The sequence below is a fragment of the Schistocerca piceifrons genome, chromosome X, assembly GCF_021461385.2.
Source record: "Schistocerca piceifrons isolate TAMUIC-IGC-003096 chromosome X, iqSchPice1.1, whole genome shotgun sequence".
Taxonomy (NCBI): Eukaryota; Metazoa; Arthropoda; class Insecta; order Orthoptera; family Acrididae; genus Schistocerca; species Schistocerca piceifrons.
Window position 1 is genome coordinate 803983740 of NC_060149.1, and position 144179 is coordinate 804127918.

The following is a 144179-nucleotide window of genomic DNA, read 5'->3' on the forward strand; positions in this document are numbered from 1 at the left end:
CCAAATTATTGATTTTTTTCCTACTCTAAGCACGCCCCTTGTATCCTATACACTGAAATATTTTCTCTTTCTTTGACCAAATTTCCTGTTCTATGAAATGTATTCTCTTTCTTTGACCAAATCTCCTGTTCTATCATTGAATGTCAGCCCTGGTTGCCCAGTCACAAGTCCTGACCGCTCGACCACCTGTACCTTGTCATCACACGCGGGATGCAACAGCCTCCTTGTATCCCCATAACTGTACAATGGTTTAGAGCATTTTAAATTTATTTAAGATAATAAGTCTGTATTGCTTTTGAATATATGATTGTTCATTATGATTGTATACTAAGCAGAATACTTCAGTTCAGTGTAACTGCAGAATATACACCACTGAGTATCTGACTATAGCGAATAATTTTCATATTACATATATCAGCTGGCGAACTGAAAACAGTACAGTACTATTCGATTGTTTCCTGTTTGGATTAAGCAGCAAGGAAGGGGATCCACAAAGTTTATACCACAATGTAAATGCGTGTCCAAATATATGATACCTGCACTTTCTTACTGAAATGCTCGCCTCCTGTTCTTGATGTATCATCAGCAAATGATTTCGAAAAAACAGTGATTTTATAATGTGAAACAGAGTTGATACTTCTGTTAATAATCGTGCAGGCACAACATTGTTACTGCGGAAGACAATACAGAGGCATAGATATATGAAAAAAGAAAGCGGGAATGTTCATTTTTGTCTGATTAATGTTTTGTGGATAGAGTTAAGCAAAACAGGACATTTACTTCAAGTTATATATTTAATGGTACAGTTTAACATACATTAAATCTGAATGATGATCTTCCCTCTTAGTCAAAATAAGTTACAATCTATGTTGTAATATAGAAAAGATTTTCACAGAATATGAAAAATAAAATACAGACTTTTCATACATTAGACTGATGACAAAAAATACATATGACAGGTTTCAAAGGAATTTTCCTTAAATTTCATTCTTGTCAAGACTATACTCTGAGAAAAAATAACAATTATACATCTGTTAATCTCATGCCATGAAGCTGTCTTTTAAAATTAATTATGATTTATGTTAAAAAAGTGTCTTTTGGATGGTACATATGTTTATACTTTAATTCACTCAAATGTATAAACAGTATATAATGACATATGTTAAAATATATTGATTCGTGCATTTGCCTTGATATGTGTTTGTGGAAAGTATGTAGCATTTTGCATCACCTCATATAAATATAATTCACACTAAACTTTAATAGATCTTATGAAATGTAAATTTCAGTATTAAATTATATTTAAAAATACTTTTCTTTATTTGATATGTATCGCAATGGATGTTTTTGTTAGTGTTTTAGAGATATTAAGTCATGTAAATTTCTTGTAATATTTTAAAGTATAATTGAATTAAAATATGTAGTCATATAATATCTTCACTGATGCAATTAGTTTACTGTAAATGAAATTAAGGAAGACAACTGTGTGGAAACATGTTGCAATAAAGTCATATTTCTCAAATATCACAACAGCTTATAATGAGGCCATAGACGAGAGGAACAGTGAACACTATCGATGAGGATGTTCTATACTTTTAAGAGATAACCTTGTGATATTATGCTGTAGTTTTTGTCAGTGGCATTTGTAATCTCTTACACATATGTAACTTCACTTTTTTGTCATTATGTCAGCAGTTGTCTATATTATTCTCAACATTAAATATAAACATCGATTTATTATATATTTTATTCATACAGGAACATCAACATAGATACATAAATTTTCAGGGATTGCTGGGAGTATAGGACAGACTTGGTAATATATATGCAGCAGTCATTAGAGCATTTTTGTGTTAAATGAAGCTCATAATTTTATAAGTTATGAGAGGATTTGTTGAAGTAACTTTCCAGGAATTTTTAGTCACATATTATAATGCTTCATAGGTTGCTTCGAATGCCCACCTTTTACTTTAACGCTGAATGTGAATTTCATCAGAGCAATGTCTCATACACTTGCACCATGTTGTGAATGAAATGGGATTCACAATCATGCTATGCTTAATATCTCATCAAATATTTAAAAACAAGTTTTTTCTGTTCAGTATGAATTCTTGCTTTGTAATTTCGTAGAAATATAATATGCTTTTCGTTCATAGAACTTCATTCCTAAAAAGTTTTAAAAGGTACTATGACAATGCAGCAGTATAATACTGTTCTCCTTATCAAAACATTTCAGTGACTTCTTTATTGAATAAATCCACTGCACTTAAGGATACAGAGATAAGGAAAACAGACTACCGCGAAATTCATTTAACTTGTTATTTACTACAACAATTTTATCAAAATCCTCTCATAATAACAATGCAAAATGAAACTCTAAGCCTGTGAACGTTTACGATGAACATGGGGAGTTTCAGAGATTAACTACTGCAAGGACACTCATTCATTCTATGTAATTCTTATCAAAATCCAAAGAATTTTTGAATATTTTCTTTGTTTGTGTACGCCATAATCACAAGATGATTTATATAGGCCTTAAGTAATCATGTGTCTTCCAATTATTTGCGACGAATATGATTAAATGAAGCCACTTTCCCAGTAATACGTTTCTCCCCTGCAGTGTGCTCTATGTCTTCCTTCACTTGGTCGGCAGCAACAGGACCAATGCAGATGAGGGGATCTTTGAAGTACGAACAAACCTATAAGAGCAACAGACAAAATTCATGATAAGCCACATCACGCACTTGAATTCCGAAATTACTTCCTTTTGCAATTCCGGATTCTGTTAATGGGTAGCATGTAACTGTAACTTGCACTAACCTTGCGAGGGGCCTGGCGGTGACGTCTCTGCAATTGGCAGCACAGACCTTTACTGATGTCACATTCACTGCTCATAGTACAGTCTTCACCTGTAAACAAATATAATTGTCAATTTCAGACTGACATAAATATATGAAGGGTTTAAGCTGTTAATGATATCAAAGCTTTTATAGCGGTCACCACACTGAGAATTCGCTGCTGCAAGTCCATCGCAAAGAGTAAACACTTTAAAAAGGGATCAACATGTATTGTTGCTGACAAATTTCCATCGCCTCACACTCAAAAAATGGTTCAAATGGCTCTGAGAACTATGTGACTCAACATCTGAGGTCATCAGTCCCCTAGAACTTAGAACTATTTAAAACTAACCAACCTAAGGACATCACACACATCCATGCCCGAGGCAGGATTCGAACCTTTAACCTGCGACCGTAGCAGTCTCGCGGTTCCAGACTGAAGCGCCTAGAACCACTCGGTCACTGCGGCCGGCGCCTCACACTCAACCTCACAAACACAGGACGAGATTAGACCACAACATCAAGTCCCATCGCAAAGAAAAACAAGTAAAACTTAATTTTTGTATAACACCAAGCGTATAAAATTCGATATCTTTGGAGGGACAAAGAGTGGGCACAGTGTCTTAATAATCTGAAGCATTCACGGAGTCTTTAAGATAAAATATGAAATGACATTTTAAATTTCTTGTGGCAGAAGAAACTCATTTCGGAAGACACGTGTTGTGTCAGCTGCCAAAATGCAGCAATGTGGAAGCTTTGCTCATTCCTACACAATAGTAATGCACTCTACGAGAATAATCTGTCATCTCTGCATTCCCCTGTTACCATCTCACCCGTCCTAAGCGTACAATCGAGCGGGGTTTGGAGAATGTAATAGCAGTTGATTTTAACGTAATCTTTGCTCCATTTTATCTCGTAATACTGATGTATTACATTTTACTGACGGAAATGGAAAACCACTCCAGTAACCGAGGAGAACCTAGTAAAAAAAAAGAACAAACATTAACAACCATGACTACCAGATTTCTGATTGTTAATTCGGTGCGTCATTTTCTCCAAACGAGGTTTGTGAAGCATTATGCCCGAAAAAAAATTTCACCAAGATGTAAAAATTGCGGTAAACAAAATCTTTTTAATATTCATATTTGTGTCTGCGTGTTATTTGAAGTGTAGAGATATTTAGTTGTTTTTGATCCGATCAACATAGCTTTAGTATGACTGGATCATGATCGCTATTATAGCGTAGCTGTAGAAAGTATCTCTACTGCCATTTCGAGCGGTTTAAGAAGTCAAAGAAGCAGTCGTACCGCAGTTTGATCCTTGTCGCCGACAGTTACAATGCAACACCTACAATGAACAACAGAATTAAAGGATCAGTTTTTCGAAAGCCTGTAATTGCTACCCAGTGCAACGCTGAAGTTTGAAAGTTGGCTCGAGGTTGCGTACAACCTTCTTGTGTAATGGCGCAAAAGTGTAGCGATCTGCGACGTCACCCTCGGGATCGACGAAAGGTCGTCACACCCCGTCTTATCAACATTTCATCCGATTTCGACCGGCTTTGAATTCACGCATTCTTCTTATTAGTGGCTGAGGAAAACATTCCAGACTCACCGCCGCTCAGAAAATGCCACACGTGGTGGCGTAAAGGGCATCAATGCAATCACCCCCTTCCGTGGGATATCGACTCTCGCACATTTCGCCATCAAAATAGACAGTTCGCGGTCACAACTGTTGCGAGTGCTGACACCCTCGGTCGTTTTAACCCTTCTCTAAGGGACAATGTGGGACTGCATCCCCATCAACATTTTCGCACCCGTTATATGGAGTGCAACAATTTTTGCTCTCGTGTACAGATTGGAACATCCTGCCTCGGGCGTGGATGTGTGTGATGTCTTTAGGTTAGTTAGGTTTAAGTAGTTCTACGTTCTAAGGGACTGATGACCTTACGCGAACATTACTGCGTATCACCTATACAGGGTGAGTCACCTAACGTTACCGCTGGATATATTTCGTGAACCACATCAAATACTGACGAACCGATTCCGCAGACCGAACGTGAGGAGAGGGGCTAGTGTAATTTTTTAATACAAACCATACAAAAATGCACGGAAGTATGTTTTTTAACACAAACCTACGTTTTTTTAATGGAAGCACGTTAGTTTTGTTAGCACATCTGAACATATAAACAAATACGTAATCAGTGCCGTTTGTTGCATTGTAAAATGTTAATTACATCCGGAGATATAGTAGCCCTGAAGTTGACGCTTGAAACATTGTCCTCACTTCAATGCAGGGGCCCAAACAGCTGCAACATACATCGCGTTTCTACAGAATGATCTGCCAACGTTGCTCGAAAATGTCCCACTGGAAACGCGTCGACGTATGTGGTATCAGCATGATGGTGCACCTGCGCATTCCGCAATTAATCCTAGGCTTACCCTTGACGGGATGTTCGACGGGCGTTTCATAGGACGTGGAGAACGCATAGATTGGCCAGCCCGTTCTCCTGATCTTACACCTCTTGACTTCTTTCTGTGGGGTACGTTAAAGGAGAATGTGTACCGTGATGTGCCTACAACCCCAGAGGATATGAAACAACGTATTGTGGCAGCCTGCGGCGACATTACACCAGATGTACTGCGGCGTGTACGACATTCATTACGGCAGAGATTGCAATTGTGTGCAGCAAATGATGGCCACCACATTGAACATCTATTGGCCTGACATGTCGGGACACACTCTATTCCACTCCGTAATTGAAATCGGAAACCACGTGTGTACGTGTACCTCACCCCTCATGGTAATGTACTGTACATGTGCGTCAGTGAAAAAGACCAATAAAAAGGTGTTAGCATGTGGACGTAATGTGCTGTTCCAGTCTCTTCTGTACCTAAGGACCATCACCGTTCCCTTTGGATCCCTACGTAATTCGGTACTCTCCGATACACACGATCGAACAGCGGAGAGTGGTACTCAAGCGTCAACTTTAGGTTACAATATCTCCGGATGTAATTAACATTTTACAATGCAACAAGCGGCACTGACTACGTATTTGTTTATATGTTCAGATGTGCTAACAAAACTAACGGGGTTCCATTTAAAAAAAACGTAGGTTTGTGTTAAAAAACATACTTCCGTGCATTTTTTTATGGTTTGTAGTAACCAATTACACTAGCCCCTCTCCTTACGTTCGGACTGTGGAATCGATTCGTCAGTATTTGATGTGGTTTACGAAATATATCCAGCGATAATGTTAGGTGACTCACCCTGTATATCTTCAAGTTTGATCTCTTTCCCAGTGGCAATGGCATGTTCTGCAGGTTAACTCCGTATCACGAAGACAGAATCGTGCTGCAGTGGTTTGAGGACCATGACAGTGAACTTACGTTGTCTTGGCCACTGAATTCGCTTGATCTGAAACCGATGGAGATATTTAATATGTTATTGGCTGCAGATCTCCATTCATAAACCACCAGCCCATAAATTGCGAGAACTGTGTGAACTGAGCATAAATATCTGGTGCTGTATACCTCCGAAAAACTACCAAGTACTTGCCGAATCCATATCACGCAGAATCACTGCTGTATTGCGTTCCCAAGGTAGACCAACACTTTATTAAGCAGGTGGTTATAACATTTTGGCTCATCGGTATATCTGGTTTAATATTTATCACAGATCCACAAACAAGTAACTAAACGAACATTTCCCACAGTAATTTTGCCATCCTCGTGTCATCTTTGTGATAGGTTTAGAAATTTTAGAATGTCTTTCATATGTGGAAGGAGGGAAGATTAAGGTTTTACATCGAGATGGTGATGTGGTCATTAGAGATTGAGCTCAAGATTGGACTGACGAAGGATGGGGAAGGAAGTGATTTAAAGTTCCGTCGACGTCGAGATCATTAGAGATGGCGGCCAAACTCGAACTGGGAATGGATGGGGAAAGAAGTGGTTCAACGTCCCGTCGACGACTCATTAGGGACAAAGCTCCAACTCGGAATGGGGAAGGGTTGAGCAGAAAATGGTTTAATATCCCACCGATGAAAAGGTCATTATAGACAGAGCAGACAGAGCTTACGCTCAGACTAAGGAAGGATGAGAAATGAAATCAAATGAATCATTTTTAAAGGAACCATCCTGGCAATTTCCTTAATTGATTCTAGGGAACTTGAACTGTTGTCTTCCTGAATGCGAGTCCTCTGGCTTACTAGTGTTGCCCTTCGCTCCCTGGTCCGTAGAGCTTAGGAGTTGGAGACAGGTGAGGCAATGGGTTCTACAATGGGGAATATAATCAGAAAATACTTACTGTACTGCTTCCTGTTGGTGAGAGGTGGCTGGCAAGTGCGCCCATCTGCGGAGTCTGCACACAACAAACCCGTCTCGCAGTCGCTGTCTCGGCGGCACAGCTCCCCCTGTTTCAGCCCGTACGCGAATAGGCAGGACCCTACAACTGAAAATATATCACCGCTGCTGCGGGCTCATCACGTCACAGCGTCCATAGGGCAGAATCTCACAGGTAAAGGACGAGGTAAGTCCTCATATTGACAATTTTGTGTCAAGTTGAAGAACACTGAGACAGTGGAATGACACCAAATAAAGGGCATGCGTAATCTGACGAACAGATTACACAAGCTTGCAATACTCGAACTGTAATTCTCTTATGCAGACACTAACACAGAAATAATCTTAGAAGAGGTAGCTGTTGTGGAAAACTGATAATTTTCTTATTTACAATGTGACAATGAAAGAAAACATAAATAGCGTTTTGCCGGGCTCACTGCCATTCGACGTGGAAAGGCGATTGTGTACCTGAGATAGGAGCAACAACCAAGTGTGAGACACTGTCATCCAGAAAGTATCCACTTTAAATATTAGCTACATTGCAGGGAAATGAAAGTGTGACTGGCCTTGCACAACGTGAAAGACGTTCATTGGCCGCACATTAACGTATATTAGATACCAACGAACAATTGGGCCGGCCATTTTGAAAACTAAAAGATAACTAGAACCCACAAAGATAGTTACAGTCAAATTAGAAAACACTGATGAGCAAAGTTATGGGTGGAAACAAATGGAAAATTTATTAACATGAATTATAATAATAACTAATGAACGAGGTTCGTACTAGCATGTGAACATACGAGTAAGAAAACGCATAATGATGTACAGCTGATGAAGTAATGATACAGCAAAAGCATCAGTGAAACAAAACATTTCCGCTAACAGTCACAAATAATGATATTCAAAAAAGACCGATAATCAGAGTGTCAGTTGCCTACAAGACACACCTGGTGCCTTTTTATCGGAAACAGTGACTCAGAGAGCTTAATATGTATAACCAAAACGTCGTTTCCCATCAACAGAAAACTATTGCTACCACAGTTCAGCAGCACAAAAACGGTGAAGAGACACACCAACGTAGGCACCCATGTGCCATAGGGTTAACGACAAGTTGCACCTAACGAACCTCAGTAGTTACAATGACGAGGTTATTTGAGACAGAACACAAGTTCAGATTAGGAACGAAATGAGCGATAATTGCGTTGCCAAACTCTACACAGTTCTGTGAGTGGCAGCCGTCTTTAACTACAATACTGACGTCTGCAAGCTTTAGCTTGTCAAAAATAAAACGATTGCTGACCTCTGTAATAAGAAGTTGAGGTATAGTGTGGCTTAAGCAGTCACTATTGCCGATTGTGTCTCCATGTGGGGTGGCTCTTACCTCTCCAAAACTTGCACTATTAACAGCGTCACTCCCTGCGACTGACTTTTTTTTTAATGATTATTCCTTTTTATTTATGTGGGATCCTCCATCCACCCCTCACACTCCCGCCTTTCACGCACCGTTTCGCTTTCGTCAGCGCTGGCAAATAAGCCATAATTCCTCGGATTATCACTCGTAGGATATAACATTCACTGCCTCATGTTTACTACCATATATGTCTGATATAATATTAACAGGCTGATGTGACGTGCGTCTTCTACTTTGAGTGCTTGTACTAACAATAGCGCCAGAAACAGCGACTGCCTTCATTCTCATTGTTCCGCCGTTTATAATTTGGGGGATTCCATCCACCAGTCAGAGACCTACATTTAACTTGCTACTATTGTCTACGTCAACGCTCGCACATCGGTCATAAATTCCCACATTATCCCTGGTAGACAAATGAAATTTGTCAGGGACACTGCGCTGGTTTCCAGTATGTGGCTCAGATTGTATAACCGAACTGAATTAGTAAATTGAATTGAATAAATATCGGAGAGAAACTTCAATGATGATAGTTCTCCTATTTGACAGATTTCAAAAAGTCAAAATAATGACACCTTCATTTGAGCCAGCACATAGGCAACAATCTCACGAATTATTCGCTACAAATTGTATGTGTCTTCTACTGATTTTTAATACTTTTATTTGTACGATTACCTAGATTTTGTAGCTAGTTTATATTTCATTTATAGCTACATTTTTTGTACACATATCTGACGATGGCAACGTCCAAAATGTGTTGCTAGAATATGAAAGTCAGCTTGGTACCTGAAAATGACTTTTCCTCAGAGACCTAATCACCCCATTGTGGGCAGCACCTATTGATAGTCTGCATGTAATACCTGGTATACAAGAGTGAAAACGTTGACTCAAGGGTGTTAAGATATTTCTTCAAAAAATTTTTTCCTGTCGATAGGAGACTGCTGCTACAAATGTCCCATAGTAACAAAACGGTGAACACACAACGCTGCACAAACTTTTAGTACCTTCCCTTTGGATGTAGCTATAGAAAATAAGAAAACATATTTCAAACAATAACAAGGACATAACACACCAAACAATATGACACAGATATAAAAACACACTTACAGGTAATGAACAAGGGTAAGTATGAATGTTCGTAAAAAGAATGGAAAGACGACAATAACATGACACAGCAGGAAATAATGTGAAATAATAAACACACATAATATAAGTGCACATGTAAAAGTTAAATATCAAACTTAAAACTAAAGTACAGTATAACCTCGTTAACGGGAACTCGAATAAGTCGTACTCGGTTAGCGCGTAAAAAATATTATTCCCACCAGGAATACTGTATGTGCCAAAAGCACTGAATAAGGTGCAAGAAAGGCCATCGGAAGAAAGTGAAGAGGAAGAAAATACGGATACCATTGCACCTTCCCGTTAGGAGATGTTTACAGCGTTAGACTGATTAGAATGCTTCGCTTCAACATCTGACATCAGTACTGGGTTTACGGAAGCTATAATTAAAATCGGTTGTGAAATTACAAAATTTATCGTCCCCATGAATATCAGCGAACAATGACCGAATATTTTCCACACAGTAACCTACATGATTTGCAAGTACTTGGATTTTACAATCACTTTATAGTGTTATATGTCTACAATAACGTGATTGATAGTGTAGTGTATTACACATTAGTGTACTGCTGTACATGTATACTTATTAAAATCTGTGTGTTTCACTTCACACGAATTTGTTTAACACGAACTCCGGATTTTTCGGTCCGTTCAGATTCGGGTTAACGAAGTTTAACTGTTTACATGCTTTCTCCCGAGACCGGTTAGGTCATTGACCCGCATGCACCAGTCTTTTCAGCCTTTGAGCGCTTAACCTAAAGGAGGAACAGTGCCACTGGCCGGTTAAGTCCTAATGACTTGCATGCACCAGCCTTAGGCATAGCACTAAAAAAAATATGGGGACATAAAAAAAGTGAACACAATGAAATGACACAAAGACAAAAAAATACACTTGGCACAAACAACAATGTCGGTGAATAAAGTTTGAAGGCACCAACAAGAATGTATCATATCGCAAAAAATCACACAGACACAATATATTCATAAGTATTTGATATGAAACAAAGTGAAAATTTTCAGGCGTAGAATGACCGACATGGTATACACAGCACAAACATAATTGAAAAAATGGGCATGTCATAATATGTGATAAACTATCACTTTCATGTCATGTAAATTGTAAGCATATACGTACCACCTCACCCACAGATCCTTTGTCAGCTGTACCTCGTCTCGGATGTGATCATCTAGGGATGTCCACATCAATATGTTTGCATCTGTTTGGCACCTATATTCTGTGTGAGGCTAGCCACTCACACACTTCCCACTTCCCACAAGACTGATGCACAGCCACACCAATAGAGAATATCACATATCAAAGGGATAATGATAACTCTCACAACTCGACAACCTGGTTATGGATTATAAAGGAAAACGAAGATGAGGGTTTAACACCATTACAACAAAGAGGTCGTTAGAGATGGAGCACATGCTGAGATTAGAGAATCATTGCTAGGAAGTCAGATATATTCATTTCAAAGGAACGATGCATGTATTTGTCCTAGACGATTTAGGCTCAGCACAGAAATGTAAATGTGGATGACCAGACAGGAATTTGGAGTGCTGTCCTCCCCAATGTGAGTCCAGTGTTTTACCACGGCACGACCTCACTCGGTATATTCATCAGGCTATAGGTACATTCGTCATTTCATTGAGTATAAGAGGCCTAGAAAAGTAGATTAAGATTGTTTCTCCACCTGAACACGCGCACTTGAAATAATTTAGTGGTGGCATTAAAGAGGTTGAGTGATGTTGTGCAACGACCCCACAGAAGAAAGATGAAGAAAGACATACCTCTTATTATGACTACAGAGACCATCTAAAGTTGAAGTGAACCTTGAGAAATCTTCAGGCACTTAGAGGTACACTCAGTAAGTGTGGATATTGGTTTTTCCTAATGAAACAGTTGTCTGTACATTAGTTGTGACATGAAGTCATGCAACTGTTATGGAACTGTGTTGAAATATACGTGAAGTTTGCAAAATCTGGTGTAGGTAGCTTTGGGAAAGGTCGTCCAGTGAGTGGAAGGTGTATTTACTACTCCAGTATAATAAGTTTCAGACATAGTTATTATCACACATCTTTAGGAAACAAAATAAAATGTTGTAGGTATAAATCAAATTAAAATGAACTGCAAGAAGAAGAAAATCGGAATTAAAAAAAGATTGCAAATCATTTGAAGATACATAACATGTAAGATCACGATCCTCTTAGATACTGTAGTTACATGATGTAGTAATAACAATCAGAAGCACACTGATAGAACTGTGCTTCTTTGTTATAGTAAGGTACAGGTGCTTGCTAGTGATACTCTGCGTGAGTGAGACTAATTACACATGTCCAACCAGACTGTTGAACACACACACCAACAATGTGGGATCTCACGTACCAAATGGATAAAGACGAGTCACCCTTAGACAGCCTCAGTAATCATAATGAATGGGTTTGAGGAAAACAAGTATAGAGATTAGAGTTCAACATTCTTAAAATGACGAAGTTATTTGAGACAGAACACAAGTTCAGATTAGGGAAGAAATTGTGTTGCCATACTCTACACAGTTCTGTGGGTGGCAGCCGTCTTTAACTTCAATACTGACGACTGCAAACATTAGGTTGTCAAAAATTAAACGATTGCTGACCTTTGTAACAAGAGGTTGAAGTATAGTGGGCCTCAAGCAGTCAATATTGCCGAATGTGGCTCCATGTGGCGTGGCTCTTTTCTCTCCAATACTTGCACTAGTAACAGCGTCATCCCCTGCAACTGACTTTTTTAACGATTATTCGTTTTTATTTATGTGGGATCCTCCCTCCGCCCAATTCACTTCCGCCTCAATCACCAATTTTGATTTCGAAAGCGCTGGCAAATAAGCCATAAACCAGATTATCCATGGTAGACAAATGACATTTGTCGGGGTCACTTCGCTGCTTTTCAGTATGTGGCTCAGATCGTATAACCGAACTGAAATAGTGAATTGAATTGAATAAATATCAGAGAGAAACTTCCAATGATGATAGTTCTAATATTTGACAGGTCTCAAAAAGTTAAAATAATGACAGCTTCATTGGAGCCAGCATATAAGCAACAATTTCTCTAATTATCATTCGCTATGAATTGTATGTGCTTTCTACTCATTTGTAATACTTTTATTTGTACGATTACCTAGATTTTGTAGCTAGTTTTTATTTCATACATAGCTAAATTTTTGGTACAGACATCTGATGATGGCAACGTACAAAATATGTTGTTAGAATATGAAAGTCAGCAGGTACCAGAAAATGACTTTCCCTCAGAGACATCATCACCCCATTGTGGGCAGCACCTATTGATAGTCTGCATGAAATACGTGGCATAGAAGAGTGAAAACGTTGACCCAAGGGTGTTAAGATATTTCTACAAAAAGTCTTTTCCTGTTGACAGGACAATGCTGCTACAACAGTCACATAGCAAAAAAACGGTGGAGACACAACGCTGTACAAACTTTTAGTACCTTCCTTTTGGATGTAGCTATTTCAAATAAGAAAAGACATTCTAAACAATAACCAAGACATAACACACCAAACAATATGACATAGATATAAAAACACACTTACAGGTATTGAACAAGGGAAAATATGAATATTCGTAAAAAGAAAGGACACAGCAGGAAATATTGTGAAATAATAAACAAACATAATATAAATGCACATGGAAAAGTTAAATATCAACCTTAAAACTAACGTACAGTATAACCTCGTTAACGGGAACTCGAATAAGACGAACTCTCGGTTAACGCGTAAAGAATATTATTCCCGCCCGGAATACTGTAAGTGCCAAAAGCTGATAATGAGGTGCAAGACTGGCCATCGGAAGAAAGTGAAGAGGATGAGAATACAGATACCATTGCACCTTCCCGTCAGGAGATGTTTACAGCGTTAGACTAATTAGAATGGTTCGCTTCAACATCTGACGTCAGTGCTGGGTTTACGGAAGCTATCATTAGAATCGGTTGTGAAATTACGAAATATTATCGTCCCCATGAACATCAGCGAACAATGACCGAATATTTTCCACACAGTAACATACATGATTTGTGAGTACTTGGATATTTCCATTACTTTATAGTGTTATAAGTCTACAATAAAGTGATTGATAGTGTAGTGTATTACACATTAGTGTACTGCTGTACATGTATACTTATTAAAATCTGTGTGTTTCACTTCACACGAATTTTTTAAACACGAACTCCGGATTTTTCGGTCCGTTCGGATTCGGGTTAACAAAGTTTAACTGTATTACATGCTTTCTCCCGAGACCGGTTAGGTCATTGACCCGCATGCACCAGTCTTTTCAGCCTTTGAGCGCTTAACCTAAAGGAGAGACAGTGCCACTGGCCGGTTAAGTCCTAATGACTTGCATGCACCAGCCTTAGGCGTAGCACTAAAAAAAAATATGGGGACATAAAAAAAGTGAACACAATAAAATCACACAATGACAAGAAAATACACTTGGCATAAACAACAATGTCGGTGAATAAAGTTTGAATCACCAACAAGAATGTATCATATCGCAAAAAATCACACAGACACAATATATTCATAAGTATTTGATATGAAACAAAGTGAAAATTATAAGGTATAGAATGACAGACATGGTATACACAGCACAATCATAATTCAAAAAATGGGCATGTCATAATATGTGATAAACTATCATTTTCATGTCATGTAAATTGTAAGCATATACGTACCACCTCACCCACAGATCCTTCGTCAGCTGTACCTCATCTCGGATGTGGTCATCTCGGGATGTCCACATCAATAAGTTCGCATCTTTTTGGCACCTATATCCTGTGTGAGGCAAGCCACTCACACACTTCCCACCAGACTGATGCACAGCCACACCAATAGAGAATATCACATACCAAAGGGATAATGATAACTCTCACAACTCGACAACCTGGGTATGGATTATGAAGGAGAATGAAGATGAGGGTTTAGCATCCTTACAACAAAGTGGTCGTCAGAGATGGAGAACATGCTGAGATTAGAGAACCATTTGGGGGAAGTCAGATGTATTCATTTCAGAGGACCCATCCGTTTATTTGTCCTAAGCGATTTAGACTCACCACAGAAATGTAAATGTGGATGGCCAGACAGGGATTTGAACTGCTGTCCTCCCAAATGCGAGTCCAGTGTCTTACCACTGCACGACTTGACTCGGTATATTCATCTGGGTGTAGGTACATTCGTCATTTCGTTGAGTATAAAAGGGCTAGAAAATTAAATTAACTTTGTCTATCCACCTGCACACACGCACTTTAAATAATTTAGTGGTGGCATTAAAGAGGTTGAGTGATGTTTTCCAACAACCCCACAGAAGAAAGATGAAGAAGGACATACCTCATATTATGACTACAGAGACCATCTTATGTAGAAGTGAACAGTAAATTGAATTGAAATAAATATCAGAGACAAATTTCCAAAGATGACAGTTCTCCTATTTAACAGGTCTCAAAAGTCAAAATAGTGACACCTTCATTGGAGCCAGCAAATAGGCAACAATTTCATGAATTATCATTCGCTAGGAATTGTATGTGTCTTCTTCTGAATTTTAATACTTTTATTTACCCTTAACTAGATTTTGTAGCTAGTTTTTATTTCATATATAGCTACATTTTTTGTACAAATATCTGACGATGGCAAAGTACAAAATATGTTGCTACAATATGAAAGTCAGCTTGGTACCAGAGAATGACTTTCCCTCAGAGACCTATTCACCCCATTGTGGGCAGCACCTATTGATAGTCTGTATGTAATACCTGGCATACAAGAGTGACAACGTTGACTCAAGGGTGTTAAGATATTTCTACAAAAACTCTTTCCCTGTCGACAGGAGACTCCTGATACAACAGTCCCATAACAAAAAAACGGTGAACACACATCGCTGTACAAAGTTTTAGTTTGTTCCCTTTGGATGTAGCTATTGAAAATAAGAAAAGACATTCTAAACAATAACAAGGACATAACACACCAAACATTACGACATAGATATAAAAACACACTTACAGGTATTGAACAAGAAAAAATATGAATATTGGTCAAAATAATGGAAAGACGATAATAACATGACACAGCAGGAAATATTGTGAAATAATAAACACACATAATATAAATGCACATGGAAAAGTTAAATGTCAACCTTAAAACTAACGTACAGTATAACCTCGTTAACGGGAACTCGAATAAGACGAACTCTCGGTTAGCGCGTAAAAAATATTATTCCCGCCAGGAATAATGTATGTGCCAAAAGCTGTGAATAAGGTGCAAGAAAGGCCTCCATAAGAAAGTAAAGAGGAAGAGAATACTGATACCATTGCACCTTCCCGTCAGGAGGTGTTTACAGCGTTAGACTGATTATAATGGTTCGCTTCAACATCTGACGTCAGTGCTGGGTTTACGGAAGCTATCATTAAAATCGGTTGTGAAATTACAAAATATTATCGATCCCATGAACGTCAGCGAACAATGACCGAATATTTTGTAAGAAGTCACGTACATTGCTTGCGAGTACTTGGATTTTACAATCGCTTTATAGTGTTATAAGTCTACAATAACGTGAATGATAGTGTACTGTATTACACATTAGTGTACTGCTGTACATGTATACTTATTAAAATCTGTGTGTTTCACTTCACACGAAGTTTTTTAACACGAACTCCGGATTTTTCGGTCCGTTCGGATTCGGGTTAACGAAGTTTAACTGTATTACATGCTTTCTCCCGAGACCGGTTAGGTCATTGACCCGCATGCACCAGTCTTTTCAGCCTTTGAGCGCTTAACCTAAAGGAGGGACAGTGCCACTGGCCGGTTAAGTCCTAATGACTTGCATGCACCAGCCTTAGGCGTAGCACTAAAAACAATATGGGGCCATAAAAAAAGTGAACACAATGAAATGACACAATGACAAGAAAATACGCTTGGCATAAACAACAATGTCGGTGAATAAAGTTTGAAGGCACCAACAAGAATGTATCATTTCGCAAAAAATCACACAGACACAATATATTTGTAAGTATTTGATATGAAACAAATTGAAAATTTTCAGGCATAGAATGACAGACATGGTATGCACAGAACACTCATAATTCAAATAATGTCATAATAAGTGTTAAACTATCACTTTCATGTCATGTAAATTGTAAGCATATACGTACCACCTCACCCACAGATCCTTCGTCAGCTGTACCTCGTCTCGGATTTGGTCATCTAGGGATGTCCACATTAACATGTTTGCATCTGTTCGGCACCTATATTCTGTGTGAGGCAAGCCACTCACACACTTCACACTTCCCACCAGACTGATACATAGACACACCAATAGAGAATATCACATACCAAAGGGATAATGATAACTGTCACAACTCGACAATCTGGGTATGGATTAAGAAGGAGAATGAAGATGAGGGTTTATCACCCTTACAACACAGAGGTCGTCAGAGACGGAGCACACTCTGAGATTAGAGAAGCATTGCAGGGAAGTCAGATATATTCATTTCAAAGGAAGCATCCACGTATTTGTCCTAAGCGATTTAGGCTCAGCACAGATACCTGAGTGTGGATGGCCAGACAGGGATTTGGAGTGCTGTCCTCCCGAATGCGAGTCCAGTGTCTTACCACTGCACTACCTCACTCGGTATATTCATCAGGCTATAGGTACATTCCAAAATGAGATTTTCACTCTGCAAGGGAGTGTGCGCTGATATGAAACTTCCTGGCAGATTAAAACTGTGTGCCCGACCGAGACTCGAACTCGGGACCTAGGTACGTTCGTCATTTCGTTGAATATAAAAGGCCTAGAAAATTAAATTAAGATTGTTTCTCCACCTGCACACACGCACTTGAAATAATTTAGTGAGGGCATTAAAGAGTTAGAGTGATGTTTTCCAACAACCCCACAGAAGAAAGACGAAGAAAGACATACCTCATATTATGACTACAGAGACCATCTAAAGTTGAAGTGAACCTTGAGAAATCTGCAGGCACTTGGAGCTGCACTCATTAAGTGTGGATATTGGTTTTTCCTAACGAGACAGTTGGCTGTATCTTAGTTGTGACATGAAGTCATGCAGCTGTTATGAAACCGCGTTGAAACATAGGTGAAGTTGCAAAGTCTGGAGTAGGTAGCTTTGGGTAAAGTCGTCCAGTGAATGGAAGGCGTATTTACTACTCCAGTATAATAAGTTTCAGACATAGTTATTATCACTTTACAGTAGTAAACATAATAAAATGATGTAGGTATAAATGAAATTAATATGAACTGCAAGACGAAAAAAATGGGAATTAAAAAAAAGATTGCAAATCATTAGAAGATACATAACCTGTAAGCTCACGTTCCTCACAGTTACTGTAGTTACACGTTGTGGTATTGACAATCACAAGCACACAGATAAAACTGTGCTTATTTGTTATCCTAAGAATCATGTGCTAGCTACTGATAGCCTGCGTGAGTGAAACTAATCACACATGTCCAACCAGACTGTTGAACACACACACAAAAAATGTGGGATCCCATGTACCAAATGGATAAAGACGAGTCACACCTAGACAACCACAGCACGAATAATGACTGGGTTTGAGGAAAACAAGTATAGAAGTCCGAGTTGAACAATCTTAAAATGACGAAGTTATTTGAGACAGAACACAAGTTCAGATTAGGGAAGAAATTGTGTTGCCACACTCTACACAGTTCTGCGAGCGGCAGCCGTCTTTAACTTCAATACTGACGACTGCAAGCATTAGCTTGTCAAACATTAAACGATTGCTGACCTTTGTAATAAGAAGTTAAGGTATAGTGTGGCCCTAGAAGTCACTATGGATGAATGTGGCTCCATGTAGCGTGGCTCTTTGCTCTCCAATACTTGCACTAGTAACAGCGTCACCCACTGCGACTGACATTTTTAACGATTATTCCTTTTTATTTATGTGGGATCCTCCCTCCACCCATCACAATTCCACCTCAATCACCAATTTTGCCTTCGAAAGCACTGCCAAATAATACATAATTCCTCAATAGCGCCAGACTCAGCGACTCCATGCATTCCAATTGTTCCGCTCTTTATAATTTAAGAGCTTCCATCCACCAGTCAGAGACCAACATTACACCTGCTACTATTGTCTATGTCAACGCTCGCACATTGGCCGTAAATTCCCAGATTATCCTTGGTAGACAAATGACACTTGTCAGGGGCACTACGCTGCTTTTCAGAGAGAAACTTGCAATGATGACAGTTCTCCTATTTGACAGATTTCAAAAAGTCAAAATAATAACACCTTCATTGGTGCCAGGCAACGATTTCACGAATTATCATTCGCTAGGAATTGCATGTGTCTTCCACTGATTTTAAATACTTTTATTTGTACGATTATCTAGATTCTGTAGCTAGTTTTTATTTCATATATAGCTACATTTTTTGTAGACATCAGATGATGGCAACATCCAAAATATGTTCCTAGAATATGAAAGTCAGCTTGGCGCCAGAAAATGACTTTTCCTCAGAGACCTAATTACCCCATTGTGGACAGCACCTATTGATAGTCTGTATGTGATACCTGGCATACAAGAGTGAAAACGTTGATTCAAGGGTGTTAAGATATTTCTTCAAAAAATCTTTTCCTGTCGATAGGAGACTGCTGCTACAAATGTCCCATAGTAATAAACCGGTGAACACACAACGCTGTACAAACTTTTAGTACCTTCCCTTTGGATGTAGCTATAGAAAATAAGAAAACATATTTCAAACAATAACAAGGACATAACACACCAAACAATATGACACAGATATAAAAACACACTTACGGGTAAAGAACAAGGGAAAGTACGAATGTTCGCAAAAAGAATGGAAAGACGATAATAACGTGCCACAGCAGGAAACAATGTGAAATAATAAACACACATAATATAAATGCACATGGAAAAGTTAAATATCAATCTTAAAACTAAAGTACAGTATAACCTCGTTAACGGGAACTCGAATAAGTCGTACTCAGTTAGCGCGTAAAAAATATTATTTCCCCAGGAATACTGTATGTGCCAAAAGCACAGAATAAGGTGCAAGAAAGGCCATCGGAAGAAAGTGAAGAGGAAGAAAATACGGATACCATTGCACCTTCCCGTCAGGAGATGTTTACAGCGTTAGACTGATTAGAATGCTTCGCTTCAACATCTGACGTCAGTGCTGGGTTTACGGAAACTATCATTACAATCGGTTGTGAAAATACAAAATACTATCGTTCCCATGAACGTCAGCGAACAATGACCGAATATTTTCCACACAGTAATGTACATGATTTGCGAGTACTTGGATTTTACAATCACTTTATAGTGTTACAAGTCTACAATAACGTGATTGATAGTGTAGTGTATTACACATTAGTGTACTGCTGTACATGTATACTGATTAAAATCTGTGTGTTTCACTTCACACGAATTTGTTTAACACGAACTCCGGATTTTTCGGTCCGTTCGGATTCGGGTTAACGAAGTTTAACTGTTTACATGCTTTCTCCCGAGACCGGTTAGGTCATTGACCCTCATGCACCAGTCTTTTCAGCCTTTTAGCGCTTAACCTAAAGGAGGGACAGTGCCACTGGCCGGTTAAGTCCTAATGACTTGCATGCACCAGCCTTAGGCATAGCACTAAAAAAAAATATGGGGACATAAAAAAAGTGAACACAATAAAATGACACAAAGACAAGAAAATACACTTGGCACAAACAACAATGTCGGTAAATAAAGTTTGAAGGCACCAACAAGAATGTATCATTTCGCAAAAAATCACACAGACACAATATATTCATAAGTATTTAATATGAAACAAAATGAAAATTTTCAGGCATAGAATGACAGACATGATATACAGAGCACATTCATAATTTAAAAAATGGGAATGTCATAATAAGTGATAAACTATCACTTTCATGTCATGTAAATTGTAAGCATATACGTACCACCTCACCCACAGATCCTTCGTCAGCTGTACCTCGTCTCGGATGTGGTCATCTAGGGATGTCCACATTAACGTGTTTGCATCTGTTCGGCACCTATATTCTGTGTGAGGCAAGCCACTCACACACTTCACACCAGACTGATGTACACCCACACCAATAGAGAATATCACATACCAAAGGGATAATGATAACTCTCACAACTCGACAACCTGGGTATTAATTATAAGGGAGAATGAAGATTAGGGTTTAGCACCCTTACAACAAAGAGGTCGTTAGAGATGGAGAACATGCTGAGATTAGAGAACCATTTCAGGGAAGTCAGTTATATTCATTTCAAAGGACCCATCCATTTGTTTGTCCTAAGCGATTTAGTCTCAGCACAGACTTCTAAATGTGGATGACCAAACAGGGATTTGGACTGCTGTCCTCCCGGATGCGAGTCCAGTGTCTTACCAGTGCACGACCTCACTCGGTATATTCGTTAGGGTATAGGTACATTCGTCATTTCTTTGTGTATAGCAGGCCTAGAAAACTAGTTCAAGAGTGTTCCACCACCTGAACATAAGCACGTGAAATAATTTAGCGGTGGCATTAAAGAGGTTGAGTGATGTCCCAACAACTCTACAGAAGAAAGACATACCTCATAATATGACTACAGAGACCATCTAAAGTAGAAGTGAACCTTGAGAAATCTTCAGGCCCTTAGAGGTACACTCATTAAGTGTGGATATTGGTTTTTCCTAATGAAACAGTTGGCTGTACATTAGTTGTGACATGAAGTCATGCAGCTGTTATGGAACTGTTTTGAAATATACGTGAAGTTTGCAAAATCTGGTGTAGGTAGCTTTGGGTAAGGTCGTCCAGTGAATGGGAGGTGTATTTACTACTCCAGTATAATAAGTTTCAGACATAGTTATTATCACATATCTTTAGGAAACAAAATAAAATGATGTAGGTATAAATCAAATTAAAATGAACTGCAAGACGAAGAAAATCGGAATTAAAAAAAGATTGCAAATCATTTGAAGATACATACCCTGTAAGATCACGATCCTCTTAGATACTGTAGTTACATGTGGTAGTAATAACAATCACAAGCACACTGATAAAAGTGTGCTTATTTCTTGTACTAAGATACATGTTCTGGCTACTGATATTCTGTGTGAGACTAATCACACGTGTCGAACCAACTTGTTGAACACACACACCAACAATGTTGGATCCCATGTACCAAATGGATGAAGACGAGTCACATCTAGACAACCACAGCACGCATAATGAATGTGTTTGAGGAAAACAAGTATAGAGATTAGAGTTCAACATTCTTAAAATGAGGAAGCTATTTGAGACAGAACACAAGTTCAGATTAGGGAAGAAATTGTGTTGTCACACTCTACACAGTTATGTGAGCGGCAGCCGACTTCAATACTGACGACTGCATTAGCTTGACAAAAATTAAACGATTGCTGACCTTTGTAACAAGAGATTGAGGTATAGTGTGGCCCTAGAAGTCACTATTGATGAATGTGGCTCCATGTAGCGTGGCTCTTTTCTCTCCAATACTTGCACTAGTAACAGCGTCACCCCCTGCGACTGACTTTCTTAACGATTATTCCTTTTTATTTGTGTGGGATCCTCCCTCCGCCCATCACAATTCCGCCTCAATCGCCAATTTTGATTTCGGAAGCGCTGGCAAATAAGCCATAATTCCTGAATAGCGCCAGACTTAGCGACTGCTTTCATTCTAATTGTTCCGCCCTTTATAATTTGGGGGCCTCCATCCACCAGTCAGAGACCTACATTACACCTGCTACTATTGACTACGTCAACGCTCGCACATTGGCCATAAATTCCCAGGTAATCGATGGTAGACAAATGACATTTGTCAGCGCCACTACGATCTATTCAGTATGTGGTTCAGATTGTATAACCGAACTGAAATATCGGAGAGAATCTTCCAGTGATGTTAGTGCACGTATTTGATAGATCTGAAAAAGTCAACGTAATGACACCTTCATTGGAGCCAGAATATAAGCAACAATTTCACGAATTATCATTCGCTAGGAATTGTTTGTGTCTTCTACTGATATTTTATACTTTTATTTGTACGATTACCTAGATTTTGTAGCTATTTTTTATTTCATATATAGTTACATTTTTTGTACAGATAACTCATGATGGCAACGTCTAAAATATGTTGCTAGAATATGAAAGTCAGCAGGTACCAGAAAATGACTTTTCCTCAGAGACCTATTCACCCCATTGTTGGCAGCACCTATTGATAGTCTGGATGTAATACCTGGCTTTCAAAAGTGAAAACGTTGACTCAAGGGTGTTAAGATGTTTCTACAAAAAGTCTTTTCCTGTCGACAGGAGACTGCTGCTACAACAGTCCCATAGAAAAAAAATTTAAAAAGAGCATGGGGACACAACACTGTACAAACTTTTGGTACCTTTCCTTTTGATGTAGCTATAGAAAATAACAGAAGACATTCCAAACATTCCAAACAATAACAATGACATAACACACCAAATAATACGGGACACATATAAAATCACACTTATAGGTATTGAACAGGGGATGATAGGAATATTCGTAGAAAGAATGGAAAGACGACAATAACATGACACAGCAGGAAATATTGTGAAATAATAAACACACATAATATAAATGCACATGGAAAAGATAAATATCAACATTAAAACTAACGTACAGTATAACCTCGTTAACGAGAACTCGAATAAGTCGAACTCTCTGTTTTTCGCGCAAAAAATTTTATTCCCGCCAGGAATACTGTATGAGCCAAAAGCTGATAATGAGCTGCAAGAAAGGCCATCGGAAGAAAGTCTAGAGGAAGAAAAAACAGATACCATTGCATCTTACGGTCAGGAGATGTTTACAGCGTTAGACAGATAAGAATGGTTCTCTTCAACATCTGACGTCAATGCTGTGTTTGCAGAAGCTATCATTAAAATCGGTTGTGAAATTACAAAATACCATCGTTCCCATGAACGTCAGCGAACAATGACCGAATATTTTCCAAGAAGTAACGTACATGATTTGTGAGTATTTCGATTTTACAATCACTTTATAGTGTTATAAGTCTACAATAACGTGATTGATAGTGTAGTGTATTACACATTAGTGTACTGCTGTACATGTATACTTATTAAAATCTGAGTGTTTCACTTAACACGAATTTTTTTAACACGAAATCCGGATTTTGCGTTCCCTTCGGATTCGGGTTAACGAAGTTTAACTGTATTACATGCTTTCTCCCGAGACCGGTTAGGTCATTGACCCGCATGCACCAGTCTTTTCAGCCTTTGAGCGCTTAACCTAAAGGAGGGACAGTGCCACTGGCTGGTTAAGTCCTAATGACTTGCATGCACCAGCCTTAGGCGTAGCACTAAAAAAAATATGGGGACATAAAAAAAGTGAACACAATAAAATGACACAAAGACAAGAAAATACACTTGGCACAAACAACAATGTCGGTGAATAAAGTTTGAATCACCAACAAGAATGTATCATATCGCAAAAAATCACACAGACACAATATATTCATAAGTATTTGATATGAAACAAAGTGAAAATTATAAGGTATAGAATGACAGACATGGTATACACAGCACAATCATAATTCAAAAAATGGGCATGTCATAATAAGTGATAAACTATCACTTCCATGTCATGTAAATTGTAAGCATATACGTACCACCTCACCCACAGATCCTTCGTCAGCTGTACCTCGTCTCGGATGTGGTCATCTAGGGATGTCCACATCAATAAGTTTGCATCTGTTCGGCACCTATATCCTGTCTGAGGCAAGCCACTCACACATTTCACACTTCCCACCAGACTGATACACAGCCACACCAATAGAGAATATCATATACCAAAGGGATAGTGATAACTCCCACAACTCGACAACCTGGGTATGGATTATGAAAATTTGTCAGGAGAAGGAGAATGAAGATTAGTGTTTAACACCCTGACAACATTGAAGTCGTTAGAGATGGAGCATATACTGAGATTAGAGAAGCATTGAAGGGAAGTGAGAGATATATTCATTTCAAAGGAACCACACATGTATTTGTCCTAAGCGATTTAGGCTCAGCACAGAAATCTAAATGTGGATGACCAGACAGGGATTTGAACTGCTATCCTCCCCAATGCGAATCCAGTGTCTTACCACTGCACGACCTCACTCGGCATATTCATCACGCTATAGGTACAATCGTCATTTCGTTGAATATAACAGGCCTAGAAAACTAGACTGAGCTTGTTTCTCCACCTGAACACACGCACTTGAAATAATTTAGTGGTGGCATTAAAGAAGTTGAGTGATGTTTTTCAACAACCCTACAGAAGTTGGACGTGCCTCATATTATGACTGCAGAGACTATCTAAAGTAGAAGTGAACCTTGAGAAATCTTCAGACACTTAGAGCTACACTCATTAAATGTGGATATTGGTTTTTCCTAATGAAACAGTTGGCTGTGTCTTAGTTGTGACGTTACGTCCAGCAGCTGTTATGGAATCGTGTTGAGACATACGTGAAGTTTGCAAAGTCTGGTGTAGGTAACTTTGGGTAAAGTCGTTCAGTGAATGGAAGGTGTATTTACTACTCCAGAATAATAAGTTTCAGACATAGTTATTATCACATATCTGTAGAAACCAAAATAAAAAGATGTAGCTATAAATGAAAATAAAATGGACTGCAAGGCGATGGAAATCGGACTCACCTAAGTTTGCAAATCATTTGAAGAGATATAACCTGTAATATCACGTTCCTCATAGATACCGTTGTTACATGTTGTAGCAATAAGAATCATAAGCACAATGATAAAAGTGTGCTTATTTGTTATACTAAGATACATGTGCACCAACTAGTTGAAAACATACACCAACAATGTTGGATCCAATGTACCAAATTGTATAACGACGAGTCACACCTAGACAACCTCAGTAGGCATAATGAATGGGTTTGAGGATAACAAGTATAGAGGTACTGACGACTGGTAGCATTAGCTTGTCAAAAATTAAATGGGTGCTAGCCTTTGTAATAAAGAGTTGAGGTATAGTTTGGCTTAAGCAGTCACTATTGCCGAATGTGTCTCCATGTGGGGTGGCTCTTTCCTCTCCACTACTTGCACTAGTAACAGCGTACCTCCTGCGACTGACTTTTTGAATGATTATTTGTTTTTAATTATGTGGGACCCTCCATCCACACCTCACACTCCCACCTTTCAGTCACCAATTTCGCTTTCGTCAGCAATGGCAAATAAACCACAATTCCTCGAATTACCAGTCGTAGTATATAACATTTACTGCCCCATGTTTTCTTCCATATATGCCTGAGATAGTATAACCAGGCTGATGTGGCGTGGGTCTTCTACCCTGAGTGCTTATACTAACAATAATTCCAGACCCAGCGACTGCCTTCATTCTAAGTTTTTCGCCCTTTATAATTTGGCGGCTTCCATCCAGCAGTCAGAGGCCCACATTCCACTTGCTACAATTGTCTACGTCAACGCTCGCTCATTGGCCATAAGTACCCACATTATCCTTGTAGACAAATGAAATTTGCCAGGGGCACTGCGCTGGTTTTCAGTATGTGGCTCAGATTGTATAACCGAACTGGAATAGTAAATTGAATTGAATAAATATCGGAGAGAAACCTCCGATGATGATAGTTTTCCTACTTGACAGATTTCAAAAATTCAAAATAATGACACCTTCATTGGAGCCAGCACACAGGCAACAATTTCACGAATTATTCGCTACTAATTGTATGTGTCTTCTACTGATTTGTAATACATTTATTTGTACGATTACCTAGATTTTGTAGCTAGTTTATATTTCACATATAGCTACGTAGTTTGTACAGATATCTGATGATGGCAACGTCCAAAATATATTGCTAGAATATGAAAGTCAGCTTGGTACCAGAAAATGACTTTTCCTCAGAGACCTAATCACGTGGCATTCAAAAGTGAAAACGTTGACTCAAGGGTGTTAAGATATTTCTACAAAAAGTCTTTTCGTGTTGACAGGAGGCTGCAGCTACAACAGTCCCATAGCAAAAAAATGGTGAACACACAATGCTGTACAAACTCTCAGTACCTTCCCTTTGACTGTAGCTACAGAAAATAAGAAACGACATCCCAAAGAATAAAAAGGAGATAACACACCAAACAATACGACACGGATATAAGAACACACTTACAGGTATTGAACAAGGGAAAGTATGAATATTCGCAATAAACAATGGAAAGACGATAATAACATGACACAGCAGGAAATATAGTGAAATACTAAACACACATAATATAAATGCACATGGAAAAGTTAAATATCAACCTTAAAACTAACGTACAGTATAACCTCGTTAACGAGAACTCGAATAAGTCGAACACTCGGTTTTTCGCGCAAAAAATATTATTCCCGACAGGAATACTGTATATGCCAATAGCTGATAATGACGTTCAAGAAGGGCCATCGAAAGAAAGTGAAGAGGAAGAAAATAGAGATATCATTGCACCTTCCCGTCAGGAGATGTTTACAGCGTTAGACAGATAAGAATGGTTCACTTCGACATCTGACGTCAGTGCTGTGTTTACGGAAGCTATCATTAAAATCGGTTGGAAATTACAAAATACTATCGTTCCCATGAACGTCAGCGAACAATGACCGAATATTTTATAAGAAGTAACGTACATGATTTGTGAGTACTTGGATTTTACAATCACTTTATAGTGTTATAAGTCTACAATAACGTGATTGATAGTGTAGTGTATTACACATTAGTGTACTGCTGTACATGTATACTTATTAAAATCTGTGTGTTTCACTTAACACGAATTTTTTTCCACGAACTCCGGATTTTGCGGTCCTTCGGATTCGGGTTAACGAAGTTTAACTGTTTACATGCTTTCTCCCGAGACCGGTTAGGTCATTGACCCGCATGCACCAGTCTTTTCAGCCTTTGAGCGCTTAACCTAAAGGAGGAACAGTGCCACTGGCCGGTTAAGTCCTAATGACTTGCATGCACCAGCCTTAGGCGTAGCACTAAAAAAAAATATGGGGACATAAAAAAAGTGAACACAATAAAATGACACAAAGACAAAAAAATACACTTGGCACAAACAACAATGTCGGTGAATAAAGTTTGAAGGCACCAACAAAAAATATCATATTGCAAAAAATCACACAGACACAATATATTCATAAGTATTTGATATGAAACAAGGTGAAAATTTTCAGGCATAGATTGACAGACATTGTATACACAGGACAATCATAATTCAAAAAATGGGCATGTCATAATATGTGATAAACTATCACTTCCATGTCATGTAAATTGTAAGCATATACGTACCACCTCAACCACAGTCCTTCGTCAGCTGTACCTCGTCTCGGATGTAGTTATCTCGGGATGTCCACATCAATATGTTTGCATCTGTTCGGCACCTATATTCTGTGTGAGGCAAGCCACTCACATAGTTCACACTTCCCACCAGACTGATACACAGCCACACCAATAGAGAATATCACACACCAAAGGGATAATGATAACTCTCACAACTCGACAACCTGGGTATGGATTATGAAAATTTGTCAGGAGAAGGAGAATGAAGATTAGGGTTTAACTCCCTGACAACATTGAGGTCGTTAGAGATGGAGCATATGCTGAAATTAGGGAAGCATTGCAGGGAAGTGAAACATATATGCATTTCAAAGGAACCACACACGTATTTGTCCTAAGCGATTTAGGCTCAGCACAGAAATGGAAATGTGGATGGCCAGACAGGGATTTGAACTGCTGTCCTCCCAAATGCGAGTCCAGTGTCTTGCCACTGCACGACTTGACTCGGCATATTCGTCAGGGTATAGACACAATCGTCATTTCGTTGAGTACAACAGGTCTAGAAAAATAAATGAAGATTATTTCTCCACCTGCACACACGCACTTGAAATAATTCAGTGGGGGCATTAAAGAAGTTGAGTGGTGTTGTCCAACTAACCTACAGAAGAAAGACATACCTCATATTATGACTACAGAGCCATCTAAAGTAGAAGTGAACCTTGAGAAATTCTCAGGCACTTAGAGCTACACTCATTAAGAGTGGATATTAGTTTTTTCTGATGAAACAGTTGGCTGTATCTTAGTTGTGACATGAAGTCATGCAGCTGTTATAGCACTGTGTTGAAACATACGTGACGTTTGCAAAATCTGGTGTAGGTATCTTTGGGTAAAGTCGTTCAGTGAATAGAAGGTGTATTTACTAATCCAGTATAATATGTTTCAGACATAGTTATTATCAGATATCTGTAGAAACCAAAATAAAAAGATGTAGCTATAAATTAAAATAAAATTGACTGCGAGGCAATGAAAATCGCACTCACCAATGTTTGCAAATCATTTGAAGAGACATAACCTGTAATATCACGTTCCTCATAGATACTGTAGTTAAATGTTGTAGTAATAAGAATCATTAGCACAATGATAAAAGTGTGCTTATTTCTTGTACTAAGATACATATTCTGTGTGAGACTAATCACACGTGTCGAACCAAGTTGTTGAACACACACACCAACAATGTTGGATCCCATGTACCAAATTGTATAACGACGAGTCTCAACCAGACAGCCTCAGTAGGCATAGCGAATGGGTCTGAGGATAACAAGTATTGAGAGACTGACGACTGGAAGCATTAGCTTGACAAAAATTAAACGATTGGTGGCCTTTGTAATAAGAAGTTGAGGTATAGTTTGGCTCAAGTAGTCACTATTGCCGAATGTGTCTCCATGTGGGGTGGCTCGCTGCTCTCCACTACTTGCACTAGTAACAGCGTACCCCCTCCGACAGACTTTTTGAATGATTATTAGTTTTTCATTATGTGAGACCCTCCATGCACCCCTTACACTCCCACCTTTCATTCACAGTTTCACTTTCGCCAGGACTGGCAAATAAACTACAATTCCTCGGATTATCACTCGAAGGATATAACATTTACTGCCCCAAGTTTTCTTACATATATGCCCGATATAGTATAAACAGTTTGATGTGGCGTGCGTCTTCTACCCTGAGTGCTTGTACTAACAATAGATCCAGACCCAGCGATTGCCTTCATTCTAAGTTTTTCGCCCTTTATAATTTGGGGGCTTCCATCCAGCAGTCAGAGGCCTACATTCCACTTGCTAGTATTGTCTACGTCAACGCTTGCACATTGGCCATAAGTACCCACATTGTCCTTGTAGACAAATGAAATTTGCCAGGGGCACTGCGCTGGTTTTCAGTATGTGGCTCAGATTGTATAACCGAACTGAAATAGTAAATTGAATAGAATAAATATTGGAGAGAAACTTCCAATGATGATAGTTCTCCTATTTGACACATTTCAAAAAGTCAAAATAATGACCCCTTCATAGGAGCCAGCATATAGGTATCAATTTCACTAATTATTCGCTACTAATTGTATGTGTCTTCTACTGATTTTAATACTTTTATTTGTACGATTACCTAGATTTAGTAATTACTTTATATTTCATTTATAGCTGCATTTTTTTGTACATATATCTGATGATGGCAACGTCCAAAATATGTTGCTAGAATATGAAAGTCAGCATGGTACCAGAAAATGACTTTTCCTCAGAAACCTAATCACCCAATTGTGGGCAGCACCTATTGATAGTCTGGATGTAATACCTGGTATACAAGAGTGAAAACGTTGACTCAAGGGTGTTAAGATACTTATACTAAAAGTCTTTTCCTGTTGACAGGAGACTGCAGCTACAACAGTCCCATAGCAAATAAAAGGTGAACACACAATGCTGTACAAACCCTTAGTACCTTCCCATTGGATGTAGCTATAGAAAATAAGAAACGACATTCGAAACAATAAAAAGGAGACAACACACCAAACAATACGACACGGATATAAGCACACACTTACAGGTATTGGAACAAGGGAAAGTATGAATATTCGCAATAAACAATGGAAAGCCGATAATAACATGACACAGCCGGAAAAATTGTGAAATACTAAATACACATAATATAAATGCACATGGAAAAGTTAAATATCAACCTTAAAACTAACGTACAGTATAACCTCGTTAACGAGAACTCGAATAAGTCGAACTCTCTGTTTTTCGCGCAAAAAATATTATTCCCGCCAGGAATACTGTATGAGCCAAAAGCTGATAATGAGGTGCAAGAAAAGCCATCGGAAGAAAGTCTTGAGGAAGAAAAAACAGATACCATTGCATCTTCCCATCAAGAGATGTTTACAGCGTTAGACAGATAAGAATGGTTCACATCAACATCTGACGTCAGTGCTGGGTTTACGGAAGCTATCATTAAAATCGGATGAGAAATTACAAAATACCATCGTTCCCATGAACGTCAGCGAACAATGACCGAATATTTTCCAAGAAGTAACGTACATGATTTGTGAGTACTTGGATATTACAATCACTTTATGGTGTTATAAGTCTACAATAACGTGATTGATAGTGTAGTGTATTACACATTAGTGTACTGCTCTACATGTATACTTATTAAAATCTGAGTGTTTCACATAACACGAATTTTTTTAACACGAACTCCGGATTTTTCGGTCCGTTCGGATTCGGGTTAACGAAGTTTAACTGTTTACATGCTTTCTCCCGAGACCGGTTAGGTCATTGACCCACATGCACCAGTCTTTTCAGCCTTTGAGCGCTTAACCTAAAGGAGGGACAGTGCTACTGGCCGGTTAAGTCCTAATGACTTGCATGCACCAGCCTTAGGCGTAGCACTAAAAAAAAAAAAAATATGGGGACATAAAAAAAGTGAACACAATAAAATGACACAAAGACAAAAAAATACACTTGGCACAAACAACAATGTCGGTGAATAAAGTTTGAAAGCACCAACAAGAATGTATCATATCGCAAAAAATCACACAGACACAATATATTCATAAGTATTTGATATGAAACAAAGTGAAAATTTTCAGGCATAGAATGACAGACATGGTATACACAGCACAATCATAATTCAAAAAATGGGCATGTCATAATAAGTGATAAACTATCACTTCCATGTCATGTAATTTGTAAGCATATACGTACCACCTCACCCACAGATCCTTCGTCAGCTGTACCTCGTCTCGGTTGTGGTCATCTATGGATGTCCACATCAATAAGTTTGCATCTGTTCGGCACCTATATTCTGTGTGAGGCAAGCCACTCACACACTTCACACTTCCCACCAGACTGATACACAGCCACACCAATAGAGAATATCGCATACCAAAGGGATAATGATAACTCTCACAACTCGACAACCTGGGTATGGGTTACGAAAATTTGTCAGGAGAAGGAGAATGAAGATTAGGGTTTAACACCCTGACAACATTGAGGTCGTTAGAGATGGAGCATATGCTGAGATTAGAGAAGCATTGAAGGGAAGTGAGAGATATATTCATTTCAAAGGAACCACACATGTATTTGTCCTAAGCGATTTAAGCTCAGCACAGAAATCTAAATGTGGATGGCCAGACAGGGATTTGAACTGCTGTCCTCCCAAATGCGAGTCCATTGTCTTACCACTGCACGACTTGACTCGGTATATTCGTCAGGGTATAGACACATTCGTCATTTCGTTGTGTACAACAGGTCTAGAAAACTAGATTAAGATTGTTTCTCCACCTGCACACACGCACTTGAAATAATTTAGTGGTGGCATTAAAGAAGGGTGAGTGATGTTGTCCAACTAACCTACAGAAGAAAGACATACCTCATATTATGACTACAGAGCCATCTAAAGTTGAAGTGAACCTTGAGAAATTCTCAGGCACTTAGAGCTACACCCATTAAGTGTGGATATTAGTTTTTTCTGATGAAACAGTTGGCTGTATCTTAGTTGTGACATGAAGTCATGCAGCTGTTATGGAACCGTGTTGAAACATACGTGAAGTTTGCAAAATCTGGTGTAGGTATCTTTGGGTAAAGTCGTTCAGTGTGTGGAAGGTGTACTTGCTACTCCAGTATAATAAGTTTCAGACATAGTTATTATCACATATCTGTAGAAACCAAAATAAAAAGATGTAGCTATAAATTAAAATAAAATTGACTGCGAGGCAATGAAAATCGCACTCACCAATGTTTGCAAATCATTTGAAGAGACATAACCTGTAATATCACGTTCCTCATAGATACTGTAGTTAAATGTTGTAGTAATAAGAATCATTAGCACAATGATAAAAGTGTGCTTATTTCTTGTACTAAGATACATATTCTGTGTGAGACTAATCACACGTGTCGAACCAAGTTGTTGAACACACACACCAACAATGTTGGATCCCATGTACCAAATTGTATAACGACGAGTCTCAACCAGACAGCCTCAGTAGGCATAGCAAATGGGTCTGAGGATAACAAGTATTGAGAGACTGACGACTGGAAGCATTAGCTTGACAAAAATTAAACGATTGGTGGCCTTTGTAATAAGAAGTTGAGGTATAGTTTGGCTCAAGTAGTCACTATTGCCGAATGTGTCTCCATGTGGGGTGGCTCGTTGCTCTCCACTACTTGCACTAGTAACAGCGTACCCCCTCCGACTGACTTTTTGAATGATTATTTGTTTTTAATGATGTGGGACCCTCCATGCACCCCTTACACTCCCACCTTTCATTCACAATTTCGCTTTCGCCAGTACTGGCAAATAAGCCACAATTCCTCGGATTATCACTCGAAGGATATAACATTTACTGCCCCATGTTTTCTTCCATATATGCCTGAGATAGTATAAACAGGCGGATGTGGAGTACATCTTCTACCCTGAGTGCTAGTACTAAGAATAGATCCAGACCAAGCGACTGCCTTCATTCTAAGTTTTTCGCCCTTTATAATTTGGGGGCTTCCATCCAGCAGTCAGAGGCCTACATTCCACTTGCTAGTATTGTCTACGTCAATGCTCGCACATTGGCCGTAAGTACCCACATTATCCTTGTAGACAAATGAAATTTGCCAGGGGCACTGCGCTGGTTTTCAGTATGTGGCTCAGATTGTATAACCGAACTGAAATAGTAAATTGAATAGAATAAATATCGGAGAGAAACTTCCAATGATGATAGTTCTCCTATTTGACACATTTCAAAAAGTCAAAATAATGACCCCTTCATTGGAGCCAGCATACAGGCAACAATTTCACGAATTATTCGCTACTAACTGTATGTGTCTTCTACTGATTTTAATACTTTTATTTGTACGATTACCTAGATTTTGTAACTAGTTTATATTTCATTTATAGCTACATTGTTAGTACAGGTATCTGATGATGACAACGTCGAAAATATGTTTCTAGAGTATGAAAGTCAGCTTGGTACCAGAAAATGACTTTTCCTCAGAGACCTAATCACCCCATTGTGGGCAGCACCTATTGACAGTCTGGATGTAATACCTGGCATACAAGAGTGAAAACGTTGACTCAAGGGTGTTAAGATATTTCTACAAAAACTCTTTCCCTGTCGACAGGAGACTCCTGCTACAACAGTCCCATAGCAAACAAAAGGTGAACACACAATGCAGTACAAACCCTTAATACCTTCCCTTTGGATGTAGCTATAGAAAATAAGAAACGACATCCCAAACAATCAAAAGGAGATAACACACCAAACAATACGACACGGATATAAGAACACACTTACAGGTATTGAACAAGGGAAAGTATGAATATTCGCAATAAACAATGGAAAGACGATAATAACATGACACAGCAGGAAATATTGTGAAATACTAAACACACATAATATAAATGCACATGGAAAAGTTAAATATCAACCTTAAAACTAACGTACAGTATAACCTCGTTAACGAGAACTCGAATAAGTCGAACTCTCTGTTTTTCGCGCAAAAAATATTATTCCCGCCAGGAATACTGTATGTGCCAAAAGCTGATAATGAGGTGCAAGAAAAGCCTTCGGAAGAAAGTCTTGAGGAAGAAAAAACAGATACCATTGCACCTTCCCGTTAGGAGATGTTTACAGCGTTAGACAGATAAGAATGGTTAACATCAACATCTGACGTCAGTGCTGTGTTTACGGAAGCTATCATTAAAATCGGTTGTGAAATTACAAAATACTATCGTTAACATGAATGTCAGCGAACAACGACCGAATATTTTCCAAGAAGTAACGTACATGATTTGTGAGTATTTCGGTTTTACAATCACTCTATAGTGTTACAAGTCTACAATAATGTGATTGATAGTGTAGTGTATTACACATTAGTGTACTGCTCTACATGTATATGTATTAAAATCTGAGTGTTTCACTTAACACGAATTTTTTTAACACGAACTCCGGATTTTTCGGTCCGTTCGGATTCGGGTTAACGAAGTTTAACTGTTTACATGCTTTCTCCCGAGACCGGTTAGGTCATTGACCCGCATGCACCAGTCTTTTCAGCCTTTGAGCGCTTAACCTAAAGGAGGAACAGTGCCACTGGCCGGTTAAGTCCTAATGACTTGCATGCACCAGCCTTAGGCGTAGCACTAAAAAAAAATATGGGGACATAAAAAAAGTGAACACAATAAAATGACACAAAGACAAGAAAATACACTTGGCACAAACAACAATGTCGGTGAATAAAGTTTGAAGGCACCAACAAGAATGTATCATATCGCAAAAAATCACACAGACACAATATATTCATAAGTATTTGATATGAAACAAAGTGAAAATTTTCAGGCATAGAATGACAGACATGGTATACACAGCACAATCATAATTCAAAAAATGGACATGTCATAATAAGTGATAAACTATCACTTCCATGTCATGTAATTTGTAAGCATATACGTACCACCTCACCCACAGATCCTTCGTCAGCTGTACCTCGTCTCGGTTGTGGTCATCTTGGGATGTCCACATCAGTAAGTTTGCATCTGTTCGGCACCTATATTCTGTGTGAGGCAAGCCACTCACACACTTCACACTTCCCACCAGACTGATACACAGCCACACCAATAGCGAATATCACATACCAAAGGAATAATGATAACTCTCACAACTCGACAACCTGGGTATGGATTATGAAAATTTGTCAGGAGAAGGAGAATGAAGGTTAGGGTTTAACTCCCTGACAACATTGAGGTCGTTAGAGATGGAGCATATGCTGAGATTAGAGAAGCATTGAAGGGAAGTGAGAGATATATTCATTTCAAAGGAACCACACATGTAATTTTCCTAAGCGATTTAGGCTCAGCACAGAAATGTAAATGTGGATGGCCAGACAGGGATTTGAACTGCTGTCCTCCCAAATGCAGGTCCAGTGTCTTACCACTGCACGACTTGACTCGGTATATTCGTCAGGGTATAGACACATTCGTCATTTCGTTGAGTACAACAGGCCTAGAAAACTAGATTAAGTTTGTTTCTCCACCTGCACACACGCACTTGAAATAATTTAGTGGTGGCATTAAAGAAGTTGAGTGATGTTGTCCAACTAACCTACAGAAGAAAGACATACCTCATATTATGACTACAGAGCCATCTAAAGTAGAAGTGAACCGTGAGAAATTCTCAGGCACTTAGAGCTACACTCATTAAGAGTGGATATTAGTTTTTTCTAATGAAACAGTTGGCTGTATCTTAGTTGTGACATGAAGTCATGCAGCTGTTATGGCACTGTGTTGAAACATACGAGACGTTTGCAAAATCTGGTGTAGGTATCTTTGGGTAAAGTCGTTCAGTGAATAGAAGGTGTATTTACTACTCCAGTATAATAAGTTTCAGACATAGTTATTATCACATATCTGTAGAAACCAAAATAAAAAGATGTAGCTATAAATTAAAATAAAATTGACTGCAAGGCAATGAAAATCGCACTCACCAATGTTTGCAAATCATTTGAACAGACATAACCTGTAATATCACGTTCCTCATAGATACTGTAGTTAAATGTTGTAGTAATAAGAATCATTAGCACAATGATAAAAATGTGCTTATTTCTTGGACTAAGATACATGTTCTGGATACTGATATTCTGTGTGAGACTAATCACACGTGTCGAACCAAGTTGTTGAACACACACACCAACCATGTTGGATCCCATGTACCAAATTGTATAACGACGAGTCACACCCAGACAACCCCAGTAGGCATAATGAATGGGTTTGAGGATAACAAGTATAGAGGTACTGACGACTGGTAGCATTAGCTTGTCAAAAATTAAATGGGTGCTAGCCTTTGTAATAAAGAGTTGAGGTATAGTTTGGCTTAAGCAGTCACTATTGCCGAATGTGTCTCCATGTGAGGTGGCTCTTTCCTCTCCACTACTTGCACTAGTAACAGCGTACCTCCTGCGACTGACTTTTTGAATGATTATTTGTTTTTAATGATGTGGGACCCTCCAACCACCGCTCACACTCTCACCTTTCAGTCACCAATTTCGCTTTCGTCAGCACTGGCAAATAAGCCACAATTCCTCGGATTATCACTCGTAGGATATAGCATTTACTGCCCCATATTTTCTTCCATATATGCCTGATATAGTATAAACAGTTTGATGTGGCGTTCGTCTGCTACCCTGAGTGCTTTTACTAACAATAATTCCAGACCAAGCGACTGCCTTCATTCTAATTTTTTTGCCCTTTATAATTTGGGGGCTTCCATGCAGCAGTCAGAGACCTACATTACACCTGCTACTATTGTCTACGTCAACGCTCGCACATTGGCCATAAATTACCAGATTATCGTTGATTGACAAATTAAATTTGTCAGATGCACTACGCTGCTTTTCCGTATGTGGCTCAAATTGTATAACCGAGCTGAAGTAGTATATTGAATTGAAATAAATATCAGAGAGAAACTTCCAATGATGATTGTTCTCCCATTTGGCAGATCTCAAAATATCAAAATATAACACCTTCATTGAAGCCAGCATATAGTTAACAATTTCACGAATTGTCATTCTCTAGGATTTGTGTGTGTCTTCTACTTATATTTAATACTTTTACTTTTATGATTACCTAGGTTTTGTAGCTAGTTCTTATCTCATATATAGCTACATTTTATGTACATATATCTCATAATTCCAACGTCAAAATATGTTGATAAAATATGAAAGTCAGCTTGGTACCAGAAAATGAGTTTTCCTCAGAGACCTAATCAGCTCGTTGTGGGCAGCACATATTGATAGTCTGCATGTAATAGCTGACGTACAAGATGGAAAACGTTGACTCAAGGGTCTTAAGATATTTCTACAAAAAGTCTTTTCCTGTCGACAGGAGACTGCTGCTACAACAGTCCCACAGCATAAGAATGGTGAACACACAACGCCGTACAAACTATTAATACCTCGCCTTTCCATGTAGCTATAGAATATAAGAAACGACATTCCAAACAATAACAAGGACATAACACACCAAACAATACGACACGGATATAAGAACACACTTACAGGTATTGAACAAGGGAAAGTATGAATATTCGCAATAAACAATGGAAAGACGACAATAACATGACACAGCAGGAAATATTGTGAAATAATAAACACACATAATATAAATGCACATGGAAATGTTAAATATCGGCCTTAAAACTAACGTACAGTATAACCTCGTTAGCGCGAACTCGAATAAGACGAACTCTTGGTTACTGCGAAAAAAAAAATATTGGTCTCGCCAGGAATACTTTAGTTCTTATGGTATGTTTTATCGGTTAACACGAATTTCGGTTAAGGCGAATTATGAACTCTGTTTCAGTTCCGAGCGTAATTAAATTTCACTGTAACACAAACTTCCGATCTTAAAGTATTCTAAAGCGTAATGTTATTTGCGAATTGAATGTAAGAAATGTAGTTACAAAGCTAATTATACTTATTGTTGAATCTTTTTTAACGTATTGTATGTCTGTAGCCGCGGTTATAACCTCAACAATCAGCGTATGCTGTACATTGTAAGACATTCAATAATGTGTGCAGCAGCATTTAGGAATGCACTCAGTGCCAGATTTGACAGGTTCTCTGTTAGTTGTAGCTGTATCAAGTTGGAATACTGAATACAAACTACAGTTACAACCGGTACCGCACCACGCGAAAATGGCAAAGAGGAAACAGACAGTTCTAAATGGACAGCTAAAGCTTAAGATTCTAGATGATGTGGACCGCGGTACCAAGGAAAACAGCTATTGCAGAGCAATTTGGAATACCTAAATCTGCTTTATTTCCGATTATTAAGAATCGTGAAATAATTATTACTGCTGTGGCATCAGGTTCTGGAAACAAATCTAAACGACTTCGTACCGCTAAGTATGGAGACATCGAGACGTTACTGCTACAATGGTTCAATCATATGCGTGCATCCAACATACCTTTAACTGGCCCTGTGATTCAGTCAAAAGCAAATGATATTGCTAAAGATAAGGGCATCGAAGACTTCCGTTGTTCTGCAGCTCGGTTGTATCGGTTCCAAAAGAGACACTCAATTTCATCTGTACAAATTTGTGGTGAAGCAAATAAAGTTGATGAAGAAAGTGCGAACAGCGGGTTGCATGAATTCAACCGAGTGAGGGAAAGGTATGCCTCGTGTGGTGTGTTTAACATGGATGAAACTGGATTTTTCTACAATCTTTTACCAAATCACACCCTGAGGATAAAAGATGATAAGCGTCACGGTGGAGCAAGAAGCAAACAACGTGTGACTGTTGTACTGTAATGCGGACGGCAGTGAGAAATTTTGTCCGTGGGTTATCGGTAAATCCGAGATACCACGTTGTTTTAAAAACATAAATATGGACACTTTACCTTGCATCTACTCTTACGACAAGAGAGGTTGGATCGGTGGCACATCATTTCGCAAGTGGCTTCTTCGTTTAAACAGTCGAATGATTGCTCAAAATAGACAAGTTCTTCTTACATTGGACAGATGTACTGCCCATAACGTTCATGATCTGAACCTATAAAAAATAAAGGTTCGGTTTTTTCCACCCAACGCCACAAGCCGCCTTCAGCCTTTAGACCAAGGCATAATCTCTCTCATAAAGAGAGCTTATCGTAAGTGACTTGTAAGAGCTGTAATTCGCGCAGCTGAAAACAATAGTGCAACCCCAAATTGGAATGTGCTTGACACAATAAAAGCCATCGCAGCAACCTGGAACTCAGTATCCCCACATCAAATAGGGGAGTGCTTTAACAGAGCTTGGAGACATAGCAACACTGATGGTTTCCACGAGTTAGAAGATTCCACTTCACCTGATGAATGGACAGTTCTGCAGGACGTGTCGAACCCTGGGAATAGTTATGAAGAATTCATTAGTGTAGACGATGATGTTGCCGTATGTGCCTGTGTGGAATTGGATGTGCCAAAAGCTGTAAACGAGGTGCAAGAAGGGCCATCAGAAGAACGTGAAGAGGGAGAGAATACAGATACCATTGCACGTACCCATCGGGTGACGTTTACAGTCTTGGACTGATTAGAACGGTTCGCTTCAACATCTGACGTCAGTGCTGGGTTTACGGAAGCTATCATTAAAATCGGTTGTGAAATTACGAAATATTATCGTCCCCATAAACATCAGCGAACAAAGACCGAATATTTTCCTAGAAGTAACGTACATGATTTGTGAGTATTTCGATTTTACAATCACTTTATAGTGTTATAAGTCTACAATAACGTGATTGATAGTGTAGTGTATTACACATTAGTGTACTGCTTGACATGTATACTTATTAAAATCTGAGTGTTTCACTTAACACGAATTTTTTTAACACTAACTCTGGATTTTGCGGTTCCTTCGGATTCGGGTTAACGAAGTTTAACTGTATTACATGCTTTCTCCCGAGACCGGTTAGGTCATTGACCCGCATGCACCAGTCTTTTCAGCCTTTGAGCGCTTAACCTAAAGGAGGAACAGTGCCACTGGCCGGTTAAGTCCTAATGACTTGCATGCACCAGCCTTAGGCGTAGCACTAAAAAAAAATATGGGGACATAAAAAAAGTGAACACAATAAAATCACTCAATGACAAGAAAATACACTTGGCACAAACAACAATGTCGGTGAATAAAGTTTGAAGGCACCAACAAGAATGTATCATATCGCAAAAAATCACACAGACACAATATATTCATAAGTATTTGATATGAAACAAAGTGAAAATTTTCAGGCATAGAATGACAGACATGGTATACACAGCACAATCATAATTTAAAAAATGGGCATGTCGTCATAAGTGATAAACTATCACTTTCATGTCATGTAAATTGTAAGCATATACGTACCACCTCACCCACAGATCCTTTGTCAGCTGTACCTCGTCTCGGATGTGGTCATCTAGGGATGTCCACATCAATAAGTTTGCATATGTTCGGCGCCTATATTCTGTGTGAGGCAAGCCACTCACACACTTCACCCTTCCCACCAGACTGATGCACAGCCACACCAATAGGGAATATCACATACCAAAGGGATAATGATAACTCTCACAACTCGACAACCTGGGTATGGATCATAAAAATTTGTCAGAGGAAGGAGAATGAAGATTAGAGTTTAACACCCTTACAACAAAGAGGTCGTTAGAGATGGAGCACATGCTGAGATTAGAGAAGCATTGCAGGGAAGTAAGATATATTCATTTCAAAGGAACCATCCATGTATTTGTCCTAAGCGATTTAGGCTCAGCACAGAAATGTAAATGTGGATGGCCAGACAGGGATTTGAACTTCTGTCCTCCCGAATGTGAGTCTAGTGTCTTGCCACTGCACTACCTCACTCGGTATATTCATCTGGGTATAGGCACATTCGTCATTTCATTAAGTATAACAGGGCTAGAAAACTAGTTCAACATTATTCCTCCACCTGAACATACGCACTTGAAATAATTTAGTGGTGGCATTAAAGAGTGTGAATGATGTTGCCCCACAACACTACAGTAGACAGACATACCTCATATTATGACTACAGAGACCATCCAAAGTATAAGTGTACCTTGAGAAATCTTTAGGCACTTAGAGCTACTCTCATTAAGTGTGGATATTAGTTTTTTGTAATGAAACAGTTGGCTGTAACTTAGTTGCGACATGAAGTCATGCAGCTGTTATGGAACCGTGTTGCAACATACGTTAAGTCTGCTAAAGCTTAAGTAGGTAGCCTTGGGTAAAGTCGTTCAGTGTGTGGAAGGTGTATTTACTACTCCAGTATAATAAGTTTCAGACATTGTCATTATCACATATCTGTAGAAAACAAAACAAAAAGATGTAGCTACAAATGAAATTAAAAGGAACTGCAAGGCGAAGAGAATCGGACTCACAAAAGATTGCAAAATATTTGAAGATACATAACCTGTAAGATAATGTTCCAGATAATGTTCCTCATAGACACTGTAGTTACATATTGTCACTAAGCTGTTTTTCAGTATGTGGCTCAAGTTGTATAACCGATCTAAAGTAATAAATTGAAATGAAATAAATATCAGAGGGAAACCTCATTTGGGATTATGGAAGGTTTTCAGGAGAAGGAGAATGGTGATTGTTGTTTAACATATTGACAACGATGATATTTTTGCAGATAGAGTAGATATTCGGTATAGGGAGACATGGCAAGGAAGTCCACTGTCTTACCGCTGTGCCACTTCGTGTTGTTGTTTTATCAGGTTGTGAGCACATTCGGCATGTTGTTGAGAAAAACAATGTGAGAAAATTAGTTCATGATGGTTTCTCCAGCTGAACACCCACACTTTGCTCCACAACACTATAGAAGACAGAGGTACTTCATATTATGATTACAGAGGCCGTCTAAATTAGAAGGGTCTCTTGTGAAAGCATTAGGCACTGATATCGACTCTCACTAATTGTGGATATTGGTTCTTCCTAATGAGACTATTGGCTATAAAACAGATGCGAAATGATGTCAGGAGGGAGTTATGGGACCATGTCTCCTATAGCATCTGCTCCCTCGACGCAGTTATATAGTTCACTTGAAGATTGTTTTTAAATGCCTCCCGAAGAACTGTTGAACACTGCTTGGTGCAAAGTCTGCAAAGTGAGCTCTGCGTACGTAACTGTAGGATTTTCTCGTAAGTTGGCGAAATAACTGGATACTGATTGCAATAGCATTATTTGAAATCACTGTCCATCCAAAATGAAAATCGTATACACAATTCGTTTGTTGGTCGTTTGTGTATGATTTTTTTACTCTGGGATCCTTTATTAACCGATGAGGTGCTAGATGTTTAAAGACAAGTTATGCCATTCCGCAAGAATTTGTTTAAGCAGTATGGTTGTTCGGAAGATCAAGGATACACTAACCAAGACGTATCAGAAAGATATTCCTTACTCTCACAGACTTTGCGTAATGATGATAGTGATGAAATCTGAAAAAAAGTCGATCAGATCTTGGAGGCATGCTTACAGTTGTTCTTCTCGCGTCAGTACCCGCCAGTGGGGAAGAAAAGGGAAAATGATATTGGTACACAATCGAGCCCTCCACTATTCTGCCTATGGGTTTCGTCTATTGTAGAGGTATATGTAGAAGCACAGAAACACAGCTGTAGTAAAATGTTAACTTGAGCTGGAATACAAAATGTAGGGTATAGGAGTACCTTTTTAAATGTTACATTAACGCTACGATTTTTCATCTTTTCGGACGAAGAACGTGCTTGATCGGTGTGATAAAGTACCGCAGAGTGTCAATGGAAAAGCTTCGATGAAGAATATTTAAAAGGAAAATTTGAAAACTGGTAAGAGGATTGCAATAGAAGATAACCTAAACTTGTCTCGATAGAAGCTGACAGGAATATTAATTTCGTTGTGGTATGGGATAGAGTATGGACTTACAATGGAGTTCTCGCTGCGATAACTTTTCTAGAGTATGCATTTCTTTCAGTGCCATCCGACATACAATTCCTTCTGCGGCTTCCTACACCGAGGACTGATGAAAAGTTGTCTCAGTGTTGCGAATGACAAATTGCCCTTAAGTCGCTATTTCTTGTGATAGAGAGACAACTATGAGAAGTTTATATGTGTGGTAGCGAGTGCTGTCACACATTGTCAGCCATGAACAATGGCGGTTGTTTGAGAAGTACCCTCAACTACCAGCATTGGTTACCATGTAGAATTGAAGTGACTACAAAAGAAAGTGACACTGCCACACATCAGTAAGACTTTCTTTACAGATACGGTTTTAGTTACACTGGACTAGTCTCGAATGTACTTAAGTCAGTGTGACGTCATGTCGTCTCAGTGCATATACAGACGAGAATCATTGTGGCAGCCTAGAGGGTGTCTACGGAAGCTACGAAAGTGATGAGACCAGCAGCAGTGAGTAATATACTCACTTCCATCTACGTCCACGCAGACTGTTCCCGGGCAGCAATGCTCGTTGGAAGTGCATTTTTTCCCGTAGCAGGGCTCCTCATCTTCCTGTAGCTCCTGGAAGACCTCCACCGGATTGTGAAACCTCTGAAACAGAAAAGAGTATTATTCACGTTGTTATTCATTGCATACTGTATTTCATGGACACGTAAGAGCATTACAAATGTGTTTTATGATTGTAAGAAATTGTAATAAGGGAATTATGCGAGGAAATGTATCCGTGAAGACAGTAGAGTATGTGCTATTAAGAAACGGTGCTTTGGAATTTCCAGATCAATGCACCCACCAGCTGTAACGCAGGGGATGCTCCTAGTTTCCCAAGGATTACATAAGAGGCAACTGACTCGTATGGTGTCTATGAGGATGAAAAAAATGCTGCAGCAATTCAGTATCTTAAACACGACAAACTCAGTGAGACGAGGTAAAGCAAAGACTCACGTATCGCAAAAAAGAGACCGCTCTTAAAATTCAAGCGCAAAACCTTCCAAGAGGAGTCGAGGAACATACATTGAGGTGAAAAAAAGACGTAGCATACCTCTTAATACCGTGTCGGACCTCATTTACCCGGCTTATTGTAGCAGCTCGACCTGGCATGGACTCAACAAGCCGTTGCAAGTCCCGTGCAGAAATATTGAGCTATGCTGCCTCTATAGCCGTCCATAACTGCGATAGTGTTGCCGGCGCAGGATTTTGTTCGAAATTGGCATCTCATTTATGTCCCATGGATGTTCGATGGGATTCATAACGGGTGACATGGGCGGCCAAATCATTCGCCCGAATTTACCAGAATATTCTTCAAACCAGTTACCAACTATTGTGGATGGGTGACATGGTTCCTTGTAATACACAAACGTTCCATTGTTGTTTATATACGATGGCTGTCCAGAAAGTAAGTTACGATTGATCGCGAAATGAAAATCACAGTGAAAATCAGAAATGTTTCATTTGTAACAGTTAGCTACACCTTTCAGCTACTTCTCTACGTAGTCGCCGTTCTGACTCAGACATTCGTCGTAGCGTTGTACCAACTTTCCAATACCCTCATCATAGAAGGCAGCCGCCATTGCTTTCCGCCAATTCTCTACGCTGGCCTAAAGCTCGTTGTCTGTGCCAAAATGTTGTCTTCATAACCAGCGGTTCGTTTGAGCAGAGATGAAACTCAGTGGGAGACAATTACGGGCTGTATTGTGGGTAACCAAACATTTCCAATTGAAACGATGCAGGAACATCTTCATTGCCCCTGCAGAATGAGGCTGAGAATTGTCTTGAAGAAGAAACCGCACGACTGTTATGTAATGTTCGTTGCATAGCTTCAGGGGAAAATTCTCACCAGACCCTCGTACTTGGCGGGAGACACTATTTTCTATAACATCTTTACGCACTCACTAAGAGCTCAGGAATGAAAAGAGCGACAAAATTCCAGCTAGAGTCATACTAGAGACACTGCCCAACACATCTTTGCAAAGCTTTATCGGATTTTCATAGTCGTTTCCATTTCGCGACCGATCGTAACTTTCTGGACAGCCTTCGTACATGAAATCCACGAGTCCGAACATAACAATTTCCAGTCAATGATGGGTGCAGTTGGGCCAGAGGACACAGTCCATTTCATGTAAACGCAGCCCACACCATTATGGAGTCACCACCAGATTGCACAGTGTCTTGTTGACAACCTGGGTCCATGGCTTCGTAGGGTCTGCGCCACACTTGAACCCTACCATCAGCTCTTACCTACCGAAATCGGGACTCACCTTACTAGACCCCGGTTTTCCAGTCGTCTAGCGTCCAACAACTAAAATCACGAGCCCAAGATCTGCAGACGATGTCGCGCTGTTAACAAAGGTACTCGCGTCGGTCGTCTGCTACCATAACCCATCAATGCCAAATTTCGCCGCACTGTCCTGACAATTGCGCTCGCCGTACGTCTCACATTGATTTCTGCGGTTGTTTCACGCAGTGTTGTTTGTGTGTTAGCGCTATGACTCTACCCAAACGCCACTGATCCCGGCCGTTAAAGTGTAGGCCGTCAGTTACTGCGTTGACCGCGGTGAGAGGTAATGCTTGAAATTTGGAATTGTCGGCACAGTCTTCATACTGTGGTTCTCGGAATATTTAATTCCCTAACGGTTTCCGAAATGGAATGTCCCATGCATCTAGCTACAACTACTAGTCCGCTTTAAGAGTGTGTTAACTCCCATCATGGGGTGATAATCGCGTTGCAAACGTTTTCACATGAACTACCTGAGTACAAATGACAGCTCCGCGAATGCACTGCCGTTTTATACCTTGTGTACGCGATTCTACCGCCATCGGTATATGTGTAACTCGGTATCCCATGTCTTTTGTCGCCACAGTGTAGGACTAGACTCCATCACACATAAGGAGGAATGCCAGAATTGGTATAATGAGTGAAGTTCGATCTCGCGCACAGCGGGACAGGCAACTGTTATTCTTGCCCTCCATCTGCGTGTGGAGTAAAAGATGGAGCAATGATACTGCTACCTTCCTAGCGTCTTGTCGTTGTGGTCTTCAGTCGTAATTCTGATTTGATGTAGCTGTCCACGCTAGTCTATTTTGTTTCACCCTCTTCATCTCGGCATGACTACTGCAACATAGATTCATCTGAACTTGCTTACTGTGCTCATGCCATGGTGTCTCGCTACAAATTTTATCAGCATCTTTCCATTATCAAGCAGACGAGTCCTTCATGCCGCAAAATGTGTTCAGTCAGCCGATCCTTTCTTTGAGTCAAGCTGTGCCACAAATTTCTACTTTCCTCATTTGCATTCAGTAACTCCTTACTTATTTTATCTTTTCGTTTAATCTTCAGCCTTCTCGTATAGCACCACGTTCCAATTGCTTCTATCCTCTTCTTGTTTGCGCTGTTTATCGATCACGCTTCGCTTTCATACAAAACTAAATTCCACACAAATTCGCCCAGAAAGACTGCCTAACATTTAAATTTTCATCCGATAATAACAAAAGTCTCTTTCTCAGAAACGCTGCCGGCCGCGGTGGTCTCGCGGTTACGGCGCTCAGTCCGGAACCGCGCGACTGCTACGGTCGCAGGTTCGAATCCTGCCTCGGGCATGGATGTGTGTGATGTCCTTAGGTTAGTTAGGTTTAAGTAGTTCTAAGTTCTAGGGGACTGATGACCACAGATGTTAAGTCCCATAGTGCTCAGAGCCATTCAGAAACGCTTTTCTTGCAAAAGCCAATCTGCATTTTGTATCCTCACAACATCGGCCATCGTCAGTTATCTTGTCACCCATATAACAAGACTCTTTTACTACTTTTGGTGTCTCATTTCGTAATCCAAATCTATCAACATCTGATTTTACTCGTCTAAATTCCATTACTTGCTCTTTACTCTTGATGGCGTTCATCACCTCTCTTCAAGACGTTATCCATTTCATTCAACTAATCTTCCAAGATCTTGCCGTTCCTGACAGTGTTACAGTGTCATCGGGAAACCTCAAGGTTTTTATTTCTTGCCTCTGAACTCTAAGTCCCTTCCAGATATCTCCTCTGTTTCCTTTAATGCTTGCTCAGTGTACTGATTTCAGAATACTGGGGAGAGGTTACAACACTGTCTTACTTCTTTCTCTTCTATCTGCGAAACGCTATTCAGAAAATTTAGAGGACTGGCATTTGAAATTGACTGCAGAGCGATTCACTGCCACCAACGTACGTTTAGCGCAACGACAGCGAAGATACAAGAAATTAGGTCTCGTACGGAGACATATAAACAGTCGTTTTTCCCAAGCTCTATTTACAAGCAGAACAGGAAAAGGAACGACTAGTAGTGGTACAAGGTACCCTCCGCCATGCACCATACGGTGCCTTGCGGAGAATGTATGTGGATATAAATGTAGATGTAGAACTACAGCTTTCTTATATCGTTCGACTCTCATAACTGCAGCCTCTTTCCTGTAAATGTAGAGAATCCTAAACTGAGCAATTTGAGATAATGAACTAATCGCCAGAGACGAATGTTTAGTTTCTTTTATAGGGACAAATATAGGGAAGGGAAAAAATTACAATATGAAGAAGGAGTTATGCTACATGAACGAAAGTTGGTAAGCATGTTTCTACTACTGAAAGATGATGTTTATTTAAATTTCGCCCCAGTCACATAAGAGTGGTGCTAGTAGCACCACTATGAGAATGCAAATCAAAAGTACTTTAAATACATGCTGTAAGGGTCGTGAGCGTTAGTCACCTTTGAGATTGGACGTGGTGAGTTGATGTTATTCAAGAATGTCTTTAAGGTAACAAAAACACCAATATCAACACCTCCTTGCATTTGAATGGGATCGTGTTACAGTGGAACGGGAAGCTGGATGTTCCTTCTGCGATACTGCAAAAAGACTTGGAAGGAATGTGGGCACTGTACATGATTGCTGGCAGTTGTGGTCATGGGGATGTACTGTCGGAAGAAGACCGGGCTTCGGACGGCCACGTGGCTCTACCGAGAGGGAAGCCGGCCCTGAGTGGCCGTGCGGTTCTAGGCGCTACAGCCTGGAGCCGAGCGACCGCTACGGTCGCAGGTTCGAATCCTGCCTCGGGCATGGCTGTGTGTGGTGTCCTTAGGTTAGTTAGGTTTAATTAGTTCTAAGTTCTAGGCGACTGATGACCTCAGAAGTTAAGTCGCATAGTGCTCAGAGCCATTTGGGAACCGAGAGGGAAGACCATCGTGTTCGGGGTTCGGCTCTGGTGCATTGTACTGCATCTGGACCAGCTGTTTGAGCAGCAGTTGGCACCACAGTGGTGACACAACGAATTATTATAAATAAGTTGCTTCAAGGACAGCTCCGAGCCAGATGCCCTGTAGCGGGCATTCCACTGACCCTAAACCACCTTCATTTGGGACTTCAGTGGTGTCAAGCGAGAGCTCACTGGAAGGCAGGATGCAGGGTGGATGAGGTCTGTTGTGTTTTCTAATGAAAGCTGGTTCTGCCTCGGTGCCAGCAACGGCCGTGTGTTCGTTAGAGGGAGACCAGTTGACGATCTGCAACAAAACTGTCTGCGTACTGTACCCACTCGACCTTTATACCTGGCCTGGGGTGCGATTTCGTATAACAGCAGGAGCACTTTCGTGGTCATCCCACGCACCCTGACTGCACATTTGTACGTCAATCAGGTGATTCGGCCTATTGTGGTACCATTCATGATCAGCATTTCAGGGGTATTTTCCAACAGGATAACGCTCACCCACATACCACTGTTGTAACCCAACACGCTCTACAGAGTGTCGACGTGTTACCTCGGCCTGCCCAATCGCCTGGTCTGTCTACAATCGAGCACATGTGGGTCATAGTCGGACGACATCTTTAGCGTCATCCACAAACAGTATTAACTGTGCCTGTACTCGCAGAACAGGTGCAACAGGCAGTGAACTTATCCCACGAACTTACATCCGGCACCTATGCAACACAAAGTATGCACGTTTGCGTGCTTGCATTCAACATTTTGGTGGTTACACTTGTTTAATGGATTATCTCTCGCTTACATTACCTTGTGATCTTTCAATGTTAATCACTTAAATATATTCGCCATTGTGTACTTAACACGTGGTAAACCGTTCAATGAAATTACATTTGTATCCCTATAAGGGTATGAAAATGGCTCAATCGGCCCCCTCGGGCCATTCTGTTTTTGAAATGTCATTATTCCGTGTAATCTGATAATGTTTATTTGTTTTCAACAGAAAGGGGTATGAGACCACTTAGCTTTCTAGATTTTTCTAGTTGCGGAAGAAAATTGTGCTTTACCCACCAATAAAGTTGAGAGAAGGCACTTGGTGTTATTCCTACTGTTCTGGATTCATAGCCACCGACAACAATACCGCCGCAATTCACAGATTTAACGTTGTAGCAGTTACATGTCAAACTTAAACCGGAAACGTTTGACTCAGCGTTTTAAGCGAGTAAAAAACACGGAATTAATAACAGAGCTTACGAACATAGCCTCCTGAATATAACGAATACAATGGGCTGGATTTACACTGTAGCACTTATGAAAATTATGTTGTTTTGCGCAATGGAGCGTAGCGATCCCTAAATAAGTCATTGTACGTGACGAAAAATAATGATTTTTAATTTTACAGAAAATTGTCGTCAGGGATAGGGATATAGTTTTGCTCATCGACAAGCGATGTATCAAAGAATGTGCAGGGAGAACGCGTCATAGTACCAATGTTGCAGTTACAACGGAAAATCATAGATTGTTCTTACACACTCGCGTAAGTATGGCCTACATAACCTTAATGAGATGTTTGAGCACTGTCAGCAACGTTTACTAAATCACACTGAACAGAGAACGAATTTGAGGGAAGGGCCCTCTCTGCGTCTTGCCCTTACTAGTCATAAAAGAAAAGGAATGATACAATTTAATCTCGTCGGAATCGAGGTCTTTAGGGAGAGGCTACAGATTATTTGTAATGGTTAAAATGTTGATCTCGTACGTGGTAAAAAGTTATCCCCCTGCTTACTGAAGAAGCTGTTGCGGCATTGGTCCAAAGTTAAACCATAAGGAACCTAAATTGCTATGATCGGACAAAGATTTGAAACTGTCTTCTCTAGGCTACGGGTCTAGTGGTTTAACCATTGCGCTAGGCCTGCCAACGGGAATAAGGAGAATTAGGCAAGTTACGTCCACGGGAGCTTACTGGCCATAATATCATAACCTCCCCTCCCTGTCTCATAGATGAGCATATTGGTGGCTTTGGATCACTACATATCTGGTACTGCTGACGTAAGCTATGTATGGCAGTTATGTGGCGTGTATGTGCCAGACGATTGAATGGAATCATCGCACTGACACGTAGATGCGTGACAGAACGGAGCTTTTGTGTTTGGACGTGCCCATGACCATACTGTATCTGAAGTTACCCGATTTACTAATATCAGCGTGGACTCTGCATCGCGTCTATAGTGAATGGTGTACCACCCCAATTCGTGTAACAAGCAAAACGAGCAGGGTACCACACCTTGTCAGTGACGATCGGCTTCAAACCCGACAGGAATTACTACTGCCAGCGAACGCAGGTCCATTTCAAACAGTTTACGAGCGGATTTTGTGGAGGGATATGCTTATAATGGACGTTAGGTGTCAGGTATCGTGCAGCGGCACATAAAGCTGCATGCCTTCAACGGGACAAGCAACACAGAAATAGGTCATTAGCCGACTAGAGGTACGTAGTGCACTTCAACGACGTGCGATTTTACCTCTTTTCAAATTGTGGTGTCATCGCCGGACACCACATTTGCTAGGTGGTAGCCTTTAAATCGGCCGCGGTCCGTTAGTATACGTCGGACCCGCATGTCGCCACTATCAGTGATTGCAGACCGAGCGCCGCTACACGGCTGGTCTAGAGAGAGACTCCCTAGCACTCGGCCCAGTTGTACAGCCGACTTTGCTATCGTTGGTTCACTGTCTACATACGCTCTCATTTGTCGACACGACAGTTTAGCATAGCCTTCAGCTACGTCATTTGCTACGACCTAGCAAGGCGCCATATTCTTCAAGAATGTTTTCTGAACAGATAATATTGTGACTCATGTACCGTCAAGAGCGACGTTCATCATTAATGGATTAAAGTTAAGTATCTCACTAATTACGTCCGCTTTCTGAATTCTAATTCCTTGTCATGTTCCAGACCTCACGTCAGTGTAGTCCTTCCCTCCTCACGCCAGCCTGCGTGAGCTAAACGCGTGCATTTCGGCCTCCAATAGTAACACGGTGTTGGCTCTTCTGCCAACACTACACAAATATTGCAAGGCGATGACTGCACAGGCAGTCCAATGAGACGTTTAACGCTATGCGCAGATGATACCTTGGTAGACTAATTTTTGTGCAGTGTACTCATGTACTGCCTTAAGTAATTAAGGACATGTGATCGTATGGTACTGAGTCCTCACCTGGGGAAGTTAGGCCGCCGAGGTGCAAGTCTTTATAGTTGACGCTACATTGATCGACTTGCGTATCGATGATGATGAAATGATGATGAGTACAACACAACTCCCAGTCCCCGAGCGGAGAAAATCTCCGACACGGCTGGGAATCGAACCCGGGCCCTCTGCATGGGAGTCACAGGCGCTGACCACACAGCTAAGGGGACAGACAGCAGCAGACAAAAATAGCAGATCAGGGACCAACAAAAAGCGGAACTTACAAAGTGGTACATATTTAATTAACACAGGTACAAAAGAAAAACTAATGTTTCAAACTAAAGTAGAAAAAAATCTCAAGAAAGTTTCGTATTTCGTGACGTCGCCACGTGTCGCAATAAGATATTTTTTCCGTCATGGCGTCAGACAACAGAGGTGTTAGATGTGTTCCTCATATTTGTTTCTATCCCGTGGCAAAGAGAGAAATAGCGCAGTGATTAACGTCGATCAGTTGTAGAATTTTGGAACACGTATTATGTTCGAGTATAATGACTTTTTTGGAGACTAGAAATCTACTCTGTAGGAATCAGCATGGGTTTCGAAAAAGACAGTCGTATGAAACCCATCTCGCGCTATTCGTCCACGAGACTCAGAGGGCCATAGACACGGGTTCACAGGTAGATGCCGTGTTTCTTGACTTCCGCAAGGCGTTCGATACAGTTCCCCACAGTCGTTTAATGAACAAAGTAAGAGCATATGGACTATCAGACCAATTGTGTGATTTGATTGCAGAGATCCTAGATAACAGAACGCAGCATGTCATTCTCAATGGAGAGAAGTCTTCCGAAGTAAGAGTGATTTCAGGTGTGCCGCAGGGGAGTGTCGTAGGACCGTTGCTATTCACAATATACATAAATGACCTTGTGGATGACATCGGAAGTTCACTGAGGCTTTTTGCGGATGATGCTGTGGTATATCGAGAGGTAGTAACAATGGAAAATTGTACTGAAATGCAGGAGGATCTGCAGCGAATTGACGCATGGTGCAGAGAATGGCAATTGAATCTCAATGTAGACAAGTGTAATGTGCTGCGGATACATAGAAAGATAGTTCCCTTATCATTTAGCTACAAAATAGCAGGTCAGCAACTGGAAGCAGTTAATTCCATAAATTATCTGGGAGTACGCGTTAGGAGTGATTTAAAATAGAATGATAATATAAAGTTGATCGTCGGTAAAGCAGATGCCAGACTGAGCTTCATTGGAAGAATCCTAAGGAAATGCAATCCGAAAACAAAGGAAGTAGGTTACAGTACGCTTGTTCGCCCACTGCTTGAATACTGCTCAGCAGTGTGGGATCCGTACCAGATAGGGTTGATAGAAGAGAGAGAGAAGATCCAACGGAGAGCAGCGCGCTTCGTTACAGGATCATTTAGTAATCGCGAAAGCGTTACGGAGATGATAGATAAACTCCAGTGGAAGACTCTGCAGGAGAGACGCTCAGTAGGTCGGTACGGGCTTTTGTTAAAGTTACGAGAGCATACCTTCACCGAAGAGTCAAGCAGTATATTGCTCCCTCCTACGTATATCTCGCGAAGAGACCATGAGGATAAAATCAGAGAGATTAGAGCCCACACAGAAGCATACCGACAATCCTTCTTTCCACGAACAATGCGAGACTGGAATAGAAGAGAGAACCGATAGAGGTACTCAAGGTACCCTCCGCCACACACCATCAGGTGGCTTGCGGAATATGGATGTAGATGTAGTAGATGTAGATGTAGATGACGTACTCGGGAGAAATTGCGTTCGTACTCGTGCACAAACTCACTGAGTTTGAACGAGATGGTGTGATAGGGCTACGAGAAGCTGGATAATCCTTTGTAGACACTGCAGAAAGACTTGGATGTAGGTACTGTACATGACTGGTCACGAGAATGTATAGTCTCGGGAAGACCAGCCTCCGGACGGCCACGAGGGGCGACCACTGTGTAAGGCGTGTGGCTCTGGTGCATCGTACTACATCTGCAGCAGCAACTTGAGCTACGGTTGGCATTACAGTGACACAATGCACTGTTACAAATCAATTACTTCAGGGACGACTCCGAGCCAGACGCCCTATAGCGTGCATTTCACTGACCCCAAACCATCGCATTGGTTCCCGTCAGATCACCGAAGTTAAGCGCTGGCGGGCAGGGCTAGTACGTGGATGGGTGACCATCCGGTCTGCCGAGCGCTGTTGGCAAGCGGGGTGCACTCAGCCCTTGGGAGGCAAACTGAGGAGCTACGTGATTGAAAAGTAGTGGCTCCGGTCTCGGAAACTGACATGCGGCCGGGAGCGCGGTATACTGACCACATGCCCCTCCTTGAAATACTAAGCACCTTTTTCCAAAGCTGTTTCACAGAGGAAGACCGCACTGCAGTTCCTTCTCTAAATCCTCGCACGAGCGAAAAAATGGCTGACATCGAAATAAGTGTCCAAGGAATAGAAAAGCAACTGAGAACACTCAACAGAGTCCACTGGACCTGGCGGGATACCAGTTCCATTCTACACAGATTACGCGAAAGAAGTTGCCCCCTTCTAACAGCCGTGTACCGCAAGTCTCTAGAGGAACGGAAAATTCCAAATGATTGGAAAAGAACACAGGCAGTCCCAGTCTTCAAGAAGGGTCGTCGAGCAGATGCGCAAAACTATAGACCTATATCTCTGACGTCGAACTGTTGTAGAATTTTAGAACATGCTTTTTGCTCGCGTATCATGTCGTTTCTGGAAACCCAGAATCTACTCTGTAGGAATCAACATGGATTCCGGAAACAGCGATCGTGAGAGACCCAACTCGCTTTATTTGTTCATGAGACCCACAAAATATTAGATACAGGCTCCTAGGTAGATGCTATTTTTCTTGACTTCCGGAAGGCGTTCGATACAGTTCCGCACTGTCGCCTGATAAACAAAGTAAGAGCCTACGGAATATCAGACCAGCTGTGTGGCTGGATTGAAGATTTTTTAGCAAACAGAACACAGCATTTTGTTCTCTATGGAGAGACGTCTACAGACGTTAAAGTAACCTCTGGCGTGCCACAGGGGAGTGTTATGGGACCATTGCTTTTCACAATATATATAAATGACCTAGTAGATAGTGTCGGAAGTTCCATGCGGCTTTTCGCGGATGATGCTGTAGTATACAGAGAGGTTGCAGCATTAGAAAATTGTAGCGAAATGCAGGAAGATATGCATCGGATAGGCACTTGGTGCAGGGAGTAGCAACTGACCTTAACATAGAGAAATGTAATGTATTGCGAATACATAGAAAGAAGGATCCTTTATTGTATGATTATATGATAGCGGAACAAACACTGGTAGCAGTTACTTCTGTAAAATATCTGGGAATATGCGTGCGGAACGATTTGAAGTGGAATGATCATATAAAATTAGTTGTTGATAAGGCGGGTGCCAGGTTGAGATTCGTTGGGAGAGTCCCTAGAAAATGTAGTCCATCAACAAAGGAGGTGGCTTACAAGACGCTCGTTCGACCTATACTTGAATATTGCTCATCAGTGTGGGATCCGTACCAGATCGGGTTGACGGAGGAGATAGAGGAGATCCAAAGAAAAGCGGCGCATTTCGTCACAGGGTTATTTGGTAAGCGTGATAGCGTTACGGAGATGTTTAGCAAACTCAAGTGGCAGACTCTGCAAGAGAGGCGCTCTGCAGCGCGGTGTAGCTTGCTGCCCAGGTTTCGAGAGGGTGCGTTTCTGGATGAGGTATCGAATATATTTCCTTCCCCTACTTATACCTCCCGAGGAGATCACGAATGTAAAATTAGAGAGATTCGAGTGCACACGGAGGCTTTCCGTCAGTCGTTCTTCCCGCGAACTATACGCGACTGGAACAGGAAAGGGAGGTGATGACAGTGGCACGTGAAGTGCCCTCCGCCACACACCGTTGGGTGGCTTGCGGAGTATAAATGTAGATGTAGATGTAGACATATCTGCATCCAGTGACGCCTGTGGTCTGAGGATGACACGGCGACCGGTCGGTACCGTTGGGCCTTCGTGCCCTCTTCCGGAGGAGTTAGTTAAACCATCGCATCTGCGACTTCAGTTGTGTAAAGCGAGAGCTCATTACAGGGCACGTTGGAAGTCCCTTGTATCTTCTGATGAAAGCTGGTTGCGCCTGGATTGTCGACATATTGCCTCGGCCTGCTCGATCACATGATCTGTGTGTAATCGAGCACATATCGGACATCATCGGATGAAAACTCCAGCGTCATCAACAAACAGCATTAACTGTCCTTGTATTGGCCGACCAAGTGCAACAGTCATGGATGTCTGTCCCACAAACTGACAGCCGGCACATTCACAACACAATACACGAACCTCTGCGTGCTTGCATTCAACATTCTGGCAGTTACACCGGTTACTAACGTACCAGCATTTCACATCTGCAATGGCTTACTCACTCTTACGTTAACCTGTGATCTTGCAGTGTTAATCACCTACAGGAATGTATTCCCGAAATTTCATTATTCTACATTAATTATATTTTGTGTTGAGATTTTTTTTCCATCAGTGTACACCCAAGAAAAGCGTTGCCTATGTGCAGCCGCATTTCATTACTGTCTGTCTTGCCGATGCGCAAAATATCGCACTTCTCATCTGTTTGATCGTAGTTTTCGTTTTATTGATGACACCTCTTGTTTGTTTTCGGGCTCAGCTGCTGGCGTTCGTACTGAAGACGACAGTAATCGTGATGTTTCTGGTGACGATTACTTTGCTGCTATTTTAGTACTGACCGAGAGAAGTCCGATGGCTTCACGTTGCACCTAGCAAGAATTTACAATCTTACTGAGAGAGGAGCGGATTCACGCTGTTTTATCAGTATGTTGCCATTGTCATTTCTTGATATGACAGTGTTCGATTTCAGGCTGTCGAGGGCGTTGACACTCTTGGAGCGAACGAGTCTACTGTGGAGCAGCTTCTTGCACAACACTGGACGTGCCTTTGAAGTAAGAAGTGCACAGGTCCAGTGTTCGCAAACCAACGAATAATTACGTTGGACCTTGGCCCGCCAAACGGCCGACTCTTTAGCATTATAATGGACTATGGCCCGCCAAACGGACGCTGCATCATCCTCTGCGTTGGCCATCGCGGCGCTACGGTGCCCATGTGACACCACAACTGCTGCTTTTAAAGTTGAAGCTGCTCTTTCTAACAGAGCCGAACCAATTGCTCCACTACCACACGGATACTTTAGTTTTTCTGAGACTGGACGCTGAATTTCGCTCACTACGCTTTTGTAACTGTAACTCACTCATACCCAACAGTCCCGTAAGTCCCATCAAGGTCACCTTAGACCACATAAAATGCAAAAAGAACCAACCTATTTGCTCGATTTGCCTGAGCAGGAGGAAGTGTGAAATATTCATACTTTGAGTCTGTACTGCAGGATATTGACACTAAGATAATCCTTCTGTTGATTATACAAATTGTCCCTAGCCCAAGGCATGTCCAAAACACTTGACCCTGCTTTTTTATTACCAGTAGAACCCGAGGTATGAGCACCGGAAAATCCAGTTTTTATGCACGACGTTTTAGAGCATATTAGGTACGCATGCTGTCACATGCTTGCCGATTAAGTATACGAATTTCCAAATTCACAGCTAGTTTTCGGGGAGTAGAGTGGAAGTGCCTTTCGTGAGGGCTTGCCACGTAGATGTGCTCCCGGGCTGGCCGCTAGCATGACAGCCAGGTAAATACACATATCCGTAGGCTGGCTGTACGTGCTGTCAACAAGAAATCCGGTATACACACATCAAAAAAAGTTTTGCATCACCTCGGTTCCGAGAGTTCCGAAACGTGTACAGAAAATTGGAATAGAGATCAATATAAACATCATTTCGCCCTTTTTATTGCTCATGAAAACCACACACTGCATGTTGTAACACCATACAGCGAGACCTTTAGAGGTTGTGATCCAGATTGCTGTACAGACCGGTACCTCTAATTCTCAGTAGAACGTCTTCTTGCATTTATGAATGCCTGTATGCGTCGTGGCATACTATCCACAAGTTCATCAAGGCACTGTTGGCCCAGATTGTCCCACTCCGCAAAAGCGATTCGGCGTAGATTCCTCAGAGTTGTTGTTGGGCCACGTCGTCCACAAACAGCCCTTATCAATCTATCCTAGGCATGTCCGATAGGGTTCATGCCTGGAGAACATGCTATCCACTCTAGCCGAGCGATGTCGTTATCACCGGCCGGAGTGGCCGTGCGGTTCTAGGCGCTACAGTCTGGAACCGCGGGACCGCTACGGTCGGAGGTTCGAATCCTGCCTCGGGCATGGATGTGTGTGATGTCCTTAGGTTAATTAGGTTTAAGTAGTTCTAGGGGACTGATCACCTCAGAAGTTGAGCCCCATAGCGCTCAGAGCTATTTGAACCATTTTTGATGTCGTTATCCTGCAGGAAGTCATTCACAGGATGTGCACAATGGGGGCGCGAATTGTTGTCCATCAAGACGAATGCCTAGCCAATATGCTGCCGATATAGTTGCACTATCGGTCGGAGGATGGCATTCACGTATCGTACAGCCGTTACGGCGGCTTCCATGACCACCAGTGGCGTACGTCGGCCCCACATCATGCCATCCCAAAACAGCAGGGAACCTCCTTCTTGCTGCACTCGCTGGGCAGTGTCTAAGGCGTTCAGCCTGACCGGGTTGCCTCCAAACTCGTCTTCGACGATTGTCTGGTTGAAGGCATATGCGACACTCATCTGTGATGATAACGTGATGCCAATCCTGAGCGGTCCATTCGGCATGTTGTTGAACCCATCTGTGCTGCGCTGCGTGGTGTCGTGATTGCAAAGATGGACATCGCCATGGACATAAGGTGTGAAGCTGCGCATCTTGCAGCCTATTGCACACAGTTTGATTCGTAACACGACGTCCTGTTGCTGCACGAAAAGCATTACTCAACATGGTGGCGTTGCTGTCAGGGTTCATCCGAGCCATAAACCCTAGGTAGCGGTCATCCACTGCAGTAGGAGCCCTTGGGCGGCCTGAGCGAGGCATGTCATCGACAGTTCCTGTCTCTCTGTATCTCCTCCATGTCCGAACAACATCGCTTTGGTTCACTCCGAGACGCCTGGACACTTCCCTTGTTGAGAGCCCTTGCTGGCACAAGCTAACAATGTGGACGCGATCGAACCGTGGTACTGACCGTCTACGCATGGTTGAACTACAGACAACACGAGCCGTGTTCCTCCTTCCCGGTGGACTGACTGGAACTGATAGGCTGTCGGACACTCTACGTATAATAGGCGCTGCTCATGCATGGTTTTTTCCATCTTTGGGAGGCTTTAGTGACATCTCTGAACAGTCAAAGGGACTGTGTCTGTGATACAATATCCACAGTCAACGTCTGTCTTCAGGAGTTCTTGGAACCGGGATGATGCACAACTTTTTTGATGTTTGTAGTTCGTGTTTCTACAGGAATAACCGCCAAATCTCAGGAAGTGGAGTAGGAAATATATAAAGGAAAAGACCCTACACTAAGGGTGAAAAAACAGGGGGCTGACTTCCCGAACATTGATGGAAAGTACTGAAAGGTAACACGTTCCTCTCTTTTACACGCTCGCATTTTCTATCTGCAGAGATGTTTTGACAGTCTTAGTGCTTAGTAAACAGCTTGTAATGGTGATTGCAAGTGTAAATTATGACGTCTTCAAAGTTGTTCGTTGCTATCAGAGATCTTAAGTAAACTGCATGACACATGCAATTCTCAAATTTTCAACCTACAGTTTTCAGATGGTGCAGTTCTCTGAATAGCAAGTTCTTTGAGGTTATGCTAAAGCAATACACTATGTGCAGATGCAAGCAATTGTTATTATTATTATTGTTATATACTTTGCTGTGACTAAGCAATTTATTATTATTAAATTAAAACACTGCATACATTTTGGTACTATTATTGAAATCGTAGGCGTCTGTGACATATTAAAAGTTTGGATGACGGCAAGTTATATTTAGGGGGGGGGGGGAGGGAGGGAAGGAAAGAGAAAGAGAGAGAGAGATATATAGAGAGTGAATAAGGAAGTATGACTCTCCCAATATTTCCAATTCGAATACTGGTCCCTGTATCCGCACGTGCTGAAAGACTATGTAGAATTTTTCATGACTAGTAGTGTATGATCTGTTATTCTCTTCGCCACCAGTTTATTTGACCCTTCAGTGATACCAAGTTATTCAAATAAACTGGAGAGTACGTTGACTGGGCCTTTAGTGTTACATCAGTCCAGTCAACACTGAACTCTATGGCCCAAATTATTTGACATTTTACTGCAAGTTTGGTTGATTTTAAGGCACTCACGAGTAGATTGCAATTTTCACTACATTATTTACTAACCTACAAGCTATGTATCCAGTGAGAAAGTTATATTAGCCAGAATAATGATAATGATTCTAAAAAAATAGTAGTCCAAAATAATACCGAAGCAAAGTAATTTTCACAGCAAATAACGCCTTCAGTTAGTAAAATATGAACCAGCTTTCTAACTAAAGCGATGAGTATTTACTTACTGTATAGTTATTTCAGTTGCTGAAGTTAATCAGTTATTGGTGACCTTTTCTTTTCTCTGTGATTTCAGGTAACATTCTTTTTCTCCGGAATTTTAATCGTTCTGATAGCAAAGACACAATCATAGCACTCGAAGTTTGCACTGATCGTCCTTTATCTTCTCTGTCATCTACGTTGATATTATTTTGAGTTGCAGTTTCAAAGTCTTTGATCAGCGCTTAAGTTATCTTGAAAATTGCATTGGTGTTCTAAAAAAAATCAATAACACCATTTCATAACACTTCTTCGACGTTGTTCATGAATCATTCAAGTGCGTCGGAGTGCTCAATAGTTTATCCCTCCAAGTCAGGAAACGTTCTTCTGTGTGCTTAATATTAATGCGATTCATAATCGAACTTCCTCTAAATGATAAAATTAGAGTCCAATATTTATGGGTTATGGACCTTTTCATGCATAATGAATAAATCAGTAATGCTGTAGTGTATACCAATGAAAAAAACTTGATACTCACAGCATTACATTTCGCGAAAACCTGATTCTCTGAGGTAGAAATTTATAGACTGATATTTAATTTGTTGTGCTAAAACTAACATTACAATTATTTCTCTTGTACTGCAACATTTGGTCAGTGATATGAACGAAATCTTATAAAATCAAAGGTTCACTGTCCATAATTGTAATGGAGGGGCTACCACTTTCTTACTCCGACTTGCGACTCAACATGCAAATATACCCATGGGTAGACGTGCTTAGTATTACACCACGATTTCCAATAGTTCAGTCACTTTAAAATCACCATTTTGATGATTTTTGAACTTCATGTACCATACGAGTTTGAAACGCAGACGCTGATGGGAAAATATTGTTAGAAAAATCTATATCGTTAAAGTAAATGGCACTTTACAATGGAAACAAACTGGAACAAAAGGATACAGAAACAGGAGGTGGTATTAAGGGTGAATATTATTTCTGCCATTATTTACGTAACATATGCTCTTGCTTTTTCATAAATGGTTGCCCGTTCTATCGGTTAAGGTGAAAGAAATGGATTAACGTAATCTTCGAATCAAGGGACCATACGTCCAGCACAAACTCGGTTACCACGTTACTGTTTCGTGACTTGGTAGCTAAGCTGTTCTCGATTTGAGCTACTCAGCGTACATGCAAGGTAAGTGACTGCTCGAAGCGAATACGTGAAACTCGTAAAGTTCTCCTGAAAGGGCGGAGCAGATCCGGAGGCTGATTCGAGAAGGAGTTGCAGTAAAACGGTGACACGAAATTTTTGTCTCAGATACGGCTTCCAAGGCCAAGAATTAGCCGCCCACTTCGCGTGCAGCGTCACGTTGCGTGAGATTAACAGCAGCGTTCGCAGAGCTACGTCAGCAACGATAAGGATGCAAATTATTCGCTTTAAAAATCGTCTCGTAAGAAAATTTTCTTGGCCGTAATTAGCAAACAACAAGGCTGGAGAGGTACAGTCACGCAAAGTTCCTATTGATAGCATCAGTTGTCATTTTATCCTTGCTAAGGTAACTGACATAGCAGCCACTTAATCCGTTCTGGACATTCCGTGAAATCCCACAGGATTATCGAGGTATTCTCTTCTTCCTTTTGGAAAGTCTAAAGACTGATGTATAAACGATAAAGAAAGTTACTAAATCGAAGAATTTATAAAGGACGAGCTATCCTTAAAAGCAAATCTGAGGAACTGATGTATTGCCAAACTGAAAGTGTTTTACTTTGGGAGAGTTTGTGCTCACGGAAACCCCCTGGACTTATCACGCAACTTTGTTGGTTGGTTGATTCGGGGGAGGGGACCAAACAGCGATATCATCAGTCCCATCGGATTAGGGGAAGATGGGGAAGGAAATCGGTCGTCCCCTTTCAAAGGAACCATCCCGGCCTTTGCCTGAAGTGATCTAGGGACGTAACGGAAAATCTAATCTGGATGGCCGGACGCTGGTTTGAATCGTCGTCCTCCCGAGTGCGAGTCCACTGCGCCACCTCTCTCGGTAAGGAACTTTGTGTTTCAAGGTTAACACAAGGTTAGAGTACAAAAATGTACTGTGGAACTGTTATCTAGGAGACCCAGGGGGGTTTTCTGGATTTATGTACGATGACGCCTTAATTTTTCCTTGTATTTTAAGGATAGCTAATTGATATAGGCGACACCGATTAAGGAAGGAATATTAACGTCCCGTGGACGACGAAGTCATATGAAATGGGGCACAATATCGGCTAGAGTAAACTCACCTTAATCGATTAAGACAAAGCTCAATCTTAGTTCACCGACGAGAATTTGAACCCCGCTCCTTGCGACTCGATGGAAGGAAGCAAGGTTAGAGTTCAACATCCTCTCAACGACGACTCCATTAGAGAGGGAGCGCAAGCGATTTAGGGAAACCACGTGTAATCACGCTGGACCATGCCAGAGCCTGGTGCTGAAATCCAGGCTAGTAGTACCATGCGCTGGTTTAGCATTACGCCATGGTAGCACTTCCGCAACCAGCTGGGGCAATGAGTAGTGTTCGGGACCTTTTGGCGGCGCTTGGTGAGCTGCGTGACCCCTGGAGCAACATGGCGTGTATGAAAATTAGCTGCGCGACCAGGCTGATCACGGGTGCAGCTGCGCTAAGAATCGGCGTCCGCTTTGTACAGGCCTCCGCCGCGAGGCCGCCAACGTTCTTCCAATATCTCGACGAGACCGCGAGCCCGGTGGTCCAACCGTAGTTTAGACGGGCAGAGGGTCGAAATAAGAGGCTCCCATCCCCGAGCCATTGGGGTCCGCCAATGCTAGCCACCTCTTTCCAGCTACTGGTCTGGGGTTTGGCCCTAGAAAACGCCACGGACTATCACTGGGCTGAATGTTGGATCACTTCGCTCACAGTTCCGTGAGCCAACGCGCGGTCGCATAACACGGTACTACGAAACAACTTGGAATATGCAGCTAGGCGTGGTTACTCATTGCCGAGCGGCGTGGACAAATAGCGCTGACAATGGCGCGTCTCGATCGGAGGTTCATCGTTCTCCGCCTGACCCCCAGCACTCGTGGGAGCGTATTTGGAATGCACGTCTATTTAGAAAGTCAATAATTTGTATGGTAAGCCATTGGCTGCCTGCATCTTCCACCCATCCACCTACACCAAAAAGCCACGCGCCCACACCCATCTACACCAGTACACAAAGACAACCAAAACGTAGATGGATGAATTTTAACCGCTATACTACCAAATGCGCATCCAGCGCAATCACTGCGTGCGTTTCTAGGCGCTGCAGTCCGGAACCGCGGGACTGCTACGGTCGCAGGTTCGAATCCTGCCTCGGGCATGGATGTGTGTGATGTCCTTAGGTTAGTTAGGTTTAAGTAGTTCTAAGTTCTAAGGGACTGATGACCTAAGATGTTAAGTCCCATAGTGCTCAGAGCCAGAGCCCGCAATCACTGCGAGCCCCTTCGCACTGTTCTGAATGTGTGACCTGTGCCTTAACTGCCAGCCAACATCATCCAGTTCACTCCAATGACTGGTTGTAGGGCACGTGTTTGTTCTGGCTGGTGATCCAGGTGACAGAGAGGGCTTGCAAATACCCTGATTTTCTCGAAGTGTATCAAGGTCACTGCCGAAATTAAGGCTCAAATCCGAAGAACCGAGAAACACCGACTTTTCCAGATGTCAGAGACTTTTTAGGGTTGGGTTGGGTCGTTTTTGGGGAAGAGACCAAACTGCGAGGTCATCGGTCTCATCGGATTAGGAAAGGAAGTCGGCCGTGCCCTTTCTAAGGAACCATCCCGGCATTTGCCTAGAGTGATTTAGGGAAATCACGGAAAACCTAAATCAGGATGGCCAGACGAGGGATTGAACCGTCGTCCTCCCGAATGCGAGTCCAGTATGATAGCCACTGCGGAAGTTTTAGGGTTAACTTTGAATACAGATGGACGGTTTGGTGAAGAGGAACTGACTCTTTCTAACGTGCGTTATCGACCTCGGGTACGGAGGCTGTTTGTAAGAATAGAATAGATGGACTCAAACTTCGCATATGGCTCTAATAATTTTCGGATTGCTCGTCTGGTAGAGAGAAACTCGCAGAAGGCAGATGTCCAGATTCGAATGGCAAAATGGAAGAATAGTGAAACAAATGTTAGGAAAGAGAAGTATTGGTGGAAGTAGAGGTGTAAGGATGGGTCGTGAGTCGTGCCTTGACAGCTCATTGTGTGAGGGCACTGTTCCTGGTTTGGGCCCAAGTGTGCCTTACAATTTTAATCTAGCAGTAAGTTTCCAAATTAATGAATTTTGAGAGAATAGAGTGTTTTACCTGTAGTAAAGGCTGCGAGGAGCGGTAGGCGCCGTAGCCGTGCCCGCCGTAGCCCAGGTTGCTCAGCATCTCCGGGCTAAAGCGGTTAAAGAGCCCGCCCCAGCCGAGTGCCCCTCCACTCAGTAGCGCGAGCACCACCACCACTTGCACGAGCCTCCCGATCAGCCACATGCTGACGTCACAGTCGCTTTCCCTGCGGAAGAAAAAAACCAGTTCTCGGTTTCACAGACCGTCAACAATGGTACTCTGGCGAGTCGTTCGTCTCTAGCAGCAACTGAAAACTGGACAGAACCCTGAAAGTGTATTTAAACGACATGTTTCTGCATGCACAAAGAATAACATTGAATGAAGAACATCGTAAAAGTTGCAGATATAGGACTATATGGCATATAAACTGTGCGTGCTAGTGACTGTAGACAATGCGGGAAGTGTTCCACAAGTACACGACTGACCATTACAATTGCAACACCAGACGACGTCACAATAACTAAATTTTGCTTGTTATGCATCCAGTATACAGTATAGTAGGAAGAATACGCATTTATTGTGGGTCGTTTGGCGGTATACACAGGTGTGAAGTCTAGTACACAGAGCTCCAATCTCCGGTAGCAACACTGGAGATCTGGCAGCAGCAGTGGAGATAACCTGGCTGAGCGAAGTCAAAGAACATGACATCAACTTGAGCGTCGTTATCTACAGCGCTATGGATGTTATGGACGAACAGAGCGAGCTGAGTTTCGCAAGATCCCTGTTTCCGGAATCCGCGTTGAATTTATAGAGGAGATTTCGGCTCTCCAAAACACGACATAATTCTTGAGCATAAAACGTGTCCCATACTACTACAACAGATTGACGTCAACGGTATAGATCTACAACTACAGGGTGTTTCAAAAATGACCGGTATATTTGAAACGGCAATAAAAACTAAACGAGCAGCGATAGAAATACACCGTTTGTTGCAATATGCTTGGGACAACAGTACATTTTCAGGCGGACAAACTTTCGAAATTACAGTAGTTACAATTTTCAACAACAGATGGCGCTGCAAGTGATGTGAAAGATATAGAAGACAACGCAGTCTGTGGGTGCGCCATTCTGTACGTCGTCTTTCTGCTGTAAGCGTGTGCTGTTCACAACGTGCAAGTGTGCTGTAGACAACATGGTTTATTCCTTAGAACAGAGGATTTTTCTGGTGTTGGAATTCCACCGCCTAGAACACAGTGTTGTTGCAACAAGACGAAGTTTTCAACGGAGGTTTAATGTAACCAAAGGACCGAAAAGCGATACAATAAAGGATCTGTTTGAAAAATTTCAACGGACTGGGAACGTGACGGATGAACGTGCTGGAAAGGTAGGGCGACCGCGTACGGCAACCACAGAGGGCAACGCGCAGCTAGAGCAGCAGGTGATCCAACAGCGGCCTCGGGTTTCCGTTCGCCGTGTTGCAGCTGCGGTCCAAATGACGCCAACGTCCATGTATCGTCTCATGCGCCAGAGTTTACACCTCTATCCATACAAAATTCAAACGCGGCAACCCCTCAGCGCCGCTACCATTGCTGCACGAGAGACATTCGCTAACGATATAGTGCACAGGATTGATGACGGCGATATGCATGTGGGCAGCATTTGGTTTACTGACGAAGCTTATTTTTACCTGGACGGCTTCGTCAATAAACAGAACTGGCGCATATGGGGAACCGAAAAGCCCCATGTTGCAGTCCCATCGTCCCTGCATCCTCAAAAAGTACTGGTCTGGGCCGCCATTTCTTCCAAAGGAATCATTGGCCCATTTTTCAGATCCGAAACGATTACTGCATCACGCTATCTGGACATTCTTCGTGAATTTGTGGCGGTACAAACTGCCTTAGACGACACTGCGAACACCTCGTGGTTTATGCAAGATGGTGCCCGCTCACATCGCACGGCCGACGTCTTTAATTTCCTGAATGAATATTTTGATGATCGTGTGATTGCTTTGGGCTATCCGAAACATACAGGAGGTGGCGTGGATTGGCCTCCCTATTCGCCAGACATGAACCCCTGTGACTTCTTTCTGTGGGGACACTTGAAAGACCAAGTGTACCGCCAGAATCCAGAAACAATTGAACAGCTGAAGCAGTACATCTCATCTGCATGTGAAGCCATTCGGCCAGACACGTTGTCAAAGGTTTCGGGTAATTTCATTCAGAGACTGCGCCATATTATTGCTACGCATGGTGGATATGTGGAAAATATCGTACTATAGAGTTTCCCAGACCGCAGCGCCATCTGTTGTTGAAAATTGTAACTACTGTAATTTCGAAAGTTTGTCTGCCTGAAAATGTACTGTTGTCCCAAGCATATTGCAACAAACGGTGTATTTCTATCGCTGCTCGTTTAGTTTTTATTGCCGTTTCAAATATACCGGTCATTTTTGAAACACCCTGTATATGCAACTGTCCTACGACCCTTCTTCAAAACAGAAATGACCTGCGTTTTTTCCTCCAATTGCTAGGTACCCTTCTTTCCTCGAGGTTTCTACTATAAACTTCTGCTAAAAGGGGCGCAAGTTGTTTCGCATTGTCTTTGTAGGATCTTGTAGGTATCTCATCTGATCCTGATGTCTTTCCACTACTAAGCAATTGCAGTTGCTTTTCTATTCCGCCACCGGTTATCTCAATAACTGCCATTCCGATTTTCGTACTATGATTGAATGGAGGCACCATGTTACGATCTTCCGCCGTGAGACAATTTCGGAAGACCGACTTCAGTGTTTCGGATTTATCTCTGTTGTCTTCCGTTTCGGTGTCAGTACGGTCACCGAGTCAATGAATAGAGTATTTCAAATTGCTTACTCATTTTACGTAAGACTAAAACCTCTTACTGTTCTTACTCAGACCAAATGACAAGATTTTACTTTCAAGCTCATTGAACGCTTCTCTCAATGCCCTCCTTACGCTCATTTTCGCTTCTTTCAGCTTTTGTTTGTCAGATAGATTTTGACTTCTCTTGAATCTGTGATGAAGCTCTGTTTGTTTAAGTAGCAGTTTTCTAACATGGCTGTTAAACCACGATGGGTTTCTCCCATTCCTTAAGACCTTGCTCAGAACATACTTTTCTAATGCATATTGAACGACGCTTTTGAGTTTTATCCATTTGTTTTCCTCATCTTCATTCTCACCACTGAATATTTGATGCCCATTACTGAGATACTCTGCAGTTTGTATTCTGTACCTGTTGCTAAGCAAAAATATTTTCCTGCCTTTCTTAACATTCCTTGTGAAGCCTGTAGTCATAATTGCTATCACAGCTTTTGATCACTGGTGCCTTCTTCTACGTTAACTGATTCGTTTAGTCAAGGGCTGATTGTCGCTAGGAGGTCTAAGACGTTACCTTCACGAGCTGTTTCTCTAGTTAGCTGGTCGAAGTAATTTTCGGACAAGACTCTCGGAATCTATGGCTGGTAAGTTGAAATCATACCCTATTACAACGGCATGATCAAGCAAATTATTAACGATATTCGTCAAGTTCTCCCTGACGGTCTCTACCACTACATCTCCAGACCTAGGCTTTCTATAAAAGCATCTGATTACCGTTTTGACCGACTTTTGCTGTTTAACTTCACCAAGAGTAATTCACATCGGAATCCGTGATAACCTCGCTAGATAGTGTCGAGTTCTTTACTGCAATAAATTCGCCTCCACCCTTGACGACTAACTTATCCTTACGATAAATATTCTGATCTGAACTTAGGACTTCGTTGTTGTTCACTTCCAGTTTCAGCCAACTTTCTGTTTGCTAATACTATATGGGTATTATAATTCTGGGATCTTTCCTTCGATGCTCTTGCAGTTTACTAACATAATATTAACATTTTCTATTTTCATCATTGTGGCTTATGTAACTTTTATTTTAGCAGGCAATGCGTCCTGATTCCAACGTTTGATTTGTCTAACCAAAAAATACCCCATGTGCACGCCACGCGTTCTCCAGTAGCCACTTCCTGCTTGTTGCGCACGGCTGACCTATTAAGGGGAACCCTAAAATTCTCCACCCAATAGCGGACGTCGAAAACTTCGTATCCGATACCGTCGCACCGTGCAGTGCTAGTTGCCTTCATCAAATCAGCCACCCTCTGAAAGGAACCTTCAATAAGCGATACTAATGACCTCGGAACCCAAGAGGCAGGCGTCATTCATGCCGACATGTGCCATCATTTGCATCTGGTGCACCCAGTGTACTCGATAGCAGCTAGCAGAGCCTCTTTCATGTCGTGGACGAGAGTCCCGGCAAACATATCGAGTGCACAGTGGCAGTCTTTCCAGCCCAGCATGCTGTTTCCCTGAGGGACTCCATTACCCACCCTACATTGGACCTCCCAATGATTAGCATATCTGTCCTCTACACTTATCCAGACTCGGCAGGAAAATCGGCCGCTGGTCCAACAAAATAGACATCCCGTGCCGGCTCAGAAGTATTATTAACACTGTGTAGCACATTGTACCTGATGCTAAGGCGTATTGAGTCAGCCGTGTGGCTCATTCCTCCCCGCATTCTGCCCGGTGACACGTGAACCCACCACTGTCTGACTCTCACTCTCGAGTCAACACGAACCAGTTAGCTGTTGCTTATCAGGAGATGCGGGGACATCCTGATCACCAGAAGATTCCAACGACACCAAGGATGTCGGAAGTCTCATCACCAGCACCCTGACATTGCTGCAGCTTTGAGATGTGGCCAGAAGCCTGTCTCCTGTGGCCAACATAGCTTCCAGCTGTTTACAGTCAACAACCAATTGTCCTTGTGCCTGTCACAGCAAGCACAGTAGCTATCCATATAGTACTGTGCATAAAGCTGAATAAGATCTCAACAATACAAAGCACTGAGGAGTAACTGAGAAAGTACAAAAATCCCCATTCCTGAGCTCGTGACCGTATCGGTTGGACCCTAGACGGCTGGAAAACCGTCGCCTGGTCAGATGAGTCTCGATTTCAGTTGGTGGTGTGTGATGCAGATCCCACGAAACCATGGAGCCAAGTTGTCAACTGTGCAAGTTGTTGGCGGCTCCATTATGGTATGCTGAGGTGAGAACGTATCATTAACTGGAGATGGTTATGTCAGCTACTTGGAAACCAGGAGATCATTTGTAGCCATTTATGGACTTCATGTTCCCAAACAACTATGGAATTTTTATGGATGGCAGTGCTCCATGTTACCACGTCACAATAGTTCGTGATTGGTCTGGGCAATTTAGTTATCATCTGTGCGCTGTACCTGCATCGGGATGCAAGGGATGAACGATATAAACAAAAGATAAAAGTCCATCGCGGGGAGAAGTTGAGTGACCAGGATATCGTTCCGAATATAGCTGAGTTCGATGAAATAAGTTGCGATATGGTATAAAAACAGGGAGATATGCTCCTGATATGCATCTTCATCGACTTGCGCACGTTAAGGATACTACCAGAAATATGTCCGTACTGTTGGGAGCAGTGGATGGTATCACTGAGTTTCATTATGGAGTGGGTGAGAAGTAGGAAATAATCTGCATAGGCCGTCCAGCGATAGGTAGGACCACGCGAAGGGAGACCCAGTAGTCGAGTTGTAATACCAGCAGTGAGGGACTCTAGTGCGATGGCATACAGTTGCATGGACATGGGGCATCCTTGACGCACAGAGCAGAGTGTAGAAATCGGTCTAACAAGTCTCCAGTTGACCTGGACCTTGGAGACAGCAGGAAGCATAACCGGTGAATGGCGTCCACAAAGAGTGGCGGGAACTAGATGCGAGTCGCGATCATCAGGAGGAATGGCTATCGAACGCGGTCAAAGCCACTTGTAAAAGCAATGAAGACCAGCGCGGCACATAGCCGACTGACCGTGGCTATCGCGATGAGGTCATGGCATTCCTCCAAAGCCATTTGAAGGGTAGCTCCACAACCACGTGAAGTCTCTTCTGGTGAAAGGACCATAGGTAAGTTCGTGCGTATGTGTACCGCAAAGGCACAAAGGGGCGCACATAGATTTTATATTCTGTGTTCATTAATGTAAGGGGGCGGTATGCGGAGACCTTTAACTACCGATCGTTAAGCACCGGTAAAAGAACACCAGTCAGATATTGTCCATCATACCCAGCACCTCGTTCACCGGAGTCGACTCTGCAATGGTGAGCGTTCGATCAGGAGCGGAGCGCTGCCATTGGATCGTCGTCGTTAAATTGGTGGTAGTGATCGATGAACGCAGAGGGCACCGTCGCCTGCGTTGTCTGGCGAGTACCAACGGAGGTGGTGAGTGTGGAGACAAAGAGTCGACGTTGACGACGATAGTCAAATGCAGTGTGGACCGTGGGCGGCGATTCCTCATATAAAACGTTCTGTCATGGAGAACGCACCATGATGACGTACAGTTTATCGAGTTGGAGAGTGAGGAGGCAGGTTTTAGTGCGCTGCGAGTTCCTGTGGACATGAGATGTTGGGGAGAGCACGTGAAGCTCTCTAGGGACGGTGTCGTGAAAATTTAGTGTCCCGATGCCACACCACTGCTGTCTGACCACATACCTTTGTGATTGCAGGTTTTTCACACTTGAGCCATCAGTGCAACATGGGCGTGTACTGTGAGAGATGATTTTCACCAGACGCTCATGTACTGGCAATACGTTGTTCGCAGTGTGGGTTTACAAGTAGGGAAGTGTTAAGTTTCCAGATACCTTTGATGCGCCAGACCGACTGTGGATGGCACAATGGTCATAAAACGTGAGGGACCATATTTCCGCTTCGAGGAGTTCGTTTCTATGGTGGATAGAGACATAAATGCGCTCGAATCTGCTCGCAAAATGTGCTGTGTAATGGGTATAATCAGGCTTCTGGTTCTTCAGGTAGAACATGTAGTTGAAATCGCGGGCCACAGCGAAGAGATCATAGTATCCGGAAAACAGAGGTTCCTACATACGTCTATGAGTCATAGCCATAAACTGGAGGTAGCGTGGCAACACCAGCTTCCAGAAGAATTGTGACGCGACATCAGAGGCCTGAAGCATACTACAGAAGAGCTGCAGTTTTGTTGCGGTGCTCGTCATGTTGATGCTCAACGTGGTGAACCAGTATGCCTGTTCTAGCTGCGGTGGACGGGCGTCTACCATAGCTGGGGGCGGTGTGGGATGGAGACCACAAGGAGAGTCCATCTTGATGGCCGTCATTGGTCGAGTCTGATATAAATGAGCAACCTCTTTGGGGGGAATTAGACAATCCTGTGGAGGAGGCATTTCGTCCTCCACGTCATCATCCCACGCGCCTGTGACGAGGGAGAGTCCAGTGTTCTTCTGAATGTCGTGTTGTTGAGAGAGATTATAGGGCATGAGCAGGGAGTCAGGCATGCAAACCTGCGCCCAGGTCGCTACTATGTCCTTGGCAGCCTGCCCTGATTGCGCATCGGGCAAAACGTGTTGGTTATCGCTAGTTCTGTCCGCCGACATCTACACTGGACCGTCACCTGGGTTGGCGACGTCTCCATCGTCTTCGGTAAGATTGTTTTGAGGACCCATGAGCCAGCAGCGATGACGTTTGAGCCGATGCGGGGACCGTTGTTTGAGCACGTGTTTCACAGTGTCGGACGACGGCAAGGAGGAGCGTCGACCTTGTACGAAGGCCTCAGTCAGTACAATGAAGGAATCAAGGGGATGTTGGGCAGTCCATCGCGGTAGTCTGGATGGAGGCCATGCAGCCGTGTGAAGCGACTGCACCATCCGAAGGGTGGTGGGATAACGGGACATGCCGATACGAGAGTCCATACGACGGGCTGGTGGCATGGAGGCTTCTGACAACGGGAACTGGATGACACGTCGTTGGACATAGTCAGACCGCATATGGCTCTTCTTCCCGCAGTTGAAACAGATGCGGGGCTGACAGTGATCTATTATGATGGCATGGCAGCCTTTGATACTAAGGCAGGAGGACACGTGAGTCTGCAGATCGATACGAGTATGCCTGACAACATTTAAGACTGGGTAAGTTCGGAATTGTGCCCGTATTAGGCGACACATTCCACGACGTTGCCGTAGGGTCGGAGCGCCGTAATGATGGCGTTCTTTGGTAGTTCGAACAGCATTTCGATTATCTGTGACGTTGGTAGATCGAGATCAGCGTGATCTACGGTAATGACAGAAAAGTAGTCCGTGTTAGGCCTCCTGTGGCACCATGTCGCACGCTGAGTCATTAATCGTGTACTACTATGAACAGGAGGATGCCAGTGGGATCCTGTGGTAGTATTTTAACGTCGTCGCGAAGTTGTGACGGGGGAAGTCTGAACAAAAAGTAAATCGTTAAGTCGTTTTGCGATAGCTGTGTGCTAGGTTGATCTATAAAGAAGACGGCACTTAGCAGTGGCCGAAATAAACACAACACGCTCATGTGTCCCGCTATTGGATCTCTGGCGCGTGACTGTAGCACTGCCGACGGCAGACTGTGACCAGCCTATGGTCTTAACAAACCAGACGTCATGTAATGTTGGCAAATCTCATGCCTTGATAGGCACAAAATCGGCGGAACGGCGGAGGTTGGGGTTAATGTGTGTCTTGACCAAACGACCATTGCACGTTTCTCTAAATGGCCTGGGTGCAGTACATTTCATTCATGTACTGTAATATGGAAGTACACTGATAACATTACGACCACCGCCAATCGTGAGATTCAGTACCACCTGGTTGTGCTGGGAGCACGTGACACGGTACGGGTTGTATATAAGCGCAACATAGACGAATTAGGGACATTCTAGTGGGAATACGCTAACGACCTTGCCACAGTGGTAACACCGGTTCCCTTCAGATCACCGAAGCGTTGTCGGGCTGGGCTAGCACTTGGATGGGTGACCGTTCGGTCTGCTGAGCGCTGTTGGCAAGCGGGGTGAGGCAAACTGAGCAGCTACTTGGCTGATTAGTAGCGGCTCCGATCATGAAAACTGAAAACGGCCGGGAGAGCGGTGTACTGATCACATGCCCCTCCGTATCCGCATCCAGTGACGCCCTTGGGCTGATAGGATGACACGGCGGCCAGTCGGTACCGCTGGGCCTTCCAAGGCCTGTTCGGATGGAGTAGTGCGAATACGGGCCGCAAATGGGGAAATTCACCGAGATAAGCTGTTTTGACAAAGGGCAGATTGCTATATCCTGTCACCTTGGAACGAGCATCTCGCAAACAGTGAAGTTGGTCGGCTGTTCGCACACTACTGTCGTCAGAATCTACGGAAAGTTTTTGACGGACAATAAAACCAAAATCAGGCGATAAGTTGTTGGACCCCAACATCTCATCATGGAACAGGAAAAACGGAGGCTTGCCCACTCTGTAAAGTAGGATATGGGAGATCTATGGTAAATATGACGACAGAGTACAAAGATGGTGCCAGCGCAAGTGTTTCAGAGCACATCATGCAGCATCCATTGTAGAACCTGGGGTTCCTCACTGATCGACATCTACTGTACCCATGTTGACCCACGACATCGTCATTTGAGACTGCAGTGGGCACGAGACCATCGAGATCTGAAAGCGGACCAGTGGAAACTTGTCATCTGGTCGAATGAGTAACATTTCTCGTTACACCAGGTGGATGCTCTTGCCCAAATACCCTGCCATCCTGGAGAATGGGTGCTCGAAACATGGACTTTGCCACGGACTCAGGCCTGTGTGGGTAGTATTATGCTGTGGGTGACATTTACCTGGGTTTTCAGGGGATTTGTGGTAGTAATCGAAGGCACCATGGCAGCTGTGGACTACATGAACATTGTTGCGAACCTCCTGCTTCTCTTCATGCTTGATGTCTTCTCCGACGGGGATAGCATCTTCCAGTAGGATAACAGTCCGTGTCACAAGGCCAGAATTGTGCTACAGTGGTTTTAGGAGCATGATAGTGAACTCACGTAGATGTTTTGGGCTCCAAATTCACCTGATTTGAAAAATGGCTCTAAGCACTATGGGACTTAACATTTATGGTCATCAGTCCCCTAGAACTTAGAACTACTTAAACCTAACTAACCTAAGGACAGCACACAACACCCAGTCATCACGAGGCAGAGAAAATCCCCGACCCCACCGGGAATCGAACCCGGGAACCCGGGCGTGGGAAACGAGAACGTCACCTGATCTGAGCTGACACTATAGGGCACCAGCGCCTGCCCAGAAACCGCCAATCGGCAATTTATGAGAATTGCTTGATCTGTTTGTAGACATCTGGTCCCACATATCTGTAGAAACATACCATTTACTTTCCGAATCCATGTTACGCAGAATTGCTGCTGTACTTTGTTCCAAAGGTGGGCTGTTAAGCAGATGGTCGTAATGATTTGGCTCATCACTATAAATGCAGTCTACGCTCATAGACCTAAGCGTATGAAGGCCATTCGCTTGGGACTCAGCTCAGTGGATTGAGGTACTGACATAACAAGACAAGGCAAACACCCATGTTGGGCACAATGAATATCCTGATATCCTTCTTTGCGTTTTTGGAATAAGAAGCAGTACAAAAATTTGTCTGCCGTGGTAGAAATCAAATGAGGATAGAATTGAACGTATCATCCATGACCAGGTCATTAGACATGGAACACACCTAAGAAGAGAAGGAAGTTGGACATGTCCTTTTGAATGGAATGTGATGCGGTTTGAGAAACGCATGGGAAACTCAAACCAGTATCATCGGATGCGGATTTTAACTGTGCTCTTAAACACTGTGCCACTTCGTCCAGTGCCATGCTTGTCCTCATACTTTTGAGAATTAACTGATATCTACTGGCTGCTACCACGTGTATGATCAGAATCTGCCCATCCCATCCATTTTGATTGTAAAAATCCATTACTTATAATTTAAGTAGTATGTCTGTTATTCATTATTGCTGGTGGGCGAATGAACTAATATAGATATTTACATACAAAAGCACTGAGGAAGACGCCTGCTGGACGAAATGAGAAATTCGATTTGCTGAAAAAGCGCTCTTGTGCAGCAGCAACTCTGAACTCACGTACTTAAATATTACTCGAGTTAATACTTTACTTTTTCTTCACTGGTAAAGACCTCGCTCTTTCCATAATAACACATCCTTAGGCATAAAAAACGACGAATCACAAAGGAATTATGCGAGTGGAACGGAAATCAGTAGATGTGACTTACATGTATAGAAGAATTATTAATATTTGAGAAAAAAATTGAATGATTTATTCAAGAGAAACAGTTTCACAAATCGAGCAAGTCAATAACGCGCTGGTACACTTTTGGCCCTTATGTAAGCAGTTATTCAGCTTGACATTGGGTGACGGAGTTGCTGGATGTACTCCTGAGGAATATCGTGTCAAATTCCGTCCAATTGGCGCGTTACATCGCCAAAAAGACCGAGCTGATTGAAGGGCCTTGCCAAATTCCGTCCAATTGGCGCGTTACATCGCCAAAAAGACCGACCTGAATGGAGGGCCCTGCCATCGAAACGTTCTCAACTGGGGAGAGATCCGGCGACTTTGCTGGCCAAGTTGGACTCTGGAAAACATACAGACAACCCGTAGAAAATCTTGCTGCATGCGGCCGGGAATTACCTTGCTGAAATGTAAACTCAGGATGGCTTGTCATGAAGGACAACAAAACGGGACCTAGAATATCGCCGACGTACCGCTGTGCTGTAAAAGTGCCTTGGATGACAATCAAAGGTGACAGTCAGGTTGGTATTCCTCAATAGACTGGGGCGTCTCCAGATACGTCTTCGCTGGTCATCGGGGCTCAGTTCGAAGTGGGACTCATCACTGAAAACAGTTCCACTGCAGTCAATGAGATCTCAGGCCGAATGTGCCCGACACCACTAACAACATACTTGTTGGTGTATAGAGGTAGTTGGCGCAAGGGGCGCCATGAGCTCAGTCCCCTTTCTGTGATCCACCCATTAACGATCCTTGTGGTCACTGAGCACCAGTTGTAAGTTGGATCGATGATAATGATGAATTCGGGACTATCTGACAATTGCTCCGTCTTCACGTTCTGTCGTCTCTCTAGATCGACCGCTTCCTTCGTGACGCTGTGTTCGGCCATTCCTGTCGACATCGTCTAATAGTGGCATCGCTCCAATTCAAATGTCGAGCGTATCTACGATTACTCCAACTGGCATCTTTGAGCGCTGCTACATGCCCTCTCTCAAATGGTGACACCTGCAGCTACCGCAATGAGGTCACGGCATTCCCCCAAGGAAGTTTGAAGGTAGCCCTACAACCACAGATAGTCTGTTCTGATGAAGGGAACACAGTTAAGACAGTGCTTATGCGTGCCACTAAGAGGCACGTCTAGACTTTATGATCTGCATTCATTAAGTTCAGAGGGCGGTATACGATGGCTCAGGCACAAAAGAACGCCAGTGAGAAACTCGGCTGGTATCCAGAAGAACGGAGTAAAGAGTTCCCGAAGCATCTTCGTCCAGCAAGGTGGTGAATGCCCGGTAGAACTCCACCGGCAGACAATCTGGTTCTGGCGACTTGGTCTTTGCCACCTTGTCCATCGCGTTCGCCGCCTCGTCTGCTGTTATCGCAGACATCATTGGTGTCTACTATGCAATGGCGAGGGTCCATTCAGGAGTGGGATGGAGGTCGTCAGGAACTGGCCCCGCCATCGGATCGTCGTGGTAAAAGTTGTGGTAGTGACCGTCAAAGGCAGACAACACCGCCGCCTGCTTTGTGTGGAGAGTACTATCGGAGGTGGTGAGGGTAGAGACGAAGAGTCGACGTCAACGACGATGCTCAGATCCAGCGTTGACTATGGACGGCGATTCCTAGTGTAGAAGGTTCTGTTGTCGCGAATGCACGTCGACACTGTACAGTTTATCACGCTGAAGAATGGGAATCCAGGCTTTAGCATGCTGGCGTTCACCATGGACATCAGGTGTTGGGAAGACCGCATCGAGCTCGCGAAGATCGGTGTAGCGAAGATTGGTGATGTCCCAATGGCATGCTGCTGCTTTCTTGAACGTTGCACGAAGACCTTTGTGATTGCAGGCTTTGAACACTTAAGTCACCAGTGTAATGTTGACACCTACCATGGGAGACGGTTTCTGCACGAGTCCCATGTAGTGGCTATTCATTGTCGGCAGCGCTGGTCTCCAAACAGGGAAGTTTTAAGCTCTCAGGACCCTTTGCTGCACCAGGCTGACTGAGGTGGTACAGTCGTTCTAAAACGCAGCAAGGGACCATTTTTCTACTTGAGAGACTTCGTTTCCAACGTGGACGGAGACACAAAACGATCGAGTCTGCTCGCAGAATGTGCTGTATAATGGGTATAATCAGGCATGTTAGCCTGAATCATCTCCCAAACGTCAGTGAGATGAAAGTCTTTGACCAAGATATGTAGCATCGGGCTTGGTGAATAACCAGGTGTCGGGTCTTTTGAGCGGAAGACACAGCTGAAATTGCCGTCCTCAACGAAGCGATCATAGTAGCTGGAAAACAGGGGAGCCACGTCGTCTGCTACGAACTTGGACCGCTGCCGACGATTCGTGGAGCCAGACAGGGCATAGATATTGATGATGCACATGTAAAAAATGGTTACAGATATGCCTCGGCTGGGCAGGAGGAGTATCATATCTGCGACCAGGATGCATACGCATATCTAAAAGGCCACTCACACCCCGTCTACAGACCTATATGAGTCACAGCTGTAAACTGGTGGTAGCGTGGCATCACCAACTTCCTGAAGAAGGGCGACGTCGACGCCAGAAGTACGAAGCACATCGCAGAAGAGCTGCATCTTTCTTGCTGCGTGAGTCACGTTGATTTTCCATGTCGCGAATCGGTACGTCTGTGGTGGAATCGCGTCTACCAGCGTTGGGGGTGATGTAGAATAGGGTCCCTAAGGCCGCCATGCGTCGTTTCCGATATTACCGAGCAACCTCGTTGGAGGCGTAGACAGTCCTGTGGAGGAGGCATTTCGTCCTCCATATCGTCATCCCATGAGACGCCCCTGTACTGAGGGTCAGTCCAATGCCCATGTGAACATCGTCTTGGTGAGAGAGATCATTAGGTGTCCGCAGGAAGACAGGTGGGTACTATGTTCTTGGCGGCTTGAGCTTGTTGCACATCCGGCTAAACGTGTTGGTCATCGCTAGTGCCGTGCGGCGAGATCGGCGTTGGACCGTCGGCTGGTTGGACGGCGTCCGCACTGACTCGGATGAGTGTCTTGAGGATTCGTGAGCCAGCAGCGACGACGTTTGCGCCGATAGGGCGAGCGTTGTTTGAGCACGTGTTCTTCACTGTCAGGCAACGGCTAGTGGGAGCGTGGACCTATTCGAAGATCTCAGTCGGTACAATGAAGGAGTGAAGTGGGTGTTTTAGAGACGTACTCGCCTCTGTGGAGTCCGTCGCCGGAGCTCGGGCGGCGGCCATGTTGTCGGTTGGAACGACTGCACCATCCAAAGGGTGGTGGGAAGGCGGGACGTGCCGATCATTGCTGTAGCGCCGGGATCGGTCACTTGAAATTAATTCAAGTATATTCTCAAAAGCGTGAAATGACTTAATGTTCTGCAGCGATCAGATATTGCGCTGTTGTAAAAGCTTGGGGTAGCTCTCGATGGGTTCTGCAGTTATCCTCGTCCAGCCATCCAGATTTACGTTTTCTGTAGGTTTCTAAAACTACTTCTGCTGAATTCCTAGTCGTTTCCCCCGGAAAGGCCATGATCAATTTCTTGCACTATTCTCGTTGATTCCGACGTTTTCTTCGAAATTATTTATTACTAATGCTGCAAGGTGTGGCGCTCTTTGAACATATCGAAAATGAGATGGGTATCATTATGCCATTAAGAACCTGTGAATTCGCACATAAGCCAGTGATGCTTCCCTGCTGAGGTGACAAACGCTGCGAAAAGTTGAATTCTGTGATGCGTAGTAGCCTCAAGATGTATCTAGCTGTTAATTGTATGTGATATACTTACCGTTGTTGCTAAATGGCTCTTGAAATCTGAACGCTGTGGCCTGTTTGAAAAACATCATGGCAGACACCAGAAATTATTTAAGTACCTAAATTAGGACATACTGATTGACAGCGTATTGACTTCTATGGCATTGTACTGAATCACTGGAAATTTAGAGGCAGAGCTCTTTTCCATGTACACTGCGCAACAACAATTACGGGTCATTTCCTGGCAGATTAAAACTGTGTGCCGGACCGAGACTCGAACACGGGACCTTTGCCTTTCGCGGGCAAGTGCTGTACCGGCTGAGCTACCCAAGCACGACTCAGGCCGCGACCTCACAGCTTTACTTCTGCCAGTACCTCGTCTCCTACCTTCCAAACCTTACAGAAGCTCTCCTGGTTCGCAGGAGAGCTTCTGTGAAGTTTGAAAGGTAGGAGACGAGGTACTGGCGGAATTAAAGCTGTGAGGACGGGGCGTGAGTCGTGCTTGGGCCGCTCAGTCGGTAGAGCACTTGCCCGCGAAAGGCAAAGATCCTGAGTTCGAGTCTCGGTCCGTCACTCAGTTTTAATCTGCCAGGAAGTTTCATATCAGCGCTCACTCCGCTGTAGAGTGAAAATTTCATTCTAAACTAAGGATCACTTTTTCGAAGCCCCGTACCTGTTTCAAACTGCGACGCATAAGTTTGAAACTTCGCTTAAAGTTGCCTCCACTTTCCTCTGCGACGGTACAGAAGTGTGGCGCCCTGCGACTTCACCATCACGCCCGGCGACGTTTTAAACACTAAGTTGTCGATACATGCGAAAAAAATAGCCACTGCTCCGAAGTTCATGTGAGCTGTAAACTGGGTTAATGATTTCATATTGGCACCAAATTTCATCAAAATTCTGCCCAACGTGAACGTGTCACATTATGAAAAGGTCGTCACAGCCCCTCTTACCATATTTCACTCCTTCTTTTGACGTCTCTCCGATGGTCATCAAAACCGCGACACCCAGCGCTAATAATCACACGGTTTTCTTATAGGTGTCCGAGGAAAACATTTCAGAAACTTTGCCTCTCAGAATCGACGAGAAGACCTCAGGAGGTGGCATAATGGGCGTTAATCAAACCACCTTTTTCTCTGGGAGGTTGGTCCCAGCACATTACAAGGTTAAAAAAGACTGATCGCAGTGCAATGAGGAACAGGAAGATATTCTTGACAACCTTTTACACTGCTGACATCCTCGGACGTTTCAACTCTTCTCTAAGGGCAGTGTTAGGCTGCATCCCTATCGATCGTGGTTCCGACCCCTTTGGAGTGAAGAGCGATTGCAAATTTTGCTCCCGTGTACAAAGTAGGACGACTAGGGACCGTTCAGAATCATTCGACGAAATTGGATCGTGATCCGAAGCAGCAAAGGGTACTTACACTTCTTCCACACAGCTGTTTTCCATCCTCCTGCCGCGTGCTCACACGAGAGTGCAACATTAATATGTGCGTGAATAGATCGGCGAAGGATCCTTTCATTATCCCACTGTTCAGCAACACCATCGGTGTCACTCACACACCTTTTTTGAGCATCTTAGTAATGTACCTTTAGAAATTTCGACACCGATTCAGCCTTGTGCCTGCTCTAGTGCCTGAGGGCTAGGCAAACCCTTCTACACCCTTTGGGTGGGGTTTGCATACTTTCAGACGTTAGAGCAGCCACCAGGCTGAATTGGTGTCAAAGGTTATGACAGGTACACATGTAACAGGCTCAAAAATGTTGTGTGGGTGACACCGAAAATAGTGTCAAACTGAGGGGTCTTATAGGGATCCTTGCCATTTTATTCACGCACATGTTAATGTTGCACTCCTGCGTGATTACGCCATGAGTGGGTGGAAAACATCAAGCCTGAAAAGTGTCAGTACCCTTACTGCTTCAGTTCACGTTCAGATTTCGTCGAATCATTTTGAACGGTCCGTAGTGGTTCCAGTATGTACTCGAGAGCAATAATTGCGCTGCTCTGCACTCCAAAGCGGTGCGAAAACATTCACCGGGGATGCAGCCCCACACTGCCCTTAGAGACAGGTTGAAAAGTCTGAGGGTGTCAACAGTGTCAAAGGTTGTCAAGAACGTCATTCTGTTGCTCTTCACACTGCGAACACCGTTTTTTAACCGTGGATTGTGTGGGAAGTAACGCACCAGAGAAAAGTGTGGTTTCTTTGACGCCCTTTATGCTACATCCTGAGGCCTTTTGTGGCGACTCTGAGTGGCGGTGCGGCTGAAATGTTTTCCTCGGCCACCCATAAGAAAATAGCGTTTCTTCAACGCTGGGAGTCACAGTTCTGACGTCCATCACAGAGACGTCAAGAGAAGAAAGGAAATGTGAGTAATAGGATCTGTGACGACCTTCTTATCGTGTGATACGCCCACGGTGGCGTAGAGCAGAATTATGATGAAATTTGATGCCAATGTGACATACTTAACCCACTTTACAGCTTACATGAACTCCCGTGATAGGGCTTTTTTCTCGAATTTGTCGACACCTTGCTGTCTGAAGCGTTGCCGATCGCGAAGATAACGTCGATGGGTCCCACTCTTTGTACCATTGCAGTAGGAACCTTTGATCCAAATTTCAAACATATGCGCTGGAATGGGAGGTAATTAAGGCGTTTGGAGAAAGTGATCCTTTGATTATGTAGCGTAGTGTGTATGCTTCTTTTCAAGAATCTGAAGAGTTCTTAAAAAAGAGACCTTACATATCGTCATAAGTCTTTGATTCGGCCCATTATTTGTAATTTTATAGCCTCTCGCTTCGCCCCGAAGTGTGAACTGAAACGATTGTTGACGACGGGTTAAGGATTCGTTCTCCTCAGCTAGCCTACAATAGAAGCAAATTTTACAACCTTTTTTCCAGATACTAATGAAGCAATCAACGTAAATCTTTTTTCATGCTGTTTATTGATACTTGGACAACATTATCAGATTTTTTGGAGAAATTCAGTCATCTTGAAGCCCCCCCCCCCCACCACCACCACCTGAGGAGTTAATATTGCTGTGCCCAAAATGAGATGTGTCCATGACAGAAGTCATGGAATCTGAAAATTTTATCTGAGATAAAAAAGAAGGAGTTTTTTATATCCATAGAATGCTGCTCATGGAGTAATAGCACAGATTTTTTGAAATCTGACGAAGTAATAGAATGGTAGACGTTTCAAACGATGTTGTAGTTTTTTCATGTGTTTTTGGCTCTTTTTTGCAGTAACTACTGAATAAATTAAAGTAACAATTAGCCTCTCGCTCTTTGAAGACATACACGAGGAGTAATTCAACCAAATTTAAAGAGATATCTTTATTAGTATGTCCGTAATCCAGTTCGTCGGCTTGATGTACACTGTACCTCAAGCAGACGGAATCGATTGCGGGCTCACTAATAAACATAGCTTTTTTTAAAATTTGGCTGCTTTAGTCCTCGAACATGTCCGCAATGAGTTATAGGCTAATTTTTTATTTTACTTTGTTCATTGGTTATTACAAAAAACGTGATCAAAAACTCATGACAAAACTAAATCTTTGTTTCAGACGTCCACCATTTTATTGTTTCGTCAAATTACAAAATACTCTGCTGTTACTCCTTGTGCAATATTGTATGCATTTAGAAGATTGTTTGGTTTTAGGTAACATTTGCAAATGCAGGACTTCTGTCATGCTCATTTTGGACAGAGAAAATTCAACTCCTCGCACGGGATCTGAATGATGACTGAATTTCTTCAAAATATCAGAAATTCTTTTCCCAGAATCAATAAATATTGTGGAAAAAGGTTTACGTTGATTGCTTCATTAGTTTTTCAAAAATATCCCAAAAATAGCTTATATTATAGGCCTGCTGAGGAAAATGGGCCATTAATTGGTTGAAAACGATCGTTTCAGTTGGCACTTTGCGGCAGAGTGAGAAACTGGCTGTAAATACACAGTCAATCGAACGAATAAAGGATTTATGAAGAAATGTAATATCTCCTTTTGAGTACCTTTTCAGATTGCTGCTTGAGAAGCATATACACTGCGCAAAATAATTAGAGGGTCACTTTTTTCAAACGTCGTAACTGCCTTCCATTCCGATGAAGAAGTATGAAATTTATCTTGAAGGTGCCTAAAAGATTCCTCTGTAATGGTGTAAAAGCATGGCCCCCTGTGACGTCACCCTCGAGCTCGGCGATGCTTCAGACAACAAGGTGTCAACACATGCGAAAAAATAGGCCACAGCTCGGAAGTTCATGTGAGCCGTAAGGTGGGTTAATGATGCCACATTGACATCAAATTTCATCAAAATTCTGCCCAACACCACTGTGGGGGTGTCACACTATGAGAAGACCATCACGGCCTCTCTTACCTACATTTCATCTCTTCCTTTGACGTCACTGCGATGGAGGTCAGAACCGCGACACTCAGGGTTGAAATCACATAGTTTTCTTATGGGTGCCAGAGGAAAACATTTCAGAAACGCTGGCATTCAGAATCGACGAAAAGGTCTCAGGAGGTGGCGTAAAGGTCGTCAATGGAACCTCCTCTTTCTCTGGGGCGTTGGTCCCCACACATTACAAGCTTAAAAAAGACCGATCGCAGTGCGCTGAGTAACAGGAAGATGTTCTCGACAACCTTTGACACTACTGACACCCTCGGACGTTTCAACCATTCTATAAGGATATTGTGGGCGTGCATACGCATTGAACGTTGTCGTACCCCTCTGGTGTGCAGTGCGATCGCAATTTTTGCTCTCGTTTACAGGTTGGAGCCGTTAGGAACAGTTCAAAACCATTTGACGAATTTGAACGTGATCCGAAGCAACAAAGGCTACTTGCACTTTTTCAACACTTCCGCATTCCGTCCTCCTGTGTTGTGATCAAGCTGTTGTGTAACATTAACATATGCGTGAATAGATCCGCAGAGGGTCTCTCTGAGGACCTCCAGTTCGGTAACACTTTCGATGTCACCCACGCACCTCAGTTAAGCATGTTAGAAATATACTTTCAGAAATTTCGACACAGTCAGCCTGGCGGCTGTTTTAGTGCCTGAGGGTTACGCAATCCCTTCTCTACCCTTTGGGTGGGATTTGCGCGTTTTCAGGCGCTAGAGCAGCTACCACGCTGAATTGATGTCAAATTTTCCGGCATGTATATTTGTAACATGGTCAACACAGGTGTGTGGGTGCCGAACTGGATGGTTCTTAGAGAGACCTTTGCCGATCTATTCAGGCGCATGTTAATGTTTCAATCTGGCCTGATCGCGCCACAGAAGGGCGGAAAACAGGATGGTTGTAAAAGGTAAGTACCATTATTGCTTCGAATTACGTTCAGATTTCGTCGAATGGTTTCGAACGGTCCGTACTGGTTCCAAACTGCACAAGAAAGCAATAACTGCAGTCGTGCTGCACTCCGAAAGGGTGCGATTACGTACAGTGGTGATGCAGCCCCACAATGTCCTTGGAGAAAGGTGAAAACGTAAGGGGGTATCAGTTGTGTCAAAGTTTGTCAAGAACATATTGCTGTTCCTCATTACACTGCGAACGGTCTTTTTAACCGTGAAATGTGTGGGAACCAACACCCCTGAGGAAGGAGTGGTTTCATTGTCTCCCTTTGTGCCACACCCTGAGGCCTTTCGTGAAGATTCTGACCGGCGCTGTTTCTCAAATGTTTCCCTCCGCCACCCATAAGAAAACCGCGTCATTTCAACGCTGGGTGTCGCGGTTCTGATCTCCATCGCTGAGACGTCAAAAGAGGGGATGAAATGTGAGTAGGAGAGACTGTGACGATCTTCTCATCGTGTGACACGTCAGCGGTCACGTTGAGCGGAATTGTGAAGAAATTTGATGTCAGTGTGACATTATTAGTCACCTTACTGCTCACATGAACTTTTGAGCTGTCGGTTTTTTTCCCGCTTGTGTCGGTGCCTTGCTGTTGGAAACGTCGCAGAGCCCGAGGATGGCGTCGCAGGGTGCCACGCTTTTGTGCCATTAAAGAGAAATGTTACAGGCACATTTGAGGCAAATTTTAAACTTATGCGCTGAATGGGAGGCAATTACGGCTTTTCGAGAAACTGATCCCGTAATTGTGTTGCGCAATGTATATATTTCTTATGCACAGATCGTAAAAAAAGGGACCTTTCATTCTTTCGAATATTTACAATTTTGTAGCCAGTCTCTCATTCTGCCTCGAAATGTGAACTGAAAGGATCGATGTCGGTGGATAAAGGACCCATTCTCCTCAGCCAGTCAACAATATAAGAGAATTTTACAATTTTTTTGGATAAACTAATGAAGCAATCAATGTAATCTTTTTGCTCATTATATACTGGTTCTTGGACAACATTTTCTGTTTCCTTTTTTAAGAAATTCTGTCTTCATTAAGCATCTCATCCGAAGAGTTAAATTTGCTCTGTCAGAAACTAGCCGTGTCCACGACCTAACGTCCTGCAGTCTGCAACTCATATCTGAAATAAAAAAATCAAACTATTTTCTTAATCTACATGATATTGCGCACGTAGTAATAACACAGTTCTTTGAAATTTGACGAACTAATAAAATGGCGGATGTCCGAAGCAAAGATGTAGTTTTGTCATGTGTTTTTGGTCACGGTTTTTTGTAATAACTAATGAATAAACCAAACTAAAAAAATAGCCCATTACTCCTTGGAGTCATGTCCGAGAAATAATTCAGCCAAATTTCAAAAAGATATCTTTATTTGTGTGTCTGCAATCCATTCCGTCAGCTTGAGATACAGCGTATTTCAAGCTGACGAAATGGATGGCGAGCACACTAATAAGATATCTTTCAGAAATTTGGCTTAATTATTCGTCGGGTGTGACCGCAAAGAATAATAGACTACTTTTTTATTTGAATTTATTTATTAATTACTGCAACATACGTGAGCAAAAACACGTGACAAGGCAACATCTCTGTCGAAACGTCCGTCATGTTATTATTTTGTGAAATTTCAATAAACCGTGCTACTACTCCACGCGGAATATCCTATAGATTAAGAAAACTGTTTTTTATTTATTTATTTATTTTTATTTCAGATATGATTCGGAGACTGCACTGAAATCACTTCGTTTTTGTCAGAGCAGCTTCAACGTCTCTGACGGTGGGCTTAGTGATGACTGAATTTCTTAACAAAAATCAGAAAATGGCGCCCAAAAATCAATAAATAGTGCGCAAACAGATTTACGTTAATTTCGTCATCATTTTTTTCGAAAAATCGCAAGAAATCTCTCATTTATTGAGGAGAAGGGGCTCTTGACTGTGAGTGAAACCAGGTTTGAAACTGATATTTTGACGTTTGATGAAATGTGCTGAACAATCTGAACAATCCCAAAAAGTCTTCCACGCCAACTACAAGTTTCCTTGTGTCATCGCCTCTTTCACTGTTGGAAACTTTACTCTTCTGAAGAGATGTATAGCTGCGAATACCTTAAGAAAAACTAGGGAGGGACGCTCAGAGGCAGAGAGAGAGAGAGAGAGAGAGAGAGAGAGAGAGAGAGAGAGAGAGAAGAGAGATAACGTCTCAAGAAGACGCTCAGCTTCAGACTTTGGTTCAAAGAGAAATATGGGTGAATTTTTTCACCAATGTATCTTAGTGTGTCTAAGATTTTTACCGAAGCGAGAGTAAAAAACAATAAATGCAGAGACAGGTCACTTGGAAACAAAATGGCGCATGAGATGAGGAATTAAACGAATTTGAAAGAAATGCATCTGGGGACAGCTAAGAAATTTACAAGCAAATGAAACATTGGTATCAAACTCCTTGTCAGGGCCTCCAATTGGCTAAAACGGGCAAAGAAAAGCGGAAATTTGTTTTCATTGCTTCTCTCTTCGAGTCGAATCTCTTCGAGAATTCTGTACATTCCAGTGTGAGTTACAAGATGAAACTAGCATAAAATTAGTTTAGGCTGTCTTTACTTTTTATTAACAGATGCCGTTCTTGTGCTCTCGTGGGAATTGAAAGCAGATACAACACTTAGCTCTGTTTTACAGTACACATGATACCTGTTTAGATTGCCGCTTGCTGTAAGCTGAAATTGCGATAAGCCCTATGCGATTCGAATTGTGTTTAAAAAATTCTGTTACTGTGTTATAAAAAACATTTCTGCTTATTGCTAGAACAACGAGGTTGCCTTGTAGAACTAGCATTGATCAAACCCATCGTTGTAGACCTCTGCATTCTGCGTCGATGTCCGAAGAAGCTGCAATTGAAACATTGACAAAGAACTTCCAGTGGGTTGATGTGCACTTTATTTTTCTGGCATGTTATTAATTAATGAGTCAACATAAAGACTGCTATGGAAAATATATGGTGATTCTCATTTCACTTACTTTAACTTTACTATTGCATTGAAAATCAAGTTTCGGGAGAGATGAAAGTTAAGAGATCATGTTAGTGTTAATACAGCCATTTATGAAAACTTTCTTAAAAACACATTTGTTTCCTGTGAGATACTATGCAAATATTACTAGTAATCACTTTCACATTTCAACTAAAATTCTGAGTTTTTACTTGAGTTTGAGATTATATTGAGTTGGTACAGTAGCTGGCTCATACAATGTTTTTCAGTTTACCAGCCAGCCACATTTACCTCATTCATATTTCAATTTTTTTCATATTTTTAGAATCTGCTAAGACATTTTTCTGATTGTTGCGTGCATGCTCGTGAATATACTGATTTCTCTGAATGGAAATGGAACAGAGACTCGAGGATTTCTGCACGTGAGTTCAATATAACAGTTGAATGATACGAGCGGCTTATTCTAAGAACTTACCTTGTGTTGCCTCGAACCAGCGTAAACTAGAAGAAAAATGTATCTGGTGCTGAAATGCAAGACTTTGAAGTTAAACAAACAAAAGAACATACACTTTGTGAGATGGAAATAACAATTTTTTTCTGTGCATTCAGTTTTTAATTGTTATATGCTCTTTTAAATACACTGTAAGAAGAATGATGCGAACGTTTATAAGATCTGTGAAGCAGATCGTATGTCACTAGTGTGATATCTTATTGACAGCTATATCAAGTTACTCTGACAGAAAATATTCGAGACGCGCTTCCTGATTTGTCACCAGTTAGATTATCTACCACGGGTGCAGGAAGAGAGAGATTCACGTCACAAGAAGTATCTGGTAAAATCTTCGTTATTAAGATAACATATCCAATGATTCTATAACGTTCAGGAATAGTTACTATTTCGAAGCACATTACTTAAAACTTGAAACGAGAGTTGATATTCTTCTATAGAAATGTGAGGCGTTAAATTCTGAAAGCTACTGTTTCAAACAAATTACAAATAATTCTGTTATTTCAGAAAAGTATTTTTGCAGAAAAAGGACGGATAACCAGTGAATGCAAGCAAAATGACTGTTCTCTCTCTCTTGTACCCGTTTTTGAAAAGACCAGTAGTAATTCAAACCATCCACCATCTGAAAGGTGGCGTGCGAGCTAAGAATGCAGATGTAGTGGACTGTTGCACGTGGCAACTGAAAGGTGGAAGCTGTCGGATTTACAAGTTAGGTGCTCTGTTGTAAGACCTACCTGTGTAGGGAAGAGGGCAGCTGGCGCTGCTCAGGGAAGAGGCAGCTGGCGCTGCTCAGGGAAGAGGGCAGCGGGCGCTGCGGTGGCGAGCCGGTGGAGGGCGTCGAGCGACTGCGGCCGACCCGGCGCCGGCGTCGGACTTATATAGGCCGGCAGCCACCGCCCACGCTCCGCCACCCCGGGCTGCCCGGGCGCGCCGCCCCCGGGCCAGCGGTCGCCGCGCATGCGCACTCGCGCACCTCCGCGTCGATCTGGTCCCGCCGAATAGCAGCGATGCGCGCCAGGTGCCGAATCAATCGCGAGCGAGTTTCAGGTGCTCACGACGAATGGCAGTCGAGAACGTTCATCAGATTGATCTGCGCTGCCGGGGTCGCAGTTATTGATTGAAACTAGCTGCAGCCCCCGGTACTCGCGAGGGTGGGAGCTCGGTTCTATTATTAGCTTGCTCCGCCCTAACGACGTATGTCTAGGATCCTCCCTAATTACGAATGTCCCTGATAGGGGCTCCTCGTTTTTCTGACGTATCAAATATAAATTTGAAGCAGATTTTTGAGACGTCCTGTCTCGTTTGTGGGAAGTCGATTCCCTTTGTTTTCGCACGGCTGCCCACCCGTGAAGTAACTGGTGGCCCATCTCGCTGTCGGCTACCACAGAGGCAGTTCTCGACACTTCTCCGAGGTAGTAAGCCGCTAACATCCGGGGCTGCCTCGTTAGGAGCAGTGTCGATGATTCTCAAAGCAGAGGCCGCGGGTTCGAGCCCCATCTCGGGCGCGGTTGCATGATGACGAGGCAGATATGTCTCGGTATTGCACAGTGGTGACGTTGAAAACCATAAAATTTTGTTTTTGACACGTCGGTGATTGTTATGTAAAAAGACTGGTGTCAATTTGGCAATCTGACGTACACAACTCTTTTATTTACTCGGTATTTTAAAGCACACTTGTTGCAAGTGATTCGTGAAGATTAATAACTGAAATTCCGTTACGTCATGAAATTCCGTTACGTCATGAAATTCTTTGTTTTAGGCGGTTTTTTGCCAACAAAAATTGAATCAGAGTTGGCTAACCTTCATAAGCTTCATTTTCAATAGATAAGAAATTACAATCCTCTTGTAGGCGTTCCGATTGAGTGGCAAGCAAAGACATTAAAGTGGAGGAGGTATATTTCGTAGTATAGAAGGTGAACAAGTGATCATAGCTCTTAAGATATGCATTTTAGAACCATATTAACAGAATCTTCCGTCGCTTCTTGGTAGAACAGCATTATAATAAATGAAAAGCACCAGTTTGCTTTTGTTCTACGATATTACTTTTATTGTTAACCGGTTTTCGGCTTACTAGGCCATCTTCAGACATTTAGTAAATGTCTGAAGATGGCCTAGTAAGCCGAAAACCTGTTAACAATAAAAGTAATATTGTAGAACAAAAGCAAACTGGTGCCTTTCATTTATCATTTTAGAATCCATGTTTTACTGACGTTTCTTTCTTCTTTTGGTGTTAGGAACCTGTCCCTAAGTCTTTTCTCGGTGTTTTTCTGTGACACCCTGTATATCAGCATAGACAGATACATCTAATTTCATGCATAACATGTTTCAAGCGACGGCCAGTACAAACGAAAAATGTAGATTCGGTTCTCCATCTTGAGGCTACCCTGAAGACGTGAGATTACAAATATCTGCCCAAATACAAGAGACGACTCTCAGGAGAGATACCTGGTGTGTGTGTGTGTGTGTGTGTGTGTGTGTGTGTGTATGTGTGTGGGAGAGGCGCGCGCCATGTGGGGTAACTACTTGATCCAACCACAGAATTAAAGAAATCTATCAAAACATCTAAAGCTCATTCGGGAGCTGACGTTATCAATGGAATTCCACACTCATAAATGTTACTTAATCGTTTATAGTTGTTCGCAAAGATCCGAGGCATAAAAATAACGAACGCTCGAAAGGCTCAAGGGAGAAAAGAAAGGTTTAAAATTGCGCGCAGTTCGTTTCTTCCGCAATGTTCTGTCGAGAAACGGAACACAGCTATCTTGATGTATGCCGTATATTTAGACGCAGATGTTATCTCACATGCTACCACACAGGGAACAGTGGAGAAGTGCGGTGAAACTTGGAATAAAACATTTACGTGTCTGCCAATGGCGCAAATGTTCTGTCGTGACGACGAACGCTACACTCCTGCCCTATTGATGGAGACGGGGCAACAGGTGTCCGATTCAGTAACTGGACTACTTCAGATCACAGGAAAGAAGATCTCTTATTCAAAGGTCTGTGTTTCAAACAAAGTCGAACCGGCGAGTCCAGTACTTCATAGGCATAGTAATAGAACGAAACAGCGTAATCAAAAAACAGTAACGCTCGTGAGCAGTGCTGTAATCTTTACACCGGTCACTGGAATAACCCACATAGTACGCGAAATTATTTGATATCTTATTTCAAATCAAATCTGATATTTGGGTTGTAAGTAGGCTGTTTAGGTTTTTATGTTGGTAACGCCACGTAGCGTTCTGTATAAAAATCACTCACTGTGCTGTGTGCAGTCTGTGGCTGGTTTGCATTGTTGGAATATTTGCTAGTGTAGTGTTGGGCAGCTGGATGTGAACAGCGGGTAGCGTTGCTCAGTTGGAGGTGAGCCGCCAGCGGTGGTGGATGTGGCAAGAGAGATGGCAGAGTTTTGAGAGCGGACAATCTGGACGTGTGTCCGTCAGAAAAACGAAATTTGTAAGACTGGATGTTATGAATTATGACTTCTGAACACTATTAAGGTAAATACATTGTTTGTTCTCTATCGAAATTTTTCATTTGCTAACTATGCCGATCAGTAGTTAGTGCCTTCAGTAGTTAGAATCTTTTATTTAGCTGGCAGTATTGGCACTCGCTGTATTGCAGCAGTTCGAGTGAAAAAGATTTTTGTGAGGTAAGTGATTCAAGTAAGGTATAGGTTATTGTTAGTCAAGGCCATTCTTTTGTAGGGATTATTGAAAGTCAGATTGCGTTGCGCTAAAAAAATATTGTGTGTCAGTTTACTGTTGATCAGAATAAGTAAAGAGAGAAATGTCTGACTACGTTCAGTTTTGCTCAGCTTTTTGAAAATCAAATATCGTAGAGGTTTACCAGCACAGTCATTTATAAATTTTTCTAAGGGGACGTTACATATGTCGACCTTTAGCCGAGGATACCTCACTGGAATCTTCTGATTTTTTCTTGTAGTTTGTGTAATTAGTGTAGCTATTGTTTATTGCTAGCGTGTAATTGTAGAGAGAAGTTCATTTGTGGTTGTAGTTTTTCATTGTTGTACAGTAAAACAGTTGTGGCATGCATGTAGATTTGCACCAAGTATTTCGCAGCTGTGCTTGCAATTAATTAGATATTATTTTTAGTGCTATTTTAATGTGTTTTCTTATTTTACTCATCAAATTGTGCTTTTCTGTGTTACCGTGTGAAATATTGTTACAATTATGGCGTGTGAAAAACGTAATACTAGGCTCCAAAGTAAACTGAAGAATGACAGTGAAGACGAAAGTAGTGTGTTAGCGTCACCGTGTAATGAATTAACTAATGTTCAACATAGTAATTTGGTAACTGTGCATAGGGGAATGGACCAGGTAATAAATAATCGTGTATACAGTGAAACAGCTAGTGAACAGGGTAGTATTGTCGATCGATCGGTCGGCAACAGATCACCTCAGGAACCCGAAATGACAGGACACAATCTTGCAAATACCGTAGATTCAGGTTTTGCGTCCTCACCTTTTCCTCAGTTAAGTCAAGACACATTTTCTGCTTTTCAAAATGCGAATGTTGCCGGTGCAAATGCACTGCTGAAAAGCAAAGAGGAACAGATTCCAGACACTAATACCTTATTATTGCTATTAATGCAACAAATGAAACAAAATCAAAAACAAACGGAACAAAATCAGAAACAAATTAAAGAAACACTTCAACAAACACGTGAAGATTTAGCTACTCAGTTACATAACATCGAATCGAAATGTCAAAAAGTCTGCAATGTCGTAAAAACACAAATTTGTGAGCATTTTCAACCTATTTTATTCGTGGCATGAAAATGCATTACAGAATCACGAAGCAGCAATAAAAGTACTGCAAACCATTGTTCATGAAAATCACGAGACCTTGCGGACTAAAATTGACTCAGTTGCATATACCAGTTCGGTTACGCAACTTGCAAAAACTCTGGAAAACTTAAAGGACACAGTAGATACTCTGAAAATTGGTTCAGAAAAACACATGGGGGACATCACTTCATTATCAGAGAAAGTAGTTGAACTTTCGGATCAGCTAAATAATTTATGTACGAAGGTAGATGATAATCTGAATGAAACAAGACCGGTAGCCTTCACTGACGCAGAAGAGTACGAACAAATTATTGTTGTTGTTGTTGTGGTCTTCAGTCCTGAGACTGGTTTGATGCAGCTCTCCATGCTACTCTATCCTGTGCAAGCTCCTTCATCTCCCAGTACCTACTGCAACCTACATCCTTCTGAATCTGCTTAGTTTATTCATCTCTTGGTCTCCCTCTACGATTTATACCCTCCATCCTGCCCTCCAATGCTAAATTTGTGATCCCTTGATGCCTCAGGACATGTCTTACCAACCGATCCCTTCTTCTAGTCAAGTTGTGCCACAAACTTCTCTTCTCCCCAATGCTATTCAATACCTTCTCATTAGTTACGTGATCTACCCACCTAATCTTCAACATTCTTCTGCAGCACCACATTTCAAAAGCTTCTATTCTCTTCTTGTCCAAACTATTTATCGTCCATGTTTCACTTCCATACATGGCTACACTCCATACAAATACTTTCAGAAACGACTTCCTGACACTTAAATCAATACTGGATGTTAACAAATTTCTCTTCTTCCGAAACGCTTTCCTTGCCATTGCCAGTCTACATTTTATATCCTCTCTACTTCGACCATCATCAGTTATTTTGCTCCCCAAATAGCAAAACTCCTTTACTATTTTAAGTGTCTCATTCCCTAATCTAATTCCCTCAGCATCACCCGACTTAATTCGACTACATTCCATTATCCTCGTTTTGCTTTTGTCGATGTTCATCTTATATCCTCCTTTCAAGACACTATCCATTCCGTTCAACTGCTCTTCCAAGTCCTTTGCTGTCTCTGACAGATTTACAATGTCATCGGTGAACCTCAAAGTTTTTATTTCTTCTCCCTGGATTTTAATACCTACTCCAAATTTTTCTTTTGTTTCCTTTACTGCTTGCTCAATATACAGATTGAATAACATCGGGGACAGACTACAACCCTGTCTCACTCCCTTCCCAACCGCTGCTTCCCTTTCATGCCCCTCGACTCCTACAGCTGCCATCTGGTTTCTGTACAAATTGTAAATAGCCTTTCCCTCCCTGTATTTTACCCCTGCCACCTTTAGAATTTGAAAGAGAGTATTCCAGTCAACATTGTCAAAAGCTTTCTCTAAGTCTACAAATGCTAGAAACGTAGGTTTGCCTTTCCTTAATCTTCCTTCTAAGATAAGTCGTAGAGGCAGTATTGCCTCACGTGTTCCAACATTTCTACGGAATCAAAACTGATCTTCCCCGAGGTCGGCTTCTACCAGTTTTCCCATTCGTCTGTAAAGAATTTGCGTTAGTATTTTGAGGCTGTGACTTATTAAACTGGTAGTTCGGTAATTTTCACATCTGTCAGCACCTGCATTCTTTGGGATTGGAATTATTATATTCTTCGTGAAGTCTGAGGGTATTTCGCCTGTCTCGTACATCTTGCTCACCAGATGGTAGAGTTTTGTCAGGACTGGCTGTCCCAAGGCCGTCAGTAGTTCTAATGGAATGTTGTCTACTCCCGGGGCCTTGTTTCGACTCAGGTCTTTCAGTGCTCTGTCAAACTCTTCACGCAGTATCGTATCTCCCATTTCATCTTCATCTACATCCTCTTCCATTTCCATAATATTGTCCTCAAGTACATCACCCTTGTATAGACAAATTAGGAAATTCAAACAAAATCAAAATCAAATTACTACGTAACACAAAAGAGAAATCCGGGAAGTACAAGATCAGTTGGCACAAGTAATACAAGAATTACATATTTCAGAGGAGACTCGCGCTCCAACACGGGAAGAGGGACTTAGAAATACGGAAAAGCCACAAAATAATAACACAGGACATTTAGGAAATTATGAAAGAAATTGGCAAGGTGCACCGAATTTTGAGATGGAACCGCCGACACGACGTAACAATGACCGACATGCGACTCGCCGACACGATGACTATGACTATAAGCTGTTCATTACTACACGTAAATTCAAAACATTTAAGAATTCTGGCAATGACATCCATCCACAAGCGTGGCTACATTAATTCTCTCATTGTTTTTCTCCCAACTGGTCATTAGAGCACAGATTAGAATTTATGTATGGCTATTTAGAGAATGAACCAGCTGTAAGAATGCGATCGGTCATTCACGACTGTCACAGTGAAGGAGAATTTTATCATGCCTTCACTCAGCATATTGGTTTCAAGCTACTCAAGACCGAGTAAAACATAGCATCATAATGATGAAACAATCTGAATTTTCCAGTCTTGTCAAATATTTTGAAGACATAAGTTGCACGTGAATGAGTACCTGTCAAACCCGTACAGCTCCTCAGAACTCATCCGCATTCGCTTAATCAAATTGCCTGAACATTTAAGACATATTATTTTGGTAGGACGTTGCAAAGACGACATTGAAGCTTTTCAGGGACTCTTACAAGAACTGGAAATTGACACCGACAATTGCGGGACGCGAAACCAGGAGAACAACAATTACAGGTCACATTCGTCACAATTCCGTGACGACAGAAACAATAACTGGACACGACAAGGCTATTCTTACAACGCAGATCGTGACCAAAACAGACACCACCCGTATGACAACCGTTGGCAGAGTAATAATAATTACAGGGAAAGATCACCTCTCCACGGTAATGACTATAACAGAGGCAATCATAAAAACAGACAATATGGGAACCAGAACTATTACTGTCAAGGGAGACAGAATAACTTCAGACGCAACAGTCCACCGCGCAGTTACGACTCAGGGAGAAATTCTCCACCATGTGACCGACAAGAAAGAAATTACAGAAACTACCGACATGACGATAGACGATATAATCTTAACGACAGACCTGAATTTCATCAGAACTGGCGGGATTCAAACAGGGCAGGGCCCTCTCGGCAAGGTGAATTTGTAGAACTTTGGTCTCCTAATCCCAATAACGACGCGCACCAACAAAGAGACAGTAGACAATGACTCACACCGCTAGCAGCCACAAAACGTACTTATGAAGTTGACGACGCAGCTGCCGTGGCTATTAATTACGTAAAAATGGAAGACATTAGAGACATCTTATTCCAGGAACACGACGTAGAACAGAACAATATATCCTGTAATTCACATTGCAGTAAATGACGTAAAATTTACGGAAGTACTTGACTCTGGCGATCCCATTTCAGTAATTAGTGAAACAGTCTTTACCAAATGCAACATATCGAACGTTTGCCCCACACTTCCGTTACGTAAGATTAAATTACAAGGTGCAATCTTTGGAAAAAGTGTAGATGTACACCAACAAACCAACTTAGAATTCTTTTGTCAAAGCCACAGTTTCTCTATGAACTTCCTTATCATTCCATTATTGTCAACAGAAATTATATTGGGAGTAGACTTTTTGAATGAATACAAAGCAATCTTAAATTTTCACGATGTTGAAATAAGTTTAGAGAAAGAAGGTGTCAATAGTTTTGAAATTTGAAGATTGGCTCTCAAACCATGATGAGGAAATTAGACAATAGGTCAGAACTTTTGACAGAGCTTGACACTAACAATCACTCTGCAAGTACTGACAGGGATGATATCGACGGCATATTTGATACTAATGAGTTAATTCAGAATAAAATTCAGACAATTGAGAATTGTAATGACACCGATAGGCAGGACCTTTTTGAGATTTTACAAGCACGTTCCACAGTTTTTACTCACAAAACAGGAACAATCAAGGGATTTCGATACCAATTTCGATACCAATTTTGTTAGACCATACGTAATTCCGGCACATTATAGGGACTGTGTTAGAACAGAAATACAGTCTATGGTTGACGTGGGCATTGTTGGGCCTGCAGTAAGCTCATACAACTATCCATTACATGTTGTTGAGAAGAAAAATGGATCGATCAGGCTTGTCTTAGATCCGAGGCAAATTAATACTATCATCATTCCTGAAACAGACAGGCCGCAAACGTTGGAAGAACTTCTTCGAAATTTTAATGGTGTAAAAGTGTTGTCTTCTATTGATCACAGATCCAACTTTTATCAGATCGAACTTCATCCAGAATGTAGAAAATACACAGCTTTTCTTTGTTTCGGCGTCTGTTATCAATTTCGGAAACTTCCTTTTGGTTTGAACATTTCTTCGGCAGCATTCATTAGTGGGCTAAATTCCATATTACCTGAGTTCTATGTTGACGATATTCTAATAGCAGAAGCCTCATGCGAACAACATAATCGCGTCCTCAACAGTGTGTTACGTAGTTTTGCAGAATCGGGATTTACAGTTAACTTGGAAAAGTATGAATTTGGTAGGTCTAAGGTGAAGTTATTGAGACATATTATTTCTTCTAAAGGCATTGAGCCGGATCCTGAAAAGTTAGAAGCAATCAGAGCCATTCCAGTTCCATTCACAAAAAAAACAAGTCCGCAGTTTTCTAGGTCTCGTAAATTTTACCGTCGTTTTCTGAATATGTAAATTCTTGTTCTCTCACTGGAAAAGATACTATTTGGAACTGGGACGAACAGGCACAGTTGGAATTCAATTGTTTGAAAGAAGCGCTACTCAACGCGCCAATATTAGCTCATCCAGATCTGTCACAAGATTTTTGCCTTAGCACGGATTCTTTTAAAGTCGGTCTTGGTGCCCATTTATTGCAAGAAGGCATAGAAAATGACGCTACTGTTCAGAAAACCATTGCGTTTGCTTGCCACGTGCTAACACAATCTGAAAAAAATTATTCCGTTACTGAATTAGAAGCTTTAGCTATCGTTTGGGCATTTAACAAATACCGTTTCTTTCTTTCTGGTAAACACGTAAAAGTATACAGCGATCATGGTGCATTACAATTTCTTATGTCTTAAAAATTAAATCATGACACGTTAAAACGTTGGGCATTGTTTCTGCAAGAATACCACTTCACAATAGTCTACATTCCCAGCAAGGAGAACATTGTTGCGGACGTACTGCCACGTGCACCGGCCGGACTCGTGAAAAGTAACACAGAAGGCAACCTCGAAAAAAAATTTAAGTATTCTTTACATTCAGAAAGTCTCCTTTGAAAACTTCATTACCACATCTTTAAAGGACATTGCTCATGAACAAGATAAGGATCCAATTTGGTAAGACATCAAAAGTAAATGGCATGAAAGAGCAAGCACGCAGATTCGGCATTATTACCTGGTTAGAAACAACATACTCTTGAAACGCTGCACTGTTGATGACAAGCTATGGGTACTTTGCATTCCTGACGATTTTGTTAATAAGTTCATTTTGTACATTCATTTCAGCTACGCACATTTTGGTCCACGAAAATGTTATCATATTCTTCGGACGACTTGTTATTTTAACAATATGGAAAAGAGAATTCGAAGAGTCTTGTATATTTGTAAACTCTGTCAAAATGCTAAACCATCTGCTATCTCACATCGTGCTCCGTGATTTCCTATCATTCCTTCTAAAGTAAAAGAATTTGCTGCTGTTGATCTCTTGGGACCCCTTGTCAGAACTTCGAATGGATTTTCGTACGTTTTAGTCGCTGCTGAACTTACTTCAAAATTTGTTTCTTTCACGCCGTTACGTAAATCCACTGAACGGTCTGCATCCAACGCCTTTGTTAAAAATTTCTTACGTGAAGTTGGCCACGTTGCTAAAGTCATTTCAGATAACTGACCGCAATTCAGATCTGCTGTTTGGTCATGCATGCTTCGGAATCATAAATTCAAACCTGTTTTTATTTCATTGTACTCACTACATTGTAACCCGTCTGAACGGATTATGAAAGAAATCAACAAGCTTTGCAGACTTTATTGTCACAGAAAGCATCAATACTGGGACAGATATTGACACTTATTTCAAAACGTGCTGAATGAAATAAATGCCTCATGACTCCACTGCTTTACTACCTGTTCTTGTACTGAAGAATGAAGAACCACCGAACAGAATCAGAGAGCTTGTACCTTTTCTGAATACACGTAAACTTCGACACAAAGACATAATTTATTTGGCTATTAAAAATATAAATTCTGCTGCAGACAAAAGGAGAAAACTACATGGTAAAGCAAATGCAAAGAAACTATATATTGGTCAGAAAGTTCTCATTAAAGCTCATTCATTGTCACATAAGAAGAAACACTTGAGTCACAAATTCTTTCTGATTTACAATGGACCTTACAGAATCCGACGTATACCACATGATAGTTGCGTTGAAGTTGAAACTCTGCGTACTAGGAAGAGTAAAGGATTACACCACATTTCACACGTAAAATCGTTTATTGAGAGATAATCTGCTTTTTAGCTTAGTCTTTTCCATAAAATCTTTCACTTCACATTACTAGTACGCTTTGTCACACTTAGAAACTGTTAACATGCAACAATGTTTTAAAGTTAACTATCCAGTCAAGAACCAAGGGAACTTATTTAGACAGTAATTACGAATGCATTTTTGTAGTGAACAGACGGCAAAGTGTTACTGTGTGCACATTCCTCCTTGTTCGTTGCACGATTACGTAACGACTATAAGGTTTACATACTTAGAACATATACCGGTACTGCTAATGCTTCTTCTATCACGATAATCATTTCTCCCTATATAGCTTCGCGTAAACAAAGTATTTTAGTATTCAGAGAAGAAATCTGGTGATGGTAATTTCGTGAAAAGATCTCGTTGCAAAAAAAGACGCCTTTGATTTAATGATTGCCATGCAAGTCGCGTATCATATCTGTGACACTTTGTCCCCTATTTCTCGATAATGCAAAACGAGCTGCCTTTATTTGGACTTTATCGAAGTCCTCAGTTAATCCTATCTTTTACGGATCCTATGCCACTCTGCAGTATTCCAGGAGAGGACGGACAAGCGTAATGGTGGCAGTCTATTTAGCAGATCTGTTACCTTCCTAAGTGTTCTGCAACAAAACGCAGTCTTTGGTCCGCCTTCACAGCAACATTTTCTGTGTGATCGTTCCAATTTCAATTGTTTGTAATTGTAATACCTAGATATTTGGTTGAACTGACACCTTTAGACTTGTGTCATTTATGGTGTAAACGAAGTTTAACGGATCGCTTTTAGTGCACATTTGGATGACCGTACACTTTTCACACCACAAAGATATAATATCAAAATCATTTTGCAATTGGTTTTGGCTCTGAGCACTGTGGGACTTAACTTCTGAAGTCATCAGTCCCCTAGAACTTGGAACTACTTAAACCTAACTAACCTAAGGACATCACACACATCCATGCCCGAGGCAGGATTCGAACCTGCGACCGTAGCGGTCACGCGGTGACACACTGTAGCGCCTAGAACCGCTCGGCCACCCCGGCCGGCGCAATTGGTTTTGATCTTCTGACTACTTCGCTAGAAGGTTAATGACATCGTCTGCAAACAATCTAAGAGGACTGCTCAGACTGTCCTCTAAATCGTTTATACAGGTTGTTGCTGTTGTGGTCTTCAGTCCTGAGACTGGTTTGATGCAGCTCTCCATGCTACTCTATCCTGTGCAAGCTTCTTCATCTTCCAGTACATGATGCAACCTACATCCTTCTGAATCTGCTTAGTGTATTCATTTCTTGGTCTCCCTCTACGATTTTTACCCTCGACGCTGCCCTCCAGTACTAAATTGGTGATCCCTTGATGCCTCATAACATCTCCTACCAACCGATCCCTTCTTCTAGTCAAGTTGTGCCACAAACTCCTCTTCTCCCCAATCCTATTCAATACCTCCTCATTAGTTATGTGATCTACCCATCTAATCTTCACCATTGTTCTGTAGCACTACATTTCGAAAGCTTCTATTCTCTTTTTGTCTAAACTATTTATCGTCCACGTTTCACTTCCATTAATGGCTACACTCCATACAAATACTTTCAGAAACGGCTTCCTGACACTTAAATCTATACTAGGTGTTAACAAATTCCTCTTCTTCAGAAACGATTTCCTTGCCATTGCCAGTCTACATTTTATATCCTCTGTACTTCGACCATCATCAGTTATTTTGTTCCCCAAATAGCAAAACTCCTTTACTACTTTAAGAGTCTCATTTCCTAATCTAATTCCCTCAACATCACCAGACTTAATTCGACTATATTCGATTATCCTCGTTTTGCTTTTGTTGATGTTCATCTTATATCCTCCTTTCAAGACACAGTCCATTCCGTTCAGCTGCTCTTCCAAGTCCATTGCTGTCTCTGACAGATTTACAATGTCATCGGTGAACCTCAAAGTTTTTATTTCTTCTCCATGGATTTTAATACCTACTCCCGAATTTTTCTTCTGTTTTCTTTACTGCTTGCTGAATATACAGATTGAATAACATCGGGGAGAGGCTACAGCCCTGTCCACTCCCTTCCCAACCACTGCTTCCCTTTCATGCCCCTCGACTCTTATACAGGTTGAACATGAATAAAACCGACAAACTGCAGGGATGGATTCCTTACTGGAGATGGAGAAAAAAAGGTCCTACGAACATGCGTCCGGAAGAATCGTTGTCATGGTAGATGGCGCTGACGAACGGAAGTTCCTCTGCCACGTGCCGTGTGTTCCTTGTATGTCACAGGCTGTGTGACTGACGTAGCGTACTGTAAGCAGCAGAATGGTCCGGTATTCATGTCGGAAACAAGCCCAGATGGTAGTATGTACGGTCAAGCAGAAAGTGAACGGTCGAGGGGCAGAACGGCTAAACCAAAACAAGGACCTTCACAGACACCAACCACATCACACAGCACTTCAATCCCTCTTTGGGCATTTGTGTGATCATGGGTCGTTTGAAACAGATTTGTAGGACCGGTTTCTACAAGATATTGAGACGAGTACAAGCTAGAGGCAAGTGGTCCTCCAACGTGGTGTAAGGCAAAGTACGACTATGTGTATCCTGCATGGCAACCGTTATTATCCATAACACCTGAAATCTCATGGAGGCACAATGAACATGTATTGTGACGTAGTTGCAACGCAGCTCCGTACTGTGTTCAAGGACGATTTGTTGTCGTTGCACGCACACCGTCCATTTCCATAAAACATGCTCATAGAACTATTTTCAAACATTTCGAGATACACTATGCTATCAAAAGTATCCGGACACCTGGCTGAAAATGACTTACAAATTTGCCCACCCTTAGCCTTGATGACAGCTTCCACTCTCGCAGGCATACGTTCAACCAAGTGCTGGAAGGTTTCTTGGGGAATGGCAGCCCATACTTTACGGAATGCTGCACTGAGGAGATGTATCGATGTCGATCGGTGAGGCCTGGCACGAAGTCGGCGTTCCAAAACATCCAAAAGTGTTCTATAGGATTCAGGTCAGGACTCTGTGCAGGCCAGTCCATTACAGGGATGTTATTGTCATGTAACCACTCAGCCACAGACTGTGCATTATGAACAGGTGGTCGATGGTGTTGAAAGGTGCAACCCCCATCCCCGAATTGCTCTTCAACAGTGGGAAGCAAGAAGGTGCTTAAAATATCAATGTAGGCCTGTGCTGTGATAATGCCACGCAAAGCAACAAGGAGTGCAAGCCCCTTTCATAAAAACACGACCACACCGTAACTCCACACCCTGCGAATTTTACTGTTGGCTACACTCCCTGGCAGATGACGTTCACCGGGCATTCGCCATACTCACACCCTGCCATCGGATCACCACATTGTGTACCGTGATTCGTCACTCGACACAACGTGTCTCCACTGTTTAATCGTCCAGTGTTTACGCTCCTTACACCGAGTGAGGTGTCGTTTGGCATTTACCGACGTGATGTGTGGGTTATGAGCAGCCGCTCGACCATGAAATCCAAGTTTTCGCACCTCCTGCCTAAATGTCACAGTACTTGGAGAGAATCCTGATGCAATTTGGAATTACTGTGTGATGGCCTGGATAGATATCTGCCTATTACACATTACGACCCTCTTCAACTGTCGGCTGTCTTTGTCATTCAACAGACGAAGTCTGCCTGTACGCTTTTGTGCTGTACGTGCACCTTCACTTTTCCACTTCACTATCACATCGGAAACAGTGCATCTGGGGCTGTTTAGGAGTGTGGAAATCTCGCGTACAGACGGATGACACAAGTGACACCCAATCACCTGACCACGTTCGAAGTCCTTGAGTTCCGCGGAGCGCCCTATTCTGCTCTCTCACGAATTCTAATGACTAATGAGGTCGCTGATATGGAGTACCTGGCAGTAGGTGTCAGCAAAATGCACCTAATATGAAAAACGTACGTTTTCGGAAGTGTCCGGATACTTTTGATCACATAGTGTAGGAATCAGTCCGTGAAGTTTCTCGGTTTTGTTAACGTTAACTCTGCATAGATTAGAAACAGGGGGTGCCTATAACTCTTCCTTGGTGAACTCCAGATATCACTTCTGTTTTACTCGATGACTTTCCGTCGATTACCACAGAGTGTGACCTTCCTGACAGGAGGTCACGAGTCCATTCGCACAACTGAGACGATACTCCGTAGGCACGCAATCTGATTAGAAGTCGCTTGTGAGGAACGGCAGCAAAAACCTTCCCAAAATCTAGAAATATCGAACCGATTTGATATCGCCTGTCGACAGCACTCATTACTTCGTGTGTATAAAGACCTAGTTGTGTTTCACAAGACGGTATTTTCTGAGTCCGTGCTGACAGTGTCAAAAACTGTTTACGAGGGAGTGCTAAAAGGCAATGCTTCTGATTTTTTATGTGAAAATTCTTAAAGCTTTTTAAATAAAACAAACGTTATTAACATTTTGTATCTTTATTCTCCATGTGTACATATTTATTTCTCAGCATAGTCATCCTGGCGATGAAGAAATTGTTCCAACGATAGATTAGTTAGTTGACACCGTTACTGTAGAATGTTTGACTTTTTTGACGGAGCCACAGCCCCAGTCTGCTTGCACCGATTCATCGGTGTCCTCGAAGGTGTACATTAAGTTATGGAAACAGATGAAAATCCGCTACGGTCGCAGGTTCGAATCCTGCCTCCGGCATGGATGTGTGTGATGTCCTTGGGTTAGTTAGGTTTAAGTAGTTCTAAGTTCTAGGGGACTGATGACCACAGATGTTAAGTCCCATAGTGCTCAGAGCCATTTGAACCATTTTGAACAGATGAAAATCGGATGAGGCCAAGTCTGGACTGTACGGATGACGAACGATGACAATAAACGCAAGGCGTCGGATGATTGCAGATGTCGCAGCGCTCGTGTGTGGTCTGCCATTGTCATGCTGAAGGAGGGGATTCTCCATGTGTGGACGAACTCTTCGAATTAGAAACTCAATTACAGCACGCTTCTTCTCCCGCACCGGCATAGTTACGTTGCACATCGCCATGTTAAACGCTACAATTCGGAGCCCTCTTGCCGCAGAAGGCTGCAAATATGTACACATGAAGAATAAAGATGTAGAATATTAATAACGTTTGTTTTATTTAAAAAGCTTTAAGAGTTTTCACTCAAAAAAATTCGGAGGCATTACTTTTCCGTACGCGCTCTTAATCCGTAATGTACGAATGTTATAAAATCCTTGTGCCAATAGACGTCTATTATATGGGTCTGTAATTCAGCAGATTACTCTTCCTTAAGTATTGATGTGATGTGTGCAACTTTCTGGTCTTTAGGTACGTATGTTTCGTCGAGTGAGCGGCTGTACATGACTGCTAACTATAGGACTCATATCTGCATGCTCTAAAGGAAAACTAATTTTACAGAATTTTTAAGTTAAGTGTTTTTATCAATTGTTTTAAGCTGATTAGCTAGTCCTGGGATATGTAGTTATACGTTACTCATGTTGGCAGCTACTCTTCTTTCGAATTCTGGGGTATTTACTTCGTATTCTTTCTTGTTAAACACGAGTCGTTTGAAACACGGAGAGAGGGAAAGCCCATTAACACACTGTTACGCAAAACTGAAAGACGAGAGTAACTTCCACTTAATAGGCCTATATCACTGCCCAGTAACAAAGATCGATGAAATTTGGACCATATACAGAAAGAACTGCTACAGTATAGTACAGAACTAAATGAAATACGCAATGAGATCACACTTTTACTCAAAGACAATGATTAAACTGAAGTCATCGCGATTCATGATGATTCCCTGCACATTACAAAAAGCGAGACATAGTTATTAATAGGATGTGTAATCACCACGGACGCAATGCACGGTCTGCATCGCACTTGCATGCTGGCCTTATGGTTGATTAGATGTTCTTGTGGTAGGACGTCAAATTCTACCACTAGCGCGGTTGACAACTCTCTTACACTACTGACCATTATAATTGCTACACCAAGAAGAAATGCAGACGATAAACGGGTATTCATTGGACAAATGTATTATACAAGAACTGACATGTGATTACATTTTCACGCAATTTGGGTGCATAGATCCTGAGAAATCAGTACCCAGAACAACCACCTCTGGCCGTAATAACGGCCTTGATACGTCTGGGCATTGAGTCAAACAGAGCTTGGATGGCGTGTACAGGTACAGCTGCCCATGCAGCATCAACACGATATCACAGTACATCAAGAGTAGTGACTGGCGTATTGTGACAAGCCAGTTGCTCGGACACCATTGACCAGACTTTTTCAGTTGGCGAGAGATCTGGAGAATGTGCTGGCCAGGGCAGCAGTCGAACATTTTCTGTATCCAGAAAGGCCCGTACAGGACCTGCAAGATGCGGTCGTGCATTATCCTGCTGAAATGTAGGGTTTCGCAGGGATCGAATGAATGGTAGAGCCACGAGTCGTAACACATCTGAAACGTAACGTCCACTGTTCAAAGTTCCGTCAATGCGAACAAGAGGTGACCGAGACGTGTAACCAATGGCACCCCATACCATCACGCTGGGTGATACGAATACACGCTTCCAATGTGCGTTCACCGCTATATCGCCAAACACGCATGCGACCATCACGATGCTGTAAACAGAACCTGGATTCATCCGAAAAAATGACGTTTTGCCATTCGTGCACCCAGGCTCGTCGTTGAGTACACCATCGCAGGGGCCCTGCCTGTGATGCAGTGTCACGGGTGTCCGAGCTGATAGTCAATCCTGCTGCAAACGTCGTCGAACTGTTTGTGCAAATGGTTGTTGTCTTGGAAACGTCCCCATCTGTTGACCCAGGGATCGAGACGTGGCTGCACGATCCATTACAGCCATGTGGATAAGATGCCTATCATCTCGACTGCTAGTGATACGAGGCCGTTGGGATCCAGCACGGCGTTCCGTATTACCCTCCTGAACCCACCGATTCCATATTCTGCTAAAAGTCATTGGATCTCGACCAACGCGAGCAGCAATGTCGCGATACGATAAACCGCAATCGCGATAGGCTACAATCCGACCTTTATCAAAGTCGGAAACGTGTTGGTACGCATTTCTCCTGCTTACACGAGGCAGCACAACGACGTTTCACCAGGCAACGCCGGTCATCTGCTGTTTGTGTATGAGAAATCGGTTGGAAACTTTCCTCACGTCTGCACGTTGTAGGTGTCGCCACCGACGCCAACCTTGTGTGAATGCTCTGAAAAGCTAATCATTTGCATATCACAGTATCGTCTTCCTGTCGGTTAAATTTCGCGTCTGTAGCACGTTATCTTCGTGGTGTAGCAATTTTAATGGGCAGTAGTGTAGTATCACCAAAAATTCTCTTTACGTATGGTAGCAGGACAGCATGAATTCATAAAACTACATCACCTTCTTGTAAATAATCAAGTAATTCCTTTGCGCAATTTATGTATCGCGACGTTGGTAGCAGCAAGCGACATGCAGCATTTGCATTCATGCATCACATGCATTTTCTTAGGCCCGTCCCTGTGATACACGGAATCAAAAGCTCTCTATAATTCATGCTCCTTATTAATTGAAGAATACAGCTCAGTGAGTTCGAATGTACTGAGATGAATTCACCAGCGTTCGATGCATCTTCAAAGTCTGATCAGGATTGCTAGTCTATTTTCCGTTTGGCTAATGCAAACGCGGTAATAGGAGAGCTACGTAATCTCTGACACACCCCTCAGTCCAGCGTTAGGATCTCGAGGTCCTGCTTTCGAGACATGCTGAGGTCCATTTTGAAGGTATTGGTCGACTGAGGGATGGCTGCACTTCCAATCTATACAGTAGATATCGTAGGTTAATAACATAATAGAATTAATTTAAAGAAGTGATTGTTAATAGGGATCAAAAACGTTTCACAAAGTGACGTCATTTACCTCTAATGGTAAAGGCTGAAGCGAGCAGTTCCTACTTGGAAACTGCATCATGTATTCGCTTATGTGGACGCGCTTGCGGAAGGTATGCTTTCCAAGAAATTGTATGGCATTCAGATAGGGACATCTGACATTCATTTCTCTCTGTGTGTGGAATGCAGTCTGTCTTCCCTTCACCGCCTCTCTTTCTCTCGCTTTCTCTCTACAGCCATAGACGAATCTTCAAAAAATCATGAGTAACAGTGTTTTTTGCAAAACTACACGGAACGTATGGGGAATAAGGGATTTGAAACTTTTGGCGTGAGAGCTAATGCTTTAATTGCTAGATATACAGGGTCTTCCATTTATCTGATGACCGCACGCAAGGCGCGGTAGACGACACGCGGCGAGTACTCCATCGCCCGGCAAATCAGATGACATGTCGTCCGTCTATTACCGCAGCATTAAATTTAAAATATATGCAAATGAATGTTGTACCCAGCCATGTTACGCAAAAGAGAAGCTGAAAATAACCTGCCATTGTTTTCCACGCATTTCTAACGTTTGCTCTATAAACTACTCATCACACAATGTAATTCTCTCTGAGAAGTTGAGTTAACTGACTTGCGAATATTTTCCTTGGGTTCCTGTAACGTGTGCAGATTTGTTGTGTACATTTTCTCCTTTAGTGCTCCCCACAAATACAAATCGCACGGGGTTAATCGGGACTTGGAGCGCGCATGATGTTGTTCATAATGGCTCCGCCATGGAACAGTTCGTGAATATCGTGCAAAGAAACATTGGCCATATGAGCACTTCCCAAATCCTGTTGGAATAACGTAAACGTTCCTTCTCTTTCACTCAGTTCATTAAAAACGGTAGCAAAATATTATGCGCATATCTTTCACTGTTAACTGGGTAATTAAAAATATTGGGCCTGTTATTCTGTCATCACTAACTGCACATCACACTCAATTTTCTGACGCTACAGTCTGGAACCGCACGACCGCTACGGTCGCAGGTTCGAATCCTGCCTCGGGCATGGATGTGTGTGATGTCCTTAGGTTAGTTAGGTTTAAGTGGTTCTAAGTTCTAGGGGACTTATGACCACAGCAGTTGAGTCCCATAGTGCTCAGAGCCATTTGAACCATCAATTTTCTGATCGTGAAAGGGTTCCTCGTCAAACAGAGTAGGTCTACCGGCGTTCCAGTGTCGACAGCTTTGGTAATCAACATACCCCTGTAAATGGAACCAAGCTTCGTCTGAAAACAGAATGAGGTTAGGATCCACTTCACCATCATGTACCGGGTGATCAAAAAGTCAGTATAAATTTGAAAACTGAATAAATCACGGAATAATGTAGATAGAGAGGTACAAATTGACACACATGCTTGGAATGACATGGGGTTTTATTAGGACAAAAAAAAATACAAACGTTAAAAAAATGTCCGAGAGATGGCGCTTCTTCTGATCAGAATAGCAGTAATTAGCATAACAAAGTAAGACAAAGCAAAGATGATGTTCTTTACAGGAAATGCTCAATATGTCCACCATCATTCCTCAACAATAGCTGTAGTAGAGGAATAATGTTGTCAACAGCACTGTAAAGCATGTCCGGAGTTATGGTGAGGCATTGGCGTCGGATGTTGTCTTTCAGCATCCCTAGAGATGTCGGTCGATCACGATACACTTGCGACTTCAGGTAACCCCAAAGCCAATAATCGCACGGACTGAGGTCTGGGGACCGGGAGGCCAAGCATGACGAAAGTGGCGGCTGAGCACACGATCATCACCAAACCACGCGTGCAAGAGATCTTTCACGCGCCTAGCAATATGAGGTGTTTTTTTTTTTTTGGTTCTAATAAAACCCCATGACATTCCAAGCATGTGTGTCAATTTTTACCTCTCTATCTACATTATTCCGTGGCTTATAAAGTTTTCAAATTTATACTGACTTTTTGATACCCGGTACTTGTTTCAAAACCCATTCACAGAACCTGACATTTGCGGGGGATCACCAGGTTTAAGTTCTTGCACAACTATTACTTTACAGTGCCTTAGCCCAAGTACCTTAGCAGCTCTTTGTATAGAAGTGCAAGAAATTTAAGCTGTGAAAGACGTCTAAGAGAAATTTTATGGCATTTTCGAATAAGGTGTGCATCGAGATGAACTTCTGTCAGCACTGTACGTCGTCGTTTACCCTTCTCGTCATGAACAGTTCACGTTTCACGAAATTTATTAATTGATTCGTGAATTCGAACACCTGGAATTTTCTGTTCAAACACTCACCGAACAATACGAGCGGCCTCTATAAGCACATACGAACGGTAAATGAACAGGCGTTGTGAAACTGAATAATTCAGTCTTGCTATTGTTGCTTCACTGTTACACTCGCGATGTTACACTGCGCATGCGGTCATCAGATAAGTGGAACTCTCTGTATTTTTTAAAAAGCAGCGGTGTATTTAAAGAACATTTAATTGCTACGGAACTAAGCAGAGTTAATTTTGTATCTGACAAACCCATAGTTCCAGTATGAAATTCTATGCGCTGATATGAAACTTCATGGTAGATTAAAACTGTGTGCCGGACCGAGACTCGAACGCGGGAACTTTGCCTTTCGCGGGCAAGTGCTCTATCGACTGAGCTGCCCGAGCATGACTGACGACGTGTCCTCATAGCTTTACTTCCGCTAGTACCTCGTCTCCTACCTTCCAAACTCCACAGAAGCTCTCCTGCGAATCTTGCAAGACTAGCGCTCATGGAAGACCTCGTATTTTCCGTCTCAGTTATAAAAAAATGCGTGTGAAATCTTGTGGGACTTAACTTCTAAGGTCAACAGCCCCTAAGTTTACACACTACTTAACCTAAATTATCCTAAGAACAAACACACACACCCATGCCCGAGGGAGGACTCGAACCTCCGCCGGGACCAGCCGCACAGTCCGTGACTGCAGCGCCTTACACCGCTCGGCTAATCCCGCGCGGCGTCTCAGTTATATTTCGCTCCGCTGTATAACAGATTACAGTGAAAAATTTAGCTTGGTGACATCCCGAAAGTATATATCACAAGACTATTCAACGTTAAAACTTTTTTCTCCTTGCAACGATCGATCAGAGTTTCGTTGAAAGAAGTTAACTTTGTCTTAGTCTGGAAACCGTTAACAGCTTATCGCCCCGTGAAAGCTATTGTTATGATAAAAATAGTGAAACATTATGAACATTTTATATGAAATCGCAACAATTATTTAGCAGGTTAGGACTACACATATCACGATTTAGAACAATTACAAGAAAATATATACGTGTAGTGCGGGTTTAGAAAGTGAATGAAAGTATTAATGTAATTGAACGTAACTCATTGTTTTCTGATATCAATGATTCTGTATTTAAAGCATCATACGAAAGTGATACGTCTTAGAATCATCCCCTGCCTGGTACTTTAGGGTCTTTCAGAAGCAGTTGGTCGACATCAATCGGTGAGCCGTCATCTTCGTCATCAGCCGTTGGGTTGATTAATATGAAAGAAAAGAGCTATACATTTAATTTTTTACACAATAGATATCATATGAATGCTAATGATAATAACTTTATGTATCCTTAAACCAAACAAAATCATCGTCAATACTTTCTGTAGAACGGTGCACTTATATTCTATAGTTGTCTTCCCCTCACATGTCCGCAGTAGAGACGAGGTAGGTGAGCGTGTTAAATCGAAATCTACGATGAAATAAAGGGTTCGTCAACAGAATACACAAGCTGAAAATTTTAACTCCTGCATCTGCATATTTATAACAGAACATTTTCAATTTTCTTTCAATATATCTGCATTATCGCTTAACTCTCTACAGCGTAACCAACTTGTTGCAACTTGAACGCGTCATCACTGAAGTGTATGTAGAGCAGACAGAGGTTGACAAAGGCGTGGAGATGGTGCATGCCTATATGGTGCTAGTTATGCGTTATTATCACACACATACTAAGAATTGCAATCGCACAGCTGTGCAAAGATTCTGTTACCCTCGGTATGTCATCTCTTTTACGTGGATAATCTAAGGAAGAAGGACCGTCACGCTTTAGATCAGCAATACAGGGTGATTCAAAAAGAATACCACAACTTTAGGAATTTAAAACTCTGCAACGACAAAAGGCAGAGCTAAGCACTATCTGTCGGCGAATTAAGGGAGCTATAAAGTGTCATCTAGTTGTACATTTGTTCGCTTGAGGCGCTGTTGACTAGGCGTCAGCGTCAGTTGATGCTAAGATGGCGACCGCTCAACAGAAAGCTTTTTGTGTTATTGAGTCAACCGTCACAATGTCTGTATATGGGGCACTGAGAATCCGCGGAAAACAACTCAGTATGAACGTGACTCGCCTAAGGTGAACGTTTTCTGTGCCATTTCAGCAATAAAGTTTTTGGCCCCTTTTTCTTCGAAGGTGCTACTGTAACTGGACTACAGTATCTGGAGATGTTAGAGAATTGGCTGTTCCCTCAGCTCGAACAAGAAGCACAACAATTCATATTTCAGCAGGATGGAGTGCCACCACATTGACACTTATCTGTCCGTAACTACCTGAACGTCAACTACCCGAGGCGATGGATCGGCCGCCAGGCAGCCCGTGACAGAGCACTTCATCACTGGCCTCCAAGAAGCCCTGATCTTACCCCCTGCGATTTTTACTTATGGGGGTATGTTAAGGATATGGTGTTTCGGCCACCTCTCCCAGCCACCATTGATGATTTGAAACGGGAAATAACAGCAGCTATCCAAACTGTTACGCCTGATATGCTACAGAGAGTGTGGAACGAGTTGGAGTATCGGGTTGATATTGCTCGTGTGTCTGGAGGGGGCCATATTGAACATCTCTGAACTTGTTTTTGAGTGAAAAAAAAACCTTTTTAAATACTCTTTGTAATGATGTATAACAGAAGGTTATATTATGTTTCTTTCATTAAATACACATTTTTAAAGTTGTGGTATTCTTTTTGAATCACCCTGTACTTTTCTTAAATGTTGAAAAAGAAGGAGCGGACTTCTTATAAACCTTTGCCAACTATAAAAGAATTTGCTTCGCCGGTTAATACCCCCCCCCCCCCCCCAAAAAAAAGGATTTTCTGACGGCACAGTAACCCACCGTGTCTGTTTGAACGAAATACACATAGCACAGTACGACTACCTTTGCATATTCAAATTAATACGGGGTGTCAAAAAGTCTCTCCGCAGTACCGTATGATTGTTACCCGCGAGTGCCGTATGATTGTTCGCCTGCCTGGGTTACTTCCCTTCAAGTGGACTCTCCCAACATTCCACTGTTTCGTTAATCTCCCCCAGCGCCAGTAGTAGCGTTGGTGTGTGTCGTTACGTGTTGACGTGAACGTTTTAGTTCCTTTGTTCGTTTGTTTCGTTTTTATCACTGTTAAAATGAAAACCATTGAAGAACGTGTGTTTAGAGTCGAACAAGTGTTCAAAGCTGGCAGTAAATACACAGTTTCAGTTCGCCAAACATTTAATTCAGTTTTCCCGGAGACAACACTCCCACATCGGGATACTGCGCGTGATTTGATTAACAAATTTCGAAGTACGGGTTCAGTGACAGATGCACCGAGAAGTGGTCGTCCTAGCGTTTTGTCTGAGGATAAACTACTCGATATTTCCGATAAAATGTCCATGAGTCCGAACAAGTCAGTAAGAAAACTCGGCCAGGAAATCGATGTTAGTGTCGAAACGGCCCACACAGCTGTAAGGAAAGAATTAGAGCTTTTCCCATACAAAGTGACAGTCGTGCAAGAACTGAAAAATACTGATCACGGCAAGAGACTGTATTATTGTCAATGGGTCAAAAATGTCGTTCAACAAAATGGAAGGGATATTCTTAATTAAACGTTTTTCACTGATGAGGCCCGGTTTTATTTATCCGGGTACATGAACTCGCAAAATTCTCGTTTGTGGAGTGCTGCAAATCCATTGTGTATTCATGAGGAACCACTTCATTCTGTGAAAATTGGAGTTTGGATTGCAATTTCTAGACGTCGGATTGTGGGTCCATATTTTTCAACGAAACAATAAACGCACAACGATACTGCAGTGATATTCTGTACACATTCATGGGGAACTTGTGTAAAGTGAAATACTGAATGGTTATTTTCAACAAGATGGTTGCTGGAATTCTGCAAGAGGAATGGGCTGGCGATCGCAAATTCGTGGTACAAGAAGAGGAGTAGTCACAAAATAACTTGGTACAGTGGGGACTGGTCCCAAACTTCAGTAGTAGACTATGTACTAGTGGATAGGCAGATGATGAGCAGCCTCACAGATGTTAAGGTCATACCATCTGAGGCCTTAGACAGCGACCATCGGCTGTTGGTAGCCACCCTAAGAGCGAAAAAAGATAGGAGGGCAACAGATATACAGGAGAAAAGGTTGAAGACATGGATGCTGAAAGAGGATGAACGGAGGACCCAGTACCAGACACTGATCAGGAAGAAGCTGCCAAAGGAAGATCAGAGAACAGTGGAAGAAGAATGGGGCGATTTTAAGAGGGCTCTAGTTGAGGCAGCTGAGACTGTGTGCGGAAGAACTAGCACAAAGAGGAGAAGTAGGGAAACCCCATGGTGGAACAACATATGTAAAGAGGCAGTACTTCGAAAGAACAAAGCCTTCAGAGAATGGTTCCAGACCCGAACAGAGGAAGCTAGGGTAAAATATAAGGAAAGCAAGAAAGCGGCACAGACCATAGTAAGGGCGGAGAAGAAGAAGTGGATGGAAAAATGGACAAGAATGTTAGAAGAGGACAGTGAAGGGAACAAAAAAGTACTTTACACCATGGTAAGAAATAAGAGGAATGACAGAAGCGAGTGCCTGAGGATCATGGATAATAATGGAAGAGTTGTGGAGGAAATGCATGAGCTCAAAAAGATTTGGAAGGAGTACTTTGAAGATCTGTTGAATGCTGCCAAGCAGGTAACTAACAGCGATGGAGAGCCTAAGGCAGCAGACGATTATAATAGTGGGGAAATTGATGATCTAACTTGGAATGAAGTGGGAGAAGCCATAAAGAGGATGAAAGGGGGCAAGGCACCAGGTTGGGACGAAGTAACAGTGGATATGATACGAGCAGCAGGAGAAGTAGGAACCCAGTGGCTATACAGAGTGCTGAGGGTGGTGTGGAAGGAGAACAGAATTCCTGAGGATTGGAAGAAAGGAATTATAGTCCCGATCTTCAAGAAAGGGGATAAAAGGAGATGTGAGAACTACAGAGGAATCACCCTGCTATGCCACTGTGGAAAAATCTATGAAAAGATGCTGGAGAAGAGAATAAGAAGCAGTATTGAAAGTAGACTGCAAGAGGAGCAGTACGGTTTCAGACCGGGAAGATCAACAACGGACCTCATATTTGCGGTAAGGCAACTGCAGGAAAGGCACTATGAGTACGGGAAGGACTTAATCATGGCCTTTTTGGATATTGAGAAGGCGTATGATAGTATCTGTAGGGACAAGCTCTGGGATGTGCTGAACGCAAAAGGGATAGATGAAGAGATTACACGAAAAGTCAGAAAAATGTATGAGGGAAGTGAGAGTTGTGTGAAAGTGGGGAGGGAACGTACTGCATGGTTCAAGCTGGAAAATGGGCTGCGACAGGGAAGTGCACTTTCGCCTTTATTGTTTATTATTGTTATGGATGAAATCCTACAGCAAGTATCAGATGCAATTGGAGATCATAAAATGAAAGCAGTGCTTTTTGCCGATGACCTGATGTTATGGGGAAATTGCGTGAAGGAGGTGCAAGAGCAGTTAGATGCATGGGAGGCAACGGCAGCACAATATGGAATGCATTTCTCTGCAAAGAAAAGTGAAATAATCGTCACAACAAGGAAGAAGAATAGGCCAAATGTGGATATAACTTGTGGAGGGGAAAAACTACAAGTGGTAGAGAACTTCAAGTACCTGGGAAGCGTGATTGAAAGTAAGGGGGGAAACGCAATGGAAATAAATGAAAGATGCAGAAAAGCAGGGCAGTTCTACAAATGCATTAGGGGGCTTATTTGGAGCAAGGAGGTGCCACAGAAATCCAAGGGAATTATATACCGAACCTACTTTGTCCCCATATTGACATACGGAAGTGAGACATGGGTAATGCACAAAAGCGACAAAAGTAGAATACAGGCTAGTGAAATGAAGTTCCAGAGGAGCAGGTTGGGTGTAACAAGACGAGACAGATTGCGAAATTTGTATGTGAGGGAAAGACTAAAGGAGGAACCAGTACAGGACAGGATAGAAAAATCAAGACTGCAGTGGTATGGACACATGAAGAGAATGGATGAGGGAAGAATTCCAAAGAGGATGTTTGATCTGCAACTGGAGGGGAAGAGGCCCAGAGGAAGACCAAGAGATAGATGGGTGAAGGGAGTGAAGGAATGTGTGGTGAGAAGAGGAGAGAACTGGACGAAGGTGGAAGAGGGGGAATGGTGGAAAGACAGAACACGGTGGAGAGGCTTGTGTTCCCGACAGACCCAGCCAGTGGCCGGAAACTGTCCGAGATGATGATGAACAAGATGGTGCAACCGCGCATACAGCTCGCGTTTCAATGTCACTGCTTGCTGATGTTTTTGGTGATCGCATAATTTCACAGGGACTTTGGCCTCCACGATCGCCTGACCTAACACCACCTGACTTTTTCTTCTGGGTTGTAACGTAAGAAACTGTCTATACAAACCGCCCAAAATCCATCGATGAATTGAAAAGTGCAATATCCACGTTCACTGCTTCTGTTAAAGAAGAAATGTTACAGCTTGTGTTTGGAAACATGATTAGACGAATTCAACTGTGTATTCAACAACAGGGGGGACACTTTCAACATTTAATGTTAAAATTTGTAAGTAAAAATGAATATTCAATAAATTAATAACTTGTATTACACTGAGTTTCATTTCGGTATATTCACTGCGGTATACGGCACGCGCGGCTAACTATCGTACGGCACTGCGGAGAGAATTTTTGAATACCCCGTATTTGTCTTGCACAGCTTTTACCACAATAACAAAGACAAATTGTAGTGACAATAGTGACACCTCTGTGCTATTCCTTAAACTCTTCACCTTACCGTCGCATTGTGCTAAAGAGGGTGAAATATTTCTCAGTTTTTCGATACAGTCTGGTGGGTTTGGTTTAAACTGGACTTAATTGTCAGTAAAAAAACATGCGAGAAAAATTTCATTGATAGCACTTCCCCTGCCGCTGCAGCTGCACAGCTTCAAAGAGCTGACCCGCTCACGCAACTTAACCCGCTCCAAGAGCTAAGCGATCGAACGCGACAGGCCCGGTAATTGTCCGTCGGTCTTTCTCTGAGCTTCCGCTCCTGCCTTACCCCGATTAAAAGGACTGCCGCCGGGCTGGGATGATTTCCCGGAATATCAACTCCTGCTTATCCCACTAGACGACACACTTCGTCTCGCAGGATTTCTCAACTCTGCGGTAGGCCAGGCCCTCTTTCCTCACCCACTGTTGCGACTGACAATTCGCAATTTTTCACAAACACAATTTTATTCATGTACACACACACACACACACACACACACACACACACACACACACACACACACACACAAGTAAAAGTCTAATTCAGAGACGAAGACGTAATCTTCAGCGGTCGAAGTCCACGAGATCGACATCCGGAGTTGAACTTTGGGGCTGGTTCTAGCCCCACAGTAAAAAAAAACTGTCTCCATCCAATCAGATTTTGGCGTGGCGTAGTGATACTTCCTGCAGGCCGTGGCTCGAGCTCCCCCTGCAGGAAGTAGTGCTCGGAAGGTCTGTTTCCATTATCTTGTATGTACGAGGGCTGTCCAGAAAGTAAGTTACGATCGGTCGCGAAATGGAAACGACTATGAAAATCCGATAAAGCTTTGCAAAGATGTGTTGGGCAGTGTCTCTAGTATGACTCTAGGTAGAATTATGTCACTCTGTTCATTCCTGAGCTCTTAGTAAGCGCGTAAAGAATTTATAGAAAATAGTGTCTCCCGCCAAGTACGAGGGCCTGGTGAGAATTTTCCCCTGAAGCTATGCAACGAACATTACATAACTGTCGTGCGGTTTCTTCTTCAAGACAATTCTCAGCCTCATTCTGCAGGGTCAATGAAGATGTTCCTGCATCGTTTCAATTGGAAATATTTTTTATCCACAACACAGCCCATAATTGTCTCCCACTGAGTTTCATCTCTGCTCAAACGAACCGCTGGTTATGAAGACAACATTTTGGCACAGACAACGAGCTTTAGGCCAGCGTAGGGAATTGGCGGAAAGCACTGGCGGCTGCCTTCTATGAGGGTATTGCAAAGTTGGTACAACGCTACGACGAATGTCTGAGTCAGAACGGCGACTACGTAGAGAAGTAGCTGAAAGGTGTAGCTAACTGTTACAAATGAAACATTTCTGATTTTCACTGTGATTTTCATTTCGCGATCAATCGTAACTTACTTTCTGGACAGCCCTCGTAAATAGCTGGTGTTTACCATGGTGCTTTTGGTACGCCTTGGACATAGACAACCCCGTCCTCTGTGGTGTAATATGGGTTTCCGGCCCACAGGGGCTACCTTGGCTCCGGAATAACACCCACCACTGCCGTGCTTCCGCTCGTCAACTATTACACGTATTTTTTAAAATCAATTATTCTACTGCCGCATAATCTGTGAAAGGAACACGTAATAAAACTTTTGTTCACTAATATAAGCACTGAAATGCTATGCACCTTGATTTTTGAACCACTGACTGAGCAACATTATCACCACGGTATCGCATTAAAAGTGTCGATATTGTAGGGGAGAGTATTGCGCAGCGTAAGGTTTTTGTCTTTACTCAGTAACTGTGCTCGTTAATGGGAATATAAATTAACTATTTTCTCACCTAAAAAATGTTCTATGAATAGCACAGTATAATAATTTTTGTTCTTTATTAATAGTACTTAAAGACATCTAAAGTGAAAGAGCTACAGTTACAAATCTTGTGGAAAGAGATTTGCAGTATCGGCTATTGTCTTTTCTGTGATAATATCGTTTGTTAATAATACACTGTACTGATACTTATTGAATAGTAACAGAACACATAAACATGGGAACTTATTGGTACTATTTCAGCTCACTGTTTTACAGAGATCGCATGTAAAGTGCAAAATATTCTCCTGATCCACACGTCCAACATTTGTCCGCCCTCTACACTGGGTACACAGCACTCAGTCTTCTTTAAATGCCTCCAGCACATAATGCACTTTCCAGTCTCTTGCGTTGACTCATTATTTCCAGTAAAAAACAGTTTTCTTCGCTGCTTTGTAATTGGCTACCCATGACCACTCCTTGCGTGTTTATTTTATTTAACAACACCCTACTGAAGTTCAAGTTTCTTCAATTTTATTTCAGACTTTATTTTTTCCTGCTTCGGTGGCGATCTTCCTTTCCTAATTGTTGAAAACGCTTCAGCTGCCTCCCTCGCTGTCATTTTGTTAGACGTAACTTTGTTCACAGCATTTTCATGGAGTATTCACTCCATTTTTTCTTACTTTTTTCTCTTTTTCCTCCATTTCAATCCGAAGAGAAGTAAGAAGAAGAAAATATAATTTAAAAACTGATATTACTTCTGGCCGATACTGAAAGACAATCGGGTGACCTGAACTGCACGAGAGACACGTAATAGGATCTAGTCATAGCGTATACGTTCTTTTATGGAAGTTATAATGAAAGATTTCCCGGCATAAGAGCGATGACCGAAACATAACAACTAAATCAATCATTTACCTTAAAAATGGGTACCACAGGCCTCTAAATACCTTCCGAGCGCTAAGAGCTACAGCAAGACCATGAAGCACTCAGAGCAGACAAAGCACTGAAGAGAGGAGGAAGGTGTTGTACTTCAGTGCACATGGATACGCACGCTTCTCCTGGTTACTGTATACTTTTGCCATTTGGAGACGGGAAGGGAAATCACAGTATTGGCCGATAATGTAAGCCGGCCGATACTGCACGACTCTACCCTACCGTAAGAAAACTATCCTGCTCATAAAAGTGTCGAAGGAAAAGTCTCGATACCTTGAGGTGGCGATACTTACATTTGATGAAACGATTGTGGCAGATACTCTCCATTGGCTCCCATCTCCCCATCTCTCGGTTTAAAATCTATCTATAGTAAAGTATTAAATAGAATAACACAAGGGTTAAATGAAGTAAAATTTTCTTTCATTACTGATCACTATTTTAAAAAAAACTGGAACTTTAAATACGAAATTACAGAACACGTTAATCAGAAAATACAGTTAAATAGTAACCAATAGTACATAGATTAAATATTACCTAAACTTCCCATTTCTCCTCTATGCAGTCACTGTAATCTATTATGCGAGTTTGACAACGTGCAACATGGCCTTAGAAAAGAACGCTCGGACAGCACTTGTGGCGTTACACCTCGCTTGCCTATCGCTCCCGCTAACAAACGACACCCAATGAAGGTGATGCCATACCGCGTCACCTTCGAAGCATCTGACTCGATTCTACTTGCAGGTGTGAATAAAGCGGTCACTTTGAACTACTGTAGTTTTCCTAGTAGTCTTGGTCAATTCGGATCGTAAACACGTTAACGTCCGCCCCCGGTAGCTGAGTGGTCAGCGCGACAGAATGTCAATCCTAAGGACCCGGGTTCAATTCTCAGCTTGTTCGGAGATTTTCTCCGCTCAAGGACTGGGTGTTGTGTTGGCCAAATTATTATCATTTCATCCCCATCGACGTGAAAGTCGCCGAAGTGGCGTCAAATCTAAAGACTTGCATCCGGAGAACGGTCTACCCGACGGGACGCCCTAGTCACACGACCACGTTAACAGTACTTTCGGTGTGTTGCATACCTATCGGGCGTTACCGCATTTTGATTGATTCTTTTGTGTATGCGATCGGTGTCTTACTACATTCTCCTAGAAAACGGAAGCGATTAACCGTCCAGAAACTGAGTGAGGATATATGAAGGACAGCATAACCTACGATACATTTTTGTTCTACATACTTGTTCTCCCGTCTGTTGCTTAAAAATAAATAGTACAACAAAACTGAAGGTGTTAATGTTTTGTTCTGGTTTTATTTGCAAATCGTTGTTTTGTAACGTGAAACAAAGATATGTTGTAGTAAAACCAAGAACAAAAAAAGTGCTAGAAAACGTAAAATTCTGAAAAAAGGTAAAACGAGAGTAATCCCAAAAGTAAGGTCTCCTATTTTTTTATAAATACATAGACCTGTTTATTTCTACAATGGTTTACATCAGTTTACAGCTTGAACATTTAGCTATTTTTTCACGTAATCACCATTTCTGTCGATGCATTTTTGTATGCCCATGTCATACCATCTCACCACCATGCTGTTCAGGAAGTTATGAACCCCTCTCGTTCACCTCGTCGTCGGAGCTGAACCACTGGGACCACAATTAACGCTGACAGGTACTGTCAGACTCTGAAAAAACTCAAACAGGCAATTCAGAATCGGAGAAGAGGGATGTGGAGCAACGGCGTACACATTCTCCATACAACGCTCGCCCACACACCACTCGGCAAACCGTTGCTCTCCTGCAACAGATTCAGTGGAACATGATCACCCACCCACCCTATAGTCCTGACTTGGCGTCCAGTGGCTATCACCTGTTCCCTAGGTTAAAAGAACATTTGGCCGGAAAGCGATTCAGCTCCGACGACGAGGTGAAAGAAGAGGTTAATAACCTTCTGAACAGCATGGCGGCGAGGTGGTATGACACGAACATACAAAATCTGCCACAGCGTCTAGAAAACTGCATCGACACAAATGGTGATTATGTCGAAAAATAGCTAAATGTTGTAGCTGTAAACTGATGTAAACCATTGTAGAAATAAACAGGTCTATGTACTTATAAAAAAATAGGATACCTTAATTTGGGCCGGCCTGAGTGGCCGAACGGTTCTAGGCGCTACAGTCTGGAACCGCGTGACCGCTACGGTCGCAGTTTCGAATCCTGCCTCGGGCATGGACGTGTGTGATGTCCTTAGGTTAGTTAGGTTTAAGTAGTTCTATGTTCTAGGGGACTGACGACCTCAGAAGTTAAGTCCCATAGTGCTCAGAGCCGTTTGAACCATTTTTGAACCTTAAATTGGTATTACCCTCGTATTAAAAAACGCAAAACAAAAGCATCAACTATTGCTTCAATACTTTGTCGAGCTTATACAAAACATGTTATTCATTAACAACTTACGTACTTATCAATCATAACAGGAAACTATCGTCTTTGATCACGATGAAGAACGTACTGCTGAGTACAAAATAACAACAATAATTACATAAACTTTCTTTGCGCTAATTATGTGCAAAACAAACAAACAAAGCCGGCCGAAGTGGCCGTGCGGTTAAAGGTGCTGCAGTCTGGAACCGCAAGGCCGCTGCGGTCGCAGGTTCGAATCCTGCCTCGGGCATGGATGTTTGTGATGTCCTTAGGTTAGTTAGGTTTAACTAGTTCTAAGTTCTAGGGGACTAATGACTTCAGCAGTTGAGTCCCATAGTGCTCAGAGCCATTTGAACCATTTGAACCAAACAAACAAACGAAGAGGAGTCGTCGGCTCCCAATTTCTCTTTCACACATTCATTTACGTTTCTATCCTTACCAGTGCTACCCATACTACTGGTAATCCTAACATTTACTACGTCACCAAAGCTACAGAACCGTATCTTTGGTAGTGTGTAACTCTACCTAAACCTATATGTGAGGCTGGATAGTAACTACGAGCAAGCAGGTCACCCCATAATACCAACTAATTTCGGTTCTCTTCCTGCGACATTTACCTGTTTGACGACACTTTTGGTGTACAACAAGTACAATTTTTGTTTCAAGTCTAGGTAATGCATCAAGTGCATTACTTTGTGAAAGCTGACACGGTATTAAGTCCTCACAGTTCACTGATAAGTGTGGTGTCACCGCCAGACACCACACTTGCTAGGTGGTAGCCTTTAAATCGGCTGCGGTCCGTTAGTATACGTCGGACCCGCGTGTCGCCACTATCAGTGATTGCAGACCGAGCGCCGCTATACGGCAGGTCTAGAGAGACGTCCTAGCACTCGCCCTAGTTGTACAGCCGACTTTGCTAGCGATGGTTCACTGACAAATTACGCTCTCATTTGCCGAGACGATAGTTAGCATAGCCTTCAGCTACGTCATTTGCTACGACCTAGCAAGGCGCCATTATCATTTGCTATTTATCTTGTGATGCATGTACCGTCAGACCGATGTTCACCAATTATGGATTAAAGTTAAGTATTCCAGAAGCTACGTACCTTTTTTGCCAGTCTCTATTCCTTTAACTGTTCCAGACCTCACGCCAGCCTGCGTGAGCTTAAACGCGTGCCTTCGGCTTCCTCTCATAGTGGCTTGGCTGTCTTGCCAAGTCACAACAATAAGTATCTCTGTGCACTTTCAATCTGTACATTGCTTCGCGGCATAATATTCACTTTTATTTAACGCAGCAGCCTAGTTAAAACAAACAGTGCTTACTATTTACATAATGTATTTTGACGGTGTGCGAGTTCCTCGTGTGCTGTTAATCACCACTTTGAGGTCTCTGGAGTTGAAACAGCGCTGTTGTGCAGAGGAAGTGCTGCGTGTGGCGCGGTGGTGGCGGCAGGAGAGGCGCTCCCTGACGCTGAGAACCACTGAGCTGTGCCAAGTGCCGCAGGCGCCTCACGTTGGAGCGCTCCGCGCCTCTGCAGCACATCCAAAAACACGGCGCCCCCCTAACACACAAAGCGAACTGTAGCCCCGGCCGCGGGAGAAACTGACTCGCTCACGGCATTCGCAACAGCCGTGTTACAGTTCAAAGCAGTACGTGTTGTAATAACGCAGTGGCGGAAGGGAAGCGATTGTGTAAAATGTTCAACGACGTACGTCTATCTGAGTATATCTTTCATTAGATTGTATTCTATCAACTAGAGGAACGGAAGGTTCCAAATGATTGGAAAAGAGCACAGGTAGTCCCAGTTTTCAAGAAGGGTCGTCGAGCAGATGCGTAAAACTGTAGGCCTGTATCTCTGACATCGATCTGTTGTAGAATTTTAGAACATGTGTTTTGCTCGCGTATCGTGTCATTTCTGGAAACCCAGAATCTACTCTGTAGGCATCAACATGGATTCCGGAAACAGCTTTATTTGTTCATGAGACCCAGAAAATAGCCGGCCGGAGTGGCCGAGCAGTTCTAGCCGCTTCAGTCTGGAACCGCGCGACCGCTACGGTCGCAGGTTGGAATCCTGCCTCAGGCATCGATATGTGTGATGTCCTTAGGTTAGTTAGGCTTAAGTAGTTCTAAGATCTAGGGACTGATGACCTCAGCTGTTAAGTCCCATAGTGCTCAGAGCCATTTGAACCCATAAAATATTAGATACAGGCTCCCAGGTAGATGCCATTTGCCTTCACTTCCGGAAGGCGTTCGATACAGTTCCGCACTGTCGCTTGATAAACAAAGTAAGAGCCTACGGAATATCAGACCAGCTGTGTGGCTGGATTAAAGAGTTTTTAGCAAACAGAACACAGCATGTTGCTCTCAATGGAGAGACGTCTACAGACGTTAAAGTAACCTCTGGCGTGCCACAGGGGAGTGTTATGGGACCATTGCTTTTCACAATATATATAAATGACCTAGTAGATAGTGTCGGAAGTTCGATGCGGCTTTTCGCGGGTGATACTGTAGTATACAGAGAAGTTGCAGCATTAGAAAATTGCAGCGAAATGCAGGAAGATCTGCAGCGGATTGGCACTTGGTGCAGGGAGTGGCAACTGACCCTTAACATAGACAAATGTAATGTATTGCGAATACATAGAAAGAAGGATCCTCTATTGTATGATTATGTGATAGCGAAACAAATACTGGTAGCAGTTACTTCTGTAAAATATCTGGGAGTATGCGTACGGAACGATTTGAAGTGGAATGATCATGTAAAATTAATTGTTGGTAAGGCGGGTGCCAGGTTGAGATTCATTGGGAGAGTCCTTAGAAAATGTAGTCTATCAATAGAGGAGGTGGCTTACAAAACACTCGTTCGACCTATACTTGAGTATTAGTGTGGGATCCGTACCAGGTCGGGTTCACAGAGGAGATAGAGAAGATCCAAAGAAGAGCGGCGCGTTTCATCACAGGGTTATTTGGTAAGCGTTACGGAGATGTTTAGCAAACTCAAATGGCAGACTCTGCAAGAGAGGCGTTCTGCGTCGCGGTGTAGCTTGCAGTCCAGATTTCGAGAGGGTGGGTTTCAGGATGAGGTATCGAATATATTGCTTCCCCCTACTGATACCTCCCGAGGAGATCACGAATGTAAAATTAGAGATATTCGAGCGCGCACGGAGGCTTTCCGGCAGTCGTTCTTCCCGCGAACCATACGCGACTGGAACAGGAAAGGGAGGTAATGACAGTGGCACGTAAAGTGCCCTCCGCGACACACCGTTGGGTGACTTGCGGAGTACAAATGTGGATGCAGATGTAGACATGGTATTTTATCATTTTTATACGCCATTTTTATCATTTCCTTCTCGGACCAGTGCCTACTGGAAGTTATGGCTCCAAGCACTATGGGACTTAACATCTGAGGTCATCAGTCCTCTAGACTTAGAACTACTTAACCTAACTAACCTAAGGACATCACACACACCCATGCCCGAGGCAGGATTCGCACCTGCGACCGTAGACAGCAGCGCGGTTCCGGAATGAAGTGCATAGAACCGCTCGGTCACTGCGGTCGGCTACTGGAAGTTATCTGTGGTATGTGTGTTTTGTTTATTCCTAACTTTCCCTCTATGATCAGCAGCCTCTATTTCATGGAATCTCCCTGTAGTAGAATTTTATTCAGCCTCAACAACTGTAGTTGTATGTACCGAAACAATAAGCAACAAGTTGCATAAAAGAAATTTCTTTACGTTATCGGTTTCGGGCAGCTAATTTCCTTCTTCTGAAGGTTGTACCTATCGCATTATTTACAAGTGTGGATCTAATATCCAGCACGCTTAGTGAAAGGCTATTGGAAGTGTTTCTAGGCAGCTCTAAAAGCCACAAACGGGAACTAAATAATGGACTACTACAGGGATCTGTTTTAGCCCCATCACTATTCAATTTATACATTAATGATTTACCAACCACAATATCAACTAAATTCATCTATGCTGATGACATCACACTGGTAACACAGAGAAGTAATTTCGAAGATGGTGAACGAATTCTTACGGGGGATCTGGAGAAGATGTCAACTTTCTTTAAGACCTGGAGATTGATCCCAAGCATATCAAAAACTGAAGTTTCTTGTTTCCATTTAGCGAATCGTGCTGGCTCTGAGCACTATGCGACTTAACTTCTGAAGTCATCAGTCGCCTAGAACTTAGAACTAATTAAACCTAACTAACCTAAGGACATCACACACATCCATGCCCGAGGCAGGATTCGAACCTGCGACCGTAGCGGTCACGCGGTTCCAGACTGAAGCGCCTTTAACCGCACGGCCACACTGGCCGGCGAATCGTGCTGCGAGCTACAAACCAAGAGTTCTGTTCAATGGACAAACGGTGAGGTACAATCCCTTCCCAAAATATCTCGGAATCACTCTAGATAGATCCCTGAGCTACAAAGAGCACATCACCAAGCTTTCTCATAAAGTTGCTGCAAGGAACAACATACTACATACGCTCAGTGGTACCACCTGGGGAACCCCTGCTGACTGTCAGCGTTTAACTGGCATCAGTCTTGTGTACTCTGCTGCCGAGTACTGTGCACATGTCTGGTTGGAAAGCGTGCATGTGAAGAAGGTAGACACAAAACTTAACGACACAATGCGCTGCGTTACTGGTTCCATCAAATCAACCCCTTGCCACTGGTTACCTCTACTGAGTCACATCCCTCAACCCCACTTAAGGCGGAAACAATCTCTACTGAGGGAGACCAAGAAAATCTCTGCACAACTTCTGTATTACTGCACCAGGAATTCTGTCATCCGCCACAGCAACGATTGCGATCAAGAAGACCAGCAAGTGTTACTGCAGGACAACTCATCGCGGATGGTTTTGATCTAAATGAAAGCTGGACGCATGAATGGTCAACAAAAACATTGGGAACAAGAGGTCATCACCTTGATCCCACAAACAAGCCAAAAGGTTTTGACCTACCGAGGAAACTTTCATCCGTTCATCGGATGTTTGACTGTTATCCTGCCCAACAGGTTCTGCCGAGATTTCACGCACTGAAAACATTTGGTTCTGGGTTGGTGAGCGACTAGAAGGCCATCAATTGCCAGCCACTAAGACACATGAAGTGTTAAATAAAACTGAAGCAGTATGAAATGGCGTACAACTCTGTCATCGAAGCTCGGTTCGATAGGACACTCAGCCGAGTTGGAACCATGGCTACAGCCAGAAGTGATTGCTTCGTGTACTGAATTTTGCACCGTAATATCCCGATATCACCTACATATGTAACCAAGTATCCTTTCTATTGTACCGTATAAGCAAATAGCAAAAATTTCGTAATGTGTTACCATTCCTGGTGTTGCGATTTTAATAGCCAACAGCATGCGTGTATTTAAGGGAGACCGGGGCTAGTTAGCAAGGATTTTGTTTTTTGATTTTTCTATTGTTTTGTGCAATAGTTTCAAAGCACGACATGTTTCAGCTCGATGTTTCTTTTGACTGGCAGTCAGAACCCATGGAACAAACTTGGCAGCAACCGTTTCATTCCCAAAACTTCCATTAAATTTCGCAGGACCGAGCTCCAAGATAACCCACTGATCTCTGACATTTGATCAATTTTCTGTCGACGCTCTGTGAGCACAAGCTCTCGAATTTTTCCGAGATTTACGTCGATTGGCCAGTTGATAGATGTCCAGAACGAGGTTTGTCATCAATCGGCATGTCACCATTTTTAAATCGAGCAAACCACTCGTACACTTGGTAAGCAGTTTTCAGCAGCATTTGTACCAAGTAGAAAACAAAATTTCACAGCTGCACATTGTTCACTTAAAGTTACCATCGTAAGAAACGAAACAAGAACAAAACAGCGCTTGCAAAAACAATCGCTACAGATGAACAGAACAAGCCAGGTCGACAACACAGGCGACGCTCCACTGGCAATGAGTTGCGCTATACACTCCTAGCGGCAGAAATGCGTACTACACAACCTCCGTCCACGACAATGTTATTCAGATTTTTTTTGAGGGGAGGGGGGGGGATTCTCTTCGTATAGCTTCCTCCTCTCAAATACCAAAAACGACATTGCCGCGCTTAACGTCCCCATAAGAAGCACAGATCGCCATCAATTATGTCACATGCCCTCTCCTCATGAGACAGTGCAGACAGATTTCGAAATTAATCCAGATTAATGAAGCAAAATCTGGTCATCAGGAATTTTATGTCATTATGTCTCCTCTCGTTGGTGGACAAGCACTGGTGAGAAAAAATTTTTGCCACTGCAACCTCCGAATCCGCACAGATGCACGTAAGCGACCTGGGCTACGTGTCTGGTGGTAAGACAACTATATGAAAAGGGAATAAAACAGCTTAAGATATCTGACAATTCTTGTTCGTAGCAATTAATGTACCTATGGCATTTTTGTTCTTAAATTTTATTATCTAAACAGACATTTTGAAAGTGGACAATGTTGAGGATTTTCTGACGCTTATGGGTGCCGAATTATGACAACGTAGTTTACTTTTAAATGGATCTACATAATTCTTTCGGAGATACTGGGATGAGCCTTCGAAAAGGCGTTCAATGACAACAGATGTGTGGAACTTAATCAAATAGCAACGAGGTAACAGCGTCGCAAACGACTGTCCGTCGTCAGAAGAAGAGATCCCAACATTGGTACATATGTACCAAATGTAAGCAAACATATAACTTAGGTTTCAGCAGAAACTTGCAGTTCTCTCCTTCGTAAGACTGACGTCATCTGGCTACAATGCAGCTAGTTTACGTGTCGTGATCTTGCGATGCACTAATGTGCTAATGGAGCTTACGTAACTTTCGTATCAAATGCTTCATGTTTCCTAAAGCGACATAATGTTTTGAGATTTAGTCCAATGAATGGAAACTAGCTTATCAAGTTATCAAACAAATTTATGCTTATCTGACAGCAATTTTCGGAGCACTTTGAATGAACCATATGGCTGTTAACTTCTCCATTATGAAATACGTTGACTAGAGGCACGAAGGGCGTTAGTTTTCCGTCAACATCGGTCCTTCACAAGCCACCCTGCGGTGTGTGGTGCAGAGTATCTCTGAAACCGCTATGTTTTCCTCGCTCCCCAGTTCTACATGTGGGTGGTTCATGGAAGAATGACTGTCGGTAAATCACCGTAACCTCTCGTTGTCACTTCGCGAGACCAATGTGAGAGGGAGTAATATGTTGCCATACGCTATGCGGGAGGTATTCTCTCGGAATTCCGATAGTAAACTACGCTGTAATGTACAACGCTTCTCTTTCAACGTCTGCCACTGGATTTTATTGAGTATCTCGGTAACGACCGCGGGTTTACTAAATGATCACGTGACGGACCTCACCGCTCTTCTTTGGATCTTTTTCGTCTCTTCTATTAGCCCGACCTGGTAAGAGTCCAAGACTACTAGTGTTGCGCTCTACCAAAACTACAGTTCAGTAGTTTTGGAACACTACATAAATGACGTAGTAAAAGGTAGGATTACCGATGATATTGGTAGAACTGGTAGGGAAGAAACATAAATAAATGTGTAAGAGAGAAAATGGGAGCCGACGACTCCTCTTTCTTTTCTTGTTTGTTCGGTTGTTCGTTTTGTACATATTAGAACCGCAAATCATTCAGGGTCAGAATAAGTTATCGCATAACTGCTGCGCTTTTATGATCAAAGGCAAGAGTTTCCTGTTGTTACTGATAAATGCGAAAGTTGTTTATGAATAGCAGAAACACGTTTTTTTTTAAGTTCGACGAAATATTGAAGGGATGTTTGATATGTTTCTGTTTAGCGTTTCTACTGTTTTATCTTTTTATTGAGGAAATTGCATTGTCTAGAGCTATATGATAAACCTGTATTATTATTTTTATTTTTACTACAACAGCCCTCTGTTTCACGTTACAAATCTACAGTTTTCGAAAAAAACCGGGATTAAAGATTGCTAACTTCAGTTTTGTTACAAATACTGCTTATTCTTAACTAACAGACAGGAGAATAATTATGTTGAATAAAAATTTCCATATCCTCACTCAGTTTCGAGACGGTTCACCGCTTCCGATTTTTAGGAGAATCCAGTAACACATTGATCTCATATGTAAAGAAAGTGATCGTTATGAGTTAACGCCCGAGAGATATGCAACACACCCAATGGGTATGACCTTAACTAACCAAAGCTACTAGGAAAACTACTGTATTCAATGCTTACTTATGGTAGTCTATGGTAGCCAGCAATAGTTTTACAACTCTGAACACTACTCAAGAATCTATCAAACAAATGTTCTGTAAACTTCTTTCATGGATGAACAGCATTTCATTAAGTTTCTTCCCATGAATCTCAGTCTGGCATCTCCTTTTCGCACAGTTTGTTTTATGTGATCATTCTTTAGGTCGTTCTTGATGGTTACCACTGGATATTTCATGGTAATTACTCTTTCCAGTGTTTTTTTTTTTCGCCAATAGTCTCATCGAACGGTGGCGTGTTTCTTCGCCTATTTATGCACAGTAAGTTAATTTTATTTACAGTCAGGGTCACGGGCCAGTGCCTACATCAGTCATTAATCCTCTCCAGGTCTTCCTGCAATTCGCTACAGTTTTCTGAGATTTCTACCATCTTACAGAGAACTGCGCCGTTTGTAAACAACTTCACGGAACTTCCGGCGTTTTCCACTAGATCATTTATGAATATTGGAAAAAGTAAAGGTCCTACCACACTACACTGGGGTACTGCTGAGTTTGCCTATACGAATATCGATTTTGTTCCGTTAAGTGCGACGTGTTGATTTCTGTATGTGGGTAAGTCCTGAATCCAACCACAAATCTTGACCGATGTTCAGTAAGCTCGGATTTTGTTCACATAGCGACAGAGTGCAATACCATCAAGGATAGGTGCATAAACGTGGGCGCCGTTGTCTACGGCACTCTACATCTTATCGACGAGCAGAACGGCTGAGTTTCGCAAGATCTCTATTTATGGAATCCATGTCAATTTTTGGAGGAGAGACTGCTTCGCTAAAAATGTCATAATATACTGACGATAAAAAAAATCCCAACACCAAGAAAATACTAATGGATAGTAATGAAATTTCGAGAATACATTTATCTAGGTAACACACTTAATTGATTAACATTGCAAGTTCAAAGGTTAATGTAAAGACGGGAAAAGACAATGCAAAGGTGAAATGCTAGTGTATTAGTATCCAGTATAGCCGACAGAATGCTGAATGCAAGCATGCAAATATGCATGTATTGCCTCGTAGAGATGCGGATGTCAGTTTGTGGGATGGAGTTCCATACCTGTTGGACTAGGTTGGTCAACACATGGACAGTTAATGCTGGATGTCGTTAAAGCTGAGGTCCCATATATGCTCGGTTGGAGAGAGAACTGGAGATCGACCAGGCCAAAGCAACGTGTCGACACTCAGTAGAGCAAGCTGGGTTGCAACAGTTGTATGTAGGAGAGCTTATCCTGTTGGAAAGACCCCTGAAATGCTGTTCACGAATGGCAGCACAACAAGTCGAATAACCAGACTGACGTAGAAATTTGCAGTCAGGGTGCATGGGATAACCGGGAAAGTGCTCCTGCTATTATGCGAAATCGCACCTCAGACCATAACTTTAGGTGTAGGCCCAGTGTGTCTAGGTAGCAGGCAGGTTGCTTGCCGGCGCTCACCTGGCCTCCTAACCAACACACAGCCATCACTGGCTCCAAGGCAGACCCGGCTCCCATCAGAAAACACAACAGAACTCCAATCCGCACTCCAGTGGGCACTGAAGTCGCAAACGGTGGTGGTTTGGGGTCGGTGGAATACAGGTTGTTACAAAAAGGTACGGCCAAACTTTCAGGAAACATTCCTCACACACAAAGAAAGAAAATATGTTATGTGGACATGTGTCCGGAAATGCTCTCATGTTAGAGATCATTTTAGTACTTCTCTTCAAATTGCATTAATCATGGAATGGAAACACACAGCAACAGAACGTACCAGCGTGACTTCAAACACTTTGTTACAGGAAATGTTCAAAATGTCCTCCGTTAGCGAGGATACATGCATCCACCCTCCGTCGCATGGAATCCCTGATGCGCTGATGCAGCCCTGGAGAATGGCGTATTGTATCACAGCCCTCCACAATACGAGCACGAAGAGTTTCTACATTTGGTACCGGGGTTGCGTACACAAAAGCTTTCAAATGCCCCCATAAATGAAAGTTAAGAGGGTTGAGGTCAGGAGAGCGTGGAGGCCATGGAATTGGTCCGCCTCTACCAATCCATCGGTCACCGAATCTGTTGTTGAGAAGCGTAGGAACACTTGGACTGAAATGTTCAGGAGCTCCATCGTGCGTGAACCACATGTTGTGTCGTACTTGTATAGGCACATGTTCTAGCAGCACAGGTAGAGTATCCCTTATGAATTCATGATAACGTGCTCCATTGAGCGTAGGTGGAAGAACATGGGGCCCAATCAAGACATCACCAACAATGCCTTCCGAAACGTTCACAGAAAATCTCTGTTGATGACGTGATTGCACAATTGCGTGCGGATTCTAGTCAGCCCACACATGTTGATTGTGAAAATTTACAATTTGATCACGTTGGAATGAAGCCTCATCCGCAAAGAGAACATTTGCACTGAAATGAGGATTGACACATTGTTGGATCAACCATCCGCAGAAGTGTACCCGTGGAGGCCAATCAGCTGCCGATAGTGCCTGCACACGATGTACATGGTACGGAAACAACTGGTTCTCCCGTAGCACTCTCCATACAGTGACGTGGTCAACGTTACCTTGTACAGCAGCAACTTCTCTGACGCTGACATTAGGGTTATCGTCAACTGCACGAAGAATTGCCTCGTCGATTGCAGGTTTCCTCGTCGTTGTCGGTCTTCCCCAGTCGCGAGTCATAGGCTGGAATGTTCCGTGCTCCCTAAGACGCCGATCAATTGCTTCGAACGTCTTCCTGTCGGGACACCTTCGTTCTGGATATCTGTCTCGATACAAACGTACCGCGCCACGGCTATTGCCCCGTGCTAATCCATGCAGCAAATGGGCATCTGCCAACTCCGCATTTGTAAACATTGCACTGACTGCAAAACCACGTTCGTGATGAACACTAACCTGTTGATGCTAGGTACTGATGTGCTTGATGCTAGTACTGTAGAGCAATGAGTCGCATTTCAACACAAGCACCGAAGTCAACATTACCTTCCTTCAATTGGGCCAACTGGCGGTGAATCGAGGACGTACAGTACATACTGACGAAACTAAAATGAGCTCTAACATGGAAATTAAGTGTTTTCGGACACATGTCCACATAACATCTTTTCTTTATTTGTGTGTCAGGAATGTTTCCTGAAAGTTTGACCGCACCTTTTTGTAACACCCTGAATATGTTACAGGATGTCTGGCTAGGAGCTGTTTTGAAGAACCTGATTTGTAATGGTCCGTTGTGCCACTGTGGTGCCAAATGCTGCTCGAATTGCTGCTGCTGATGCACTGCGATACGCCACTGCCACATCCCGAACACGACGGTCTTCCCCGTCGGTAGTGCTACGTGGCCATTAGGAGCCCGGTCTTCTTGCTACCACACCTTCCCTTGACTACCGCTACCAGTATAGTGACTGCACTGCTGCCGAGTCTTTCTGCAGTATTGTGGAAGGAATATCCAGCTTCTCGTAGCCCACGGCTTAACAACTAGCCGGTTTTGAGCGCGAGTACTCGCGTCTGCTCAGGCACGTGCTCGTGAGCAGGTGCAAAGGTCGCGGAGTAGGGAGGGAGGGGAAATGCGCGCGCGGGTTTGAATAGGGGCGCAGCGTGCCTATTGAATTCGCGCCGACTGTGTAACGTTTAAAGTACTACGATCAGCTCTTAGCAGTCACTTCGCTGGTTAAGAATCATGTGAAGTCGCCGTTGTGTAACCCCAACCATGTTTTCGCAGTTCAACCCCCATTGGGAGGAATTGTATCTGTTCACAGAAAAAGATGGTGTTGCAAAATGTTTAGTATGTCACAAGAAGCTGAATTCTTTTACGAAATGTAATTTGCAGCGACATTATATGTCGTACCACGCGAAAGACTACGGACGTGGAAAATGTGATTGACCAGATCGTGCACAGGAAGTTATTAAACTTAAAAGAAAGCTATCAGAAGAAGATCTGGACGACGAAGAAAAATCAATTGAGGCAGCTCTCAGAGTGGGTTACAAAATTGCTTAGCTTTTAACAAAATCCCTGCGTCCCGTAACTGATGGCGATTTAATAAAAGAATGTTTGGTAGTTGCAGCGGAACGTTTGTGTTCATCTCAAGCTGAACAGTTTCGGATTGTGCCATTATCTAACATTACCATTATGCGTCGCATACAGAACATGGCAGACGACGTCCAGAGCTAGCTTGCAAATATCTGTAAAGATTTTATGGCGTATTCTCTAGCTCTGGACGAAAGTGTTGATATCACTGGAACAGCGCAGCTTGCCATATTTATTAGAGGTGTTAACAGAGATCTTCAGGTGAGAGAGGAGCTCCTCGATGTAGCAGCCATGAAGAACACTACAATCGGAGGTGATATTTTAAGTAGTGTTGAAGAAAGTGTTGAAAATATAGGATTGTCGTGGAATTCTTTAGTTTCAGTGTCTACAGATGGTAGAGGCATACACTAAGCTAATAAAATTATGTGGGACGTGTACATTCTCCATTATTTGTTTCATTTGTCGCAGTAATAATTCGTGAGTGATATCCCTGCAGGTGGCCGCGGATTTACATCGACTGGTGGCAGCTGTTGTGTGCCCCACGTGACTTTCCCCACTCTCCGCTCTGGTCCGGTAGTGGTGGTAGCGTGCTCGCGCTGCTCCGTGCTCGCGCCTTGCTGCTCACAGCTTGCTCCGCGAGCACGTATGTTGTGAAGCCCTGTCCTAGCCCTATTACACGACTTCGTCCAAACTCAGTGAGATGTTGATAATGGCGTCTTCGTCGTCTTAAATGCATTCTTGACTAACATTGACTCAATACGCCCAATCTGAAACGTAACTAACTCTCACAGCGCGTATTTCAAGTAAACCTGATTTCCGTGCTCATAGTGGCGCTACTACCTCCATTTTTATGCGATTGGCGTGAAATTTGAACGGACGTCATCTTTAAGATGTAGAAACGCAAACACATCACCAACTTTTGTTTGTTTAGCGCAACCGCTTCTTGGTGCTGCGATTTTTTCCGTTAGTGTACGTGAACATGTTGCGTAATTCTTCAACAGATTAACGTCAGCCATATTAGCCTATAATTATGTGTACAGGGTTATTACAAATGATTGAAGCGATTTCACAGCTCTACAATAACTTTATTATTTGAGATATTTTCACAATGCTTTGCACACACATACAAAAACTCAAAAAGTTTTTTTAGGCATTCACAAATGTTCGATATGTGCCCCTTTAGTGATTCGGCAGACATCAAGCCGATAATCAAGTTCCTCCCACACTCGGCGCAGCATGTCCCCATCAATGAGTTCGAAAGCATCGTTGATGCGAGCTCGCAGTTCTGGCACGTTTCTTGGTAGAAGATGTTTAAACACTGAATCTTTCGCATAACCCCACAGAAAGAAATTGCATGGGGGTTAAGTCGGGAGAGCGTGGAGGCCATGACATGAATTGCTGATCATGATTTCCACTAAGACCGATCCATCGGTTTTCCAATCTCCTGTTTAAGAAATGCCGAACATCATGATGGAAGTGCGGTGGAGCACCATCCTGTTGAAAGATGAAGTCGGCGCTGTCGGTCTCCAGTTGTGGCATGAGCCAATTTTCCAGCATGTCCAGATACACGTGTCCTGTAACGTTCTTTTTCGCAGAAGAAAAAGGGGCCATAAACTTTAAACCGTGAGATTGCACAAAACACGTTAACTTTTGGTGAATTGCGAATTTGCTGCACGAATGCGTGAGGATTCTCTACCGCCCAGATTCGCACATTGTGTCTGTTCACTTCACCATTAAGAAAAAATGTTGCTTCATCACTGAAAACAAGTTTCGCACCGAACGCATCCTCTTCCATGAGCTGTTGCAACCGCGCCGAAAATTCAAAGCGTTTGACTTTGTCATCGGGTGTCAGGGCTTGTAGCAATTGTAAACGGTAAAGCTTCTGCTTTAGCCTTTTCCGTAAGATTTTTCAAATCGTCGGCTGTGGTACGTTTAGCTCCCTGCTTGCTTTATTCGTCGACTTCCGCGGGCTACGCGTGAAACTTGCCCGCACGCGTTCAACCGTTTCTTCGCTCACTGCAGGCCGACCCGTTGATTTCCCCTTACAGAGGCATCCAGAAGCTTTAAACTGCGCATACCATCGCCGAATGGAGTTAGCAGTTGGTGGATCTTTGTTGAACTTCGTCCTGAAGTGTCGTTGCACTGTTATGACTGACTGATGTGAGTGCATTTCAAGCACGACATACGCTTTCTCGGCTCCTGTCGCCATTTTGTCTCACTGTGCTCGAGAGCGCTCTGGCGGCAGAAACCTGAAGTGCGGCTTCAGCCGAACAAAACTTTATGAGTTTTTCTACGTATCTGTAGTGTGTCGTGACCATATGTCAATGAATGGAGCTACAGTGAATTTATGAAATCGCTTCAATCATATGTAATAGCCCTGTATATATCGTACGAACCTTCTTGATAACAGAAATGACCTTTTTTCCAGTCTGTAGGTACCTTTCGTTGCTCCAGCGCTCTACGATAAAGTACTGCTAGAAGGAGAGCAAGTCCAGTGTCTCTTCCTGCCTTTTTCGCAGGGTTTAGCGCTACCGGGCAACGATGTATTATATTTAAGACAATGATCTTAATTTAGGAATGCAGCGAGTTCAGTTCTCCATATGCTCATTCTGATTTAGATTTCCCGTACTTTCCCAAAGGAGCTTCACGTGGACTGGGGAGATGTAATTATGTGCACCAAAGCACTTGTGCTCTTCCAAGCAGTATAATTTATTAACTGCGGCACTTACTTCTACCTGTTCGGTTGCATATGACATACAAGTCTCTCCGTGGTCACATTTCTCGGTTGAGGCATGTATTGACGTCTACTAGCAGTTTCGCCGCCGTTCGTCGCGTTTGGCAACAACTGCTTACGCCAGCGCGTAGGCACTCAGCGAACATCGCTGTTTTGGTAGCACTGGTTGCAGCTTCAGTCTTGTTAAAATAATTTTAGTGAAGATTTCTCCCATGCTCTGAGCACGGAGTAGAACGTATAAGTCACTTGCAGCAGTTTTATTCCTTTCGTACCTTATATCGTTCTCTCCTCGTGTTTTTCGGTTGTCCTGATTTTCGCAGAGAGGAAATGGGCTTCATGTTACGATTGACCACTGAAGACGAAAGGAGCCCGACTTGTTTCTGCGATCGTAGCCACTAAAACAGCAATAATATTTTGTATAAAGACGTGATATAGTAAACAGTGGTAGCAACAACATTAAAGATAAGCAAAGCATGTGGTTAGCTTTTTGGCTACAGCCTTTCACATTTCAAAAAGTAGTCCATACTCGATAACCAGTCAGAGTTGTTGATGGTGTTGTGACACCAACAGCAGTGTAAACTCATTTCGGAGAATAATTCCTACCATCAGTCTGTGCACTGGATTCGTATTCCTGTCTGTCGCGTTCAATTCTGTACATGAAACAGGATTGTTTGTAAAATGCAAAAACATTTCATATTTACAAAAGCTTTAAAACTTCTTCCTTATACAGTTTTGAATTTTGAAAAGTTTCTTTTATTTTTGTTTTCTGAGTTACACACAATGAACGTGTCAGGAAGCAATACCTACGAAGGTAGTCTGAAGTTGGAAATTGTTGTTAACTGTCTTGTGCCTAAAAGTGATTCTTTGTGGGGTGTCCTCTCATACACAAGAATAATAAAATCGCAATCATTCATGCAGTATTAACAGTTTTGAGTGCAGATATCACAGGCCATATTTTAAATAAGAAGTTTTTAAAAATGGTATTAAATATAATTTTGTTTGTGTAAACGATCCTTTCACTTGCTCTTGTTTTATGACCTTACAATTGTCCAGAGATATATTCTACGTTATCGAAATACAAGCAATAATTTGTTATTATGACAGTGAGACAAAATATACGCTACAGACTAATGGTAGCACTGTGCTTTCACTTCGTCTCCTGCGTCGGAAACATGAACTCTTGCTGAATGGGTAATTGCTCGTTATTGAGTGACTAGATACACGGCTCTGGCCGTGAGGAAATTATCGTGCGCCATTAGGTGAGCTTCCGAGGCGAGGGCTTATTAATTAACGTTGTTACCTGAGCCCACAAAGCCGCAGCTCCTTACGTTAGAAGCTCATTGGCGAAGCAGAGTCCCCTAGTCAAAGTTTCAGTGTTCCCCGGTGACACTAAGTACCTGAGATAGGCCATTTCAGGGAGCACTTAACAATCTAGACATGTTATGCGGTGAAGTTAGTGCCTCGCAAACAGCCAATACGGCAACTGTGCTGCTGAAACTTCGCAGGCAGCGTGCTAACAATGACCAAGTAGGTGTTTCTTTGTATTCGTGTGTACCCACGTGTCTCCTAGCAAAGCTTATTTGCTTCTTGAGTGAAGTGAAAGAAGATATTAGATACTGAAAAATGGCACACAAATACGATTCATTTTTCAATAATCATATTTCACTCCAGTGTCCACGTTTCTGTAAGTGGTCACATATAAAGATTTGATGCTTTTTAAGAATTGTTTTTACCACCTACTGTTGATGATGAGAAAATTTATAGTGAAGTACCAGAAGGACACAGCACTGAATAGGCAGTAATGAGACAGTTTTCTGACGATCAGAGTGTCATGAGTGGTAGAGAAGAAGTATCGTCTAGCCCACTTTGTTTACATTGAGCATTCTGGGCCCACTTTTTTTACATTTGTAACGAAACCACGCCTCCTTGATCAATGAAGTCGTTATCACCATCACGTGACAAGCTGCAACCCTTTCCCCTCCTGCTCCCCTCCCCTCTCACCTATCCCCCTACCCCTTTCCACTCTCCGTCTTCAGATAATCACGGCGTAGTATTAAGCGATGCGTAAAATTGGCGTCAAGTTCAATGATGTGTAGAAAAAAATAGGTAACTTTCACAGGCATCAAGGTCAAAGATATTTACGTAAAAGGGCATCATTTTCAAAGACGTTTGCTTCTGAATTGCGTGCACGCCTCCACACACACACACACACACACACACACACACACACACACACACACACGACTCTGTATTTCATAGATTAATTTACGTACTTCTTGCACATGTTATCTCTCTAACAAAGTAATCCAGTACTTGTATGGGAAGCTTTCTTCCTTTTCTTTGTACACACATACAGATTAAAAAATTACTGTTTCCAAACCTGCATTATTTACTAAAAATAAAGCAGTTACAATTCTGACTAAACAGTAAATTTAGGCTCCACTAAAAATGTCTATGCTAAATACCTTACTGCTCCATCAGCAAATTCCATATCTCTGTATTAAACTCCCCTAAAGATGTTTATGTCAAATTTCGTTTCTCTCTCTATCTACCTACCTGTCTATTTCGGCTACTGTGCAACCTGACCTTCCAAAAGTCCGAAAAAGTCTCCTATTTACGATGATCTACATCTGCCTTTTGGATGGTGACACTGTAGAGTAGACGTAAGTGGGTAGTTGGGTGACATTGAAAAGTGGTTGAAACTATGTAGCTGAAAGCGTAGCACCCTCGTTTCTTACCTATATGAACCTCTGATAGTTACTGGAAAGTAAAAAAAAATGAATTTCCTATTAGTAGAAGTCAACTAGTAGACAGTATCTACAAACAACTTAAATGAATACTTCATTCAGACATGGGAAACCAGACAACAAGTGGCTAGACTTGTTTTTGCACAGACACCCAGGCATTACACAAGGAGTTCCAGAGACAATGACTCCATCAAGATGCAATGTTACAGATAAAAGACCAAGGAAGGATCACATACTATAAGTTGCGACATAAGGGGCTTACAATGAGTGTCATGAGAAGATGCAATTCAGGAAGCATGCAGTTCAACTTCCCATCGAAGTTCACAGGTCCTGTTGAAAATAAAGTGAATGGTTCAGTCAGGAATTAGCACGTCTGAACTCGCTGACCATGCGTTTTGCAAGCATCAACTTGTCCTGACTGGTCGTGTCAGTAAAATATGACTCGCTTGGAAATTGTGAAGCATACTGATTTGCAGACTAAGCATTCTTGCTTTGTAGGGGCAAGTCGGCAATCATCACATGAGTATTAAAATGTGTATAAGCATGAGACATCTACTAGAAGTAAGTCATTGGTGTTCCTGCTGTTGTAGTCTGTGCATGCATCATCGAATTACGAAAACTGTAAGTCTAATATCCACTACTACAGACACTAATAAAATTCATATTTTTCCTATCAGTCACTCGTTATAATTAAAAATGGCAGGCATTCTTCTACTTCCATGTTATAGAACTTGAAATTTCTGGGACATAGTGGACTGAAAAACTTTCAGCAGTGGACAAGGGCGAGGACTGTGCCAGAGAACAGATAGAAAGATAGAGAGAGAGAGGGTAGAAGAAGGACAGGGTTCAGGGAAGAAAACCATACATGCATTTTTGTCAAATCTGTGGTATATGACACACTTGAAGATTGCGAAAGTACTGGCTCGCTGATTAATGTCTCTGCTTGTCGGGACAAATTTGAACCTGTCAGAGGAATTCGTAAATTAAAAAGAGACTTAAATTTTGTGACCGAGTGCTTTAATTGCCTCAGCTTTAATTTATAAACGGTCACTGAACCAAGCAGCCATGTTTAAAACTTTAAAATTCGTAAATTGTCAGAACAAATCAGTAATTGCTGTCTCAAAAAAAAGTAAAAAACGTTGCAGTTGCCGATAAATAGTAAGTCATTGATGCTGTTGTTACTACTGCCCTCCATGCATCTACCATCGCATTATGAAGAATGTAAGTTTAATATGTACATCTGCTAATACTAATAAACTCAGTGTTTGGATTATCAATTACTTGTTATGATTCAAGCAAGCAGCAGTTTTCTTGTCGTGTGTGACTGCTCATTGCAATGGTGTATTTTTTTAAAAATTTTTTTCAGACGCATGTACGACGTCCTCTTTGATTGGACTCTGCACCATAGTCAATTGATCTGTTCGCAAGGAATATGCATTTCAGATGCTGGATAGTGCTCGAAATAGTGCAGTTCCTACTGGTGATTTTACTCTAGAGTGGACGAGTCCCTATTATGAATTGCAAACAACTTCAGCGAAACTGTTGAAGGAAATCACCACCACCACAGTACATGCTCAGCTGCTATGGCACTGAAGACGGTGCTTACTGGTATACGCTAATTTATTTCACCTGAGATGCAGTCCCTCTTGAAGGGTTTTGAGGAAGTATAGTGGGTTAAAGAATCATTGCCATAATATGACGTGTACAACACAGAGAACAACGGTTGTTCCTCACTTCCTGTGCTCCCATTGAAAATCCGTGTTGACAAATGTGAACCAGTGACCGCTGAGTCCAATTGCGAGATTTCCCAGGTGATGTCAGTGGGTGTGGTCGACCTTGTTGATAAACAATGAAAAGATATAATCTTTTTATAATAAAAAATATCTGCACACAGAATGAGAGTTAACTGTCTGCATGAAAATGTGATTTATTGTGTGAAAATGAAAATCAATTTTATACCTAGAGTATTTTTGACATGTGGAATAATCGGGTCTACTGCCAGATGTGTGTGTCACTCTGGCACAATATTTCGGCCACGTAACTCGTTGCCTTCTTCAGGTGCTACCTGATACTATTTTTTTTTTTTGGGTTGTTTTTTCGCTTCCCAGTCCAACTGCAACATAATGTTGATGCCTCATTCAAGTAATTTTGAGAGAGAGAGGGAGAGAGAGGGTGTGAGAGAGAGAAAGAGAGAGAGAGAGAGAGAGAGAGAGCGAGAGAAAGAGAGAGAGAGAGAGAAGGAGAGAAGTAAAATCTGACATAAATTCCTCTTAGGGAAATGTAACACAGAGAGATGAAATTTACTGATGATGTAGTAAAGTGTATGGCGTAAACATTTTCAGCAGAGTATAAAACAGATTACAAAGAGAAATTTACTGATGAGGTAGAAATTTAGGAGGTTATGTATTTTTATGCTGTGTGTGTGTGTGTGTGTGTGTGTGTGTGTGTGTGTGTGTGTGAGCATGCATCTTTGAAAATAATGCTATTTTACATAAATATATTTGACCTTGGCAGCTGTGAAGGTTACGCAATATTTTTCTGTACATCTTTGAAACAGACGCCATTTGTGTGCATCACTTTAATACTACAATGTGATTGGCTGGAGAGTTGGAGACGGAGTGGGAAAGGAGAAGGGAGAAGGATGAGAGGGGAGGGGAGGAGAGGGGAAGGGAGAGTGAAAGGAGGCAGAGCTTGTCACGTGATGATGATGATGATGACGATGATAATGGCATCATTGATAAAGGTTGAGTGCCTTTGTCACAAATATAAATAAAATGCGGCGTGAATGCCCAATGAAAACAAAGCCGGCTGGATAATACTTAAGCAATACGATTGTGACGTACAATGGGTAGCCTCAACATTACATGTATAAAAATTAGATCTAAATAGGTGTTTTACATACATAATTCGCAAACCGTCGAGTACTTTGGTTTAAAATTTATGTTCTGAAGTTTGTTGTGTAATGAAGCTACATACGTGTGGTGTTAAGGATATGTTTTTTGTGAAGCTGTAAAACCAGTTGGTCATTTGACTGTATATTATCATAAGAAAAGAACCCTGATTAAAAAAGACTACGTATCAGAAGGTAGATCAATATCAAGCTATTTATGTTTGATGTAAGGAATCTCGTGTTTGGGAAGTTATAAAACTAGGCGAGTTCACGAAAGAGAATAGACCAACAACAAAAATTACACGTTGATGCCGAGATGCTATTCCTGGTGTTGTCGCTCTCAGAGGCAGAGAGACACTGGTATGTTCTCTGTGTGAGGCACCCCTGTGCACTTCTGTCAGTAGCAGCTCCATAGCGTTTCGCAACACAGACGTGCATGCCCCGCATGGTTGTGCGGGTTGTCTACCTGCGGTTTCTCCCCGTGGTGGCACTAGTTTTACATGCCGACTGGAGTGATTGTTCGCTGCAGCCGGATGTTGAGGTTTTAATAAGACCGCGCGAGGCTACAAATAGCGCGTGATATAAGCGCGCGTTGACAGTCTGGAGCGGGCCAATTTACAGGCGACTGTTTTGAGCGACGCACGAGATGCGTCGTTTTAGGCGTGTCTGGTGTTCACGCGCTCCTGTTTATAACACCATTGATAATATTGAAATCAGTGCCGGGACTAGGGAGAAAATAAAGTGAAAGTTAAAGGCATGGATTCCCATGCTGTACTTGATGATCCTTGTGTTTTTGCAGATGGGATCTACTCGTGACATTTCAGTCACCAACTTCCTCCTACGAACGCGAAAATATTTTGTTGACGCCGACCTACATAGGGAGAAACGATCGACATGATAAAATAATCAACATAATAAAATAATGGGAAAACAGAGCTCTCACTGAAAGATTTATGTGTTCGTTTTTTTGCGCGTGCTTTTCTAGAGAGGAACAATAGAGAATTATTGAAAAGGTGGTTCGATGAACCCTCTGCCAGGCACTTAAATGTGATTCGCAGTGTATCCGTGTAGATGTAGACGTAGATACTGAGTTACGTCATGAGCTAGACGATGTCGTATCATAGTTCACACACCTCCTTGCTTTCAAAACACTAACTACAATGTCCAGCCGCATAAATTGATCTCCTGGCAAAAGCCTGGTAGCGACAGAGCATCGAGTGACATTATACTGAGTGCACTATCCGAAAATTACCTCGAGCAATTAAACAGAGAGCCGACTCGTGGAGATAACATCTTGGACCTACTGATAATAAACAGACCCGAACTTTTCGACTCTGTAAGCGCAGAACAGGGAATCAGTGATCATAAGGCCGTTGTTCATAATTTAATATGGAAGTAAATAGGAATATAAAAAATGGGAGGAAGGTTTATCTGTTTAGCAAGAGTAATAGGAGGCAGATTTCAGACTACCTAACAGATCAAAAAGAAAATTTCTGTTCCGACACTGACAATGTTGAGTGTTGACGGAGAAAGTTCAAGGCAATCATAAAATGCGTTTTAGACAGGTAGATGCCGAATAAAACTGTGAGGGACGAGAAA

The 144179-nt window shown here is 42.4% G+C and overlaps 1 protein-coding gene across 1 annotated transcript; it reads right to left on the reverse strand.

Annotated features, from left to right (window-relative positions):
- Positions 1 to 1729: 1729 nt before the first annotated feature.
- On the reverse strand, positions 1730 to 89385 carry LOC124721825 (ITG-like peptide). Its single transcript, XM_047246947.1, has 6 exons — positions 89278 to 89385; positions 64838 to 65030; positions 44024 to 44147; positions 7143 to 7286; positions 2821 to 2909; positions 1730 to 2699 (listed from the first exon to the last, which is right to left on the reverse strand). Exons 2-6 carry the CDS (start codon positions 65006 to 65008, stop codon positions 2559 to 2561), a joined length of 669 nt encoding a protein of 222 aa, XP_047102903.1. The 5' UTR covers positions 65009 to 65030; positions 89278 to 89385; the 3' UTR covers positions 1730 to 2558.
- Positions 89386 to 144179: the final 54794 nt, after the last annotated feature.

Coding starts and splice junctions, on each gene's coding strand:
- LOC124721825 (XM_047246947.1), bottom strand. CDS start 65,008: ATGTGGCTGATCGGGAGGCTCGTGCAAGTGGTGGTGGTGCTCGCGCTA. Junction 44,148..64,837: donor CCTCGCAGCCTTTACTACAG/GTAAAACACTCT, acceptor TTTCTGTTTCAG/AGGTTTCACAATCCGGTGGA. Junction 2,700..2,820: donor ACCGCCAGGCCCCTCGCAAG/GTTAGTGCAAGT, acceptor TTGCTCTTATAG/GTTTGTTCGTACTTCAAAGA.